The following is a 144,179-nucleotide window of genomic DNA, read 5'->3' on the forward strand; positions in this document are numbered from 1 at the left end:
ATTGTTTTATTATGATTTTATTAGAATGTAAGCCTATGTGGCAGAGTGTTGCTGTTTTATTCTTTTACCATGTACATTGATGGTGTAACAACAACAACTCCATTCCCATGCTGGTAAAGACTAGACCCATTAAATTTCTGCCTGTTCTGTAAGTGTTAAAGGCACAGGGACCTATGCAAGAAAAGGGTGGCAACCATATCCAGTTTAGGAATGCCCTCTGCAAGAAAAAATCCTGGCCAGAAACAATCAAACAAAAAGCAGAAGAGTTTGAATTGTGATAGGATGATGTCTGGTGCACATTGGTTGGTGATCTGAACACTCACTTAGCATTGGAATGGTGAACTACCACCAGAAAACATCAAAATGTGATAAAATAACACCTATTAGACAGTGTTCTAGATCCTTAGCAAACTGCTTGCGACAGAGGTGGAGATTACTCATGTGCCTTTATGTAACAGCACACTCTTCCAGGACCCAGAGCAAATGCCTTGGTAGTGTTGTTGAGTGGTTAAACCACATGGGGAGAAAAAAAAACCTCTCTCCAGGGGAACTTGATTAGAAGCCTCAATCACACACTTCTCATACAAATCAGTAAAAGAAACAAACAAACAAAATCATTATATTAAAAAGCTTTTACAGACAGAAGAACAGATAACATATTTAAAGAGAAAACAACCATAAGCCTTTCATTATCTGATCTGCCCAGATACCAACTTACTCCCACACTACAGTCACCAGGGTATGCCTCACAAACAACCTTCCCCTCCTCTTCTGGAGGACACTCAGGTCCAGAACAACACACACCCAACTACAAACAGACCTCTCCCCTGGCCATAAACTCCACATCCTTTTATTTGGGCTAGCCAAAAAGAGGAGGGCAAAAGAGTGACATACCTCCTCCTGATTAGGCTGGAATGCAAAAGGGGCCAGATGTTAATTAAGGAAAAGATACTTGGCCCAGTTCCAGCAAGATGGCTGTCTTCAAGAAACTTGATGTAAGAAACCGGGGAAAGATCTACATACTGTTTTATAGCAGTATTGAAGTGCACTGATAATTCTTGGGGCACCATCCACATTCCTTATACCGCTTTTATAGTGTTATATCCTGCTTTTTATTTCACATTCACAATGATTTGACACAAGTTGTAGATCTGGCCTGGGTGTGGTAAGGGAGCTCCACACTACAATCATGAGCATCAGTATAATAACCAAGGCAGCATTCACTGGATGCTTCTAGATAAGGTTATTATTGTGTAATGACCCTGCCTCATTCATGGAATTTGATATGGGTCCAGACATTGTCTTCCATTTGTAATCCATGTTTTCTCACTGCTTTAATCTTTCTTATAATGCATGCGCACGCACACAAATTAAAATCTATTTAAAAAGAAAAGACAGAATAGTTGTACAATGCCTTTTGAATGATCATAAGGGCTAATGGACCTCTGTCTGGAATATATGGGCTAGGCAGCTCTGTTTTCATCTGGGTCTTGAATCAGCATTCTCGACCCTGGTAAACCTTCTAGTTTTGGGCCAGTATCCAATGGAGCACTTACACTACTTCCAATTATCTGTCACTGATAATTCCCTTGTGCAAGTAGCCCCACCCCTTGTGTGATGGCAATTTAGCGTTTCTGGGGGTACCCGAAATTAGTGGAAATGTTTAGGGGCTTCCTGTAGGAAGTGCTAAATCTCTCTTGCATAAGTGTCGAGCCCCACTTCCACAATGGAATCAGTGGGACCCACCACTTGTGGAAGGGAATTGGTGGGGCAGAAGGGAATCAGCGGGGACACAGACACCACGTTGGATACTGCTCTTTGAAAATAAGTTCTACACAGATCAAAGGGGCTTAACTCTAAGAAGATATATACAGAATTGTGATTTAAAATTGCATACGATGCATGATCTTCAGATTGCTCAACATGGATTAGTAAACACTTAAATATGATTAGACACATTTTGTCCACACAGCTGAAGAAATTAAAATATGCTGTGAAGGCTGATATTTTTCCTTCCAACTCTTTTGGATTTAAAGTATTTTCATATTCCTAAATTAATTCTAGTATCTTACATTTCATGATATTTTGGCATCCATCCAATTTGAGTGTGTTGCATGTGTGTGTTTTAGTGTGTACCCGAATTCAGCAAACATAATAATAATAATAATAATAATAATAATAATAATAATAATAATAAATTTATTCCTTACCCGCCTCTCCATTTTGATCGAGGCGGGGAACAACAATAAATGATAAAATACATAAAACTGAATTAAAACATAATATACATTGTTAAAAACATCCTTAAAAAAATCCACACAGGTGTTCATTTCAGGTGGAATCAGCCACAGGGTGATTTTTTTTAAAGTTATGGGTGGGGGGAGAGAGAATTCTGCTGTTAATGGTAACTATTAGGGCATGGCAGTTGAGGTAGTTAGTACCATACTAGTATGTTTGCAGGCAGCAGGATCATGACTAGCCAGTCTGTAACCATGCACTTGTATAGTTCTGATGAAGACGCTGTCACTTGTCAGAGGTTACTGGTAAGAACAGGAATTCTTCTTCCCCTCCGTTACCACATAGCAATAGCCCATGGTTCCCACTAGCAATCTACTTCACCAGCTCTCACTGATGCTTACAGGTAAAATATCTGTCAGTTCACTAAGAAAGCCCTAAGATTAAGGGATGCCTTAGACCCCTTATAAGTTAATGGCCCCGTTCAGAAGACACCTTATCCATGGCTTTAACCATAGTGGTTAAGCCAGAAAGCCAGGCCATGTTCAGACGACACCTTAAACCATGGCTTTAACTACGGTGAATAAAGCAAAAAGCCTTATTCAATGTGGTTAAAGCCATGATTTAAGGTGTGTTCTGAACATGGCCCCAATATCTTATCTTGTTACTAATAATTCCAGGCCTAGTAAAAAGAGGGCTACTACATTAACTATGTCAGCAAATTCTCTCAAGCAGGCTCACTTCAAGCTGGACTGCACATTATATTCACCCCAGGGATCAAGGGATCACTGTGCAACTTTCCCACCCCCTGCCCATGTCATCTATTAGAACTCACTGTGTGAGTCAAGATCATCATGAAGTGGGTTTCAGTTGTAGCAGAAAATGACAGTATAATTTTGTTCCAATAAACAGTGCTGTATGATCCATCTTCACATGGGCTTTAATCAGAAATTTAGCAAGTCAGTTCCAAATGGGAGGGTTTTCCTAACTGTGCATTTTTGGTTCCTGCAAGAGATTAAAAATAACTTTCTCAAGCAATAAATTGGGCAAGACAGTAACAGGACTAAAATCACAGTGAATTCTAGGCAATGAAATATTAATGCTACAATGGTAAGCTGGGGGAAAATAATAAAAAAATCATTTTGCAGAGCTCTGTAGATCAGATTAACTAATATCCTCAGCTAGCTAGCTAGCTACATTTTAATGGACAATGTTTTCACCCACTGTCCTGTTCATGTGTATGTTCCATATTAGGAGCAAGGGCAAGCAGATTTTCCACCCAGACATATAACTGCTTCAGGAATCAGAAAAAGTGGGAGTCCATGGTTACAATTTAATAAACTAGGAGTCATGTGGAGAACAATACAAAGAAAGCTGCTCGACTAATATTGCTCTTGTGGCATTATTGGAGAAATAGAGAAACAGAGAAATAGTTATTTTTACAGCAACCACATTTTTGAGTGAAAGTAGTGAAATGATATAAAAATAAGGGGGTTGTTTGAATTTCACTTAGTGCTTTCGCTTTGTATACTACAATGGTCTACTGTGTCCAACAGAAGGCTCTATTTCAGGTAAAGAGGCAAGGGCCAAATTAAAATGTGTACATTTTGCTGATTTACATAGTCTGTTTGAATTCTTTACAAAGCCCGCTTGGTAGAAGGGAAATAGAAGGGAGATTTATTTATCTTGCATGTCGGCCAAGTAGTTCATGGTTTCTCCATCTATTTTCACAACAAGCCAGTGAGCCTGAGATATGATGCACTGGTTGCCATTCAGTTTCCAGCCAGAATTCAAAGTGTTGGTCCTGACCTTTGAAGCCTTTGGAAGCAATCCTATGTCCCTTATATACAATATCTGGAGGGAGGGGGACAGGGCTTGCTTCCCTCCCCTGTTCCTCCCTCTTGCAGCCAGCATGGAGAGAACCACAGCAGCTACCTCTCTGTGCTCACAAAATAGAGTGTGGAAATCCAGCAAAGGAGGCATCCCCCGGGGGTGGGAAGAAGACTAGAGAGGTAGATCTTTGAGGTATCTCCAGCTTCCTTCCCTTCTCCCCATCACCCTGAAGCCTCTGCTAGATGGGTGAAATCACCCATCTAGTTAAAATGCAGAGCAGGAGGCGCAAGGCACCTCCCACTCTGCATTAAATAGCTTGGATCCAGAATACCTAAAATACTGCATCCTCACATACCAGCCTGCCAACTGCTGAAGATCTGATGGAAAGGCTCTTCTCTGTGTCCCATTTATGATGGACGTATAGTTGGTTGGAAGAAGCAAGATGGCCTTTTCAGTGACTGCACTCATGCTATGGTACATCTTGCCTCATGTGGCTTGGATGGTCATTCTTTAATCACCTTCTGCTGGCTAGTAAAGCCTTCTTTGATCTGGCAAGTTTTTTATTTATTTGCTTTCATTTTTTTAAAAAGAATTTGTTAATTGTCTAGTAACAAAATATTCCCTTGTGATGTAAAAATTAAAATAATATTTAGGCAGTAAATGTTGTGCAGGTAATGAGTTAAATTCAATAATATGCAAGCAGAGTTTCACTCATGCAATGGGATTTCTCCTTGCTTTTCTTCTCCCCTGCCAGCCCCCACATGTCTCCCAAAACTGTTCTAGGAAATGTGGGGGGGTACATGGGGGACTATAGAGAGGAGGGAAAATCTGTTCTACCAGTGGTGGATGGCTAGTATTGAATGCAACCCAATGTTTTTATCTGATTTTTAAAAAAAAATATCTTCTCTATTTTCTTGACATTGCTGTTTGATAATGATATTCTGATTTTAATTAATGTAAGCCACCCCGAGTGATGTACATACAATAGAAAGGTGGGGTTAAACATTCTTATATATAAATCAATATAGTGACTGGTCCTAGGTCACTCAAGGTGTTTTCTGGCTGAGGTTTGAACCCAGATCTCTCAGTCCAAGTCTAAAATGTCTGCATATCTAATTTTTGATGAATTTCTTCAGTAAAAATATTAACTGGACAAAACAGAAATACTAAAATAAAAAACAGAAAATTTAAAATTCCTACTGCGAAGTGTGCTGCAAAAATAAATTTTGACTCTTTAACCTATCCTTTCCAGTCTTATTGGTAGGGGATGTAGAAGAATTACAGAGTAACATAGGATGTATAATTCCATGCACAAAACATGAATGTTCCATGAAATGTAAACAGCCCATAGAATTATAGTTTCAGATGTATATGGAGTATTCATTTGTTGCAGCTTTATAATATGTAATGGGACAGCCCTGGTATCTCTTGTTGTTGCCTTAGATTAACTACTAGAGCTGGAGAAATCCTCGTTAACATCAGGACTGGAGAAGGATCTAAGAGAGAGATTGTTCATTGCAATAGAGGTGCAGTATTTTGTGTAGAAAAAACTGTTGAAAAGAGGAACTCCTGGGGGTTTGATGATGTTTTAGATGAGTGTGGAACCATGTAAACATAAAAACAAAGTGGATAGAACAGTTTCTGTTGTTTCTCCAATATAAGATATTGGTGTAACTAATGACACCATTGATCCAAGTCAGCAGTTTCTGACTTACACATCACCTTTATGCTCAGAAACACTGGGTTAATATGTTTTCTACTTCTGGTCCCAGTTTGCACCATGACATCTGTATCCTGAAGTGCCTGAAGTTTCTGGACAGTTTTCAAAGTTAGTTCAATGTTTGAGGTATGTTGCTTTTTATAATATATGTAAAATAGGTGTACAATTGGAGTGAAAGGCTGGTGGAATTGCAGGCACGTGAGGTCCTCATATCTCTGAATCCCTAATTCTGGTAAGGAACACTCTTGAGTAATGTTATTATATGCTAGCAGAGGATTCCCCAACCTGAGATCCTCCAGACTGCAACTCCCATAATTCCCATTGGTCATGCTAGCTAGGGAATATGGGAATTGCAGTCCAACACATCTTGTTGGTGCTATACAATACAATATGGTTATTGTAGTTAATTAGGAAAGGGTAGGGTTGATCTAAGCTAGGCTGTCTTTTGGTCCCTTCCAAATCTATGATTCCATGAAAACATTCCTTTAACCCAGTATCTGTCTAATGCGTCCTCTGAAAGGACTTGTTCAGGTTTTGATGGAGCAATTTTAGCATAATCAATCTTAATGGGCATGAGCTACATCCAGAAATATATTATAATAGGAAAGTGTCATATCTCTTCATAAGTTATAAAACTTCCTAGTGCAGTTTCAATTACCCAAGATCCTGCTCTGCTCATACTTAGTTAAAGGTGACAGTAATAGCAGCACTGTAAATTAATCCAGTTGGGAAATCTGAGTTTGAATTACAGAAATGCTTTACTATCGATAAATCTTTGCCATTATATTCAACATTCTGTATAACTGGGGGAAATTTGAAGTTAGAGCACATCTCAGTTGCAGATATCATCTTTCAGGTAACCACAATACTAGTTGGCAGTAGGTTCAATGTCATTTGGAAAACAAATCTTAGGAATACCTAAGGAACAGTGGGCAAATTATGACTCTGCCAAACTAAATGCATCCCAATAGGGGCTTAGTAAACATCCTTGTCACCTATCTGGGACAGCAAAAGCAAGTGGTTTGTCAAGCCCCTGGAAAGCCACAGTACCTAGCTGGTGTGGGTCACAAGATGTGCAGGCCTTGCCTAGGAAGTCTTCATTAGAGACAAAAGGAAATTCCAGTACTTTATGGACTAGAGCAAACTTTCCCAACCTGAATGTGTTGGACTGCAACCCCCCTAAGTCGCAGTCAGCATGGCCATTGGTTGGTTGGGGGAAGGCTGGACTAGGGCCCAGGTGGGGAGACTTCAGGCTTGCAGGATCTATTTTGGTTTTTAACAATAACCTCAGGACCCACCAACCGGAAGCAAGTACAAAAGACATGTACTTTGAATGTGGGCCAACGTAGATGTTACTTCAAATCTCTGTCTAGCAGTCATGTCTTGTTTTCATTATTTTATTTAAAGTCGCACATGTGGCCTGAACTGGATTGCAAATGCCTCCCTAACCCCCACGCTAGCATTCTAATCTGGATTAGGGCCCTTGCACCTGCTCTAGGGTAAAAATGAACACACACACCCCTGCAAATGAACTTGTTAGACACAGATTTAAAGTAATTTCTGTTTTGGCCCTAAGAAAACCCACAAACTTGTTTTGAGTAGCAGAACTGAATGCAGCTAACATTCCTTCCACATAAAAATTCACTCCTGGTTATTCACCCTGCCCCAATCTTTCTTTGTTTATATTTGTGTGTATGTGTGGAGAGTATTTTGTTGTTCAACTATTAGGAATCAAAAATCCTTGCCGATCTACCTTCTTCATCTACTCCTAGACTAGAGCATATTCATAATTTCTATCCGTGGAAATGCTCCATTAGCAAGAAATGTCCATAGGCATTTACTGGGGATTTTGACACAGTCAGAAGTGACAGCCAAGTGATGAGCCACTGGAGTGGGTGGCTTGTGCCATTTTTATTTTTTATTTATTTATTTATTTATTTATTACATTTCTATACCGCCCAATAGCCGGAGCTCACTGAGCGGTTCACAAAAATTAAAAACATTCAAAGTATAAAACAACAGTATAAAACCATAATATAAAATACAATTTAAAAGCTCAACCAGATAAAAACAGCAGCAATGCAAAATTACAAATTTAAAACACCAAGTTAAAATTTATTTATAGACTGTTAAAATGCTGGGAGAATAAAAAGGTCTTCACCTGGCGTCTAAAAGCATATAACGTAGGTGCCAAGTGAACCTCCTTAGGGAGCTCATTCCACAGCCGGGGTGCCATAGCAGAGAAGGCCCTCCTCCTAGTAGCCACTTGCTTCATTTCCTTTAGCAGGTTCTCATGGAGAAGGCCCCTGAGGATGACCTTAGGGTCCGGGCAGGTACATACAGGAGGAGGTGTTCCTTCAGATAGCCTGGCCCCAAGCCGTTTAGGACTTTACATGTTAATACCAGCACTTTGAATTGGGCCCAGACCTGGACTGGCAGCCAATGAAGCTGGAAAAAGGACTGGCGTGATGTGGTCTCGTCGGCCAGTCCCTGTTAGTAACCGTGCCACCCTGTTTTGTACCAGTTGAAGTTTCTGGACCATTTTCAAAGGCAGCCCCACGTATATCGCATTGCAGTAATCCAAACAAGAAGTTATCAGAGCATGGATAACTGTAGCTAGGCTATCTCCGTCCAGATAAGGGCGCAGTTGGTATATCAGCCTAAACTGATAAAAGGTGCTCTTTGCCACTGAGTTCACTTGTGCCTCAAGTGACAGTTCTGGATCCAAGAGCACCCCCAAACTAGGGAGCTGATCTTTTAGGGGGATGGCAACCCCGTCCAGGGCAGGGCAAACATCACCTCGCCAGACAGATGATTTTGTAAACTCCAATGGATTGTGGCATTTTGCAAACCTTTTGGTTTTGCGTTGTTCTGTTTTTTAAAAAATACTTTTGAGACTATGCGTTGTCCTGCTATCCAATTCATGCATGAGAGCAGATACGGGGGCAGGTTTCTAAAGCTAGTACCAGTACAAAAACAAGACAATTTGATGGAGTCAATCATTATAGACAAATTGCCCCATCCCATCCTGAATAGTGGCCAGAGCCATGCCTCCTGTTTGTGCACATAATATCTCCTCTCATTTCTCTACTAACTATGCTTCTTTGCTGTCTGTCAGTGGTGGCTTCAGTTCAGGTTAAAAGAGTGGGCATAGTAAGGTGCACATCCCAGTGCAGGGCAGGCATGGGAATGCAGGGCAGGGGGCAGCAATGGCCGCCACGGCTATAGTAGAGTCTGGGGAGTGAAAGTAAGGGCAATTATGGTGAATATCACATAAATTCAATGAACTGTAACAGCACAGAGATTCCAGAAAAGAAAAAGAAAAAGGTTTTAACAGTTTTTGGTCCCTCAATATTTGCTGCCCATTACCACCATTTGACAATGGCGCTGCTATTTTTCCTGACTGGATAGCCCTTGTTCACTCCTGCCATGTAACCCTATTGATGCCGCTTTGCAGCAGCGATGCAGCCAGGTTTTGGGGAAATGAGTAGGCAAAACAGTGTTGTATAGATGGCCCCCAAGAAGAGAAATTCTAATGGAATTGATTTAGCATTGGTTTTCAAAGGCAAAGTGGAGCATCTATGTTGGATTCCACTCCAACCTGCCTCAACAAAGCAAGAATAACTTGGAGAAAACCTCTTTCCATCTCCCGAAGTTCTATAAGCTGTGTGAGTAGGCTAAGCCATGACAATATGGCAGTGGGAGAAAAAAGACCCTAAGGAAGATTCTGGTTGGGATGGCCAGTATAAAGTAGTCTCTTACAGAACATAAGAGTCTGAAAGGAGGTTGAGGACTAAGAACTTTGGTGCTAGTCAAAGAAAAAAATGAACGGAAAAAGGTCAGAAATCCAAGCAACTGCTAGCCCTTACTATCTTAGCTCATGGATTTGTAAATCTGAAATACCTACAAGAAAAAAACAGAGCTGCCTTTCAAACCGTTTGTGAAAAAGGCCTGTTAAGATTAAGAAAGCACCTCTCTAGATGCATTTCAAGAGCAAAGAGTTCCCGCAAATCGTATGTAATAAATAAACCAAACGTCTGAAGGACACACTGTGTGCTTGCTTGCTCCCACTCCAGAGTGCTTGGCACTTTCAGAAAATGCTTGCTCAGTGTTTGCCTTTGAATAATGAAACAAAAACCTGATGGTCAGCAAAGTGAAGTCATTAAGAATAAATCAGCTCTGTTTCCATCCAGAAACAGCTTAATGTTACACTTTGCAGTACACCATTGCAGCCGCACTTCGCTCTCATATTGATTCCCTTCCCCATCCCCCCTTCCACAGCCATGAACATATATAGAATCAACAAGCTCCCTCCTGCACTCAGCCACATAGAAAGAAAGAAAGAAAGAAAGAAAGAAAGAAAGAAAGAAAGAAAGAAAGAAAGAAAGAAAGTTAGTTTTCAGGTTTCCAGTATGTGTACGTGCAAATATGACACCTGGTCCTGACCAATGCATAAACATGCACGAGCAAGGGAAAAGCTTGCTGATTCTGCATGTTCACTGAGGGGGAGGTAAAATCAGCAGGGAGCACTGACCTGCATCCCTTTCTGCAATGCACAGTTGTACAGAATCCCAGTAGAGATAAAAGTCCTGATTTTTGCCAAGCACACATTGGAACAGGGAGGTCTGACTCCATCTCTGAAATTAAAAACAACCTTTCCACATTTTAAAATTAGCTGAAGTAGGAGAAAAGCATCTGTTTCCCTGCAAAATGCTGCTTTAGCTTTTTAGATTGATATATTTTCTGGCGTTTCTCGGAGAAAAAAAACCTATGTAAATTCTACTGTGCTTAATTTTCATTCCATCTAATTTTGTGTGCCGTGACTGGTGGTAATTCCATTTGCATTTGAGATTTCTGATAGACATAATCCATTAGAGTTTCAAATGTTTGAAAAGAGCTTTTACTTTGCACCTCTCAACCAGCAGTGTTTTAACAGCAAACGGCAATTCCTCCATCACTCCTTTAATTAGACACTCCAAAAAGTGAGGAATGGCAGTAATGAATGTGAAAGTCCCACACTATTAATAACTCAACAACTCACTATATATTTAGACACTTCAAAATTCTACTCTGTTCAAGATCAGTAACAAGTGTTTTTTCATGGCCAAAGGTTTCTTCAAACTCCCAAATTACTAAAGAAGCTTGCAGTCCAGCTTATAGATGTGGTATGAGCTAAGACAAATGTCTTTCAAAACCCTGTATAATATATACCAGATTATAGAAGGGTTTCAAATATTTAGAGTTTATTTCTGCAATACCCTGAAAATATTGCCCATTTAAAAGTAAAGCACGGCCTGAAAAGCATGTATACTGTACTAGAAATTGGCAACCAAATATTGGGCTAGTAGTTTCTAATCAAGGAATGGAAATTCAACCCTAACCCAACATCCATGAACCCTCTGCTTCCGAAAATTCCAGGCTTACTACTTTCATAGCTTCATGTTTTATCTATCCTGCTTTCATCGAAAACAGCCCTGTTGCGAGCGGATTCTCCAGCACAGCATTCTCAGTAGCCTGTTCTTCCTTCAAGTTTCTGCCTCCTCCTACTTTCCCTCTTCCTCCTTCATTGAACCTTTCCTCTAGTTCCTGCTTCTAAAGTCAGATCTGTTCCATTTTCTTCAACCACCCTGCCACCTGGGCTCACCTCCCACCCATCCACCCACCTCTCTCTCTCTCTCTCTCTCTCTGTGTGTGTGTGTGTGTGTGTGTGTGTACATGCACACATCTTCATAGAATCTGCATTGTTCGCTTATGTTCTATAATGAAAACTTGCCTCTTAGCATAAATGTTTGTGAACATTCTAGGATGTCGGCAGATGAGCCAATGGCTAGACAGTCTGACAGTTTTTAGCCTTTTATATAAAAGATTATTAGTATACTACAAAGGAAAATGATAAGGCTGATTTGATGTTAGGTCCTCCCACCAGCCTCATTGCTTTGAGAGTGTGGCCCATGCAGTAAAGAAGGTCCACAATATCAGAGGAGAAAATATACATTTAGCAAACAACAACAACAACAACCAACCCCCCCCCCCCAACCTCCCAGATGGGTCAAACAAATGAAGCATATCCTCAAATTAATTCCCAGAGCCAGGGAAGCATAATAGATCCCCCAAACACCATCCATTTGTTATATTTCATGATTCTTTCAAGGTCTACCCATCAGGCATTGCAATATCAGTATGAATTTTCTCAGTTTAAGGCTAAAAACATTTGTTACATAAAATGGAAGCTCATGCTGCTGCAAACACAGTGTTAGCTCTCTTTGAACATTAATATCTGTCTCTAGCAGTGATTCAAGTGTGTGTTATTCTCACTCCTCCCCACTCATTCTCCTGCCTGGTTGCTCCTACTGCGGTCTCCTCCTCTTCTGGCTAGGAAACAAAGCATCCTGCAGCCGGTGCCTACAACTGGAAGAGGTTATTGCTGCTTCCATCTTAGTCACCCTGTAGGAGGAGGAAGAAGAGTTGGCAACAATAGCAACTGTGCAGGAGAGAACATAAGACGTGCCATGTGGGATCAGGCCAAGAGTCCATATAGTCCAGAATTCTGATCACACAGTGGCCAACCAGTTGTCAACCTGGAACTCACAAGCAGGACACAAGTGCAACAGCACCCTCTTGCTCATGTCCCCCAGCAACTGGTGTACATATGCTTACTTCCTTTGATACTAGAGGTAGCCATAGTCAGCAGGACTAGTAGCTACTGATAGCCTTCTCCAGGAATTTATCCAGGCCCATTTTAAAGGCATCCAAATTGGTGGGGAGGGGCAAGAATGTCACAGCATTCAATTTTTAGATTTACTAGACAGTGCTGGCTCCAGGTTTGGGTGAGTGGGGAGATAATTCCATAAATGGGGGTGGATGGGGGCACCACCATGAAAGCCCTTTCGCTTGTTGCCACCTTCCAAGACTCCCTCGGAGGAGGCTTCCAGGGGAGGGTCTTGGATGCAGGCTGTAATGTATGGGTCAGTTCATGCTGGGAGAGGTGTTCCATCAAGTATTGTATGATATCAGGTACTCTGTGAAATCTGAAACAGGAGAGGTTATGCACGTTCTGAACGTGCATAACGTTGCAGTTATGGCTTGGATGAGGGCCAATGAACTGAAGCTGAATTCCAATAAGACAGAGACCTTATGGGTTGGTAGTTCCCAAGTCCAGGAAATAGGGTGTGTGCCTGTTCTGGATGGGGTTGCATGTCCTCTGAAGAAGCAGGTCCATAACTTGGGGGATGCTACTGGATCCACCTTTGTCACTGGAGGCCCAGGTAGCTTTGGTGGCCCAGAGCATCTATTAGCAACTTCGGTTGGTACTCCCAACTATGCCTGTTCCTCAGCAGGGATAGCCTAGCCAAAGTGATAGCCTCGCCACACCCCAGGATTAGACTACTGTAATGCACTTGTGTGTGGTTCAGAAACTGCAGCTAGTGCAAAATGCAGCAGATAGGTGCTCACTGTGACACATAGCTATGCTCACCATAACGCCTGTGTTAAAAGAAATGCACTGGCTGCCTATTAGCTACTGATCCATGTGCAAAGTTATGTTATTGTCATATAAAGCTGTAAACAACTTGGGACCAGAATACATAGCAGGACACCTTTCATTTTACATATCCAAGCGACCTTTAAGATAATCAGAGGAGGCCTTGCTGGTCATTCCAAAATGATCAGAATACCTCTATGAAGTACCCAGACGGCAGGCCTCCTCTGTAGTGGCACCCACTCTCTGGAAAACCCTCCCTCGTGCATTTCAGTAGGCAAAAAACATAACATCTTTTAAATGCCTCCTAAAACACATCTGTTCACCCATGCTTTCCCTGGGCTGTAAGTAAATTAATTATGCCGCTCCATTTTACTGCTCCTTGAATTGTTTTTATTGTAGTTGGAAGAGTTTTTAAGAACTCTATAAAGACTGATCTCTTCTGGCAGGCCTATCCAGTGGAATTTTAAGATTTTTTTTAGGATGTTTTAACAATGTATATTATGCTTTAATTCAATTTTATGTATTTTATCGCTTATTGTTGTTCCCCGCCTCAATCGAAGTGAAGAGGCAGGAAATAAATAAATTTATTATCATTATTATTATTTTAATGCTCCGTTTCAATGTTGTATTTTCAATATTGTATTTAAACGTATTTTAACATTTATTTGTATACCACCGAGGGATTGTATTATATTCAGTGGTACACAAATGTCACAAATAAATACATTGAAAGCATTACAGCCTTTGTCATAGTAGCAGATGTGTACATAGTAGCATATTGTTGTGACCATACTTTTAGGAGCTGTCATTAGGCTGCTTTCTCATGTCCATTTATTTATTTATTATTTATTTTAAACATTTGTATCCCACTCTATATCATTAAGATCTCAGGGCGGCGCACAGATAAAAGCATACAGTTTAAAACAATAAATATGCACAGTTAAAAACAAATTAAACCATGAACCAAGTTAAAACAATATATAATTTAAAAGCAGTAAAAGCAGTTAAAACAGTTAAAACAATGTGCCATCTTAGTGAATTTGACTATATATTGAATCTCTCTGACCTGCAATCTGATGACACTCAGCTGACACACTTGCTACTTTGATCCCAATGCTCATGCCAGACCATTGTCATTAAGCCAACAGGGATGTCATAACGTTTTGATGATAAGAGTAGGATCTTAGTTAACTTACCCAAGTATAAATGGGTGAAGTTTGCCAACAAAAAAGCTTTTAGACATTTGATGGAATGAGAACTCTGTTCATAATTGCTGATCTTCACAATCCCATTTTTTACTCTAGGATAGTTCAACTGGAAATAAAGCGACTACCCAAGTAAGGAATTCTAAAGCCTCGTTAGTTGAATGGCTGAAGCAACATAATATTGTGTTCTTCCACATAAGCTCAGAAGCTTCAGTTTTCTTATGTCTATCTCCTGAACAATCCTAAACTATGCAAAGGCCGATTCATATATTACTAATACAACAGGTCCACCACTAGAACGTTACATCAAGCTTCCCCAACTTGATGCCCTCCAGATGTTTCAGACCCAAATTCTCAGCATTCCTAACCATTGGCCATACTGGCTGGGGCTGATGGAGACTGAAGTCCAAAACACATAGAGGGCACCAGTTTGGGGAAGGTTGTTGTACATGTATCCTGTAATGTGTGACCTGCTAAGCTGTTGTACACCACATGTACATGCAGCAAAGAGCTGGAGCCAATGGCAATTCCCTGCAATATGTACATTTTGCATATAAGTAGAAAAAGAACAGCATAAATCCTCCTTAATACCATGAATCTTCCTTTACAAGATAAAGTTCAGGTGCACACAGCTTAACCTACTAAGTGGATCTAAGACTATGACTTGTTGACTGCACTCTTCATTCTCTTAAGAGGAGGTTTAGGTGTAAATGAGCACCAAAAGCATTTTTATGCTAACCAGTGCTGGAGGTCCGGCACTATTTTTATGCTAACCAGTGCTGGAGATCCGGCAATCAGCCTAGGCAGAAACGTATAGCCAGAATAGAAGAGAAGAGAAAGGGTATGAGGTTATTTATTGAGGAAAGGATTAAAAGCAGACAAAAACCAAGCATAATTTCTCTATGAAACTGTCGTGAGTAAACACAACACACATTTATTCAGTTAATTTTTTTTTTTAAAAAAAAAACCCTTCCACATTAAAAAGTCTTCAAGGCATTTTACAATATGCAATTTAAATCACAGCAGTACCAACGTATAGTAAATAATAGAATGCAGAGATTGTTAAGAGTACAGGAGTAGATTTCAGAATTAGTTAGTCCTGTATAGAAAAGGTTTATGCCCTGGCTTACAGCCTTTGTGAGATATTCCATTTATTGCTACAGTGCATTTATATTGAGTAAAGCCTTAGCTAGACCGGGTGAAATCCCGGGGTGATCCCCAGGATCATCCCTGTGCATCCACATGACGCACAGGGGATCCTGGGATCAGGGAGGGATCATCCACTTTGGGCCCGCTTTTTCTACGGTCCCGGGCTGAGCCCGAGACCGTAGAATGTATGGCCCGTTGCCATGGCTTCACCCAGCTCCGTGCAATTACTCGCGCAGAGACTGGTAGAGTGCTGCGCCCATCGGTGGTGGTGGTGGGGGTAGCAGAGAAATTAAGTTAAATTTTTTTAAAAAAGAAACTTACCTTGGCGCACGACCATTCATGCACTCCGTCTTCCTTAAAAAAATTAAAAATGGCAGGCGCCTGAGGTTGTCATGCCTTACGTGTAAACAGAGGAAGGATCTCACGTTAAACACAACGCGAGATCTTCCCTCCTCCGTCGTGGGATAGAAGATAGGTCTAGCTAAGGCCTATGTCTGTCTTAAGAAGTCACCTAGTCCATTAATTTTGAATATGGAGACTGAGATCATGAAATGTTTAGAATTATATCAGCCTGAGAAAATGTAACAAATTAAGCAACCCTTTCATAACCATTTTTAGACTTAATATATGAATGTTATTTATATTAATTAAAACACCTAAATCTTCAAAACATACACTGTTTCATTTCAAGAAGTGCCAGGAAAGCTTACTTTTGTTAAGCCCATAAACATGCGCACACTCCCCCACCCCTTGGGGCTGATAAACTCATGTATAATCAAGCTAGGGTAGAAGCAACCCTTTGTTTATAAGCTTCAAATTTTCCCTTTAATAATTTGTCTCCTCCACCCTCCCACATAAAAGAGCAGCTTCACTATATTTATTTCCTGTGCGGTCAGAGCAGATAGAAGTCCAGGATGATTTGGCATTGTGCAAGAAACTGAACTGTCTGATTCTGATTAATGATGCTATCCATCTCAGCAGATAGTAATTCTCTCCTTCAGAGCTTAAAGCAGGCTCGTGGGAGAGGAGAGCGAATGGGTGAGCCATTGAATCCATGTTTCACTGTTTTTCTGGGGCAATTTTAGCATTTCATAGGTTGCTGGTTTGTCACAGCAACTTGCCATTGGATGAAGGTCAGCCCAAGCTACTTGGCTACCCATGACAGGGGACCAATGATGCAGCCATTGCCTCCATCCTCACTCCCTGCTGCACTACCAGCAAGTACAAGTGACGTGGTACTGTACAGAAAGCAGCTCAAAGGCTCACACAGCTTTGCCAAGCCTGCGAAATGAAACTTGGGCCAGGAGGGCCTCTATAAGGCCTTTTCCCACATGACCCAGCCAGTCTGTTCTGGCCTTCCAGCTGCTGGACAACTTAATGCATTGGCGTCAGAGGGCCTGGCTCAGAAGGTGCCGCTGTTTGCTTGTGTTCACTTTTGTTTACAGTGCATCAGCCACTACACTTCAAAGAAGGAACAACCTACCAGTACTGCTCTACAGCATGGGTGTTGAACCTTAAGCCCACCTGGGGTTTCAATCCAGTCCTCTGGAGTTGCCTGGCCTCACCAGCTGCTGATGGTTTGGTGGTTTCCTGGCTTCTGTGCACTCCCTCCCCACTCAAACCTTGAAATGTCTTTCCTAAGGCTTTATTAAGCTTACAGCTAAAATATGCTGGGTTCATTTTTCCCCACCCCCTTTTGCCTTTGGCTGACCTCAGACAGAAAGGTTGAACCCCCTGGCTCTACCGTTTGACAGAGAGCAGGTCTTGCTGTGAAGCGTCCAGCTTGCGGAGGTCCTTTGGAGGCCCAGCAGGGAACTGGGCAGTCTGTGGAGTTTGGGGCCAATGGCAGGGCTCCAGCAGCACAGCAGGGTACCAGCTTGCCTTTGAAGTGCCTGGCCAGCTAGCTGCCAATGGCAGTGACTGGAGCACTAGGGCTAGAGGAAGGAGTTGCCCATCTAGCATAATTGCTGTGCAGCAGGAATGTCTCAGGCCATTCTCCCTCCCAATCCGCTGCCAAAGACAACAGGCTCAGTGTGCCTCATGGTAGAACTCGCCCTGCTTTTGCACTGGATTACTTGGTAGCCTGATGCCCTAATGGCAATAAGGAAGAACAAACTTGAAAATACTGAGCCTGTACTCTATCACTGACTTATGGCCTCTCCTGTGCCCGAGTGCATGATTCTTAATAGGTCACTAATGTGTACATTCAGTGTGCCCAATCCTCACAAACCACATGACAAACATGCACGGCTGTCTTACGTATTAATTCAGTCTGTCAGTAAATTAATTCAGTAAATCAGATTTACTTGCCTCCTGACTAGAGCAGAAATACATGATCATACTTATCTGGGCAGTTTTAGAACAGCGGCACGCTTGACTGCATATCAAAGTGATGGTTATGACCTATAAAGCTTTAAACCATTGATCCCATGACTTGAAACAATGGTGCAGCCGGCTTAATTCAGGTTATGGTCTGAGGGATAGGCAACCTGATGTCCTCCAGGTGATTTGAACTAGAACTCCCATAACCTATGGCCACTGACCATCACAAGTGGGGCTTATAGGAGTTGCAGTCCAACATTTCTGGAGGGTCCTGGATTCCCTTATCCTTGGTCTAGCTCATTCATGCCTCAGGATGCCTTTCATTTTGCCCAGTCCCTTTGACTCAGCCAACTCTGCGTCTCCCATACTCATCTGGCTCATCTAGTGGTTCTTGTTATCCATCTTCCTTTCTTCACCTCATGGCAGCAAAGCTGCTTGGTTTATCCCTGCGGATACTTGCTAATGCCCCAGAGGCAAGACCATGCGCAAGATGCCTACCTTACGTGGGGTGTTATGGTGGATAATCACTACCCCTGAATACACACCACCCCGCCCCATCACAGGGAAACTGTGTTTCCCTATCTGTTAAGCATCATAAGAACTGAAACACAGTTGCAATAGTCATGGTTTCATTGGACAGCATCAGTTGTGCAGTGAGTTCTGACAGCATCACATAAACATAGGGCTGCCAGTCATTTTGCTCTTGCAAGAAGGGCTCATGTGCCTTTGAAGGGTGCATGACAGACAGAAAAGCAATAAATAGGTGCAGCTTTCCTCATCACTACATTCCCAAGCTGTATACTGTTGCATCTGTTACATTTCTGTCCGTCATGCACTTTTGGAAAGCTATGGAGTCCTGGAAAGAAAATGGTGCTAAACTCCCACATACAAACTGCTGATTTCTCACAGGTCACTTCAGCTAGTGCAGGCATCATTTGTGGTGTACATGGCAGGGAAGGGGAGATATCCTTGTTTTTGTGAGTGTTGGCTGCCTGCCCCATTGCCTATAGAGAAACAAGAAAGAAAAAACACAGTAATAGTAATGTAATAAAATATAGCAGGAACAGGGCCTTCTTGGTGGTGGTCCAGATCTACAAAACTCCCTCCCTTAATCTAGCCCTCTTTTTGTTTAGTTTAGCTTTTCCTTCAGTTATTTCATGCTGGCTACTTGTTTTTAATTTTGTTTTAACAGATGCTTCATTTTATAACGTACTGTTTTTAATTATTTAGTTGTATGCGGTTTTGTGAAGACTTGGTGGACTAAACACGTTGTTAAGGGAGCAATCCTATGCCCCCTAGAAAGAGTCGAGGGGCCATAGGATATTTCAGATTCCTAGATCCAAGGCCAGAGACAGAACTCCGGCATCAGACCTAGGAGTCTGAGCTCTCGCCCCATCGCAGCCGGTGCAGAGAGAACCACACTGGTTGCCTCTATGAGCTTGCAAATGCCAGCTTGAGAGGAAGGAAAGGGGTGGTTCTTTGGGCAGGGAGAGGAGAAGACCTGGGCAGCTGGCTTATGAAGAATTCCCCTTCCTTCTGAGCCTCCTTCCCTCCCTCTTCAGAGCCCCAGCTAGATGGGCAAGATCACTCATCTAATGAAAACACAGGGTGAAAGATCATTCTCCTGCCCTATGAAGGATGTTCATTAGCCTCCGAGTTCAGAGGCTGGAATGTATCCCCACAGTACTGTGCCCTAAATAATAATTTAAAAATCCATAGGGAGTGTCTCTCTGCATATGAATTCCTCTGGGGAAGTAATTAAGAGGCAAGGTTGACTTCTCCATGGTGCCCCTCCCCGTGCAAAATAATTACCCATCGTAATGTACAACAGGTTTTGCCTTGTTATTTGTTGATTAAGGCATGCTTTTAAATGAGTTTTAATTAAGACAGAGTTGATTTTGTGTTGTTTTAGATTTTAAATTTGTTTGGTAGTTTTGGGATTATGTATTTTTTTTGTCAGGCACTTAGAATTCTTAGAAATTAGGTGGATTAAGAATTATAAATGAACAATCAATCCATCTGGAAGCGTTCACCAGTGATGCAGGAACACTGTATTTAGTATTCTGTTCCCTCAGGTGCCACATAGTGCAATGTATGAGCATCTACTTTTTCTTCTCACACTTCCAATTTTGAACAGAAGTGCAGAAAAATGAAATTCAAAGCTTTAAGACTATATTACCGGTCATTCTTTGTTTGAACAGGCACTTTAGGATACCTTGTTAATAGGAGCAAGACTTCATACATTACAGCAATTCATTTACGTTATTTCATTAATTCCTTTTGTCTCTCCGAGGCCGCCTAGCCAAATCATGGCTTAGGGGCGATTTGATTGAACAACAACAACAACAATAAATTTATTTCTTACCCGCCTCTCCATTTGGATCGAGGCAGAAAACAACAGTAGGTATAAAATACATAAAATACCAATTAAAAATATAGTATACATTGTTAAAACATCCTAAAGTCGTACTAAAAGCATCCTAAAATTCCACTGGATAGACCTGCCGGAAGATATCAGTCTTAATAGCTTTCTTAAATGCTAAAAGACTGTTAAGTCAATGAATCTCCTCTGACAGGCCATTCCAGAGTCTGGGAGCGGCAGAAGAGAAGGTCCTCTGGGTAATGGTTGTCAGCCTAGTTTTGGCTGACTGAAGTAAATTCTTCCCAGAGGACCTGAGTGTGCAGGGGAGATTGTATGGGAGAAGGCGATCCTGCAGGTAGCCTGGACCCAAACCATGTAGGGCTTTAAAGGTGATAACAAGCACTTTATACTTCGCCTGGAAACTAATTAGCAGCCAGTGAAGAGATTTTAAGACTGATGTAATGTGGTCACCTCTAGGTCTTTCCAGTTCATACTTTTAACTACTATACCATGCTAGCCCTGCTGGATATGCTCATGTTTGTTTCTGGCCAGTATAGTACTAGATTCTGCATCATTTTATAATTTTATGACATTGGTTATTTTAATCCATTTAGCATGGTATGCTGTAAATAGAGATAAGAAATAAAAGGTGGTGGTGGTTTTTAAGTATTCAATTTTTTTCCTTTCAGCCAAACAAAACAAAAAGGTGAGAGGCAGACTACTGATTCCCAAAGCAGACTTATTTGACCCACTATTGCCTGCCTTGGCAAGCAAAAATCAGACTGTACAGTTGTGGATTGCATTGATTTTCAGAGGGTAGTACTCTGTTCTCTGGTCCAGTCAAGACATCTTTTGGGTGGGGGTAAAGAGGAGCTTGTCTTTGCTTCTCCCCATGGAAGCATACCTAACACTTGGGGCCTGTCGATACACAGGGAAAGCCCTGTGGCGGCTGCGGATCTGCACTGTGTCAGTTATATGAAGCAGGCGCAACTTCGCAACAATCGTGGGACTTTCTCACGAAGCTTCAGATTGAAAAAGTCAGGGAATTACCCTGACTTTTTCAATCGGAGGGACGTCAGCACAGTGCTTCCACCAACTGACGTCGCTCCAGGAACAATCTGGGGATGGTGCCTGGTGGGAGGCAACCAGAGATTGGTCGCCTTCCACTAGGAAGAGGGTGGGGGCAGCTCTGGTCCCTGGATGGCCACCCAGAAACCCTGGACCTCCTTCTCAGCATGGGGATTACCTGACACCACTCTGGGAGAGGGAAAGCAAGGGGTTGCCAACCCGGTGCCATGAAGACATCCCCTTGGATTACCTTTGCGAAAAACAAAAGCTAAACATAACTTCAACTTAAGTGCTTGTATCACTATACAACCCTGAAGCTAATGCCGTTTTGCATTATTTTATATTTACCTTCCTCAAGCAACTTGGACTAGAAGGAGCAAGTTCATAGCTGGCACATCACAATGAATTACCTTGTTTGTTTATCTGGTCATAACAGCAACAGAAATCCTGCTTCAGAGTTAAGGATCTGTCAGCATTTCTATTATTAAAGTCCTACTTCTCAAGTGAGTAGAATTATGCTGAAAGACTTTACATCTGCATATAAATGTTGTTTGATAGCACGTTTTATTTTTAATACTGAAAAGGAATAGCTTTTCTATCTAATTCAAACCCATATTTAGTGCAATCACATTCGTCAGAAGGGCAGTGCAGGGGCAGGACTCAACTTATTTGGACAATCTATGGTTCTTACCTCTCTCAGGAGGAAGGGGACAACCAACAATTAGTTCTGTGTATGTGAATTAAAATGTTTGCAAGTGTTTAAAATTCCCGTTTAATAGCTCTGAGGGAGAGCTAACATAAAGACTGTCCAGGGGAACAAAAGAATCAGACGGCTAGTTTAAAATCAAGAGTAACAAACATATGAATTGTTAGATGTTGAAATACATCAATTATTATTTATGGTAGTTTGTTTACACAGACCTGTACTGAGACAGAAAGTGGACACAGTGGAAGTAACAATTTGGGAATGTATCTGAACTCCCCCAGGGGGCAGTGTCATGGCATGGCATGGTTGGGTACATGCTGAGACCCAATGATGCTGCTGGGTAGGGTTGGGAGGGGCGCTACCCAAAAAGCCGTCTGCCCCATAGTACTGCCACCACTGGCTTCCCTGCATGCTCGTTCCCCAAGGCTTGCAAGAGGCAAATGACTGAACAGAACTATGCTACTCATCCATTCTCCTGCCAGCTCTTTTCCTGGCAAGAGAGCTGGAAACAGTGGAGGGGGGAAACAACAGCAGTAGGCAGAAGCAATTCCCACAAGGAGGTGATGGCCCCACTGAGAAAAATTAGAATCCTAGCCCCAAACCTTTCTCCTATCCTTTTATGATACAGCCTCATTTCTCCATGTTCCTGGTGGTTCCACATTGACCTATGGTCCGATTGGAGTGTACCAGGAGACCTAAAAACATAGTTGTTTCAGGAAGATTTCCCTGAATGACTGGCTGTGGTTTTATCAGAACTTTGTTCTTTTAAAAATGTAATTTTTAACATGGTGTTTTTATTGTTATTCTTTTGGATGGGGAGCAGTATATAAATATTGCAAATAAATAAATAATAAAGTAGTTAGATGCAACAAATCTAGCAAACCACGTATTCAGAGAAAGAGTAGCGCAATCTAGAGCCACACAGGTTATAGAGCTCGTTTCAATACGTCTTCTACTATACCTGGAGATGTGATCCACTCAGAGCCCAGTCAAAACAGGTTCTTTGGTTACCAAGGTGAAAGAGCAGTTGTGTAAAAAAATAAAATACATTCAGTTTATTGAATCCACAGTAATATGGATGCAGAATTAAAACAAAAAATGCAGAAGAAAGCTTACACATGTCCCTCAATTGGTGGGTCACTATCTCCTCAATTGGTGTTGCAGTGCTTTTCTGGATGTAATGGGGTGTTGTTCCAAGGACCTCAGGTCTCTGAGCAGGCAGGTGCCCTTTCTCCTCTCAAAGTGAGAACAAAGAGCAAGCCAGTGTTTGGGTTTTATAGGTGTGTTTCCTAAGTTCTGGAACGCATCAGTAGACACACGCACATTCCTCTCTTCACCAAGAAAAAAAGTGGGGCTTGTATGCAGCTACATAACCAATTCTAACTTAATAAGTGTTGCCAACTACTCTACTAAATAAATATACATATGCTACTAGACTATACATATGCTACTATGGCTCTCATCACTCTCTTCCCTAAAAATCCGCTACATATACTATGTCTTATTTTCACCATTATTCAAAGAAAGAAGAACCAAAGAATCTTGGGCCAGGAAACATTTCCATACAATGTTTTGCTTCAGGCACAGCAAGCCACATTTCCCAAATATGGTGCCCTTCAGATCTTTTGGGATTACAACTCCCAGTGGCTGGGGATGATGGGAGCTGTAGTTACAGCACATCTTGAGGACGCCATGTTTGGGAAGGCTGTTTTAAACTACGTTTGTGTACATGTAAAGGCAGAGGTCAGATGAGCCTTGGACGCCAGCTGGTACATCACACATGTTGGGACTGGCCTCAGTTCTCTGACAAGTCTATTCTCTTGTCACCATTTAAAAGTGCCTTAAAAACTGGCTGGTTTTCAAACGGTGGACAGTAAACAAGCACATAACAACCAAAAATTGCCTCACTCTATCAAATCAAGAGTCCATCTAGTTCTGCATTTGGTTTCTAATTATTGCAAGTGACATGCCTTTGGAAACTCACAAGTGGGGCAAAGTCAGCATTCCTCATCTGCCATTTGCCCTGACCATCTGGTATACTCACAATGCAAGCCTCTGTGTGTCTACGCAGAAGTAAGCTCAATGGGGCTTGCTCCCAGGTAGCCTCAGGATACTTTATTGCTAGGGATAAAAGAGAGCAGGAAGAAAAAGATGCTTGAATGACTACGAGAGGGCATGAACATATTAAACGTAGATACTTCCAGGGTACTAAGTAGTGAGCTCCCTCATTTATATTATTGTGTACCATACTGTCCTATTATGCAAACTCCCTCGTTGGAGTAACATAGCATAATTATTGAAGGGTGACTAATGGCACACTAGATTATCAAGCCACCTGGAACGCAAATTTAATGCACCTGCCACTGTGGGGCTCAAACTAGTTTTGGCTTCAAGAGAACATGCAAGATAAAAAGGGGGGAAGCTGCAGCAGTTGGTGTTCGTTGGGAAACTGATATTTCTTGAGCAGACTTGGGTGGGTGAGTGGGATTTGGGTAACAGAAACCAGACTGGACATGTTCCTTTCTGGATTATGGGTAACAGAATCAATCCATTGTCTCCCATACGTGACTGCATCGTTAAGATCTTCAAGGAGAGGCCCTTCTTTCAAGATCATTGCCTTCAAAGGTGCATTTGGTGGCAACACAAAAGAGGGCCTTCTCAGTGGCCGCTCCCTACCTGTGGAACTCCCTGCTGAAAGAGGCTGTTTCCTCCCTCTCTTCTGTCCTTCTGCTGGCAAGCAGGCCATTTTATAACTTAAACAAGCCTTTGGTGTGTAAGTGGGTCTGTTGAGCTGGGTGCTATTTTTACTCTTCTGTTGTGGTTTTAATCGTGTTTTAATGTATTTGCTTATTATTGTTTTTATCAAGTTTTATTAGTGATTGTAAGCATTTTTGGTAGAAAAGTGGGGTAAAAATCAAATAAAAAACCACCTGCTCAATTTGGACATTTATATACATCGAACGAAGTAGATGTTATGCTAACTACACGGCTACCACAAAAACATGAGTTTTAGATAACATGAGTTATCTAAAACATATTCCTAGGCTGACTGGCACTATTAATATACCACCCACCAGTAGCTGCCAATGAAGAGAAGAAGAAAAGGGAAGCCTGGGACGTCTTCAATTTTTTTGTGGGCATTGGGCAATTGACCTGTAATAGGAAAACTGACCTGCATTTCCTTGGTACACCCTCCATTCTAGGTTATTGTGGTGAGGACCAGTGGTGGTAGTGGCTGCTTCACCTCGGTGCTGGAGAAGGCCCAGTATTGCAGAGACAGGAGATCTGAGCAATCTGGCTGGCTGAGCCAAATGTTAGGAAGATGATGGAGCCACAACTATGCAACACAAAGGGAGACTTGTTATAGTAGCCCCATTATCAGTGTGAATACCTCTCCACTGCCCACATTCCACATGTTGAGAGATAACTTCTGAAGCTGGGAGTCTAAACACTCTGCATGATATACAATCCTGCTCTTTCAGGTTTATCGCATGGGGAGCCTACAATGATAGAAACAGCTCTCTGCTGCAGAATTGACTCATGGAGGACAAGGAAGGTGATGAGGCAGGGGGTGGAATTAACATAGGGTGACCATATGAAAAGGAGGACAAGGCTCCTGTATCTTTAACAGTTGTATTGAAAAGGGAATTTCAGCAGGTGTCATTTGTATATATGGAGAACCTGGTGAAATTTCCTCTTCATCACAACAGTTAAAGCTGCAGGTGCCCTGCCCTCTTTTAAATCTGGTCACTCTAGTATAGCTCCTGCACAGTTGTGATGAAGAGGGAATTTCACAAGGTTCTCCTTATATACAAATGGCACCTGCTGAAATTCCCTTTTCTATGCAACTGTTAAAGATATTGTTATATTGCCACCCTAAGTTAGCATGTTAATCCTTGCTGTCTCATATTCATTAAACACTGAAGCAGAACACCTGAGAAGGGCAATATCATGACATGTCTATGTTCCACTAAAGTTACAGAGGAGTAAAGAGGAACTAAATGAATATAGCTTAATGTCCAGTTTCATTAAGCTTAATGTCCAGTTTGGCTGACAATCCCCAGAAATTTATTGCCAGTACTTCTTCTAGCAAATGAAACTGGCATGGGAAAACTGTCCATCACTTGATGAAGCAGGACATCTAAATGCTGTAATTTATGGAGAGGACATTCAAAAGAGAAAGCAGCCTTTTGCCATGATCCATAGATCTGAAAAAAATACTTGCATGTCAACATTTGGAAGATGTGGCATCTCCCTAGCCCAAATCAATCTTCTCCTGGATAAATAAGCAATATAGAATCTATTCTCAAACATTGTCACCTTGAGAACACCTGAAGGGCAGTCTAAAAATATGATTTAATTTCAAATGGTTATAGGGGAATTAATACATATGAGATTTTGAATCATCACAGATTATTGTCTATTATCACCTCTCAGACTGGCCCAATATTCAATGCGGAATGGTCACAAGGTAATTTCCCCACTCATTTCAGAAGGATGAAACTTGCTTCTAAATGCACCCACACAGTGCGATTAATATTTACAACTACTTGAAATGCATCCAGTCATTGCTGCCAGCAGTAATGGTAATGTTCAACCAGGAAGTGGAACAAAAAACAACTCTACTAAGAAGTATTTCACGTTATGGGAATTTTGTGCTACCACTGTTTGCCGTACTGATAACTGTGCCATCTGCACTGAACCTGCTAGTTCATCTGGACTGGCATTGATTGGTACAGGGATTGACATTCTGAAGATGTTATTGTAGATAACTGGGATTCTCACCCAAAGTGCCAGTCACCCACAACACAGTACTTCTGGAATTATTCTCAGAAAACACAACTTTAATTTTCTTTATCTTTCTTTGCTACATGCAATTATTCAGTCTTAGGGATGAATCAAATATCTCAGCATCACTTTTACCATTACTCACCTGCTGCACCTTTCATCAGTCCAGTTTAGTTATAGTAAGAGGCTAAATGCCATGAATTGTTCACTATAGTAGATTACAGTTGCTGTGCATGAACAATGAAAAATGAAATAGAACAGGTCCAGCAACTGAAATTGCAAACTCAGCTGGAACCTAGCAGTGAGGAGGCAACCGTTCCAATTTTAGAACAGGCATCTAATTTAAAGGATTTCAAAAGGACATGCCTTGATTATGCTGTTAAAGCATTTTAGTATTTGAAGTGCTTATTAATCCCCTTTAATTCGTTCACACAAGCACCTTGGAGGTAGGTTATTCTTTTCGGGTTTTGTAGGAGGAAATCCTGATGATGAATTAATTACCCAGGTACAGTTCCCCCATAGTTAAATTGTTCTGTAAGCCAGTACAAAGCTAGTATTATTTCTAATGGATCAGTACATTTTCTCAAATGCTTCTCATTCCAAATTCCTGAAAAGCCTGATTTGAAAATGATGCAGCCAGAGCAAAAGTTAATGTTTGATGAGCATCGATGTAGGATCAATGGAGGGGTAGGAGCCAATGATTAAACCTGGGAAGAAAACAGTGCAGCCTTCAGCAATCTGTCACAAGTTACTCTGAAAAGGATTAAAATTGATTCATGCAAGGCAGAGTAATGTGAACTAGAGGAGTAAAACCTGGTCATGATAAAGAGTAACCAAATAAAGTCAGTATTGGAGAGGATACAGTTTAATGGTTCTTCGAACCTGCTGGACCATTCTTTTGCTATAAGGTTGATACATATAGTTGACAGCGCTTACTGTACATTACATTGGTAATTAACATTTACACAATTACTGTTCATTTGTTTTTCTGTATGCTGACATATCCACCAAGCCGTACTAGTTTCAATAACATTGCATCAGCTTATTCCAGAAGATGATCTTTATGCAGTGATACTATTACTACACATTCTCATAGTTAGTAATGCAAGTTTGATACTACATTTTTATTTTTAGCATATAATTGTATAGCAAGACATGATTTCGCAGTCCTAAACTTCATTTTACTGTAGAGATGGGGAACCGCATGCCCCGGGGCCAAATCTTGCCGTTTAGGGTCTCCCTGTAGCTGGCCCCAACCATTTCCCCCAACTACTGATTGACAGGTGGCCTGTAAACTGAAATGTTGAAGTGCCTGTAAACTATAATATGCTGGTATTTTTACCCTGTTCCTTTTGCCTTTGGCCACCTCCTTTGCCTTCAGGTCTACCAACCATTGCAATGAGCATTTGAGAGCATCTCCTAAATTAAATATAGCCCTGTTTTATAGGAGTTACAACAAAGCTAAGTAAAATTAGCTTACTAATTGTAGATTACAAGGTAATTCTGAAAAATAGATACTGATCATCAAGATAATGGCTTCTCAAGATTGAAATGTCTCAGGAAAAACAACAACAAATAACTAAGTAAAGAATGTAAGCGTACCTATTGTCACCCCATCCTTGGCAAACTGTTGCTTATAAGAGAATAATTGTTGACTACAATGGGATTATTTTTACAAGTTTCTCTTGCCATCAAATTAAATTGTTTTAACTTTCATATCTGCCAAATCTTCAAATACAGAGAAATCTAATCTTACAAATAATAAATATTTGACTTGACTTTCCTGTTTAATATCCCTATGAATCCCTGCTCATGACTGATGTAACAAGTATAGATAAGAGTAATTTCCATTACAACTAAATCCAGTAATGCTTGGAGTAAAACTCAAAATAACTTTAATAGTTTTGCAAACAATAGTTCACTGTTTTATGGTAAAAATCACAACCATTTTGAATGCCATCTTAACCCTTGTTTACATTGCTGGGCCAATTAATTACTTAATGATGTTTGAAAATATTATTTGAAAGCCATTGCAAAAATATGACTATGTTTTAGATGCTCAAACAAGAATTCTGCATATGGAAAATTAGCATGGAGTAGAAGTATTATTTCAACAGAACCAATATATGAAAAACCAATGTCAGAATGACTCACAGATGGACACATTTGTTGTTGTTTTCATGATCTTTTGCAATGTGTTTGATGGTTTCCACAGCCTTGTTTAAATTCAAGCAAAGACCTTTTTTGCACCAGCTCTGTAGGATTTCATTTGAAAGTTGTACATTTAATTCTCCATAACAGATGGTGATGAGTGGGTGAAGTGCTGCTTATTTGTGACAGATTCTTTATCCCACAACATTAATTAAGTGCTTCATACCGAGATTTAAAGTCAGAATTGTATTATTTGTTAAAAACCAATTCTTATGGGTTTAAACATAAAATTTGGTGTTTTAGTGTTTTGTTTAGTGAGTAAATAAATCCAGCCATGACTTCCAGACTAAAAAGCTATTGCTGCTGTATATTTGAAATTTGCTTGTATGTAAGTATATTTTCTGCTTGAGCATTAGTTTTTCCAGATGTTGCTATGAAGAAGGTTGCTAAGGAAATTAATCAGTGCGCAATTATACACAGTACAATGGAGACCTTAGAGTGCTTTATGTTTTCTACAAGCTTCCAAATCCTACAGAGATGTTTGAAAGGAGAAATCAAAATGTAAAAAGAAAGACAACTGCTTGCTTTTGCAGAGAACTTAAATGTGCTTTAAAACAATTGGAGACTATCAATACTAAATGCATGGTTAAAATATTGCCATACTGACAGACCAACAGGAAGTTCATCTAAGCAAGAGTCTTGCCTCCAACAGTGACCAACATTGAATATGTCAGAGAAAGTATAAAAACGAGTAAGAAAATAATGGTAAGATGTAGCTTTCATCACCATTTTTCTTCCTATAACCCCAGGAAACACACCCCCATATCCAAAATGTGCCTAAATCACTTAGTCATTTTAAATTCCAATATCCTGTGGCATGGCTCCATATTCTACGCAATCCAGTGTAATACGTTCTGCACAATCAAACTCTGGTAACTTTGGTAAATTGTAGCAATACACATTGCTACTGATATTAATAATAAAAAATTCAATGTATGTCAGATATAGAAAACTATGTTAGAGACATGGAAACTATCAGATGAAAATAGTAGACAGAAGCACTGAATAAAGATAGATGCAAATACAGTAAATCCAGTCTTCACTGCAGAAGTTGTTGGGAGGATGCCCACACCCCAATTTCTTTCTAGTACTGGATCAGAAAAAGTGTATCAAATAAAGGTAACAAAGGATGAAATAACTGACCAGTTAAATGTCTAAGCTCTCTAAGGCTCAATTCCATTCATCTGAGAGGTGACTCAAAAGTAAAATGACTGAACTACTAATATAACTATGTATCTTCACTAAAACCAGCCTCCTTACCCAAGAAAGGTGTCAGCTGCAGGTGGTGTCAGGAACAAGTCCAAATGGAGATCTAGCAGAACTGAAGTTTCAAGGTGGCCTTACTGTAACAGCCAAGTAGTCAGCTGACATGGGTTGATGACAGTTCAGAGGCTAAACAGTATATTGGCAGAAATTAGTCTATCAATAGCTAGTGCTATTTAGATGGACTGGAAGCAGGGAAAATTCAAGGGATACTGGGTAGACAGTAAGCAAGATAAATGAAGACAAGGCTGGAAACAGGAGAACAATGAAGGGTAGCTGTCTGGAAAGCTTCTAAGGCTAATGATGAACATTTAGAGACATCCAGGGTCAGCAGGAACGAGTCACAACTTTCATGGGCACAATTATCTGCGCTGTCTCCTCAGAGAGCAGTATTCTGTGAATTATACCCGTGTCTCTGAGCTGCTATGAACTGAAGACTGGCTGGTGGGTACTGTAACAAATCTTTTCAAAAGGATCTCATAGGATCCAGCTAATTACAGACAAGTCAGTATAACTTCTGTAAAGCATTGCTGAAGGCTAGAATAGTTTAACATATAAAACAAGTCTTTCTGTGGAACAATCCACATAGCTCTTGCAAAGGGAAATCTTGCTTCAGAAACAAAAATCTTTGAAGGGGTATGGAAATATGGATGATCCCTAACATATTGAGGTAGCCATATTCTTGAATTTTCAACGTTTTGACAAAAGGTTTAATGTAAAGGTTATCATCCCCCATTGTACAGAGATTCTTCTGTTGAAGGAAGATAGTCTTTGCATCCAAACCATAGATCCCCACCAACAAGTTAAGATGGTATGACTTATTTTTGGATAGCCAATTGGCTAAGACACAAGGTTGTAAAGAATTTTCACAATAGAGGGAAATGACAAGAGGAATCCTCTAAGGATCTGTATTGGCAAGTTAGTATGATTTATGGTAACTGGTCATTTTCACAGAAACTAAAAAATATAAAATATAGCATTAACACAAGTTCTCAAATTTCTTTGTAATTATAACTTCAATGTTAAGTAAGAAGACTTTAAATTGTTTCACTAGCTTGTTAGAGCAGTTGCTATTGCATATATTAGTTTCATATTCATATATTCATACACACACACACACACACACACACACACGTGTCACAACCAGTTCTTGCGGTTCTGTTATACTCAATGTGACCCTATTTTTTATTTCATTTATATCCCGCCTTTTTTCCTGCAAGGAACCCAAGGCGGCGTACATAATCCTCCTCCTCTCCACTTTATCCTCACAACAATCCTGTGAGGTGGGTTGGGCTGAGAGTCTGTGACTGGCCCAAAGTCACCCAGTGGGTTGCCATGGCCGAGTGGGGACTAGAACCTGGATCTCCTGACTCCCAGTCCAACACTCTAGCCACTACACCACACTGGCTCCCTAATCAAGAAATGGAACTAAGGGTCAAATTATTGTTAATTATGTAGCATGAAGTTGACCTCTTGGGGTTTTTTTTTACTCCGAAGTAAATGTGTGGTTGTCTCAATTTGGATCAGGATTCCACATGGTTACACTGAAGTAGAAATCCCCACAATAAGAGGGGTACCTACATGCTACATAATAAATATAACATGTAGTTTGACCTTAAGGATGGGAATATGCAGACAAAGGGTGGGTCAATTCTCAAGTTAAGGGTGTAATAGTACAGCATTCTGGGGAGTTATAGGACTTTTTTATGTCTAAACATGCATAGGATTGTGCCCTAAATGGGTTACAGTCTGGTGCATAGCTGAGAATGGAACAACAGTGACCCTTCTCAGGCTTAGTTTTAGCCCCAATTCTAATAATGTCCCAGACAGAACATGTTAATTTCCTCTACATACAATACATACATACAATAAACTGATGAAGGCTGTTTCTCTCTCCTACGTCTCACAATATAATAATGAATAGTCAGATTTATTTAAGAATGCTGTTTGTATGTTGCAAAAAAAACATGCATTCCACAGCATGGAACTAATTATTTTCACCACTATGGTCATTTAAACTCTTGCAAAAGGAAACAGTTTATTAGTTAAAGTCCTGAATAACTGTACACCATAATGCAACTCACCAATACACTTTTTTTTCAAAGCTTGGCCATGAAGTGTAGTGTTGCAGTTTTATGAGGTACATATTTTCAATTAGCAAGAGGACCTGAAGAAAACATAGAGCAAATATCTGTATTTAATGATATTTGTGATATATTTTCCCAAGAAAAGATGGTCCTGGCTATAAACAAGGTGGAAAGAACCCTTTTTAAACACTAAATGTATTTTAAAAATACTGTACCACTCTTTAGAGGTATATTAGCAAACATAGTAAAATCTAGGTCAATGTAAAAACTTAAAATTTAAGTCATAGATGGTCATAAATTAATACAGCAGACACTACTGCTGTGTAATTGATGTTCATTTCAGCTGGGTTTGGAAGCATCAGAGAAATAATCAGATTTTGGGCAAACAACCACTGATAATTTCTACCCAGGAGCAAACAAACAAACAAACAAACAAAGGCTTATTTATTTAAATTCATTTTTAAGCTGCCTGTTATGGTAGAACCCTCCCAATCCTTCCGGTTGCTTATACTGATGCTGTAGAGCTGCTCAATTGATTGCACAAAGTAATTTCTCTCTTTCTCTCTCACTGGGCCCAAGCTTTTACAAATCAAACAAACATTCAGTGATTAATAATCAATTGTCTGAGCATTTCATTGCTTGTTGACACAATTAGGAATGATTATTATTATATTTATTTGTATCCCGCCTTTTGCCCAATACTGGGCCTCAAGGCAGCCTTACAAAATTTAAAACAAATACATTTTAAAACCTATGAAAAGAAATATACAAAAGTTAAAAATATATTAAATATATTACAATATTAAAACATTAAACATTTAAAATACACAACAATTTTACAAGTCCTTAACATAGATGGAGGCCCAGATTATTCGCCAAACGCCTGCTGGAACAAAGAAGTTTTTGCCTGCTTCCGAAAGGACATCAAGGAGAGAGCCAGTCTAGCTTCCCCGGGAAGAGAGTTCCAGAGCACTGGAGCAGCCACCAAGAAAGCCCTCTCCCATGTTCCAACCAGGCGCGCCTGTGAAGATGGTGGGACAAGAAGGGCTTCCCCAGAAGATCTCAAAGCATAGGCAGGCTCATAAGGGAGAATACGGTCTTTCAGATAACCTGGACCCAAGCCATATAGGGTTTTATAGGTCATAACCAGCACTTTGAATTGTGCCTGGAAACAGACTGGAAGCCAGTGGAGCTGTTTTAACAGGGGAGTTGTATGCTCCCTGTAACTAGCCCCGGTCAACAATCTGGCTGTAGCCCTTTGAACCAGCTGGTGTTTCTGAACACTCTTTAAAGGCAGCCCCATGTAGACCGCGTTACAGTAATCCAATCGGGATGTAACAAAGTACTGGGTAGTTATGTTAAGACTACCACTACCTACACAGAAGAATTCCAGGAGCTTTCAGTTTTGCCCCGTTACTGACTCTCTTGCATTATCTGTAAGATGGGTGAGAAATTTGTTTCAGACCAGAATGTATCCAATTCATATCTCCTGGAACCAAGTAAAGACTCAAAGGTAATCTATGGTCTGCAGTTCATAGATTTCTGATCTTACAATGCAATTCGTGCTACAAAATATGTGTTCAATAAAAGCATACATTTCAAAAATGTGTATGAAAATACACAAAATGTATTCTGATATGGATACAGTTGGAATGAGCTTCAAGGTATAATCTGGAGAAACTTGATGAACTTGAGTTTTGCTGTATTACCATCCCTAGGGGTTTTTTTGGGTGTGTGTTTTTTGGCATTTTTATACTGCCCAATAACCGAAGCTCCCTGGGCTTTTCTATTTTTCTAGAAGAGCCTATACTAAACCTACCTCCGTATACTAGAGGTAATATATCTGGTATTGTGTGCATGTTCACTTAGCAAAAGATACAAGACAGGTGCATCAAAAGCCTGACAGCTAAGTGCTCTTGATTCTTTCAATAAGCTTTAGAGACTGATTCATTCCTATCTACATTTAGAGGCTAAGGCCAGTTTAAGTATTGTGATTTCAGGATGATTCATCGTGGAATCACAAAACCTAAGATTTACTATATCCTACAGTTGTCAAGTCAATATTATGGTCCCTCTCTGTCAGGATGAATGCAAAGGAGGTAATGAAGATGGACATATCAGGAAGGAACTCGGGCTGTGTGATACCACCCAGCTGTGGCTAAAAGAAGAAACGACAGAAAAATTAGCCAGATGAGATAGGAAGCCTCTTAACAACAATAGGCCAGAGTGGATAACTTTCTCACCCCTTTTAAATGCTTCCAGATTAAGTTCGTTTATTCATCTGGGAAACAAGAGGACTTGGCTGCTTGCATTCTCTGTGAGACCAACCTTACTTTGGTCCCACCTACTTCTTTCCCTCTTCTGTCGACAAGAGTGGAGTATGACAACCCTGAAAGATTTCGCGCCCCCCCCCCCGCCCCCAGTAGCTATATTGTATATCCATTTCTAAAGATTGAATCATGCAATAGCACTGCCTGCCAAATTATTCCTGCCAGTTCAAGGCATTGAAGCCAGTTTAGCGTCTGGCACCTGGGTGAGAAGTCATATCTTTCTATTCAGCACTAGCAATACAGTTCCTCTTTACCAAAATAGAGACTGAGCAAGCTTTCCATTCCATACAATGGATTAAAGCCCTGCTTCATAGACAAGCCCCAACAAGCCTAGAGCTTTTAAGACTACAATATCAAAGTGTCGTTTGCAAGCAGTCTTCACTATGAAACAAAATATATACATGCGTTGTTAACTGCTTGCACAGAAAAGGAGTGAGGACTGGGTTCCAGCACTACAGTTAGACAAAATGGTAATACAATTAAAACATTGAAGTTACAGGGTTAGGAACTGTTTAGATATAGATATGTAGCTGTAGTTATGAAGACACCTGAACACATTTAAAAATATGGCAAGTCCATAGCCATTCTACACACTTTCATTTATTGTCTGGACAATTTAAATACAAATAATTCAAACACAACAAAGGTTATGAAAAAACATTTACAATACTTTCCCTCAGAAATGATCTAAACTAGCAAGTTAAACATGAAGTCATACATTATAACTAAAAAATACAACTGCCTGGTCCTAAGATTTATTTTTTTTTGAAATTTCAGATAGTAAAACACATTGTAGAGAAAAGATTCTGACACACCTTCCCCACTAATGCTTAGAAATTGAATCAAAACTTTCCCAGTAAACTGTGCTAATTCACAGCAGATGATGTAGAAAGGTTTTCCCCAAACATTGAATGAGGATATTGTCTTTTTTTGTTTGAAACTAAAGTCATTTTAAAATGTAAATGAACTGATGAACTTTAGGATGCAGCCTCTCCTTTTAAATTATTGGTCTACTAGAAAATGTCTTCCTCTTCAGTGTGGGGAAAAAAAAGAAGAAATAACGAAAGCAAAAGAGTAGTTGGTTAACATGCACGTAGTGAATATAAGCATGGAAAAAAATACACAAAATAAGCACAGGTTATAAAGAACCATAACGTTTTATTACCATTAAGACTAAACTGGTATTGAAAAGATTTTATATAACAAGACAAGAAAAGCAATAGCAAATTTAACTATCAACTAGATTATGCATAGCGAGTAACTGTTTCTAGTACTCAGGGAAGAGCATGACCTTTTTTTGTTTTAAATATATAACCATACAAAGCACAAACATACGAAAAGGATCAGTGCACTGGAAATGGGAGAGCACTCCCTCAGTCATTTTGTTCCCTTAGCTCTGTTTTCCCCAATTTGAATTACATTAAAATAAAGACCCAGTTGTTTTCTACTGTGCAGTAAGAAAAAAAATATTCACAACAAACATGACAATATATCAAACAATATTTCTACACAGGTTACCTGATACCTCTTGCCACTTAAGTATCATAAGAAAACATTTTAAGACATATACAAACAAAACTAGCAAAGTGTTACAACTTAGAATAAGTTAACCAAAAGAAAAAAATAACTTTTTATATATATATATATATATATTTATATTATATATACACATACACACACAACGAAATGACACAATAATATGCTTCTTCCCATAGTTTAAGTAAACAAATAAGTAGACTAGCCAAACTAGCAATATCTGATTTTGGCATATGCGTCACATCAGCAATTAAATAAATAAGTGTTTCAAGCAACATAAAGAGTGTTTCAAATGTGCCAACACAGCCCAATTTATATCAGTATGGGCTAGAAAGTGAATCTGAAAATTCTTAACGAATTTAAAGCAAATGTACTTTCCCCCCCTCTAAACACATTACATTGAACTATGATACTAAGATATGTAAATAATTTTGTAGCACCTACTGCTCGAACAAAGGAAGTTTTTGATTAAAATTAATTTTTTTTCCAAAACTTTTGTTCTGCTGATATCCCATACTGATGACTTAAAGAAAAACCATCCTGCAACTCATCTCCTTGCTTTTGGGTTTTGACTGTGGGTAACTGTGTGCCTGGGAAGAACACTCTCCCGTTCTGTATTTAATATTTTTATTACATGCTATGAAAAGATACGAAGATCATCTGTTTGTAGCCCATCCTTCAAAAAACAATCTACTTAATCCAGTTTAAAACACACATCTTGATCTCTAAAAAGTTACCAGTGCAGTATGAACATGACAAAGTTGTCAATTTCCCCTAAATTAGCCAGTCAAAATATTTTTTTCTCAAATCCAGATTCTCTTGTAAAAATTCTTTATATTTTATAAAAATAGATTTTTCTTGAAACCCATTTTCAGCAAAGAGACCACCTCTTTGGCAACATCGTTAATGTTATTTAAACTGTTATGTCATCAGGTATCCCCCCTTTTACCCTATCTCTAACAGAAGACTGTTTAGTTCACATGATATAAAAGAAAAAAGGAAAAATAAAAAAAGTTGCAAAATTACGTGGTTTTTTTTTTTTTTTTTGCAATTTTTATTGTTCCTCTTTAATTTATGCTGGGGGTTTACCAATCTGATTGGATCAAACATTTTGGAAAAAAAGAGAGCAAAATCTGCTAATCCCATTCGTTTGTAAAAATGGTTTTAGGTTTTTCATTTTTTTTTCAAATGAGTGAATGGTCATCTTAAAAAGACCCACCTTCAAGGAAGGTAGTAAAACTAGCTGGCCGGGTAAAAATCCCTGCACATTGTTATCTATGTATATTATATTCAACAACGACAGCTATGAAAGAACATTCAATGCATCAAAGTTTTTTTTTCTAAGCATTATAAAATCCTTTCCTGTTCACAGGATATCCAATGTTTTAATACTTAGGCAACACTGGCTTATAAAAGTCCATGGTTGTATATAAGCCTTGAAGAGTTTTTTTTTGTTCGTATATATATTTTTATATATATATATATTTATAATAATAATAATTATTAAGGATATGAAATTCAGGATTTATGGGTTTTGTTGGTTTTAAAGGAAACTTGCAATACTCTGTCTCCTAAGCGGTATCCGTTAAGGCTGGCGATTGCCATGGCAGCTTCATCATAGTTGGTCATGGTAACAAAGCCAAATCCCTTGCACTTGTTGGTGTTGAAATCGCGGATCACCTTGACATTATTGACTGCTCCAAAGGGACCAAACAGCTGCCACAGCACACTTTCATCTGAGTCAGGTGATAAGTTGTAGACAAAGATGCACCATCCAGTCCCAGTATGGCCAGGAATATTCATTCCCACAAGGCTTGTCATCCCATCAATTGTGATCGGAGAAAACCTACCAGATTAACAAAGAAAAATGACAAAAAAGGAGGGCCAATCTAGATCACATTTCAAGCAAAAGTAACATAAAACCAAAACCCAGACTCCCCTTCCCACTCCACCCTGCTCAGAGCCTGTCAGATTCTCTGTAGTGCAGAGTACACGTTATAACATTGAGTTATTCAAGTGCTACTGAATGCATCAGAAACAACAGCTGCTTCACTCAGTATAACCAACTGAAATTGGGTGTGGCTCAGTCCTCTCCTCAGAGATTATGGTTCAGCTGTGTCACACCTTGCAATTAAAGGAACTCTGTATGCTGTAATCTAGCACATGCTTTTATCTGATTAGGCTGTAGATAATAGCTTTTCTTCCTGATGAAAGCTTACATATGCTTACACCTAGTTGGTTCAATAAGAGTTATAACACTATTTATTCTGTGTTACCAAATATGAATGAATGAACACACACACACTGAAAATGCCACTAAATACTCTACCTAGTTCTGGAAAAAAAGGTGTGTGCCTATTTATTTGAAATGACTAAGAGTGTAGAAAAAGTGCACTCTACGTTCCAAGTTATACCCCATCAACTATGTGGTGTTAAATTTGAATGTTCACAGACGGATGAATTCTCTCCCCTTAAATGCATGTAATTCAAGTGGGTATAGGTTTGATCAGAAGATACTTGACTTCTTCGCAGCCTCACAAAAAGCAGTGAGCACTTCTGTATTCTACTGTATACTAGACTTATTTACCATAGCATTAACATGACAAAAGTTTTCAAATGTCTAGAAGAGTTTATAGTTTAAGATGACTAACAGGCAACTCTATACGTGTCTACTCCAAAGTAAGTTCCATTGAGTTCAATGGGGCATATTCTGAAGTAAAGGACTGCAGCCTTAGGGCTACTTCATACATAACTCTGTCGTACATGAAGATCATCTCCAGGTGAATTCCAATGTCTGTGGACTATGTGGTAATGACTTAAAAACTTACCACACCGATAATTGTAATCACATGGGGAGATGGCAGTCGATAGCCTCCAACTTGCAATTAAGCTGCTCCATAGCCACCCAGAAATGAAGGGAAGCAATGAGATTATGGTCACAGAGCTTGACAGTGTGTTCAGACTATTCAAACAGCTTACTCACATAATTCCAAGCACCAGGTGGTAAGTTTTGAAGTGGCCACTGTTATCTCTCAGTCATCTTAATCTATCACTTGCACGAAGAAAATACATACACTGTCACTTCTGAAGTGCAACATAAATAGTAGGGGGGCAATATGTGGTACAATATTGGGACATGCCTTTTCTTGAAGATGTTCCCCCATGGTTCAGCATATTATAGTTAATTTGAGTCTTGAATGGTTGCTGTACAATCATAAATTTTACTGCCAATTTTCTAGATAAGGTTGTGGCCACTCTGAATATCCCACACCTGCCACCGCCACAGTACTTTTGGGTGTAAGAACATGTGGATTCCATATCATGTGGGGAACATTTGAAAGACACAACATGCCCCGATATTATACCCAAAATTTCCCACATAATCCACACGTTGGATTAAAGAAATTTATTCTTCCATAAGTACACTGATTGGAAAGAGTTGAATAAGAAAAATCTATAAGACAACTTTACATCTCTGACTGTCAGGGAGAGAAGATGGTTTCCTATTCTGTATCATTTCAGAAGACAAAGTACTGATTCACAATACTACAATCCAGGAATACTGCAAGTGTGCTGGTATATGTATACTTGGGGCACAGAACACAATGATTGTGTGTGATACTACAGGTTTCCTCAGTACTTCCACCCTCATTTCAAGATGGTTAGATCATAGGAATGGGACATAGGTGCACACAGCTGTCTATGGGAAAGCAGACGTACCACTAGGCATTTAGCATTTCTGAATTGTAAATGTATGAAATAGTCCTTAATTATTATATTTCCTTTAATGTTTGTGTTAATATAGATGGATTCTTAACAAATAAGCCGTACTAATGTAACATTATATGCCATCACAACAGTACTTTCAAATTTCCAGTAATCTAAATCAGAACAAGCAAATCTTAAATTAAAAGCAAACCAATAAAAACCTCCAAATTACTGGGAACCTTTGTTAAACCTGTAACAAAGAAAACTTAGATCTGATTAAGGTGCATACAGTTACAGTACTTTCAGAAAGATAAGCAAAAGAAAAGATATGGGCTCCCTAATTTTTTAAGCCAATATTGGTTGTGACAGTTTTGCACTATCAACCCCATGACACTGAGGCCCTTTCTACACCTAAGGATTATCCCAGGAAAATGGAGGGATCATCCCTGCCTGCTCCCAGGATCCCCTGTGTGTCATTTGCATGCACAGGGACGATCCCGGGGAAAAAGGCAGGTGTAGAAATGGCCTAAATCTTTTTTTTAATAAACTCTGATTCAATGAACTTTAAATCATTAAACAGAAGATGTTGAGAATCAGAATCAACTTGTAGCTGTTGCACCTAAACCATCTTAGATGTCCTGTAATGAAAGAAAAATTGAAAACAAAAATAAAAATCCACACACTATTGCTGTGTGTGCTTGTGTTTGTGCATGGTGTTAAAGAAAACCAACTGAAGTCCAAACGAAAAGACAGAAAACATTTGACATGCTGGTGGAAAAAAGGAAGGAATTAAAAAAAATAAAGTTAGTGAATAAAAAAATTATAGCACCGATCTGTGCCAACATGGACATCTGGCAATCTGTGGAATTCTAATTACCTCTTTACGCCATAGGCCATATTAAGCAAATTGTCCAGCCTGAAAAGAGAAGGAGGGTCTCTGGGTTAATGTCTCACAGATGGCAAGATTGCTCAATGGAACTTTTATTAATAATGCTCCATTTTCAAAGAAGAAATTCTCAACATCATCCCCCGTTCATCTAGCAGGTATAATCAATCAGCAGCTATAAAGCTACATCTCCTTCACAATAAATGAATGTCATTATTAGATGTGGTAGTAATGAAGAAAGGTAACGTTCTACTATCTCAAAATCTGATGCGGCACAGAAGAATTTCCTTATGATTTTGCACACTGTATCAGTGTGAAATTGTAACAATTACCATACCATGTTTTCATTGACTTTAAACTTGTGAATGGAATTGCATAGTAAAAACGTTAAGATCAACATATTAGCTGTGGCTACTTAGGATTCCAGGTTTTTCCTCACTGTATGCTCTCCTTTTGATGGGATGAATTTACTTTTGATCCCTGAACAGATTATTCCAATGTTTTGTAGATCAAATCATTAAAGAAAACTGAGAAAGCTTGATGGGTAGTCAGGTAATATGAATAAAGGCCTACCCGAACTTTTACAACACACAACTGTTTCATGTTAATGAATTACGCAAAGGACTTTTTTCTCCCTCTGCAGTGGGCAAGCTTTCCGGCAATAAACAACAAAATGAAATAAGCTACACTGGTCAGAAGAAATGGAAAATTTAAAAACCCATAATCTTTATCATAGTTACATCAAATAAATCAAGAATTGTTCTTTAAATGTTTTAAAATACTATGCAATGTTCTGAATCTTTAAGAATTTTGCAAAGTGCAAGTATTACACTCAAATACACTCAAAGTACAAATATTACACTCAAATATCCAAATGTCTGTTTGTAAAGAAAAGGCACAGTATCATTGTTCCAAAACCTACTTTTAAAAAGAATTTAAAAATCATAAAAACTTTAAAAGAGGCATTTAATGGTCAACAGACACATAGAAATATACCAGTCCTTCTTGTCACATTAATTCATATAAGTCAATGCAAGTCTATGCAATCCATACAAAAAATTAAATACAGGGTACTTTTTTTTGTTTTTTATGTGGAGTAATAAGTTACTTAAATTATCTCCCCATTCTTTAATGAACAAAATCTGGTGGAACTACTTATCTGGTAACTTAATTACCTAGCTGCAACTGAGAGATGGTGCATCTAGCTCCCATTGATTAGATGCTTTAATTAGGTGTCATTTTTTTTTAGCAATAACTCTAGACTCCCAATTATGATAAATGGAATAATATAAATTATTTTGAGTCAGTTACCTGAATCTCTGAGCCTGGTGGTGCAGAGGTCCAGGATAGCGTCTGTTGGGAGACTGGTACAGCTGGGAAAGGAGGGCTTGGCTTGTTTTCTGACTGGGGTTATTAGCAAACTTCACAGTAATCGGTTCTGTAGCACCACTAGGTTTCTGGCCATTAAGTCCCTTTATGGCTTCTTCTGCCTCTATTCTCTTATCAAAACGGATAAATCCCACACCACGAGAAACACCTGGGAAAAGAATATGGAATTTAATGTAGTAGAAGAGGGTAAAAGAAAACTTGAAGAGCCTACACAATACAAAGTAAAATACAACACTGGTCCTCAATGAAATCTATTACAACCTTAATAATGCCACCTAAATGATGAACACTCATGGTCCTATAAGCACTTTGGTATGCAAAGAAGTTAAGTTTAAAAATAGATACGTGGTAGTGCCCAATGCTGCCATGGCACTCCCACTGTTTTTGTTCTGCTAGAGGGACCCACCGCCTGTGCAAGAAGAACTAGCACTTCCAACAGTAATCTCAGAAAAGAGCAGAAATGCTCATTTCCAGACAGGAGAGGTCGGCAGAGCTCCCTTCTGCAATCTTCTCTGACCTGTGCCATTCTGGAAACAAGCATTTTACTTGTTTTTGATTGCTGCAGGATCTGCTAACATCCCGTTACACTAGCGGTGAGTCACAGTACTGTGTTGGCTGCAATGGATACTGCCCCTAATTTAGTAAGCATGTGGTTGCTTTCACTCATATAAAATAAAGAATATCAGATATTCCCATTCCTTCTCTAATAGAACCCACATGAGGACTTCAGAAAGCCCAGAAATCAAAATGTCATTCCAACACGTGACAAAAACCTGGTGACACATTTACAAGGCCTTCTTGAACCACTGATCAATTCCCAACACATCATTTGGGAATCCCAGTTCGTGTCGACTGTCCTTTTATCAGTATATTGTGTGTTTTTTAAAAATTATTGTGAATATCAACAAACAAAACAAAATACATCGTGAAAACGGGGGGGGGGGACGACACACACCATAGATTGTGTATGTAAAACTATCATCATTTCCATCATATAAACTGGAGGGGGAGGGGAGAAGGGAGAGAGTTATACAAAGGTTTCAAGAAAAGCAGACCAGATATCCGTATATTTATCTTCTTGCAAACTGCGTCCACATAACACTCGTTCAAAAGTTCATAATGTTATTAGGTCCTCGATCCAAGCCCAGGTATCAAAATGTCATTCCAACATGTGACAAAAACCTAGTGATACATTTACAAGGCCTTCTTGAACCACTGATCAATTCCCAACACATCATTTGGGAATCCCAGTTTGTGTCGGCTATCTTTCTTTATCAGTACTTTGTAATATGTGGTTGCTTTTAAATATTTGGAAACCTAGAAAGCACTAAATTGTGAAGTTGGTTCAGCATCAGTGCACTAGTTCACTTCAAAAAACAAAAGGAAGTATCCAAGCAACACATTCAAGTTGAGAAATGTAAACTAAGAAAATCTTTTTCAACCTGTGACTTGATCAACCAGAATTCGTGAGGTGATGATGCGCCCATATTGCGAGAAAAGCTGCTCTAGCTCTTTCTGGGTCATCGTTTTTGGAAGGCCGCTGACATATAGGTTAGCATCTCTGATTGATGCCGAACTTGGACGGGCATAGGAAACCTAGGAGTTAAATAATATATGATTAACGTTATGTTTTAGAGAAAGACATTTTTATCGTGTACATACTTAACAGTCTGTTTTCAACCTTTTGAGTTCTGACAGCTTGTTTAAAATAACCTTCTTCCTTGATTCTACCTGCTTTTACTACAGCAATTGAGAAGTAAAAAAAGAAAAATACTGAGAACAAAAGAAAGGCTGGAAATAATTTAAAGATAGATGCAAGGATAAATGTATCTAAATAGAAGAATAAAAACAGTCACTGAAGATGGGCAGATTAATGTGCAGCCTCCCACACATCAGCTTTGTAAATGCACCCTGTAGGTTGTGGGTGTATAAAATGATTTACTGTATCCAACACAATTGGAATATACCCAGCATATGCAGGTTCAGGGCTGCTTTATTTTAATGCTTGGAAATTGATCAGGTTCTTTGCAGAAGGAGGTTTTCCTTCTGCAAAGAACTGGCAAACTGCAAACTGGCAAACTATGCCTTGATTGCATTATAGAATAACTAGTGAAACATCTGTTCAGTAAACTGCACCCTTCACACCATCATGCTATTTGCCACTCAGTTTAAACTATCCCTTGCACAAATCAGAAAAAACTCTAAAATCCAACTGATGCCTATCAATAAATCTCAAATAAATATCAGCTCTAATAACATTTTAGTGAAGTACATCCTTTCTGAAACAGTTAATTAACATTCAGTTTAATAATTGGTAATGTAATAATTTTAATAAATACAAGTATGTAATTTGTAAATACTATTGTTGCATCTAAACCTCAACAAATCAACTTCAAAATCTATCACTCTATCTCACAAAACTGTTCACTTCCCAAAATTATTTCTTGCTAACAAATCCATAGAGTATAAAACATTATGAGTTGGATCCAGCGGTGACCTTCTACAAGCAGAATGGAAACTGCTGACAAGATTTTCCCTCCCCACAAATCTGATCCAGAAGCTTCCCCCAACCCTCCAGAGCAGATTTCAGTCACGCCCTGGGTGTTGCTAGTGTGACAGGACAACTGCAGGGGCAAGGAGAACAAGAGGTAGTTCCATTGTGTGACCTAAGGCTGTTCACCCAATGCCGCATTTAACACACACACACTTGTAATACTGCAATATACAAACCTAACAATTTTCTGAAGCTTTCTAATTTTATCTAATAAAAAAGTATTTCAAGCCAAGCTGATCCATAAATTACTGTGTTACATTCATGCAAAGGTATGTATAGAGGGTTTCAGTCACGAATATGACAAGCAACACTCTTTTCTACAGAACACAATTGAAAGATGTATATATTTTCTCCACTCCTAAAAATAGATACTGAGTCAACATAGAAAGTGATAGGGAATGACTAATATTTGTCTCCACAGCCTTTATTAAAAAGAGATAAACATTCTACAGATTTACATTGCAAAGAATTTGAAACTGCAATTTAATATTCAGGAGTCAGGTATAATTTATTTTCTAAAATATCACAGTGCATTATAAATAAACATTAAAAATCACAATGAGGAGGGAACAGAGAAGTGGTGTTCAAACTTTAGGATGCTCTGCCTCCTATAGACGGCATATGGAAGTGAGAGCACAGAACTGTATAGAGAAAGAATACACTACCTGTTTAGGGAGCGGTAGTGTCTTCATTCTCCATTAGCCAAGTCGTGGGTAGATTGAATGTTCCTTCTCCAAACTATATTTCTGAGGATAACTATATCCCTACTTGCCCCTTATCCCAATGTGGCTTGGAAATAAGAGCTTTCAGTAAGAGATGCCTAATATCTCCCCATGCATGACTTTAAAGATATCTTGATATATTCCTCTTCTAATGCCAGCAGGATATTACCGTATTTCTTCAATTCTAAGACACACTTTGGTACTTCTCTTTCTTGAACTGCTGGGTGGGAGAGATTTCTTTTTGGGGGGTGGCTCCCCCCCCCATGCATAGTGGCCCTGATCTATATCAGGGGCCTATGTTGTTTAAAGTAAAGCAAACAAACAAAAATACACAGAACTGAGCTTTATGTCCTTAATGTAATATGTAACTTGAACCTTAAAACACCAGTCCATGCATCTGACAAACTGAGTTCTAATTCATGAAAGCTTATATCACAATTCTGTCTGAGGTGTCAAAGGATCTTACTTTTGGTTTTTACTACAACACACTTACAGAGAGAGATACCTTTCTGAATTTCAAAGCCTAAAGAATATTCACTACTTGCTAAAAAAATGTGCTAAAAAGTTATCAGATTTTGAGGGAAAGCCTGCAGCTTGGCTAACAAATGAAAATAGAGTTGTACACATCATGGAACTCTTGTCGAGCCAAAAAAAGAAAGAAACAGATTTCCAGCCTACTCTCAGCTAGTCTCAATATTTGAAGGCAATAATTTCTACACGAATGCAAGTAAATCATGCCATGCATCCAGCTCAGCCTATTCTATATCTACTTGTTTGAGTGAAGCATCTTGATTTTAAGCAATTCTCCCATTAAGGCTTCTCTATGTTTGCTATGCTTTAGACAGCTTGTTCACATTAACCTCTCTACTCACCATGCTATGTGCTAGATTTCATGTGATCATATAGACATGACAGAACAAGGTTCCTGAAAGCCATACAACACTTCCCCTCATAAATTCTTTATTGCCACACTTTTCTCCCATTAAGATTTTCTTTTTTTAGTTTGCTTTTAATAGTCTTGCACTACTACTGTAACTTTGAATCAGAAGTCTTTCTACATTACATTCCTGCTTATGATTCCAAACATGACAGACTGGTAAGAAAACAGTCATTGAGCTTTACATGTTTCTTAAAGTTGTAAAAACAGAGATAGAAGGTGAATTCCTATTTTTAATTTTGTCTTCCTTTGCAAAACTCTCAAGAACATAGGAGCTCACATTGTATATCCACATGAGGATATATAGTCTAACAGCACAACTGTATCTATGTTTACTCAGAAGTAATCCCGACTGAGTTCAGGAAATTTCTTTGGCACTCATCTGCTAGATTGCTACTCAACTACATGGATATTTTTTTCAAGGTCCACCTTTACTTTCTGGGAAAGTCTCCCTCTCCACACTATAACAAAGATCTTGGCTCCTGGCACTGACTCATTAATATGACTGTTCTATTCATAGTAACAAGAAACACAGATCTCCTGCATAATGGTTCCTAGGATTTTTGTTTGGATGCTTCCAGACTCTCTTGTCTAAGAATGATTTGATCATGTCAACAAGGAAAAAAATAGCTCAATACTAGAATTGTAGAAGGAATTAACCATCTATTTCCCCATCATAGATCTACAGTTTAAAAATCCAGATTTATGATTTCACAAGTATGGAGGTCTCTGTGACTCAATTCAAAGATAATGCATGGGCAGCAAAAATTGAACATTTTTGAGCTTTATTTATAACTGCACACAAAGAATGTAAGGGTGGAGTTAAATGAGCAGTTATGGTTCATATTAAAGGAGGGAGGTAAGTGTTAAAGTAAGAAACAAAGCAGATAAACAGAGCTTCAAAGGAAAAAAGGAGAGGGCCAATGGCAGCATTAGAAAAAGGCACCAGTGACTCAGGCTGTGTCTGAAAATAAAAATTTACGCAAGGAAGTATTAGTCCCCACCCCCACATGACGAACTATGAAGAAGAGACAAAGGAAAAGAAACTGAACGGCACATAAATCACAACTGGAATGGAATGGAGAGTCTAGAAGTGCTTTCAGACAGATGGCTCTTACTGCTAATAAATCATTGCCCTTCTGCTGTAAGCTACAAGAAGAATTGCAACTGACTTTTCTCACTGTCTGGGGATACTGGGCATTTTTGGTTTATACATCCCACTATGTTCCATACACACCAGTGCCCTTAGGGTTTATCTTCAGTTTTTCTTTCTTTTCTTTTTTTCTTTTTTAAGGGACATAGGTTTGACATGGGAAGTGACTTATTGGGCAGCTGAACCTATGAGAACTCAATACACATTCACTATGTATCGTTCAAATAATGCCCAAACACTATTCTGTCTATATTTCTTTTTAAATTATGTACAGAGTCCTAATACAATATAAACATCCTTTCCAGTAAGGGCAATTTTAGCGAGATGATGGGAAGGTCTTTTTTTAATTGACTTTTTAATAATAATAATAATAATAATAATAATAATAATAATAATAATAGTTTTACAGGCGTATAGTGCTCTACCCCTATAAACCAAATTAAAATATCATTTAAAAAACCCAACTTTCTAGGCGTCTCTATTAAACTCCTTGATAAAACGTGAGAGATTGGAAATGCCTTTCCCCTCCATCATTTTTCAATAGACGTACTGCATTATAGCAGCATATAGGTATAGTGCCATAGCATACTTTCATTTAACTGGTATACTGCTATTTTAATATTAATTCTATATATTATACACACACTTTAGCATTACTTAAAGGAACAGTTTTTTTAAATGGTGATAAAAATGGCACCCATCACAATGGTTATATTGAATGTGTGTCAAGGTATGACAGGTTCACCTGCATGATTTTATTTATTTATTTATTGCATTTGTATAGTGCCCCATAGCTGAAGCTCTCTGGGTAGTAATATACAAAAATTAAAAACCACAAAAACATACAATATACACATACATTTAAAACCACTATAAACTATGAGCCTAAAAAACAGTCCCAGGTTCATTACATATTGCTAAATGCCTGGGAGAAGAGAAAAGTGATGTCACTTTCCATGACAAAAATGCAGGTTGCTTACCTGTAACCCCTCCCACCCCCCACCGTCTATTGCGCATGTGTGGGCGGAGTTCCCACCTGGACCCTCAGTTCTCTTTTGACTGCCATACTGGTTGCCTCGAGGACAAAGTGCTCTTAACAAAAATGTGTCCGCTAAGGAAACAACTTTATGTATATACTATTTTTTCTTTCTACATTCTTCATCATCTTTTATACTTTTAATGTTGCCCCATCAATCTGCACTGGAGCCTCTCCGTAGTACTGCAAGCACTAAGAAACAAACCTTTTGAACCCTTAGCAACTTGTGATCTTCGACTCCTCTCCTGGAAGGTAGTGTTCTTGGTCACTATCATGTCAGTGAGGAGAGCAAGTGAACTTTGTGCCCCAAAGATGGTTTTCCACAGAGAAAAGGTGATTCTCCGACCCGATGCTGCTTTTCTGCCCAAAGTAGCCTCTAATTTCCACCTTAACCAGGACATCATACTGCCCACATTTTTTCAGTCATCAACCACACAACTTGAACACTCCCTCCAAACTTTAGATGTCAGGCAAGCGCTAGTTTTCTACAGGGCACGGTCAGAACCTTTCCGGCAATCCTAATCCTCACGTCCCTTTGTTAAGAAGGCCACCCAGTATCTTTCCAGCGCTTTGCAGCCTGGATTGTGCAGCCTATCAAACTCACATACCAGGCTTCAGAAGTCCCTCCATCATCCACAGTCCATGTCCATTCAACCAGAGGAATGAGTTCTATCCCATTGCTGGAACTCTGCAGGGCAGCAACTTGGTCTCATCCTTCGACCTTTGTCAAGTACTACAAGCTCGACGTCAGGGCATGTGCTGACTGCACTTTTGGATGAGCAGTGCTGTCTGCTATTCTTCACTTACTCATCTCAGTTAAGTCAGCTCGTTATTCGCCCATGTGTGTGAATCACAGAGACCACGAAGAAGAAATGCAGGTTGCTTACCTGTAACTGTAGTTCTTCAAGTGGTCTTCTGTGCATTCATACAACCCACCCGCCATCCTCACTTCAGTGTCAATTTTTTCAGTATCAGGTGGTACTATCCCTCAGCCTCAAGGCTATACTGCGGTCTCTAGGATCTGAGGATTCAGGCGGGAGCACCGCCCACACATGCGCAGTAGACGGTGGGGGGCGGGAGCGGTTCCCGCCAAAACAACGCTCCTTAGCTTGGTAGCTTCTTCCTATCTGTTGCTCCGCGCAGGCGCAGAGACCATGAAGATGAATCTCACTTCTTAGAAAAGATGCAAGAGTAGCATTAAAGGCATTTATACCTGTGGAGACTGCACAAAAAGAACTGGACTTTCTCCAGTAAGAAAAAAGATGGAATCAGCACTGTGAAAACACTGGAGGATTGCAAATGGCTGGTATCATGTGGACCCCCGTAAAAAGTGAATGAACGAGCAGCCATGATTTCACAATAAATCTTACTCTGGAAATGTTCCAGAGTAGAAGAATTACAAACCCTGAAACATAAGTAAGAGCTGAAAGAGAATAGTAGATGAATGGAATGCTAGTAACTATGGCAAAATGACAGTATGCTGAATTGAATGATATCAGAAATTAAATAACAGTACAATGACTATGTCATGATATCCCCTCTATCTTTTCAGGTGCTTTCAGACAGCTGGATCCTAGTGCTATCAATTAAAGACGGTGTGCCTGTTCTGTCTTTCTCTCCTTAATGGGTATTATGTGGTAAGAAAAAAAGCAGAAGTAGTGGTGGCAAAACATGGGATGATAATAAATGGAAGATATCTGTGAAATTCTGTGTATGAGGCAGGTCAATTGTGCAATAAAACCCTTGTCTGGAAGCACCCATCTTTTGTCATTATTGAATCTCTACTGAATCTGCTATTTTTTGTGTTTTAGCTATACTGCAGCATTTACATTTTTCATTAAAATTCCATTCTTACAAATGTCATTTGATGTCAGTGGTCATTTCAGAAGAAACCATTACTTCTGACAGTCTTTTGAATTTCTGGCAGTTATGGATTTTCATGTTAAACATCACATTCTGTTCCATACACAGGTCAGGCAAATATCTAAAATACCTTCTAGAAATTGGGATACATAGATGGGTGGATATGCTCTCAACAAGAACATAGAATAATGGGTCTGGAAAGCCCAAAGGTAATCATTCAAAAGGCAAGGGTGAGATACTCTAAATTTCATATTCACAATAAGCCAGAACACAAAGTATACAAAATATCCACAGTGTAAATTGTTCTAAATGTTCTATGTAAGACAAAGCCAGAGACTACAGGAGAAGGACCAACACAAAAGCTATGTTTGTGTATGTTCAGATTTTCCCCATCACATGATGGGGAATTTGGGGGTGCATTTATTATCTCTGTCCCAACCATCACATTCCTGAAAGCCCAGCTCTGGGGTTCTCCACATGTTGAGGCTGAACTTCTGAAGCAGGGAGAACAGGTTCCCTGTTCCAGAAGTTCAGCCCCAATCCTTTCTAACAGTAAATGTGACTCCGAGCATAAGGAAGGTTCATCCGCTGCGTCTTGCAAGAAACAACTGGAGGTTTACAAACCCATACAACATCCTTTCCCTAGTTACCATAGTACCTGGACCACCAGAACAGCAATCACAAGAAGTTGAAATACTGCGTAGTCTAGATTTGGATGTATCCTATTCTTCTGGTAAACCATATATTGATTATTCCAGGGTTTGGTCTGCGCCTTCTACAATATCATTACGCATGCTGACCTTATTCTTTTTTTCAATGACAAATTATTGGATTGTCCTAAACTGATACTAGACTAGTCTACCAAACGGAAAATAGGCAGCAGCCAATGATGGCTTCATTTTCTGAAAGACACTTGTACTGAGGTTTAATAGAACATACTATCAAAAACATATACAGCAGGATGGATGATGGCAGAAGTTTAAGAAAGTGTGAACCTGAAGTTGTGGGAGTGAAAGGGAGGGTTGGAAAGTGGAGCAGCCTACCTTCTTGTGAAATGAAGGAACAGTAACCCCCTTCCTTCCTGCAATTACAGCCACAGAAAAGAGTTGGATTGGAATTCTTGGAGAGAGTGAATTATATATTAAACATTTTGGCCTTAATATAATTCTTCTGTACCTGTTAACTCTGTGCTTTCAAAGACAATAGGAACCAAATAAGGCGGAGCTTAGTAAGTAAGTAACTTGCTTTTGCATCCACACAGACAACAGCAAGGAAAATTGGATTCCTTGAACAGACAGTGCTTTATATTTACCTTTCATAATGTACAATATGAACTTTTTAAAATAGGAAGATTATGTAGATCAGTTGAAATAAAAGCTTCAATAGTTATTAAGATGTTTCAGGGGATACAGACAATGCTTTTGATTATCCCAAAAGCTGGAAATTTGCTGTACAAGAAAAGAAAGATTTCACTTCATTGTCACTCTTACATTTTACCTGCTGAATGAAAACACTGTCCATTGCTGGAGGTGAAATGTGGAGCTAAAGTTGGGCCATTTGATTACATAAGGTTATCCTTATTGTATGGGTTTAAAAAACAGACAAAGAAAAGGTAATGTTTAATATTGTGTTAACTATAGTAGAATATGTATTGTGCCAGTAGCATAATAGACATTTTTGCAGTACGCAGAGGTGACACAGTGGCTTCCCAGAGAGGTTGAATGTCAAGTGCTGCAGGTAAGATGCAAGCATGGAAAGAGGAACAGGAGGAGTAACAAGCTAGGAAGAAGGGAAGGCAAAGCATAATGCAGCTGAACAAGGGAATGTGTAGCAACTCAGGAAGGGCTTTGCAGCAGGAACAACTGCGAACATATTCGAAGTCCCATGCTTCAGCTAATATTATGCAACATTTTGGGATTAAAGGAGCCCAAATTCAAACTGGATGAAGTCCTGACAGAATACGCCACCAGTTTTACCCATATGCCTTCCTGAACAACACGTTCCTTGAAAAATCATTCACATAAAAATGAGAAAAGGTTATTGTGGCAAGAGCTAAGCACTTTTTCTTTGCACTATGTCTTTGAGTTGGTATACCGCCCAATAGCTTCCGCTATTGAGCAGTATAAAAATGAAATAAATAAATAATTAAGATTATATAAATAAATGAATAAATAAATAAAGAGGGTCTTCTGAGTCAGACTTGCAACTCAGTGGTAATATAATGTATTAGAAAGTGTAAGTAAGAAACTATACTATAATATATATGTACTCTCCTATTTTATAAAGGAAAACTGGGCTAAATGGATGAAAATACATAGCTAAGGTCCAAGGCTGCAGATCCCTGAACTAAGATGATTTGCCTCATAGTGATATTTTCAAATTAATTTCTGTTATTCCAATTCAGCATCAATTGCTTGCTTGAATCAAAGGGCATATAGAATATTATAGGTACAGACTACTACAGTTATGGTCAGCCATTTACTCATTATCAAATGTTCTTCTCCTATATGCAGTGAAATATCTTTCATACTTATGATCTATGTGATAAACATACCAGGCATAGGAAGAGATTTCCTATTCTCCAAATCATACTGATGTGTGTGGGAGGCAGATTATTCATCTTCAACTGCATCATTTGGCATCATTCACCTGCTATAGTTCTAATTGGTTTTGACAGTTTAGACATCACACCAAACCAGTCTTAAAAGAAGCTAAAGAATAGTTTAGTATGATGTCAGGATCGACAAACCATGGTTTGGGACCAGCTAGCAAACCAGAATCAGAAACCACGGATTTGCCTGTACATTTGAAGCTTATTCTATGGTTTGCACCCACTATAGTTTAGAATCCAAATCAAGGTTTATTCGTAATATTTATACACTGATTTTTTTAAAATGTATTTATGAGTCCTATTCTCTGCCTATGGCACCTGAAGCTCTAGGTAGTATGAAGCCCAAGGAAATTATATTTCATTTTTGAGATAGTGCTGTTGTGGTATGCTGCTGAAGAACTCACCATCTTAAGCCTTCAATATCTAGAGTAGGAACATTATTCTGTGAGGGAGACAAGCAAGCAAGACTTCAGAGCCTACTCCTGCTGGACCCACCCTCCACTTCCAGACCATGTAACATAAGTTGCCCTGTGAGAAGGAACCTGAGGACAGAAATTGTTATTGTTTATTGTATTTTTTAATGTTGATGTTACTTGTAAGCCAGTTTGGAAGGATTTGCATCCTTCCCTACATCAGCATCCCCTTGTATCATTATAATTATAATAATTCAGACACCACAACTGTTTCTAGGTAAAGAGGCGCAGTTAAAGCTGGTTAACATTACCCTCACAATGAGCCAGTGTCATGTAGTGGACAGAAGTTGGACCAGAAAGCCTGGCTAATGGCTGGTTGACCACTGTGTGAACAAAGTGCTGGACTAGATGGACCCTTGGTCTGATCCAGCATGGCACTTATGTTCTTATGAACCTTACTGGATGGCCTGGGGCCAGTCACTCCCTCTCAGCTTAATCTACCTCACAGTGATGCTGCAAAGATAAAATGGAGAAACACCATGTAGAGTGTCCTGAATTCCTCAGGGAAAGGATGTGATAAAAATCTGATAGTTATATAGATCTCTGAAAAATGGTGAACAGCAACATAGGGACAACTTTCAATGCATGGTAACTGTAGCAAGAAGCTTGTAATATGTATAATGGACATTTAGACATGCAGTAAAACAGATATGTGACCACTCTGCATTATATTGTGGACTCAGCCCTCAAAAGCTACAATGTGATACATACTCAGGACCAAACCGGTAGTGTAAACCAGTCTTCAGTGTACTTTTATGCTGATTAATGTTTTCAGGGCAAGGAATAACGGGCTCAAGTTAAAGGAAGCCAGATTCCGGCTGGACATCAGGAAAAACTTCCTGACTGTTAGAGCAGTGCGATGGTGGAATCAGCTACCTAGGGAGGTTGTGGTCTCCCACACTAGAGGCATTCAAGAGGCAGCTGGACAAGCATCTGTCAGGGATGCTTTAGGGTGGATTCCTGCATTGAGCAGGGGGTTGGACTCGATGGCCTTGTAGGCCCCTTCCAACTCTGCTATTCTATGATTCTATGATTCTATGAATAGAAATTACTCCTCTAACAAAATCAGCTTAAGAAAACTTTCTAATTCACGCCTTTGTACTCTAGACTGAACTCCCCAAACCATTGGTTTTCTACTGTTCAAATATTCTGGCTGCATTCAAACAAAAGTTTGCAATTTTCCCACTTATTACTTCTCAAAAAAGAAAGAAAGAAAGACCCCCAATGTTGCCCAAATATATTTAAAACTGGGTATGGTAAGGGGTTACCTAGGCTATGACAGAGGATGAGATATGATGTGGGGCATAAAAAAGTCAAAATAATTTATTTAGCAAGACTATTTGAAATATGTGCTGTCACAGACAGAATATTCTCTTATGTGGTGATTGCTATCCTATTAAAATCATGATCATTTGCTAGCATCTTTTTCTTTAATGCTCAGCGTTGCAACACTAGAGCTACACAGAAATGCACTGACCATCTCTAGTGGTCTCTGACATTATGTCAAAGATGACACATGAGAAAGAGTTTAAAAACCAAATTACACCAGACACTAGCAATGTATTTTATTTTAATGACAGCCATTTATGTGACAAAATTTAACTACTTGCCTTCATGCAATTACTCTGCTCTTTGTTCAAGTGGAAGGAACAAAATGACTTTCTTAGGTCACAAACACGCAGCCATTTTTTAAAAGCAGCAATAAGGTTGGGCATATTATTTGGCATTAACTAATGCTAAAGATGTCAGGATTTTTTATATAACCAAACACCATAGTGGTTATTACTGGTGGTAAAAATCTGTTGTGGGAGAATATTTTCCAGACAAGCAAGACCTATAGAATAATTTATTCTGCCAATATCAAGGAAAGAAAACTCTCAGGAAAAAGCCAACATAATCAAAATAATGGTTGCCACTGGTTGTCATGAAGTCTTATAGTTGGAATCCGCAGCCATTATAATAAAGTAGACCTTGCCATGACCTCAGTCGGATATGAATTATAAGATGACTATGCTGCAAGTATCAAAACTGTAGCAACAAAATAAAACCCGAAGAGAGCTATTCCCTTTACAACAGCACACAATTGAGAAGGAGGGGTTTTTTTTATAAGAGGAAACTGTCACTTTCCCCCACATTTTTCCCTGCAAAAGGTTTGGGGTCCATAGTATGCATCAAGAAATCATTTCTGCTTTCAAAATCTTTTTCAAAGCATTGTACTTTCCATTCTCCAGCATTTTCTCACATGACTGCTGGGAATGTTTGCGTATCTCTGCTCTCATATCCCAATACATTCCTGTCTGTGACCTTTGCTCCTCAAGCTCCACCAACTTTAGACGTTCACACATCTCCTGCTACCTTGAATGATGCTGCCCTTTCTCCTTTCCTGCCCCTTAAATAGGGGTGGACAACCTGTGGCCCTCCAGATGTTGTGCAATATGACTAGCCCTGCCTTAAAGACTACAGCTGCTTCACAAGAACATCTGAGTGACGCGACCTCTCTTATTTTCTAAAATATTTGGGCAAGATCAATCCGCTTTTCAAAACTCACCTTTTCTATGAAGCCTTTGGCACAACCTTTAATCTCATAAACTACTGTAACTAAGGCTAAGAATCTGCAAATGAAATTAACAAATATTCTTCCCCTTGGTCTCCCTATCTCATCTGCCTCTGCAGTCTCCCCATGTCAAGCTTCAGAGTGTAAGCTCCTTAGGGCAGAAACCTGTCCTCTTATACTTTGCAAAGCATCATGCACATCAATGGTGCAAAATAAATAAAGGTTTTTGATTCTTTAACACCACTTAATTGGTTTCATCTTCTAGCCAATGTTCAGCACACACAATCAACTTTGCAATTAAGCTTAAATTAACAGTAAGATTTCTTAATAGGACTATGTAAAAAGTCATAAAATAGAAAATAGTGGCATTTCTTTAATTACATTTGTTTATCACTTTGATGAACCATCTTAAAATTCTCTTATAGTGTTAGGAGAGTGATCCCCCTCCCCCAGGGAAGTGATATAATTCTTCATCCATTCCTATTAATTTTAGGTGTAAAATAGTTGTTCTCACCTCAAGATATTTTAGCAAAATTATGTGAACACTAAAAATTAAGTTGTTAACACTGAAATACCTATGATTAACAATATAATTAAATTTTAAATCATCATCTAGCACTACAATTTACGTACGTATTTTAGCGTTAGACTCTAACTCTCTATACACAAATCCCTAACTATCCTTGCTTTATTTAAAAGGAACTTAAGTTAATTTAACTCCACCACAGTTTAATCAAGCATACTATCAAAGGCATTAAGCATCCTCTATGTTATTACTTCACAGATCTATTGAGTTTTAAGGGTTGGTCTAATGGAAATATACAACATAAAAATGCAATTAAGGAATCATGTACTTCCAAATTAAAAAAAATATATCCTGCCAACAAAATGCTAGCATTTCAGGGGCTTCTAGCTTAGCGTTCCTAATGTTATTTTTCTACATGCAGAGAAATTTGATCTAATTTTTTTAAGGTGAAGAAATGAAAAATATTACACACACTTAGCTCACTACCCCTGTATATATTCACTGTTTTTCATAATTAGTATGTGTGTGTATTGGGGCACTTTAGTACAAGCGAACAAAAATTGCAATAGCATTTCTAGGCCTTAAAGTTCAGGTCACACCCGGAATTATTTTTAAATTATTCTATTTCAAGGTGATGCCACTTAAGGTATAACATTAAGTAAGTAAGTAATTTCATAAACTAGTTATTAAAGCTGCAATCCTATAAACACTTACCTGGGAGTAAGTCCCACTGAACTCAATGCAGTTTACTTCTGAGTAGACATGTATAGGATTGCACTGTAAGATACTTAAATGAATATGAAAACTTCAGATTCATTGATGATTACAAATCTGAAAACACACTTACAATGTTTGCATCATGATTTATCTTTCCTTTCCTGTTAAGTATGTTTCCAAGTTAAATATCAATTTGAAGAAAAAGCATGTATGTTAGAAAACTGGTATGAATGAACACAGTCTTCTCTAGAGTGTTTACCCAGAACAGTCCATATCACGATGTGAGAAGTATACAAGGGACAGAGGCGTTGTGCATGAACAAATGGGTTGAAATGGTAAAACACTGAGTCTTTTATTCACACATTAACCAGCAAAACGTGGACTAGGGAAGTAATAAAGATGGTTATTTGTACATTTTAATTGTTCCTTCAGATTTCTGTCATGCCTCTAAACTAAACAGAGCTATTGTGCTTTTCCTGAATTATTTCTTAGCCTACAACCTCTATGCACCCCAGACCAAAATCACTAGTTTGCCTTTCAATAGAAGACACTCATAGCCTCAAAAGTAACTATCCAAATATATAAAGTATCAAAATATTTTAATAAAATGAAGTTAACCTTTAGGTCAATAAATAATTGTTCCCCTCTTCAAAAAGACATATTTCACTTTAAAGAGTGCTAGACACAAAAGTATTTCAAAATCTCATGATTTCCACTTCTTGACTGAAGTCATTAATGAGCCAAATATGAAAATCCGATTTCAGCAGATCTATTTATGCATTGTAAAGAAGATACTAGTATCAAAGCTGTACATCTTAGCCAATATATTCTGGAGTTCTGCCTACAACAGTTGCCTCTCTGCCTCACTCATTTAAGCCTTATGGTAATAAAATCAGAAAGCAACTCAAAAACATGAAAAGAATGATCAAGCTTTCAAGCAAAACAATCATGCACAAAGTGAATGCAACACTAAAATCACTATCACGACCCTCAATTTAAAGCAAGCTTGGATGATTAAGACAGATGCTAAATACTGGTGTGTGTTTTTAAAGCGACCTTTCCTCTTTGAATGGTGGGCCTTCAAGCAAGGTGAAAACAGCAATTTCTACCTTTAATTTGGAACTGGACAAGCAAGCTGCTGACACAGTATTACATTTTACTGCTCAGCACTTGATAATAATGTTTTGTTTTCTTTCTTTATATTAACTAATTCAAGTAAAACATGTAGTGACTGCAGGGGATTCTGTAGTAAGCAATTTCATACTGTGTAAAAGATACCAAAGCTGGTATTCTGTGAAACTGATTTAGAAAGAGTAATATAATTGCTACTTCTGTATTCAACACAACAAGAATGGGCTTTATTATGAATCCATTTGCATGAAAGGTTGATCTCTGAAATCAGGAAGACATCACAGCACTCTACTATGGTTTCTCCTGTACAGATGTACAGTACAGAAAAGCTAATGGAATGAAGACAAAGTCTTTAAGAACAAGATATCTTAATCTTTGATTTCCTTTAGGAAGTTTTGCTTTCTGGAAAACAAATCCTACAATGACTGATATTTGGGCAAGATCAATCCGCTACTAGAAACTGGTACACGATCAATGATAAGAACTGGTATTTGATTGCCTGTTATTAGATGGTAACTCCAGATGTAGTTACAGATGTATTTTGACACAGGGTGCCTATTATATGCCTAGTAATCTCATGGCAAGATAATGGTAGTTTTAAATAGGCAACAAAACCCCATGCAGTAACGATTTTGTAAAGAACCTTTAATTATTATTTTTTATTTGCTGCTATGATATTTTTGGATGACTCTCTAATGCTGAGTTTTTGACATCGTTACTTGAAACCCTGTAATAGTCATTAAGGCTGCAACCCTATACACACTCACCTGGGAGAAGTCCCATTGAGTGCAACAGGACTTACTTCTGAGTAGACATGCATAGGATTATGCTGTTAAGGATGTTCTGCTTGTTGTTGTTTTTTAAATGAACAAAAACAGTAGCAGTTTGAAAAACAAAAACAAAAAATGCCATCTACTATATATCTTTCCTTTCTTCTCAATTAAGAGCTAGCTGCACCCTTTGGTCTGTCAAGAATGCAACATTGATGAGATAGCCAGACACTGTCTTAACTACACTCTTCCTCCTGAATTTAGCAAAACACTCTTTGTATTCTCTTACCTTTATGGTTTTGGTCTGGAGTCTGAGTCCATTTAAAGTGTTAATGGCTTTCTCTGCATCCTTTGGATCAATATAGTTAACAAATCCATACCCTAAACTCTGCCCTGTTGAAACATAAGAAACAAAAAAAAGGACTCAGTATTCTTTGCAGCACATGTGTACGATTTCCAAATGGGGGATTGAAATCTTTTTCTCTGATAACCTTTTTCACCTAACGCTTTCATCCCAATCCAGAAAGCATACCTGTACAGTGAGGACTGCTCAGAAATAGAGTGGGTTTTTTTTAAAAAAAATCTTGGGGACCTCTGGGTTTAAGAGGTGCTGTTTCTTCTAGATTCCACAGTGCTCTTAAAAGTGTGAAAACTAACATGAATATATTAAAAATTTACTAAAGCGGTCACACTTACTGAACTTTTTTCTACAAGAATCACATTAAGAGAACAGACAACAAGAGACAGGTAGCAGCAGCATTACATGCACAAATTTAACAGCTTTGTGTTATTTTAATTAACAGACAGAATTAAAGAATTGGTTGTATAAGCAACATGAGTTCAATTTAAAGAGAAATAAATATAATGCTTAAGCCAAAACAATGTTCAGCAGTAGCCAACCAAATTCTCACAAAATGAAAAACCTTATGATGACCCATATTTACTTATCTCAGCTGGATGATTTAAAAAACAAAAACAAATTTCAATATCTATATACTGCCTTTCAGCAGAAAGCAGTTCACATAAAGAAAAAAATCAGCAGTAAAATATAATATCTAAAAATCAGCATGATCACTAAAACCTACAATTTAACAGCCAACAAATTAGCTTGCTGCACTGCTGCCTTGACAGTGACAGCACAAAAGTTATCAGAAATGGGAGAATATCACTTGCCAGGATAGATGATTAGTCTGTACTCTCTGCACTGTGCTCATAGGGTGATGCTGGGAAGAACAAAACAGTAAAACTGTTTCTACATTTGGATGGCAGGAGCCCATTTCAGCAGCCAAAACAATTTCAGCAGCTTCTGTTTTATTGGTAGAGTCTGTCTTTATGCTTTACAGGTCATTTTGATTCAGCACAAACAGCTTAGTTTCGTAACATGATGCTAATTAAGGGATTCAGACAAATCAGGGGATTCACCTTGGGCCTGTAATGTACTGTGAAAGTTTGATCAAGGCAAATTGATCTCATTCTCCTACAAACAAAAAACAGGAGAACATCCCCATTGCCCTCTCCCAAACACACACGAACATTATTAAAATGGTAACTAGCACCAGCCAATGCCACTTAAGTACAGTATAAGGTCCATTCTGTTGCCTCAATATGTTCAGTTTGGAAACTACATCACTTTACATCCACATTTATTCTATATTTGACTTTTGCCCATTTGGGTTCAGCAATATTTAATACCATTGACCACAAAGTACTGATTATGTGATAGCAGATGTTGGCCAAGAGATAACTGGAGTACTTTTAGTCTGGGAGATCAATCCCACTGAATAAAGATGGGTGACTACAAGGATCTTTTGTTCAGCGTGGTCCTTCAGATTTTCATCTTTATGAGGCTATAGGGTGAGACTGACATTCAGAAAGAGATGCCATCAGTATTCTGTCTGTCTTAACACTCCCTGATTTTACAAAATGCCTGACTACCACCAGGGACTAGATATGTACAAGGCAATTGAAATTGCATCCAGACAAGATGAAAGGGCATGTTTTCATGTTCAACCTGACAGCATAATTCATCATAAGAAAGCCAATCTAGTGTAGAGGCTAAAAATAAGAAAGCTATGAACAGGGAAGCCTAGTTCGAATCTCATCTCCACCATGAATTCACTAGGTGGATGGCTATAATATTTAAACACACTCTGCCTCTCTGCCTCTTTCCTGCAGTATGAAGAAATTAATACTACCCTACTTTACAAGCTTGTTTTAAGGACTGGAACAAGGTAATCTGCAATCCATTCTAAACACTCTAAATAGCTACATAAAAGCAATGGTATAAGCAGAGGAGCAGCATGGATACTGACCAAGATCTCACAACGGATCACACACCTTCACATTATCAATTGATCACTGCAATCACCTTGTGAAGAACCTGAAGTGCAAATTCAAATGGAACTAATTATGGTTAGAAGGCCCTGTCAGCCACACTACAGTACACAGTGCATTGGGCAGCATGATAAAATTTCACTCCCACTGCTACTGCTGCCTCAGTTAAGGGGGTGGAGTGGGAGACAAGTGACCTTTCCAATATCTTGTCAAACACTTAATTAATATTTAAATTAAAACTTATATCCAGTGAAGAAATTGCCACTTGCCTCTCTACAGCCCTGGAGAGGTGGTTGAGTGGAGAAGTAGGGTTTTGTTTTTTTCAATTCTATACGTTTATTAAGTATTATCCAATATAAAAGTAGAGGAAAAGGTTTGACGTATGATGGTTTTTCTGCCCAATGTATCAAAAATGGTCAGGTATGTACTTTACTTGTAGTAATGTAACAAACACAGATGGGGCACAAGAGCTCAGTCTTTCATTTTCGACCATAAAATCTCAAACTAATTTTTACATCTGTACTCTGATGTAAAGCCTCAGCAATAGAAAATGGAAATGGTATGAGAGGGTTTCTCAGGTAATTTAAATATGATCAATTTAAAAAGCAGTTTAGGGATTTATTATGAGAGCTTCTGAAAAAGACAGCCAGGAAAACTCTAGAGTGCAAGTTATTACTCAAATATATGTATGTGTTTGTGCATATTATCTCATTCGATTACAGTTGAAATATTAAGAGAATGAGCTGGCCTGAAACAAACAAAGCACTCATTACTAAATTCCAGTAACCTAGCCGGGAGTAGTGAGAATGTTTTATTTTTCTCATTTTGTTAAGTTTCTCAAATATGCACTGGGAAACAACAAATCCCCTAAACCATATTTCTAAGAAATATCATTTATTTATTTATTACATTTTTATACCACCCAATAGCTGAAGCTCTCTGGGTGGTTCACAAAATCTGTCATCTTGGGATCAACCTAAGCTTCCCAAAATGAACTCAAAAAGGTTCGATACAAATTTCAAAACTATTCTTAGTTTCAGCCTTGATTGTTTGTTTGCACTCTTGATTTTGGAACTTGAATAGCCCTGTTCAGGTGAACACATGAAGGCTTAAAGAGGGTAGAAAGTTGAGGCGGTACTCACCTCTGTTGAGATTTTGCCATGTAGAATTGGCAGGCATGAAAGGGAGTTCTACGAGTACACTGGAACACAAGTATAACTCTGCACTACCGGGCACCCTGATAATGCCGTTCCTGGGTTGTTTGGTGTGACCTGAAAACCCAAAACTCTGGGTTGTTGAGGGGGAAACAATTCAGAGATAAAACCCACCAACAAACCATGGTTTAAAACTCTGGGTGGTTTCCCCTTCAACAAGCCAGCAGTTCGGGGAAGGAGACTTTGAGTCTTGCTGCATGCTGCACCATCAGAGGCATAATCTATGCTTTTGCTGTCTGCTTACTTGGTTTTTATATTGGATGCACAGGAAGGACTTTCACCTCCACTGTATCCAGTGAAGAAATGCAACAGAGTAGCAGCAGAGGAATGAAGCGATCTGTGCCTCTGCCACCAGCCTGCTTAGATTTATTATCAAGAATTGAGTAGGCCTCAGTTCTGATAACTGAACAAACCTCTACCCTGCCACTTTTCAGGTTGCTCAGGCTGTTTTTGCTGTTTTTTAAAAAAAGGTACAGAGGAGAGAAAAAAATCCCTGCAATGTGTAATTTAAGCCTAGGTCCAATCTTGTTTCTAAGTACTTGTCTATTTACCACAAGTGACTAGGAATTTCACTCAGGAGAATGAGCAGGCTGCCAGAACAGAGATAGAGCCCTCTGGCAGCCCACTGCACTTCTATGCTGGGTGGAGAGAATGGGATGTGCCTTCCCAGCCTATAAACTGAGAACAAAGTATTACAAGCATTTCCTACCTACAGCTGGGGGACTGGAAACATACCCCTTACAATGACAGAAATGAAGTCAGTTTTTCTCCTTTTTCCTCCTTCTGAAATATTTCTCTCTCTCTATTATTTTACTCATTAAGTTTTGACTGTGGGAGCTAAATGCCATCCCATCTACTCGAGTAGGATTGTTACTTGTCCTATTTTACTCCTGCCTAGCCATTTTTATTTCTGCTTCTCAGCCAAAGTTTTTAGCATAACCCTGATGCCAGTCATTTATGTTTTAAAAAGTGTGTGCATTCACATGTTCTGTAACATGTAATTGAAGAAGCTAGTATTTGAACTGGTGCTTCTAAGACTACTGCCACCATTAACATTCAAACATTTAAAGTTAAAGTCTCAGGCTTCTGTTATACTGCACAAGTGTTACGCATATACACTGTGTTTCTGAAGTTTCTTTTTGGCATTGCACCTTTGTGGTGTTGGCCATGAGAATAAAATAGGCAGAAAATACTTGAATGACAGGCAATGCCTAAATAATGGGTAGTGGTATTGCACAACTGTGACTGAAGTCACTTAACTTGGATCAAGCACTTCAGTCTCCCTAAAACCAAACTCATCTGTCACCTCTAGAAGCAATTTGGAGGAAGTTTTGACAAATACAGAAAGCAATTCAATCAGAAAACCAACACATACAAAAAAATAGTCCCCTTTAAAACTCGTTACTACAGTTTAAGAGAGTGCTGCTAAATCTGTCCTAACCTATTTAACTCCCGTCTTTACTTCCCTCTCATCCTGTTATTTCGTCTGTGTCAATTTTGAAATTGTAAGATCCTCAGAGCAGAGACCAGTGCTCTTGTAATCTGTTAACTGCCACACACATCAATGGTGCTACATAAACAATACCAACAACCAATAAGGATCACCAATATGCAATTAAGGAAAATTAGTTGAAATGGAATGAGTTTACTAGCCTAGAATTCTATGTTTATTCTGTTCACAAAATAACGGTGTTTCCCTCGGCCTCACCCCCCATTCCAAAAGGAATTCTCTCAGTTATTCCCATTAAAATCTTCCAAGAATAGTTAATATATCTAAAGAATTTCAACATAATACTGTCACCCTATTTTGAGCATTTGCTGAATACAGTGGGGTGCTTGATAAACATAACAAAATAGATGTACGAGCAATGGAAAGCATCCCATTTGAGCCTAGACAGGCTGACACAGTTACAGAGGTCAAGCAGAGTCCTTTCTGAAAGCCAGTAATTAATAATTCCCTGTAAAAATACTAGAGCAAAAAGTGTAATGAGCAATATAAAAGAGAATTACACCCGAGCTTAAAATGCAACGAGAGACAATATTCCATAGCACTTTCAGATTGTTGAGAAACATTTCCTTCAGTAAATGAGAAGGGTCACTAACAAACCTGAAAAAAATTACCCAAATAATATTTCTAGTGTTATACCATTCACAGTTGCTAGTCCTGTGCTCCTCCCCAAAGCATGACTTCCAGCAGATGACCTTATTCTGTTTAAATGGCATGCCCCACTCATAATGGATTATGCTCCTGAACTGGGCAGGACTAGTGATATAACTAAGTGGGCTTACATGGATATAGGATTTCACTGGAATACACAGGGAGGGGTGGTAGTGCTGCTTGCAGGTGTGAAGTCTGCCATTGTGAATCAAAGGCAGGACTTGAAAAATGTCCTTGCCTATATAATTGCTATTAAGGTTTTGGCTAGAAACAATTAGGCAGTGCTGATACTAAGCCATGGTTTCAAGGTCATCATAAACAATATGTCTACACATCAAAATGGATTGAACTTTGGTAACTAAACAGTGTCCTTCAGTTAAAAAAAAATCCAGGTTATATTTTATATGGTAAGATGTGGACTACGAGTGAGTGAACCCCAACAAGTAGAGGCTCACGCAAACATATAGTACAGTATACCATGAAACGTCATGCAAACGTAACACTGCTGGAAGAAAAATATAAGCAGCACTTTTGGGGAAGAGGACTATCCTCAAAAACAATGTAATCCAAGCCGGTAATGCAGTGATAAGCATAATGCAATAACAAGTATACTAATTTTATAGAAAGAAAGCTGTAAAAATGGAATGGGCCACAGAAGCCCACAAGTTGTTACAGCTATAGATCTAGGGATCTAGTAATTTTTTTATTTTTATTTTTTACATTTCTATACCGCCCAATAGCCGGAGCTCTCTGGGCGGTTCACAAAAATGAGATTAAATGGAGCTGATGAATGTATAAATATGAACAGAAATTATTTAACAGAAAAAGAAAAAAAAACATACAAAAGATTCGAGAATTCAAAACACACACATGCAACTATGTGTGTGTGCCTGTATGTATGTCTCCCAATTGTTTTAATAACATCACATGTGCATCATACAACTATTAGTAAACACACCCCAGAAAACATCCACAGGGACTTGCTACATTTTCTTCTGTCTTATGTTGATGAACAGTAAGAGAGTATTTACCTACCTCAACACATCCCACTTATTTCACATAACTATATTGAGGTGAACAGACATATCCTTAACACATCTGTAGGTACTCCTACTCTATTCTTGGTAGTAAAAAACTAAGATTGCAATCCTATGCATACTTACTAGGGAGTAAATCCCACTGAAATTACTGGATCTTACTGCTGAGTAAACATACACTGAATATCCACATCTAGGAATTTATGTATGATCATAAATTCTCTTTGAAAAATCACTATGATACTCCAACAAGGGTTTATGCCCATAATAAATTAACATTCAAACAGCTAAAATCATTCTGGATTTTAACTGTTCTTTTCTCATCCTATCTAGACACACCAGGAATATAAAGTAATACTCTTCAAAGTAGGAAGAGAGGAAAATATAACATACAGGCATACTGTGGTTAAATGCAAACACAAATGCATCACGGATTTAAGAGAGCAGTCTCAGCAGTATCCTGTTGTGAGATTCTGGACATAAAAAATAGATTATCAAATGTGCACACACACACACACACACACACACACACAGAGAGAGAGAGAGAGATTGGAAGTGTTAAAGAATTATTATTGTTTTAGAAAGATAATGAAAGATATTAGAAATGGGAATGCACTAAAAGGCACAACAACCTAAATCTATATGAAATGTATAAACATTAATGAAGAAGAGTAAGAATACTTCTGTCCTATATCTGGATCTGATTACGGGACAAAGAAAACCAGAAAGCGATGAATTCCAGTTGGATTTCTAGTAGAAGCTCTCCTCTTTGGGATGCTTCTGTCTGCTTTCTAAATTCAACATGATCACTTGCTGAACATACAAAATGCCAGTGTGGGACTGGGAGTCGGGAGATCCGGGTTCTAGTCCCCACTCAGCCATGGGCCAGTTACACATTCTCAGCCCAACCCACCACACAGGGGTGAGGATAAAATGGAGAGGAGGAGGAGGAGGATTATGTACGCCGCCTTGGGTTTCTTGGAGGAAAAAAGGCGGGATATAAATGCAATAATAAATAAATAAACTGGTTGTAAAATACAGGCAACCTGCAGTTGACAGATTTAAAGTTGAACTTTCTTTATCACATCCTGTTTTTGCCATTTGAACAGCAAATGGCAAATACCTCTATACAACAGCCTTCTCCAACCAAGTGCCCTCCAGTTGCACTGAATTACAATTCTAGCACCCCCTTCCCTGCTAGCTCTGTTGGCTGGGAATGATTGGATATGTAGTCCAACAAATATGGAGGGCACCCAGTTGGAGAAGGCTGATCTACTTATTTAGCTGAAATGGAAATAGCCCCAAATGAAAAAAAAATGGGGAAGGGAGAGCAATACAAATTGTATAGATAATTCAACAATATTTGATAAAGGAAGCAGTAGAGAGCAACTTTACCACCAACGAATTATACAGAAATGTAAATGAAAACTGCACTACAGATGTCACTAAGAACTCAACAAACTAAAGAACACCAAACAATGGGAAATACTGTACTAAATAGGCAGGGAAGCATGCATTGGCAGAACATAAGGAGACAAAATAAGAAGTATTTATATCAAAATAGGAATAAAATATGAGGAAAGGATATGGGTTTCCTGAACTCCATATAGCTAAGTGTAACCTCACTTGGTGCTTAGTTGACAGAAGCATCTGTAATCAATCTAGCACTGAGAAATCCACTTACCCTCAAACTGGTGAGGCAATATGTGTATGTGGGAGCATGTGTATATACAGGGCCGGTGCTACCATAGAGGCCACTCAGGCAGCTGCCTAGAGCGCCAAGCTAAGAGGGGCGCCGGGCACAGCGCAGCACTCATGCGTGTTGGCTGTGAGACGGCCCAGCCCGAGGATTCAGCTGGGCCTGGGTGGGTGAGATGGCGCCCCGCGCCTGCCCAGCCGAAGCGAAGCCAGGGACGCTGGGGTGGGGGTGGGGCGGCTCCACATTTGGACTTCTGGAACGCGCCCAGAAGAGAGAGAGAGAGAGAATGTATGGGTGAATGGGGTGCATAGGGTCTTTGAGTGAATGCATGTGTTCATGCGTGTGTTTGTTTGGTGTGAGTGATGCTGAGTGTGTGTGTGCGCGTGTGTGTGAGTTGGGGGGGATTATTTGGAGGTGACATTCCTATTAAATAATGCATTTTAGACCCATAGACATCCTTTCCAATTTGTTTGCTATAATGGGCATGACGTATTTCTTGCATTTTAAAATAAATTTAGCAGTTTCAAGTTTTATGCTTATTTTTTTCCAGGAAACATATGGCCTTAAAAATCAAAGTTGCCATTTTTGGGGGGTGGGTGGGAGGGTGGGTGAAAGTAGCTCACCTTGCCTAGGGCGCAAAATAGTCTGGCACCGACCCTGTGTATATACACATATCCCTAACTGGATCAGGGCCGATTGTACGGGTAAGTAAAAAAGGCAATCGCCTAGAGTGCTGCTCTTGGGGGGGGGCACGTGTGTGTGTGTGTGTTTGTGTGTGTGTGTTGTATGCGTGTGCTGGTACCATCTCTGAATTCCTGTGTTTCCTCAGACTGTCTGATCCAGCTCTACAAATGAAGCAGCAGATTGTGGAGAGTGGCAGCATGAGCCTTCACTTTCCCGACCCTTTTTCTCTCACACAAGGGATGAGAGCCAGGAGGATACCAGCCAACCATGGAACATTCATTTCTCACCCTCCACTGCAACTGCACCATCAAAGCTGGGAGAGAGGAAAAGAGGAATGAGCAAGCAGCAGCTGCTCCATAGAGAGAGAACTCTAGAGAGAGCAGCAGTAGCAGTTGAGAGATCCCCATTTCAGAGCAATAGTAGCTGCAAAACTGATGAAAACTTTGTGAAGAGGCTTAGGCTGTGCAGGAACAGAAGAATGAACTACTGTAATTAACTCTCAATGTAACTGAAGACATATCTACTCAGAAGTAAGTCCCACTGATTTCAATGGAGTTTACTACCAAGTTAACTGGGTACAGGATTGCAGCCTCCAGATCATAACCAGCCATCTTGTGACAAAGGGATCAGAGGGTTCATGGTGAGGGATTCTGTATCCAAAACAATCATCTAGAATTTAAATACAGGCCAGCCCAATACATTAAAAAATGGGGGTGCGGGGATAAATAACATAAACTAATATTTAATACGGTTAAATTGTTACTAACAAAATAAAACATTTAAAAACTGTTTTTAAGGATGCAGACAAGCTGGAAGGGGTTCACAGGAGGGCAATGAGGGTAATCAGGGGTCTAGAAACAAAGCCCTATGAGGAGAGACTGAAAGAACTTGGCATGTTTAACCTTGAGAAGACAAGACTGAGGGAAGACATGAATGCACCCTTCAAGTACTTGGTTGTCACTCAGAGGAGGGCCAGGATCTCTTCTAGATCATCCCAGAGTGGAGGATACAAAATAATGGCCTCAAGTTACAGGAAACCAGATTCTGGATGAACATCAGGAAAAAACTGCTTACTGTTAAGAGTAGTATGACAATGGAACCAATTACCTAGGTAGATAGTGGGCTCTCCCACACTAGAGCCATTTAGGATGCATCTGGACAGCCACATGTCAGGTGTGTTAATGTGGATTCCTGCATTGAGTTGGGGGTTGGACTCAATGTCCTTATAGGTCACTTCCAACTCTACTACTCTATGATTCTAAGAAACTGTTATCTGTTTTCCCAGTAGTTTTGCACTCATTGGGACAGAATCCTGGAAAGTGGGAACATATTTTTTTTTGTTACGAGCAATTGGTTTTAATACTTTTCTATACTTTTCCTTACATTTATACATGTAAAATAGGTAGATACGTTTTAAAAATGGAAGTAAATTCTGCTTTACATACACATACACACAGTAGAGCTCTGATATAAACTCCTCTTGGAGTTCAATGGTTGAACCACTAGTGGTACAACCACCATTTGGTGAGAGAAACCGATAAGTTGGTAATTCCAAAACTGGACAATTTTGGCAGAAAGCAAATTTGTATTGAAACATAGACTTCCAAGACCACTGGGATTGACACATTGAGTGTAGTCAGAACTGCAACTGGAACAAAAAATGTGTCACCAACCAGAGCTTTTGCTATTCCAGTCTTCAAGGACTGAAGGGTTGTGCTCATCACCATGCAGTATAATTTGCATCTAGATACAAGTTACCCATTGAGTTTATATTGAGAAAAAAGCATGCAAGAATATATTTAAATATACCATTTTAGGAAATCAGTATTCCTCACTTATTTAGACACATTCATTTCTGTATATAACTCTGATAGCTAATTTTTAAAATTTCATTTGCGTCGGGCTATATTTGCCCAACCTGTTGATAAACTTAAAATGGGAATACAGGTGTGCAGTGATGCTGACGAATGTTGCAACGTTAAAAGAAATTAAAATAGAAGAAATTGATATCCCAAGGAAACTCATGAACTCATTTTACCCCATTAAGGCAGTAAGAACAGTAGCAGTGGGCACCAAAAATGTACTTTGGTTAGGGCAGCAAAATACCTTGAGATGGTCCTGAGCTGGAACTGCTCATGCAAATAGGTGTTGCATGTATGGCCCACCTCTTTGACCTAGCTGCTACAGCTGAGGAAATGGGAGACCTATTTAACAAGCTAAAATTCCACTGATAAATTGTTCAGGAGGGAAAGGGATTGGACACTCTCCTCCCACTTGCTCCACCTGTTTGACTGTAGAATCAGTCATTTCGAACATTGACACCAAACAGACATTTCAGAGCCAAAGTCATATATATGCAAGCCGATGTACCCATTTTTCCCAATGAATAAATGCACTATATTTCAGAAAGTTTAATTTTCAAGCATGCAGTCTGTGTCTTCAATACTTTAATCTAACCATCCAACCACTCATTGCAAGCATATATTTGGAAACCTTCATCAGATCCCTAAAGGAGCACTGGAAATAATAAATAAATTAAAATGGAAATAGGTTCTGGAACTTTTCTTTATTAATTAAGTTCAGGAAGACTCTTGCCATACGCACCCAATATGTAGGAAGTTTTACCTACAAGTTTGAAACAAAAGAAGAAACAGCTGAAGACCTTGATTCACACAGTTTAGTAAAAGGACACCCACAAGCCTTCATGTACTATCCTTCTGGGCTACAATGGAGGAACAGCTCACCAAGAAATCACTGATTTTTTTTAATTACAGGCATTTTCCTTCAACCCCCAACACTCAACCACCCCGCCAGCAGGAATGGAAGGAGGAAAACCATTGGAAACATTGAACATTTTGAATATTTATTCATTCCAGTCCAAAGATTACAATGTGCACCTGCACATAAGAAACACTTCATATTAATCCACCAAGCAGATAGATGGCTGTGTGTATGCACGGACATGTGTACAACAAGGTAGTTTTCTATGAAGAAAGCAAGTTCCCAAACTTCTAAGATAACACAGGGTTGAGGTGCCAGTCAATTGGTCAAATATTTTCAATTGACTGTCTATGATCTCACTATGCTAAAACTCTGAGGAATTTGTTTGAAGTACCAGAACTAAACTCAAGTCACAGTCCTTTCACATAAAAATCCTATCTTGGTTACAGCTACTCCTTCAGCTTTCTTTCATTTCAGCAGTATAAATTAGGAAATGTCATTTTGTTGTCACTATTGTTAAACAACTTGGAGTGAGACATTTTTGCTAATCTACTGCAAATCACCGAAAGATCTACTTTCTGATCACCCATTTTCTATGTGATTGTGCTTGATGCACAGCATACCTTCTGGGAGGAACTGTGGTCCTTTGGAAAACAGCATTTTCTGAACTACTGTAACCGTCAATGCTCTTTATTACTGGTCTAGAAATAGAGAAATGCTTTAAATATTGACAATTATTTGGATGTACTTCACCAATTTGGGGCGGGGGGGGGCACTGGTTAAATGCCAGTATTAGAAACACATAATCTAGTGGAATAATCTAGTGGTATGTGAAGGCGATATAGGTTTGGTGCTAATACAACACTATCTCCAGCAACTACAAATACCAAGAAAAAATACTGAACCAGAGGCATGCTTTTATATTCCCTTGTCCTTGTTTATAACACATCTTATTCTTTTGAATGCACCCAGTATGTAATCAGTGCTATATTTAATTACTTCCAAAAGAAAACGAGTGTCTATATTTTTTTAGGATGTGTGTATTGTACAAAAATCTGAGTATTTATAGAAGTATTGTTTACAAGATTGGGAGGATACAACATTGGGATACATGTGATATGCGTAATAGAGATCAATTTGAAAGGGATTAAAGTTTCTGTTTTCTAACTAGTCCTTGAAAGGAAGATAGTATGCGAGATAACTATCTGTATTACAAAATGAAGTCTTCAATAACTTCCCACTCATTCTCATCACATTTTACTTTCTCAAAACAGGTAAAATATTCAGTGAAAAATATATAGCATGTATAGCATGCCAAAGCCTTAAATACCCTGCTTTAACCCCCACCCCAAAACGGACTACTTAGAGCTGCTGCCAAGGAAATGATTGGGTTGGTACGCACAAAGATCATGGAGAGATTATCCTCTTTCCACACACTTCTGAAGACTCAGCATACAATTCACTTCAGTAGAAGAAACAGCACCATGAGGAAAATAGAAGGACAGGTTGCTTACCTATAATTGTAGCTCTTCGGGTGGTCATTTGTGCATTCACACATAGGGATTCACTGCCTACACAGAGCTCCATCAGAACTTTTTAGAGCTGAGATTTTTAGGCAGGAAGACCACCCTTCCCCTCTCCAGCGCAGCACTCCCATCTCTCCTTTCAGTTTCTCTGAGGATGCCAAAGTGGCAGCCCCAGAACCTATTAGAATACCTCTAAGTGTGTGTGTGTGTGTTGGCTGAATGCACAAATGATCACTCAAAGAACTAAAATTACAGGTAACCAACCTGTCCTCCTTCTTCATGACCTCGGCGCATCACAGATATGGGTAACTAGCCAACTGATTTACCAAAGAAGTTGGGAACAGGTGCTCAGATCAATAGAGAAGCCAGCACTGCCAATCCAAAGATGGCGTCTTTCTTGTGCACAAACATTGAGGCAATAATGTTTGATGATCATTGTGGGCTATGACCAGTGTTGATGCTCTTTTGAAACCTCCTTCTATTGCTATTGTTAAGTGTGCCACTCATCAAATGCTTTTGATGATGAAATTGCTTGGTGAAACAATCATGCAGATTCTGTTGTGAAAATGGCAACCTTGCTGAAGCTGCTTAATTGGAAGGAAATGCTTAATTGGAATTTCTAATAGTCAAGACCTTTTGATATACTGTAAGACAAATAGGCTAGCTTGATAAAGAGGACTGACCATCTAGGTCAATCTGACATAGCTAGAAGAGTTATGGGCCATCTGTTGATAAGGTGTAATAATGAAGAAGTTTTCTTTGATCTGTCTTTGTTTTGCTTTAGAATTTTGCCAATTGCTAATTGGTTAAGATGCTACTGTGTAGAAATATACCTGTTTTTCACACCGTGAAGAGAGGATTTCTCTGTCTGCAGGACTCTCTCCATACAGCTGTATTGCGATCAATAAAACAGAGTTGCCTTACAACCAAAGTGGATTTTTATCCTTGACACCAGGTAGCAGCCTTGCATATTCCCTAAAGAGGAACACCCCTTGAAAATGCAACTGAGGAGGTAACCCTGGTGGAATGTGCCTACTGCAATAGTAGGATTCAAGTCTGGATTCAATAGTAGGATTCAAGTCAATGCTCTGACTTGAATCCTACTGCAATAGTAGGATTCAAGTCAGAGCATAGCAAAGTTTAACCGTTTCTGAAACCCAAGCTGAAAAGCATTGAGTTGGGATAGCAAGTCCTTTGTTTTTGCTCCCATAGCAGATGAAGAATTTTTGACTTTTCCAAGCCCAAGTAGGTGCCTGATGGCAGAAACATAAGCCAAATTCCTGGGTACAATGAAGTGTGCTATCAACATGAGGGTGACTTCCTTGTCTGTCAGTAGGAAGGGTTTGGCCTTCCAATGCCAACATGATTCTGATGTATTGAAAGTGAATATTTGGGAACAGGTGGGATTTGGAGGTATTGATGGTTAGAAAGAAGAGTAGAGCGAAGAGTACAAAGAAGTGAACAATGAGTAACACATCAATATATGGGAATGCTGTAGCGCCCAAAGAGTCAATTATAGGGCGGTGGCAAGGCCGAACAGCAATACTAGAAACTGATAGCATTGTTTGTTAATGGCAAATCTTTGATAATAACAGTAGAAGGGTGAACTGAGATGGGTAAATAAATGTTTTTAAGATCTATGGCGGCAAACCAGTTCCATCCCTGAAGCAGGGGGAAAATTGAAACGAGGGTTAGCATTTGGAACTTCTTGGGTCAGATAAAGGAATTGAAGTTCCTTAAGTCTAGGATGGGTTAGAAGAGCCCATAGTTTTTCTGGGCCAAAAAGTAATGGAACATGAGCCTGTAAGTGGCTCATTGGGGATTAACTGTCTCCATGGCTTCTTTCTGTAGCAGTGAGGTGACATCCTCCTCTTAAGGAGAAGAAGAAGCTGTGACCCTCAGGGAGTCCCAAAGCTGAAGGGAGAAAACTTGTATCTTATATCCATACTACACGACGGCAAGAACACATTTGTCAGAAGTAATGAAGCACTATGCAGTGTAAAATTTATTTGACATGAGATGAAATGGGGGGATCTGTCTCTTTGAAGTATGAAGGGTTAAAGACACTATTTTTGGCCATCACCCAATTTGCAATGCGACTGCTGTTGGTACTGAGGGGAGGTGAAGGTTCATCTGGATTGCTAAGATCCACTCTTATGAAAGGAGAGATCATCAGAATTGCATCCAGACTGTTTTTGGTGTTGAGTCTGGCTCCAAGGTCTCAATTTCTTAGGTTGTACTGATACTTTTTCCCCGCTGAGGCCCCTCTTTTAGAGATGTAGTCTAACATGTCATCTGTAACTGGTTGAACAAGCTTTGTTCATCGAAGAGCATGTCCTCAATGCAGAACCAAGCCTCCTTGGTGAGCCCCACAGATATGCGTGACTGCATATAGTGATTTTCCTGCCATGGATTTTGCTCCACTGGCTGTCATGTGCTTAAATGTATTCACTTACAGTTTAGCTAAATTAATGGTTTCAGCTTTGAACAACCTGGAGATTTGTCTTTTATCATCTGGCAGTTATTCAAGTAGTGGGGCAGAACTTTGCCAGAGGAAAAAAAAGGGTAGTGAGCCATACATTATATTGGTTGTATGGTTTTATCTGTACATCGCCCTGAGATCCTTGTGATACAGAGCGGGATACAAATGTCTTAATATAAAAATAAATAACTTGCAATATTAAACACAATAAAATAGCTCTTGTGGCTCATTGCATTCAACTTGCAACCCTCTTGATCGGTTGGTGCTGAATAAGGGTTCCATGATGCTTTATTATGGCCAGACTCTACAATGAAGAATGACAGGGCAGGGTGTTCTGTTCCTTTTGCAAGAGAAGAAAGAAGTCCTATATAGGACCTGCACATTTGAAGAAGAAAATGCCAGGGAAATGTATTTTCCCCATTACAGTGCATCTATGAAGGCTTCATACCTTAGGGAGGGAACAGACGAAGCCCCTTATACAGAAGTTTATTTGAGGAAAACATTGTATGCCAATTCAGTTTCTTAGGATTCAACAGGTGCGGGCAAAAGGATAATAGCATGAGCTCCTGAACACTAGGGAAAATGGAATCATTATTAAGAATACAGAAGGGGTCTAGGAGGGGGAGAACTTTACCAAACTGCAATATACACTCATTTTACAGGAAAATGCAAGACCAAAAAGGTGAACCCCAGGTGTGAGGAAATGGCATTGTCTCCTGAACTCTCAATAATGCCAGAAAGGGCAGACACCGACCTCCTAAGAGTGGTTTATTGGTAGCTGGAGTCTAAATGGTGTTGAAGAAAAAGTGAAATGTGATTCACCAAGGTTCTGAGGACATATGCTTAATGTTGGTTGCAGTATGGAAAGAAGATCTTTCAAATTTGTGGGGGCAAATAGCAAGGGGTGGTAAAGTATGAGAGAGAATAGATACCACTCTAAGGGAGCAGCTGAAAACTCTTAAGATTTCCCTTTCAACAACTAAGCAGTAGGATGGAACGGTGTACATGTTCACCTTCTTGAGGTCCAAGATCTATCTGGTGGGTCTTGATTTCTTTGTAATGGTGATGAAAACAAAAAGTACTCTGAGGAAGAGCTTATTGAGTGGGACCTGTTCTATAGCTGGCATTCGGGATGTGGGAATCAGTAAAACCTGAGCTTGATTAGTTATCTGAATTCCATTTCAAAGCTCATTCTGACTTGAAGTCTGTAACAGACTACAAACTGTTTTTTTCTTTCCACATGAAAATCTGTGCATATTTTACGTGTATGCGACCTATTGTGCACATCTTTGAAATGCATGCTTTCTTCTCCCAATGATTAAAGTATATTTGCCCACATTTTTCATGCACATTTTTTGAATGTACGCACGCTGTTGAACACATTTTGTTTTGGTCCACAAATCACATTGCAAGCTTGGAAATATACAGACTTCACCCGCAGGTGGCATCTGAGACCATGTTTGATCCAGTAGGTGCAAATTGGATAAATCCTGACTAAAAAAATGAACTAAAATGATTTATTCATACATAGCTGGCATCTCCAGAAAGTGCTCAATGGCACTGCAGAACCTGGTGTGCTTTTCCATATTGATTGAACACTGATAGGAGATCAGGGGAATATGAGAGAACTCTAGAGTATGGCCTTCCCTGATCATCTACAAGACCCACTGGTCTAAAATAATCTCTTTCCATATGGCATTAATGTTGAAAGTTACTGGCAGGGAAGAGGTAGAAGTAACCTTTCTATCAGAAAGAGGAAACCAAAGGATGCAATATACAAGGATACAATTTAGAAAATGTCCACTACATTTTTCCATGACAATGTTCTATTTCAAAAATCGCTTCATAAACTGATTAGCAGCAAAATGAATGATACCATAAGTCAAACCGGGTGGTTTCAAAATTTTCATTAACTTTTTTTAGGAGACTATCCCTAGGAAGCCTATATATTTAACATTCTACACAATATCATTTATCTATAAAGGTGTGTGTAAGCTTCAGGGGGTGGGGGAGAGAAAAGAAAGGTTAATTTAAACCAAAATTACACATAACCGAAAGACACTAACTCAGATCATGACCTATTCAGGACATCAACAACCGCCCCCCACAAAAAAACTCATATTGAAGTCCTAGGTAGGGTGATGGGCTCTCCCAGTTTTAGGTGCATTTTCTCAATCCAGTTACAAGAACTGGAACAGGGGAAATATTAGTAGAATGGTAGAGGTGATATAGAGTGGGTTTAAAGCTATCTTAATCCAATCCACAACAACGTGAACTATATTGCCATCGAGTGTGTGTGTGTGTGTGTGTGTGTGTGTGTGTGTGTGTGAGAGAGAGAGAGAGAGAGAGAGAGAGAGAGAGAGAGAGAGAGAGAGAGAGACTTGATCTAGAGACCTGATTCTCTTAGGTCATAGTAAGAGTAGATTCTCTGGATTACCACAATGAAACAAAGCTACTTGTGCAAAAGGATGACAGTTTATGGATTCAGAATAAATATTCAAAGTATCTACTCTTACTGGGAGCTAATAGAATCAGGCCTCCAGATCAATACATTGTGTTAGAGTGAACTGACAGGCTATTACACTCATCACACTGTCTGGGTCTTTAAACTGGCTAGGATGTCAGCAGAGATCAAGCATCCTGTCAGAAGTGGCTTGATCACCTGAGAGCTTGACAGGGAATACAGAAAGCAGTACTTCTTACCAAAATGTCCAACTCAGCTATGATACCTGAAAGATTTGGAGGTCTCTCTGAAACCAGAGAGTGAACAGAAGTCCCTCCTTCCAGGAAGAGGTTCTTATCCTTGCCTATCTGGTCCCTGAGGGTAAGATCCAACCAATGAGGAAAGGTGTTTTGTAAGGACGCTTGAAGAATTTGTTCTTTTGCCAATTCCTATAAAAGTGACCAGAATCTTGAATCCATATTACTACAAATGTTAATGTACAGTTCTCAGCACTATAAATGGATCAAAGTAGCTGTTTAAATACAAGCCTTGAGAAAAAAAATGCACATTTAAATATGTATTTTGAAAGGATTTTTAAACAATGAAATACAAATTTATTTGGAAATGGAATGGAATGATGGGTAGAAACATGCAAAACTGATATAAGCATTTGTCTATCCCTACTTTCTTGTCCATGAGAGAAGGAAGTATTTGATGTAAATGTGACTGGGACTTCTCTGTGTTTAGAGGAGACATCATATCAATCAAATTTCTTTTAGAAATCCAACTATAAGATTAAGATTCTTGCTTCTACCTTGGAGCTAAATGACATATTACAAATACTGAGTCTTAAACTGAGTTGAAACATATTTTTGTATGTTATATAATAGATATTATATACAATAAAATATGCACTTGAAGAAATAAAATCCTATTTGAAAAAGAAGGCAGAGAAAGGGAGGAAACAAAACAACAAGAACATGAACAGCAACTCAATTTTTAACCTGCCAATCTACAAATTACCCTAGGCAGCATGTACATTGAACCAAAATAGAAATAGAAGGTTGTTTCGTAGGGTGGGAAGCTCCTAGTCACTCTCAACTTCACAGAGTCAGCACTTTAAATATCTAAGTAATCCTGAACATCCCTATTTTAAATTCATAAAGTACATATTCATAATATTATGGTACATCTTCTTTAGTAAATATGTACTTAAAGTTCAACATCATGCTATAGCAAAATTTAAACACTTCTAAGAAAATAAAAGCAACCCTTCTGGATCAGATCAATGATCTGGCTAGACTAGCATCTTGTTTCCAACAGTAGCCAACCAGTGTCTCTGGGAAGTGTACAAGTAGGGTAAAAATGCAATAGTATTCTAATTGTTTCTGCTCTCTCCAAATGTATTCAAAGACAGATTGCCTCTGAATATGGAAATTCCCTTTGGCTAGAATGGTTAATAATTATTATAAAAGCTATTCTCATGAATTTTAGTTTAATCCCCCTTGAAAGCCATCAAAGCTACTTGACATCACCACATTGTGTAGCAGCAAATTCCAGCAGCAGAAAAAGCACTTTCGTTTGCCTATAACTGAATGTACTACTCATCAATTACACAGGATAACGACAAATTCTAGTATTATGAGTGAAAAGAAGTAATCTTTATCAACTTCCTCTACATAATCTATACTTTTATGAGTCACTATCTTCTTCCCCTTCTTTTACATATTTACTCATAAGTAAGTCTCACTGAGTTTAATGGGGTTGACTCCCAGATAAGTTGCTATAGGATTGCATTTAATGTCATATATTTTCTAAAAGTGTTATTGTTGGAAGGAAAGCGTGTTTTCAGACAAATATTGCCATCCAAAGCAGCTCACAATTATAACAAAAACAAGACTGGAGCTTTTGGTGGAAGACTGTTGAAAGCTTTTTGGAGGAGCCAGTAGGTATTTTTCAGTTCCAGAAAGCTTTCACCAAAGTTTCCAGGGTAAACTTAGCTGTCATGGGATAAGAGGAAGGTCCTCCTATGGATCAGTAACTGGTTAAAGAACAACAAAGCACCTTAATGACTCACAAGTTCATTATGGCATAATCTTTTGTGATGAAGGGGACTGCAGTCCACAAAGGCATCCATCATAATCAATTTGTTTATCTTTATGGTGCCACAAGACTCTTTGTTGTTTTTGCTGCAACAGACTAACATGCCTACCCATGTGGATATGGTTGAACAACAGGTCTTAGGTCTTACTGGGTTCAATTGGAGAGTTAAATGCACATACATGTTCTCTTCTGTAAATCAACTGGACCCAAAGCTATTCAGTCTTTGGCAGGAATGAGGCCCATACTCTTTGCTTCCTTCTTCTGAGATCATAATCCTGTAATCCAGGCATGGGAAACCTGATATTGTTGGGACTGCATCTTCTATCATCCTTTACCATTGGCTATGCTGGCTAGGACTGAGGGAAGTTGCAGTCCAACAACACCTGGAGGGTCAGAAGTTGCCCGCCCCTGCTATAACCTGACCCACCAGTTATACACTTTATTCCATTTTCATGCCTCATACAAATCACTATGCATATTTTCTTGTTTAGCTCTAACAGGTCATATATTATAATTGAGCCTACACCTGCTCTTAAAATTCAGCTAAGATTAACTGATGTTCTTGCTGTATGAATCTGACATTTAACAACTGGATTACTCCATAATTAGTTTGTGGATAAATGGAAACTAGAATAGCACAATGACTAGGAAAATTGTAATGATGCAGGTTTTCTGTATATACACACACAGCCTGTCTTCTTTGCATTTATTTATTTATTTATTTATAATACAACATTATTAATTGTCCATCATTAATTTTCATGAAATTCTAACATCTAATTGCATAATGGGAAATTAAGGGAATGACATATACTTGTAGAACTTTCTCTAATAGGACTGGCTATGTTGCCCAGCAACCAAAACCATTTAAATTTTCACCACCCACTGCTAGATAGAAACTTCAGCATATCATTCAGTATAGGATAGTCTCTCCCAATGCGAAGGAAAATAAAATAAAACCCAAAACAGATGTACTACTTGGCCTAAGAGGTTGAGTGAATAGAAAATGGCCTTAACTTGCAGACAAAATTGTCCCCACTTGCTCCTGGGCTATTGTGGGAAGTAAGATCACCAGGTAATAGAGCAATCCTACCAGTGAGGGCAGAGAGATCTGAAGGTGAAGGAACTGCCCTATCCAAAGCATGATGGGCTTGCACTGGCAGGGCAGAAGGTAGGTTGGTGAAGGTTGTCTGTCCTCCTTTTTTTGGCTGTTTCATTTCTGTTAACCATTTTTCTCTCATTGGAACCTCTCTCCACTTTTGGAAGGGAGAGCCAAACGATACTGTGACCCTAGGATAACTCCCAGGGACCACAGGATTGCAGCCTAAAGGATTTTTGGTCTTACAGTTAAGACTCAAAGATATTCATAATACAGTGCTAGATAAATTATTATTATTATTATTATTATTATTATTATTATTATTATTGTTTACTTACGTTTACCGTTAATTTTTTAGTAAAAACAGCACAACTTTCCAAAGGTTAAAGAATATCAATACAACAAATACAATGAACATTCGGCTTATATTGGGGAATTATTTTTTTAAAACCCTGGTTTTCAGACCCCCATTCAGAATAGTGTTTCCTTCTTCAAGCACTGTTACTTCTCTGCGCAAGATAGTCCCTTAACTAAGGTTCTGTTTTTTGTTTTTGTTTTGGAAGAGCAGCTGATTAAAACTCACAACTGGGTTATTGGACGAAATATGCTGCAGCTATGAAATGATACAGCAGGGACCAGTTTCACTGTTAATTTAAAATGCTAGAATTAATTAGGTAGTGTAAATGAAGAATTTAATAAGCACACTTTACAACTAGAAGTTCTGCTTTTATTAAACATCCCTGCCAAATGTAGCTAAATATCTTCCTTCCCTTCCTTTTTTCCAGTCTCACTGTCTTAAAAGCACTGGAATTAGACATTTCTCTATTACATACGCTTTGTCACAATTAAAATTTGCCTGATTTGTTAATATATCAACCACTAGAATTTTGTGCTTGCTCCTGGAAGCTACTTAACAAAATTGAAGCTTACAATTTTGGTTTTGAAATCCAAATTAACGGTTGTCTCAGAAACTGTCATTCTCCATCAAATTGGTTTGATATACTACCAAATTAGCATTTTTTCATAAAAGAATATTCTTGTTTAAACCTGTGCAAGGTACAATGTTATGCATCAGCTTCTGAAAAGTCTACATACCTAAAAGTCAGCTTGAACACTCTGAACGTTATTGTTAAGTTAACTGAAGACTGGGGAATAAATAAATAAATTTCGATGTCTTAGTAGCAGTCCAGTTTGGGGCAGGTAGGTATCTGGGATTTATTCAGCTTTGCAATAACCATTTAAATAATTATTTGAAATATCAAAACTGCATATATTGTGTTCCAACAGAATGTGTAATTCAAACACACCTCATCTCTGAATTTCTCATCAAATTATTTTGGAGGTTAAGTACTATCTTATTAAAATCTGAGTTTGCAGCATGAGGAATACTGAGGTTTTCATTATGTCAGTCAACTTATAAATACGAACGATTTCATATACTTCAATTGTGTCAGCCACAATATAAATTTATTCCTCAATTTGAATACACATGGCCATTCTGACATAACAAAATCATTTCAAGTTGTTTGTATTCACATAAGTGAGAAATCACATGAATGACTTCAACACAACACCTATCAATGGGTACCTTCAACACCTATTAATATATTTCCAAAACATGTCAAATTGTGTAAATGAATGGAAGTCTGAGACAATTTAGAGAGAAGTTGAACTAGATCTCATCAGTACTGCAGAAACCAAGTTTCAGGATATAAAAATCCGGGCCAATTATATATGCTGTATTGTTCCAATCTCTAGATATTACAAACAATAACTCTGGAGGCAGAGGGAACCTCTATGGATATAGGTCTGCAGGAGTTTTCCTCAGGAATCTCACATAAAGTCTCCAAGCCAGCTTGAGGTTCAACTCAATGAAGAAGAGATGCCTTACTCTAACCATCAGGCCAGGATGTAGATGTCTCTAGAAAGTAATGAGAATCCACAGTTCTATGACCTCACTAACTGCCTAAGACTCATTTATTACTATCAACATATTCCCCAGTAAGAACATGGTAAAAGAGTCCACCTGGAGGCTAGCTAGCTAGCAATGTTTGAATGCAGGATTCCAGGGCAAAGGCTCTATTTGATTAAATTCATGAAAACTCTCAGCTAAGGAGAAGGATTAGGAGCTCAGAAAGCCTGCTCTGTTATTCAGTAACTGAATAACATAGCTGAATATCCCCAAAAAAACTTTTCAGGGGCCTCATCCCCTGTGAAAGAGGTGTGTGTGTGTGACTGTTGTGGAGGACCCAGTTATAACACAGTGTGGAAAACTATTTAGTATTAGACAAAGTGCCCACTCTTCTTCGTACAAAGTGCAGAGGTGCAGCTCACTCCCACTCATACACTTTGGAAATTTGGTTGGGCTGAAAGTTTGGCCTAGCACCACTCTTTAGATGTTCAGTAGAGCTCCTGTCCCTGCCAAAGCAATTTCTGCTCATTCTCCCAGATCCAGATCCCTCCATGTTATCTGTAGATGGCTCCCAAGAATCTGTTATTTGTTGCTCAATGTCTGCTGACAGTTAGCAAACAACTTCAGCTCCAATTGAGTCTTGTTTGGTTTCCCACAGGTACAGGGCACGCATGACCTAACTACAGTCTACTTGGCTTGTCCTATATTTATTCTGACATGAGCTGCATAACTTGTGAGATATAGTGCAGCTGGTGACAGTGCCATAGCTCACTGGTAGAGCACATGCATTGCCTGGAAAAAGTACAAGTTTCAATTCCTGGCAACTCCAGGTAGGGCAGGGAAAGATCCCTGTCTGAAAGCCTAGAAAGCTGCTGCTAGTCAGTGTGGACAATTTCATTTATTTATTTATTTATTTATTACATTTTTATACCGCCCAATAGCCGAAGCTCTCATCTATTTAGCTAGATGAAATTAGCTCATCTATTGAGCTAGATGAAATTAGACCAACAGAATAAGGCAGCTTCCTAGATTCCTTCCTATGATGTACCAATCACAAGTGTGAAACTTCAAATATTCCTCCATAGTGTGAGCAAACTGGCCCACTGAACTATCCTACACTACCAGGAAACAGGATGTTGCAACCAACAGTGATTTCTCACCCCATCCATTTGTCCACTGACCTGCACAGTGTCTAACAAATACAGTTCATTCTAACAGTTGCTGAGAAGGCCAGCTGTCTTATCACCTGTGCATATACATATTTCTCTTGAATACATCACATTATATGGTGGGGCTTATTTATTAAAATTCATACAAAGCATTTCAATATCCCAACCTCAATAAAAATACAAACTAATGGAAATTATCTATCAATTAGGCCACAAGACTTTCTTCCACTTCTTCTTTTCCACATTTGTCAAAGTTTCTCCTTCATCCACTCTCCTATATCACCAAAGATGTTGTTATCTTCAAGGAGAACTTCCAACCATGCACTTCGGTTGGAACTTCCAACCAATTTCGGTCTACAGTCCCGTCCCGTCCCCCCTGCCCCGTTATTTTCCTCACATTATATTCACCCCTGCTCTCTCAACTTTGAATCAACTCATCAGCTTCAATTCCACAACCTGCACACCATCTCCAATGGTCTCTTTACACTCCCCCTCAATATTCTCTCACTTACTTGTTGATTTCAATCTTTCTATCATGCCGCACTTTCAAACTAGCTCAACTCCTTCACCTGCCCATTACCACCTATCAACACTTCTACACTCTCCATATAGGTGATATTAATCCTCATTGCTTTTTTTACGAGCTTTGTACAGATTTTTTTTATTACTCCATTCCCTTTTCCCCAAAACTCATGATGTTAGTGATTCTTTCTTTCTTTCTTTCTTTCTTTCTTTTCCTTCCATCCATCCATTCAAACAGTCTTTAAATCTTTACATTCAAACAATCTGTAAATCTTGTGCCCCCTAATATTCCATTTCCTTTTCATATCTGGGAACAAAAGATTCCTTTGCATAATCCCAAGCACCTATTTAATTTCAGTTCTTTATGCTATACAGAATGCCACTCTGGAGGATCTAATTTATTTATTTATTTATTTATTTATTTATTTATTACATTTTTATACCGCCCAATAGCCGAAGCTCTCTGGGCGGTTCACAAAAATTAAAACCACAGTAAAACACCCAACAGTTTAAAACACAATTACGAAATACAGTATAAAAAGCGCAACCAGGATAAAACCACACAGCAAAGTTGATATAGGATTAAAATACAGAGTTAAAACAGTAAAATTTAAATTTAAGTTAAAATTAAGTGTTAAAATACTGAGTGAATAAAAAGGTCTTCAGCTGGCGACGAAAGCAGTACAGTGTAGGCGCCAAGCGGACCTCTCTGGGGAGCTCGTTCCACAACCGGGGTGCCACAGCGGAGAAAGCCCTCCTCCTAGTAGCCACCTGCCTCACTTCCTTTGGCAGGGGCTCACGGAGAAGCCCTTTGGGAAAGCCCTTTAATGACTTTGGGAAGTGGATTTTGGGGTGATGTGAGGGTCTGTGAAATGAAACTAGGAGAGGGAGGCTTAAGCCCTAGCATGTACACACACCATCCTTTGGTTCCCAGCCTATATCTGATAAATAATTTTTATTCATACTCTGATCACCTCTTTTCCACACAACCAAACCTTCCCCTGGCTAGCCTGCCCTCCAGCCATCATCTGTGCCCTCTTCAGCCAATTCAAAATGTCTTTATTTCATTGACTTCCTATCATCCTTTCTCATTCCATAAACACTTCAAGTTTCTAGTCTTTATTTAAAAGCTCTCCATCTCTCCACCATCAACTAGATCCCCTCCTTCATCTGCATTTCCTTGTTGTCTCCCTCTCAACATTCATCTGAGCCACCTTTGTCCTCACCCAGTTTCATCACTGTGCCTTCACACTATCCTTTATGCCTAGAATAGCCTTCCTGCTTCAACTTTCTCAGTTGACCCACTTTTTCATCAAAGCCTTTCCTGAACTATCCTAACTTACCTGCATCTCCATTGTTATCTGACATTCCCCAACCTTTTCCACTAAAATGTTAATCCTCGACCTGATGTTCCTGAAGCAGTTCATCTAATGTAGTTTCTAAGCCCTCTGGATAATGAGGGTTGCATCTACATACCATAGTGTACCCAATTGTTACTGTGAAATAAATGGTGTGTGCAGTAAAGAAACAAAAGCAAGATCTAATAAACTTCTAGGAAGTTTGTAAGCTTCTCTGGACATCCTGGCAACAGTCTTCTCATTTCTCAAGGAGGTAAATTAAGGGATGAGCTCTTCTACAATAGTTAATATGGCAACTTAATAACGTACTGGCATATAACCTCAACAAACTACATCCAAGTGACACCAAATAGGGCAACCTTTCTGATATTGTGAAGCCTAGACAGTGTTTGATTATCAGACTACATCTATAGACAACAGTTCATAATTGTGGACCAAACTGAACTACCAGAAGATTAATATTTTCACGTATAAGGATATGCGAAGCAAAAAGGCTTAGGAATGGGATGATGTCCAATCACTTGAAAGAATACATACCCTGATCCTATTTGTGTGTTTGTGTGTGTGGAGAGAGAGAGAGAGAGAGAGAGAGAGAGAGAGAGAGGTGGGGGGAGACTAAATGGTGCTAATTTTGAAAGTGAGATGAAACCATGAGTTCAGTGTTTGATCTTAGAAAAAATCAGTTGCTATTTGCAAAAGGTTCACCTCCATGATTCTCAAGCCCTTTCTACAAAGCTTTAGAAATGTAGGCCAAGTGAGACTCCTTGCTTTAATTTTATTGGATACAAATTCACCACCTAGCCTACACAGTACACTGCTCACAGTTAGCATCTATTCAGGGCTTGCCATTTCTGCCTGCTTACCTGGATGATATACTTTCATCCAGGTTTATAGTTACTACATGGAGCCAAGAAGTTGCCTTCAGCTCCCTCTTCCAGCGCTTTCACATATATGCATGAGGGATTTGTTCTATCCCAGAATATCTGGCATACTTCACATCACTGGTATTTGGATGAATCACAGAAGGATCATATAGAAAGGCAGACACCACATTTCTACATCAATGGGTAATGCAAAACGTTATATAAAAAGATGTAGTAATGATTTGACAAGTTATAACAAACTTGTAAGAAAGCACAGAAACACAATCTCACAGCATGGAAGTCCCAATCTCCAGAAATAAGAAACAACAACAACAACAACAACAACAACAGTGAAGCACTTTACCTGTAATTTTGTCTCTCACAAGCTTGCAGGATTCTATTTCACCAATGCTCCCAAAAAGGCTCCTGAACTCTTCCTGGGTCATGTTCTGGGGTAAGTAGTTGACTATGAGGTTAGTTTTGCTGTCATCTGTAGCAGCCCCTGTCTGCATAGGGGAAGGGCAGTTCCTACTGTTGCTGGCAGGTCCATTGGTTGTATTGGATGTAGGGCCATTTGACACCTGAGGCTCCATGGTGCTAATTATCTAAACAGAAAGGAAAGGGAGGAAAATACCACCTTAAGTTTCAGAAATACAGTTGCTATTTTTAAAAAAAGGTACAAACGAACACGTAGGTAGCATTCATGGCCAATTTAAGACAGTTAACAAAAAAAAGCAGCTTGATTCTTCTGCTATTGTTGTAAAGTAGGTCATGCTAGTCTTTGGCAGAGAAAATATACTAAGATGCAGAGGCAAATAACCCCACCCACCATTTCCCTCCTTCTTTTTTTAATGCAGAGGTAATTTCTCTTTTCATGATGCAATCATTTCATAAATGTGTATTTACACCACACAAATTTAATTATGATTTAAGGTATAATAACTGTGATTAAACTTATACTTTCATTTAAGTGGAAGAGTCCCATATAGAAGTAGAAACCGAAAAGGTAAAAATACATTAGCTATTTAATTACTGCAACACCCAGTGCTGTGACAAGTTTATCTAGGCCATTCAAACTATAGAAAGCTGTGACTGTGATCAGCTTGAAGCAATAACCTCTCAGCATTACCAATCACACTTACTTGCATCTCTGAAAGCCCTATATTCTTCAGTTACATTTGTCACCAAGGTTTGCTTTTGATTCTTTACCAAATAAAGCCATAAAATTGCAAATACCTATATATGAACCAATGCTGCTCAAGTCAATAGCCCCACTTCTGCTGAAAGTGGAAGAGACTGTCTTTTTTAAATAAAGAAATCCAAAATAGGCAATGGAAACTTTTACAGAACAAACCACTTTGTCTTCTAAGAATATGTAAGCTTTAAACTTATATCAAATATTGGATTTCACATACTTCATATAATGGGTTCCTTGGAGGAAAAAAAGGTGAGATATAAATGTAATAAATAAATGTATAAGGTTTACAGAAGTACAACAAAAGTTTCTTCAAAGTGAAGAAATAATAGCCCATGCTCAGTGGGCACAGAATGATAACTGACTATTGGGTTGGGGGGGGGAACCCAGAAAACTGGTGGGAGTGGGAATAGAATTGAGTGACTGGAACTGAACAGAAGCATTCCACAGTGTGCAGTGTTTTATTGCAGGCCCTACTTACAATTAAAATAATTTCTTAAGAACTTGCTTCTTTCAAAAAGATTACATATATTATCTTGGAGGGGAAATTAACCTTCTGCTTGATTCTCTATTTGCTTCAAAAGTGTTAGCAAAAACAAAATATTATTCTGAGTTCAATATTTATTTCGATATTGCTTTTGAACTTCCAGAATGCAATTCCCCCCATTCAGTATTTTAGATATAAATACAGCAAGTATTTGTACTTCAAAAGCAGCATTGAGAACCTATTTGTAAAGGTGAGTTCGCTAAACTTGCAGCTAAATAGGTCTGTTTGATACCTATTTTGAAAACAGCTATTCAGAGACACTGTATGTGAATTCCAGTAAGCCTCTGCAGCCTCTTTTCAAATAATAAGCATCAGAGAAGTAGGGGATCACAGTAATTTTTCCATCTTACTCTCACTATGTTTAGCAAGTATCAAATATTTATTTCTGCTTGATTCAGGAAATCATCTGGTTCAGATTTTCCTCCTAAAAAGTAAGTTCATGAACATGCTATACAGAAAATTCATAGAGAGGTTACACAGTAATATCAACTGTTACTAATGCAGTTTTCTCTCTTCTGCCACCACCTCCAGTTTCAAAACATCTGAAATCTTCAAAACACCTGAATTTTCAGTTCAACAAAACATACTATTTTGCACTGAGCAAGGGGGTTAGATTCGACGGCCTTAAAGGCCCCTTCCAACTCTACTATTCTACACTGTGCTCATACAACTGCATCAAGCAGATTTAAACTCAAAATAACGACTAATGCTGTGTGTCAGCCAAAAAAACCCCCAAAAAACCACGTTTAGGAAAAAAACCCTCACAGAGAGACAGGCCAACATACATTCTGTGTATATTCTGAATAGAGACACCACCTTTCTATTTTAATAGGATACCAGCTTGACAGCTACCTCTGTGGAACATCATACTGTCCCTCCCCTACCCCTTTCAAAAAAAAGTTGAAGGAATTAAGTCAAAGTTAGTGTTAAATCAAAGAGTTGTTTTAAAGGAGGGGAGGGGACAATTGACCCCATTTGCCTTCATACAAGCACTGAACATATTCTAAGGACCCTAGATTTCTCTCTCTCCTGGATCACCATTCTCTCTTTCTCAACAATGCCCAATGTTAAAACGGCAGGAGCAGTACCATATCCCACAGATAAGCATCTTAAAGCAGTTTTCCTTTTGTTCAGGTTAGGACAAATGAACCCCAACAACAACAACAACAACAACAACAACAACACATAAATAGAATTCATGAGTGGAAGGCTGCTCCACATGTCTATTGCTGTGCACATATTGCCTGTTCATCTCTGACATGGACGCCTTCCTGGACACACGAGCTAAATGGTGTATCTGAGTTTCCATGGCCATAAGGAGCAGGAACCCTCTGGGAACAATATACCCTCGCAAATTGCCTGAAACCCCACACAATGTAAGTATAGGCCAGAAGGAGATATTTGTAATAGTTTACTAGTGGATAAGTTGTTTCTCTTCCTGCCAGTTCTGTACTCTAAATCCACCATCATATTCCTGCCTCTTTCCCTTCTTCCTTCCCTCTTTTACATCCTCCACTGTCGAAATATCAATTGTAAGCTCCTCAGAGTAGGGAATAGTAATGCTTTTACTTATGTTATTCCATAAAGCACCTGATGGTGCCAATATTGACAATAATGAATAACTTATATCATAATAACCCTTTCACAGATATATCAAGCTGAAACTTCTTAAAACCCAGATGTCCCCTTGGCTAAACTGTAGTGATGTATGCCACTGTCATGTCCGATTTAGCTATGATGAAGGATATTACCTTAGGGCCACTATGAATTATCTGTAGTTCCATGAGTGCATTAAAAATACACAACCCACTGGGAAAAACAAGGCAGCCATAAGTAACTTCAGTTTTGACAGAGAACTGGGGAGCAGGGAAAGGAAAGCATTTAACTTTAATCTTGCTGGTTGTTTTTTCTCAGCAAAATCACCTGGAGGTGCTTTCCTATCCATAGGAAGAAAAAATACAGGGATTTCCAAGTAGAGAAAAAGGATGTGTGGATGTTGCATTTTGAGGAAACAAATTGCTGTCCTTCCCCAACCATTTCTCCACTCTGTCAGAAGACACCCTCAGTTCCTTTGCATTTATTTATTTATTTCATTTTTATACTGCCCAATAGCCGAAGCTTTCTGGGCGGTTCACAAAAATTAAAACCATGAAGAGCATAAAAACAACCAACAAATTTAAAACACAAATACAGTTACATTGGGGGGGGGGTAGAGATCAATTATGGAACTACATGTAATGTGTAGTTCAACTTTTACAAAAGCTGGGTATAGGACGAACACTGTCATGGCCAAGGCCCAAGAGCCTGTGGAGACTGAGGTACTCAGCAGCAGCTACTCCAAGGAGGAATCAAACCAAATTCCTGAACCTTCACAAGTGGTGACCTCCATCTTGGATCCTGTACATTGTCCATTCAACTCAAGAAGTGACACTACACTCTGACTCTAAGAAATGGACCATGGAGTTCTCCTGTGAGCAGAACTCACAGAACTCTCCTGGTTGCATTCCCGAACCAGCTGCTCACTCCTCAGACTCTCACCCCCAGAAGAAGTCAATGACTATGGGAAAGGGCATTGACCGTTTAAAAAATCAGATGCAGAATTTGAGGAGGTGGAGCTCATAGAAGGACTTCACTGGCTGGCAATAGAACCCTATCCATTGGTCTACGGTTTACCTTGTCTGAGGTAACTTTTCATTACTTCAGCTGCAAGACTGCTCTCCATGGTACTGAATCTGAGTCCAGAGTCCCTGTATTCAGAACATGTCCAGGTTACTGAACCTGCTCTTTTCGAGACCGGGTTCAGCTGCCACCTAACCCTGTGCCTCTCCCTCGATTGATCATCTCATAATGATAATGGACTCTGCAATGGAACTGCATGGTATGTGCATATGCTTACAAATTTCTCACCAAACTTCTCCATGGATCTTGCATTTCTGAGTTACCACACTAGTGTTAATGAATAGTGATCTGCCTTTTTTTCAATTTGCCCCATATTTGATTCAAACTGCTGCACATACTTAGCTTGCATCTTTTGTTTCCTTACAGGTTAATGAACATCAATGCATCTGTGCACTAACTAAAACTATACACATTTTAATCAATGCACACATGTGCTCATATGCGTTAGTAGCCTCTAAGAAAGAAAGAGGCACAAAATGAAAACTGGAAAAGTAAACATGGATCAATTAAAAATGCATTTAGACTTTCTCTTAGTTAAACCAGATGACAAACTGAGCAGAATGTGGGAAACAGCCACACATTGCACAGTAACAACCAGAAACACGTGACTTTCATCTCCATTCCATTTACACATATCCAGAATATTTTTAAATAGTTTCCTAGATATATTTTCTTTTATCCCACTTCCACCCACTATCATCCTGCCCTTCACAATCCTTTAATTACAAGACACTCCTTTAATTTCTTTTCTTTTAAAAAAACCCCAAACAAACAACGTATTAAAAGGGAGAATCACTATGGAGATATCAATTTCCACAAATGTCATGCAAGAAATGTTTATGTGATCTTGGCGCAACCCCCACAAAAATACAAAGAGTATTTTAATCTCAAACCTGTTTTTCTATGTCATATTGTTGTAAAAAAAAACAACTCAAAATTGCTAATATTGATATAGATTCTAATAAGGTTACCAGTTTCTTTCTTTTTAAAATAAATAAATAAAAGTGTGTTTCATGCAAATTCAGACTCATATGTTGTTGGTTTGTTAAACAATTTATCTACCATTGAGGCATGCCAGTGAATTTTGCATTTGACCTGATGAAGGTATTAAAATCATGTATTTGTCTACAAAATAATACCCACCCACTCCACCTCTGCAAAATCCATCAGATATTTTAGTGTAAGAAAAAATATAAATAAGATGGAGAGGAACACTGGGTAGAAGCAACCCATCAAATACAGCTTACCAAAGAAAGACTATTTCCCTCATCTTATCATACTAAATGGTAGACATCACCAAAATGCCCTGTGAATTAAAGGGTTTGAATTTTCCTGGTAAGCTTAATTCAAGGGGAAAAGAAAGGCAATTCTGAGATACAATGTAAAATATCAACCAAAAAGACCACCCTCAATTCTGAAAATAGAATAACAAAACATACAAATTCCATTTTCTCTCACCTATAATTCTACAGGTCCATACTACCTCTGATACAGTAATTTTAAAAACCAAACAGAATTGTACATTATCACCTGCATCAGTAGTTTGTGTGTGTGACCCTGAGTTGTGTGCGCGACCCTGAGTTGTGTGCGCCAGTTGGATCTACATATGCAAAAAGCATATTGACTTGCCATATTGGCCTCACACTGCAGTATGTGGGAATCAGGGAGAACAGCCAGAGAATGGAAGAAAAACTACTCTATAGACTTATGGGGATCTCCTCTTGCATGCACAGGTGGAAAGACGGATCATTCTCTCTTCCACCCCTCATTACTGCCATGTTTGTGAGATTCAATTTTCACTAGTGCCTCAAATGAATTTCTTCTTTATATTTGATAATTCGTTGCCTATATTCTTAAACAATATTTGGGTACTAAACTTCATGGATATATTTTAAATGTTAATGCATAAGAAATAAAAAGCCCATACATCCCAATCATATTTGTATACATACATCTAAATATACCCCTATTCATAAATGTGCTACAAAAAATAAGAGTCCCCAAGATTAGTAAACAACCCTGAGCAACATTCACAAACAAACAACTTCTAAACAAAATAAATAAACTGAAAAGAACATAAGAAGATAAGAAGAGCCATGTTGGATGAGACCAAGGGCCCATCTAGTTCAGTATTCTGTTCACACAGTGGCCAACCAGTTGTTAACCAGGAATCCACAAGAAGGACCCAAGTACATCAGTTCCATCCCACCCATGTTCCCCAGGAACTGGTGTACATAGGCATACTGCCTCTGATTCTGGAGGTAGCGCATAGCCATCAGGACCAGTAGCCATTGATAGCTTTCTCCTACAGGAATTTATCCAACCCCCTTACACTGAATCACATTTGCCATTTAGACACAAACTCTCCCAGTTTGAAGAGATCCTTTTGGAGCTCTTCACAATCCCTTTTTGTTCAATCCACCCTAAATAATGGGAGTTGTTATATACTGTATTTCTTCGATTGTAAGACACCATTGATTGTAAGACACACACTAATTTCAGTACCACCAACAGAAAAAAACAACCCTAAGACACACCCGCGATTCTAAGACGCACCCCATTTTAGAGATGTTTATATGGGGAAAAAAGTGTGTCTTAGAATCGAAGAAATAGGGTAGATGGATTCTGAATTTTTTTAAAAGTACATGTAGAGACAGTAAATGGTTTATAATGGCAAGGAAAATGGCCATGGTAAACTATAATTCATAAAACATTCATTAAGTATACATTCATATTATTTCTAAATGTTAATTAATTAACAAACATGGAACATTCTTTCATAAAAAGAACATTGATAAATAATGCAGAATTTTCCTGTCAAAGGCAGTTATTTCATTATCATTTCAAGTTAGTTGCTTTATGTCAGATATGTGTTCAGATGCAATATAACTGACAACTGATGTATGTATGGAAGCCATGTTTTACGATGTGCCTGGCAGATTAGGGTAGCCTAGTCTACATATAAAATACATTATACGCATTGTAGTTATTCTAATTTCTTAATGATCTCAATTCAGTCTGTATCTCTAACTTCAATCTACATCAGACTCAAATGACAGGTTACCTTACCCCAATTAGTCAAATATTTTGAATACCTGCATAGTAATTCATCTAATATTCTCAGCTCAATCCATATAGTAATCTCCACCATAATGAATTTAGGCAATTGCAGACTATGATGCCCTCCATGCTCCTTGTGCACTGTGTTTGCACATTACCTGGCATCACAAGGGTCTTACCATTACTATAATTTTAAAAAGCCGAAATTATTTTTTCCAGCAAGATGGCAATTCACCAGCTCTGTGGCACTAGAAAATTTTATTCCTGGAAAAGTTCTGGTTCATGGAAAGTATGTAGTGAACTGCAGCTTTCAATGCTACCAGTTACACATTTTGACTGTTCAATTCCTCCTTTGTTGCTGACTTATCAATGCTAATCTAGGGAAATGAGAGATTTAAAAAGACTGGATCTTAAAACTTTTAACTTGTGCAAACATGAAAACCCATTTCTCACCCTGGCAAAAAATGTCACACGAAGAGTACTGGAAAAAAGCAGAAGTATACCGACATAAAATTGAATTAAAATTATGGCAGAAGATTATAATATACATTCTCTTTTTCCTCCTAATTTAGACTACCCCTAATTTATATCTGACCAACAAAAAGAACACCCTCCCTCACAAGATAAAATTCTGAAATTAGATCATAATCCAGTCAAGTTTAAACACGCTTACATACCGTTGATTTCAAAGGGCGAGTCTGCAATCATATACCAACTTAACTGAGAGTAAGCCACATTGAACTCAATGGGTCTTAATTCTGAGTAGACATGTATAAGATTGCATAGCAAAGTACATACTGAATCTCTTCTATTGAAATCTTTTAGAGAAAGTGCTTAATTGGCTGAATTGGGCCATTAATGTTTTCTTGTTTTTATTTATTGGATTTTTCAAAGTGTTATAAATATTTTATTGTAAGCCATCCTGATAATGTGCTTGAAGAATCAGGTATAAATCTGAATGAATGAATGAATAAAATTTCTTTTCCTGAAGTAGGGTGATCTCTAAAAAAAAATCCTGAAAGGCATTGAAAAGGCTTCTTTGTAGGACCTCTGAAAGCATATCTTCTCAATAACACAACTGCCAGGTTTCAGTGTCAATTACTATTTTTTATTAAAGCTTCTATACTGCACAACTAGACTTGCTATTATTTACTTAATAAATACATCATGAACACAAAACAAAAGGGGAAAACCAAGTTTCAGAGCTGCTCTGCCTCCAGGCAAATCCAATATCCCAGAAATAAATCTTTAACCCTCTGCATTTTCACATAACAACCTGCAAAAATGTGCATTTATACAAGGATAGCTTCTTCATTTCCCCCAAAACTATGTTCAATAAGAGAATTCTTTATTTGCTGAAATAACTTGTCAAGAAAAAGGGTAAGACTCTGAACTAACAGGCACTTATCAATGTTTGGATTTTTGAGTGATAGAATGTTACAGCTTTACTATAAAATCTGGGATTCAGACCATAACATGAAAATGTAAAAAATCGGCACCTGCATGGGTTTTATACTACTGGGAAGCATAACTGCCAATCCAAGTAGATTTCCAAAATATAAAGCAGGAAAAATTATTAAAGCAACAATCGTATTTCCACCTACCTAGGACTAAGCCCCTTGAAACTCAATGAAGCCATATATAAGATAGCACTGTAAAATCTATTTATTAAAACACTTTTATACCACCTTTATATCTCAAGGCAGTTCACAACAATTAAAATCTCAATATAATTAAAATCAGGAAGCATTTAAAAAGTCAGGATAAAAAGGTGATCAACAGTGGGAAAGTTTAAAATGCACCAAGGGCCTTGTGGAATTAGAATGTCTCAGCCGTCTGCCTAAAAATTATCAGAGAAATGGCCAGCCTGAACTCCCTTTGGAGGTTTCCAGGATAAGGGCACCATCACCCAAAAGGCCCTGTCCCAAGTCCTCAGCAATTGCACCTCTCTTGGTGGCAGACTATAATACAGAGCATCAGACTATGACAACTGATGGGCAGGTTCATATGGGAAGAGGCAATCCTTTAAATGTCATGGCTCAAGCTATTTAGGGCTTTTAATAATAACCAGGATCTTGAATTGCATCTGGAAACAAACTGGAAGCCAATGTAGTTTGAGACCAGTATAATATGGCAAAAAAGGGAGAAATTATTCAAGCCACAGTATTTTAGGCCAACTGCAGTTTCTAAACACTTTCCCAGAACAACCACATGTAGAATGTGATGCAGTAATCTAATCTGGATATGATTAAAGCATGTGTAATAGCAGTCATATCTGCTTTTTCCAGGACAAAACCTGGACAAAACCACTACAGCCACAGCAGCCACCTGTACATCCAGGAGCAATGCTGCAACCAGGAGCACCCCTAAACTGCAAACCTTGTCCTGCAGAGGAAATACAACCCCAAGGAGAACAGGTAGTATTTCCAATTGGGGATCAACATTTCCATGGACCAAAAACAACTGTAGTGTCTGGATTAAAGGTGGTTGTCATAAGGCATGAGAGAAAGCAGTTTTTTTTAAAAAAGGTACCAACTATCAATGCTTGTGGATTTGGCCATAAGTAACAAAATAATGCCTTCTAGCACAATCTTAGGGGTGAACAAAATTGACTAGGGAGATCCCTAGAGAAGAGATTGTCGCCTGAAACCTTGGAGAGTTGCTTCCATTCAATGCATACAGCTCTAAGCTAGATGGACAAATGGTAGGACTTGGTATAAGGTATTCTCCTATTAGGACTGCAATAGATGGTGGTGGCCCCAAAGCCACACACCATTTTTTGGCTGAAAGTTGCCCCAGCAATGCTTTTTGCCATGCAGAGGGGAGGGAATAGAAATACTCATTAGGGGAAATAGCTTCAGGGATACTTTTATTGGGAAAAGACACCTCCCTCCCACAGTGCTGCAGTACTGATCAGATCTCCATCACCCTCTGGCTATTAAACTGTTACGTTTCAATTGGCTTTTACTGTGCTACTCATAGGGAACACCCAGTCATAGAGTAAATCAGGATTGGAAGGTATGCTCAGCCCTGGAAGTCGCATTGGAAACATACCATACCAGGAAGCCTACAATTAATCTGAGCATTGATTTACATGCAATGCAGCTTTATTTGCATGTTGTTTTCATAACCTTGAAAGATTCAAGACCACACTTGTCAGACATATCGAACTTATCGCACACTATTATCAGTCTGCAAGTGTTATCCTCAAGTGTGAAAAATCTGAGCTAGCTTTAGATGAACCTTGATGAGTGGAACTTGTGAGAATTGGAAAGCAACGATTCCAAGCCATCTGATGATCTCAACACTCCACAGGCATTTGAACCACTTACTACGTATCTTTACATAGCTAACCTTTTATTTTATTCAAAATTATGAAAAATTCATGAAGAATGTCTGTTTTTCACAGGAAAAGAATGGTCTCAGAAATTGGGCATGTGACACAGAAGGATTTGCCAAATTTATTCCAGTTATTCATAGCAGGCTGGAAATTCATGCTTAGATTGCTCTCCTGGGCTACTTCTAGCACTACAATTGAGCCTTTACTTAGCATTTGCATTTAAGGGGTTTGATCTGACCTTCTAAGAGAAAAATATAGGAAATGGGAAGAAACGTAACCTTAGTCTACAAGAGGATAATTCCAAGAATAATATGTAGTAGTTGATCAGAGCTCGGAAATGTCAGTAACCACCTCTCTCAGTCCAATAGATATAGGCAAACAAAACTTGAAGAGCCAAAGCAAATGAGCATCAGCCATACTCTGGAAAAAAATTCTCATGGCCTATTCAAGAAGGCTGTGAGAAAAGTGTATGGGCCCAATGCCATATTTTCATGCTCTTGCAAAAAAAAAGCAAAAATACTGTAATTTTAATGTCTCCAGAGCGTAGTCTACTTTTGCAACTATTTGACATAATGATACATCAGGCAACAATGAGGTATTCACTATATTTCCATTAATATCTGTTTTGGCCCTTAAGGTGGGGCAAATACATATCATAGTAACAACATTAGCTTTCTTTGACACTGCAGTAATGTGCTAATGAGTATGGTCTCCTACTTTGCTGGGTAGTGCAATGCAACACCATGGTATTTTAGGGCACCCATCAGCTGAATTATACTGACTGTAGTTTGGCTTTTGCTTGTCTGTGTTAGGTGCTGCCCATGAAATGAATGCTCTCAAAATCTTATTCCTGCACTAGAATGCAAGAATGATAAATGGACAATAGGGTTTCTATAACCCAGCATTGCAGGGATCACTTTAAGTGTCTCATATCATGTTGGACATAGAAAAGGATGAGAGGAGAATGCATAAATAAGTTCGCTAGAATATTAAGGCCTGTGCATGTGCAGTCCTATATGTGACATGCCAAGGAAGCCACAAAGAAACACAATGTCATTTTACAGGTACAGAGGGAAATTTTAAAAAAGGAAAATGGTACTTCAATTATTAACAGTGTGATCCTATCCATGTTTACTTGGGCTGCAATCCTATGCACACACTTATCTAAGAATAAATCCCTGGGAATGCAATGGATTGCACCGTTACGTTATCCTTCTGTTTATTGATTAAGACCACGGATACGTAAACTATGACATGAGTTATGGCCCTGTACCTGGAAGATCAGGATTACCCAATTAGACACTGGTTACTCCACTCCAGGACCCTGGGGAATCCCCATCAACATCAGCCTCCAGGAATGGCTCTCTCAAAGCCTCTCAGGTTTCACAGCCATGAAGGAGCTTAAGGCTGCCAAAATGAGCATGAGCCCTTTAAAGTTGCAGATCTTCTAAACCCTATTTTACAATCTTATCCTGGTCACCCAACTGAATTCTTAACGTCTCTTTTACTTTGTAATATAGACAAATCAATTACTGAGCAAGTGGCCAAGTTTTTGAACTTGGCCATTTCTTTTAGATCTTCTATGATCGCCTGATTTTTAATAGTTAATGGTATGTTCAGTTTGCTTGTATGTAAAATTTTTATTTGCTGGAATGGTCTATTGACAGCAATAAACTGTTGTTGTTGTTGTAAAGTTGCAGTCAGTAAACAATGGAAGGTGGAGCTTCTGAGAAACTGGACCATCCTACTTAAACCTGCTGCTAGTCCCTTGTTGGAATAACAGCTCCTTTCCTGTGGAACTACCCCAACCTAGCAGCTCTGGAAAAGCTCCGTCTGAATGCTAGTAGTTTCTGTCTTGCAGTATTCTTGTTTGCCAGGCATAACTGCTGACCAAACATGACCCTTGTGTTGCCAGTTGCAGCTTCCTTCTACCAGAGCCTTCTCAAGTGCCTGATTGACCAGCCACTTCTTCTGGGACCAAACCCTAACCAGGACAGCATACAGTTCTCTTCAGTTCTGTTTAAATTTACTCGTTTAGGCCATGTGCCATGAAAATATTAAATAGCAAAATATAAAACAAAAACCATCATAACAGTAGAGATGTCAAACTTGTTTAAAACCCCAAGTTAACTACCTCATGACAATCCACCATAAAAGAAACTGTTAGGACACATTATTGAATGATATCAGTCATCGAAATTAGAGTTTTATTTATTTATTTATTTATTTAATTATTCTGTTTATATCCCATCAATTTTTCTCCAAGAAACTGAAGGCGGCGTACATAATCCTCCTCCTGTTCATTTTATCCTTACAACAACAACAACAACAACAACCCTATGAGGTAGGTTGGGACTGAGGGTCTGTGACTGGCCCAAAGTCACCCAGTGGGTTTCCATGGCTGACTGGGGACTACAACCTGGATCTCCAAACTCCCAGTCCAACACACTAGCCACTACACCACACTGGCTCTCTACTTAGAAGTCAAAATATTTTTTTCATCATTTCACTATAACCAAAAACGAAGTGACCACTTTCTGGTAGTAGTACTAGTAGTAGTAGTAGCAGCAGCAGCAAAATCAAAGATGGAAGGGAGCATTTAGGCCATTGAGTACAACCCCCTGTTCAGTGCAGGAATTCAGTTTAAAGCATCCCTGACAGATAATTGTCCAGTCTCTGCTTGAACACCTCCAGAGATAGAGAGCCCATCACCTCACTAGACAGTTGGTTCCATTGTCTGGCTGCTCTGACCATTCAGAATTTTTTCCTGATGTTCAACCAAAATCTGCCTTTCTGTATCTTAAGTCTTTTATTTTATCTCCTACAGTCTTGGGTGATAATAGACTAGGTTGCACGCCTCTTCTTTTTGACTAAACATAACCAGTTCCTTCAATCTTTACTCACAGGACTTAAGTTTAGTTCCCTGATCATGTTTATAGTCCTTCTTTGAATGTATTCCAATTTAGCCGAATCCTCTTTAAAGTATGGTGTCCAGAACAGAGCAGAGCAAAACTATTATTTGTCATTATTTAGGAACAATACTTCTATTGATGCAACCTAAAATTGCAATTGCCTTTTTTGAAGTCATATCACACTGCTGACTCATATTCAGCTTGTGATCCACGACAACTCCAAGATGCTTTTTACACATATTGTCAAGCCAGGTATCACCCATCTTATACCTGTGCCTTTGATTTCCATTTCCTAAAGAGATTATTCTTCTTCATCATCATCACCACCACAACCATCATCCAGGTATTCTAGGAATTACTGGTCTGATCAATGTTCATGGCTCTCACGCAGAAGCAGCATTTGAAGATCCCACACATGATAAGCAGGGCATAGTCAACTCACTCAGATTTGCTTACAAAGGAGCCTCTTCCAATAGCCTTATGGCAAAAAAATAGTCCAATTTCGACCTGGATCCCATTGCAGCTAAAGTCCTAAACCACCAAAAGAATGTCACAACACCAGACTGGTATAACTGAACTTGTCTACTCCGCAGCAAAGCTACATAATTGCCCTTACATTAGAGTGGGAAGCATATGGCAAAGACTATCAATATTTGTTGCTGCTTCAGCAATGTTGCCACAGCTGTCTCAATGTGGCTGCCCTGTGCTCTTCTATACGTATTACAAACTACTCAGATTGGACATAGAGTGAACCATTTTGCTTCTCATATACTACTTAATATAGATCTAGCTTGCATTCTGAAGTATACTTGCTCCCTATTGAGAATTTCATTTTTCTCTATTTAAAAATATTATGAAGCATTTAGATATAAATCTCTTGGGTTTTTTATGTTTCATGAACTGCAGTGCTTCTTATATTTCAGTATGCATCTGAAAGGATGAGAGCTCTGGAGGAAGCCATATACAATTACAAACAGCAGTACTGAAGATAGAAAGCAAAAAATCTCAAGAGGTTTAGAAAAGTTGCAGCATAACCATATCATGTACATGTTTCTTTCCTATGCACTCCAAGAGACGATTATTTAACTATGCATTTGTTGCAATTTCCAAGTATTTGGAAAGGCCAACAGCACACACTATTCATATATTTACATTCCCCCACAACTCCAACTAAAGGACTTGATTTACACCCCTGGAAAAATACCCTCAATAATAAACCTACAAAATTAATTGTCAGAGGATACTGTAATGTCAACTAGGTTAAGTAGTTGTGGAAAGAAACTGTTCAGATTCAAGGGACATATTTAATGACCATTTTCTGTCACAGCTGGAAATAAAATCGCCACGTACAAAAGCAGTATACTTCTTTTACCAGATGCTAGGGACAAATAACAGGATGGAAGTCATAGTGCCCTGCTTGTGAGCTTCTTCATTACACGAGGGTGGCTGCCATCATTAACAGAATGCTAGACTAAATCATCTTTTGGTTCCATCTATGTAGTCAGTTCTTATGTACATAAAACAACTTTCCTTTCTCCATAGTCAAATAGGCATAGGTAGCAAGTCCAACGCTGATGCTTTACATATCCACAGAGCAATGGGCAATGCTTATGATCCGCTTCCACTTTGCTATTGCAACAAGGCTTCTGAAGCAATTTCTATTCCATGCCACTAAAAGTAAGAGTGATTAATGATAGTTCCTTGAACAGGATCAAAGACACTATCTTTGAAGAAATAACGTAGCCCAGAAGAGTATTTTTAGGAAGAGAATCATGGCTAGTATTAAATATGCAGAGAGCAGTGCAAGCAGATATGATCATTCCCACCCCATCCAACTTCCATGTTTGACTCCTTCAAAGGTTACTTAATTAGGTTAAATTAAAACTGAAATTAAAAACATACTATCCTCTCTCATCAAATTCACTGAAAAATACCCAACCTTTTACGGTCCTATCAAGCATTAAAACAGACTATGACTATCATAAAATAAATAAACACACCAATTAGGAGTTTGCTTCCTTCATACTGAACTATTTATTATTTATTTAAAACATTTGTATCCTGCCATATATTATTAAGATCTCAGGGCGGCATACAGATAAAAGCATATAGTATAAAACAATAAATATGCACAGTTAAAAACAAATTAAACCATGAACCAAGTTAAAACAATATATAATTTAAAAGCAGTAAAAGCAGTTAAAACAGTTAAAACAATGTGCCATCTTAGTGAATTTAACCATCAAAGACTTTGTTAAAAACCCATGTTTTTTACTTGGTGTCGAAATGAAATCAGTGTTGGTGCCAGTTGGGCCTCCAAGGGGAGAGCATTCCACAGTCTGGATAACAAACTACATAACAAACAAGCATTCCTTGTAAAAATATTTACAATCAATTTATAGGGCAGACTTAGGATCAAGGTTACAATTTTTTTTTATTCATTTCTTACATTTGTATTCCACCCAATAACTAGTGTTGTATTGTTACCTTGCTGTGGAAAAGACACAGCTACCTTAAGCTTTCATACTATTATCTTAACTGTAAAAATATTGATACTGTTAAATGAAAGCTCATGTATGAAGACATAAGCATATTCTGAAGGCAATGATGCAGCAACTTTGCTGACGCTAAGCAGGGTCTAATGACTGCTTGGACAGGGGATCATTTAGGGACCCCATTGATGCTACCTTGAGTTTCATGATGAAATAAAAGTAGGAAGGATATGTATTTTTAAAACAAAACAAAATAAAAAAGGGTCATTGGAAACCAGACATTTGGTGGGATTTCTTTCAAATGTTCACGATATACACTTCGGACTTGTATTCTTGATCTGCAAAAATGTTAAATATGCTAACTGATATGTGGATAAAGATCAGACCAGTTTTCATCAATGGAAGGTAACTGACACAAAATATGAGGAAAATAATAAATGTTATCCATAAAAATAAAAAAGGAAAAGGAACCAAGAGCCCTTTTATGTACAAATGCCCAAAAGGGTTTTGATACAGTAGAGAGCAAACAACTACCGTCATGACCCATAATATACCATGGGAACTTTCTGAGATTATATTATCTGGGAATATGGTTATCCAAAGATACAGGGGAAAGAGCTGATAAAGACGAAGCTGTCTCAGTCTCAATGGTGGACATGAACCAATGGTTTATTATTAAGCAGTTTATAATTGCGTTCAAAAATGTTTGCAGCTATATTTTAAGAAGGGGGGGGGGAGGTAAAATGCCAAAGGTTTGGAAATGCACATTTAAAGAGGAAAGGAGTGCCAAAATTTTAAACTATGGAAGAAGGTGGAAAGGAGGCTATATATGACATCAAATGTTTCTTGTAATTAGAGATTACTACCACTGGTATTTTTTGTTGCAAGTAGGAACACTCAGTAGTTATTCTCTACTTCTGTCAGTTGTATTCCATTGGACCAAGTTACATAGGTTAACCCCAGCATTACTATACTAATACTGCAATCCTATATACACTTGCATGGAACACAGCCCCACCAAACTCAATGCGACTCATGTCTTAGAAAATATGTTTAGGATTGTTCTGTAAATTAGTTGTCTTACATTTAGAAACATTTTGCCATTATTCTATTCCACTGGTGATGTTTGATTACGTTTAAAAGTTTAACACCATCACATTAGTTACTGGCATGCACTACGCCAAAGCAACATAATAAAAGTATTTTTAAAATGCTTCTTAAATTATTATTATTATTATTATTATTATTATTATTAATAATAATAATAATAATAATAATATATCGCCCCATAGATGAAGCTCCCTGGGTGGTTTACAAAGATTAAAACAGTGAACATTAAAAACCAAAATACAAAATTTAAAACCATAAAAAGCATAAAACCAGAATCCATTTAAAACAACTATTCTGGGTCAAAAAACTCAACATATGGTGTTAAATGCCTCAAAGAGAAAAGTCTTGACCAGGCGCCGAAAAAATAACAACATCGGCACTGGGTGAGCCTCATCAGGGAAATTATTCCATAATTGGGAAGCCACCACTGAGAAGTCCCCCTCTCTTGTTACCATCCTCCAAGCTTCCCTCGGAGTAGGCACCTGGAGGAGGACCTTAGATATTGAGCACAGTGTATGGGTAGGTTCATGTTGGGGAGGCGTTCCATCAGGTATTGTGGTCCCGAGCCGTGTTAGGCTTTATAGGTTAAAACCAGCACTTTGAATCGGGATCGGAAATGTACAGGCAGCCAATGCAAACGGGCCAGAGTTGGTCTTATATGTTTGAACCTTCTAGTTCCTGTTATCAATCTGGCTGCTGCATTTTGCATAAGCTGCAGCTTCTGAACTGTCTTCAAAGGCAGCTCCACATAGAGCACATTGCAGTAATCTAACTTGGAGGTTACCAGAGCATAGACAACTGAAGCCAGGTTGTCCCTGTCCTGATAGGGTTGTAGCTGGGGCACTAATCGAAGTTGGTAGAAGGCACTCCATGCCACCGAGGCCGCATGAGGCTCAAGTGACAGATGGTTCTAGGGAAAACCCCAAGCTACGAACCTGCTCCTTCAGAGGAAGTGCAACCCCATCCAGAACAGGTTGATCACCCTCTATCTGGTCAGAAGAACCACCCACTAACAGCATCTCTATCTTGTCTGGATTGAATTTCAGTTTATTAGCCCTCATCCAGTCCATTGTCGCTGCCAGGCACTGGTTCAGCACATCCAAACACACACAAACTAACAATCATTTTACAATGCCCTGATTACCATATACTTGTAGAAAATTAATAACATAAAAAGAACCATGGTGAATCAGACCAAAGGCTTATCTAGACCAACATTCTGTTCAAACACTGACCAACCAAGCTACCTGTGGGAAACCCACAAGTAGGACATCAGTGCAAAAGCACCCTCCCATTCAAATTCCCTAACTAGTATACAGAAGCATACGGCTTCCACCACTGGAAGCTTTAGGGTGGATTCCTGCATTGAGCGGGGGGTTGGACTCAATGGCCTTATAGGCCCCTTCCAACTCCACTATTCTATGATTCTAAGTAATATACAGCAATCATGTCTCGTAGCCAAGCAAGGACTTGGTAGGAAGTAAAGTAAATGCTGGACACCCTAACATCCTTGGGAACAAGTTCTAACCTTAGGACGGAACTTACATTTCATGCAAGTCCACATTTCATCAATAAAAAATTCAGTGTCCTCCTGGATTACAGCGAAGATTTGCCTAGCCAAGGACTCTCTTCAAGAGTTGAAAGCCGGACCTCCTTACGATGCTTGTGGAGAGTTCAGGCTGGAGGTAGCCATCTCCAGTGGTTATCCTCAACATCTATTAATCAGAAGGAAAGTTTTCTCTTTTCATGGTACAAATCTAACAATCCTTATGAGAATTTAAAATTTCACTTTTATCCTAATGTAAATAAATTAACACTCAGGCTGAACAGAATTTAGGATGCTAGAACAAGACACCCTTATTGAGCCTACTTAACTTGAAAGAGATGAAAATAGTGTTACATTGGTTTTGACCTTCTTGGACACTCTGTGCAAAGTGAGAATGGTAGCACTGATGGGATTGCGTCCTTTGTTAGTTTGAACTCCTGGTAAACACCCAGCTCCCTTTGAGATTGACCCTGATACTAAATTTCACCTGTTGCTCAGTCACCCAGTTTGGAAAGACCTGGAGGCTTAAACAATCTGCTAGGGATTTGACAAATCTGAGTAACAGAATTGGTTTCTTCCTGCTTGGATATCTCATTTTTACCCTGAATCCAGATCATTTATAAAAACTAAATAGCATTGGTCCTAATATTTATTTATTTATTTATTTATTTATTTATTTATTTATCAGATGCATTCCTACTCCTCTCTTCCTCTACAGCTGCTGCCTAAGGAATGACATGGGACAGGTATGGCCTAAAGGTGATGACTTCAGCCTAAATCTAGGTAGAAAATATTCAAATCCAAGGGCAAAGAACATGCAAGAACCAGGTAGATAACAAAATCTGTTAATGGTACTTCTGTGTCATTTTGAGGGTTTTAAAAAAACAGGATTAGACAGTGTCTTGCTAATCCAGGTTTTGCCAGTATGAACTTTTTAAGGTTGCATATGCATAAGAGATTTTATTGCTGTAAAACATGAGCAGCTCTCAGTAAAACAGACTTGTGCTATACACAAAAGCAAATGGCAGTTAACATATTACAAATGGGAGATGTCTCCTGCATAAAACTCAAAAAACATTGTTTGTTAGCCCAATGTTTAAGTCAGTAATAGAGACTTCTAGTATATCCTTTAAGGGAAGATAAGAAAGACATGTTATACACAGACAAGGTTTCATTGTTGTTAACAAGCCAGGTAAGTAAACAGCTGAATATTTTCACTTATTTTGTATTGAATTGTATTCTTTTAAGTATTTCTATTTTTTATTGTTTGTATGGCATCTTAAGCCCTGTTCATTTTTTACGGTAAGTGGTGGAACTCACCCAGCAATTTGGGACAGTACTGCACCGAGTAGCCCTACCTGCGGACATTACAGCAAAGTGTAACCCTACATAAACACCTGCTATGGGGAAGCCTTTGTAATCATTACATGCGTAGGTTGTGGAAGCCTACACACAAACAGCTGTACACACAGAGGCCTCCCTGCTGTTCTTTTGGACACCTAGGTCTGGGTTATAGTATGGTGTGATGCTGGGAGCTGGGTTACTCAACATAGCCCCATCTTGCTCACGTGGTAAATTTCACCACTTATTATACCACATAAATAGGGCTTTAGTCTTTTAACTACTTGTGATCTGCCCAGAGAATATTGATTATTGGGTGAATTTAAAATATCTCAATCTGAGAATACTAAAATCTTCACAATTTAGTACATTCTATCAAAACTGGTATCCAATTCTGAAGGGAGCTGGACTGCTGTAGCTCCTGAATAATTATAGGGGTGGGTGAGAATCTTTTGCGGGTGCTGAAGTAGAGGTTGTTTGATCTCTTCCTACCAACAGGGGAAATTACTAAATAGATAACTTAGTGTAAGTTCCATATACAAATGTAGTATGCTATGATTGTATCCGATATAACCATAGTTTGGCTTTTTAAGTGCAACCCATCCTATAAGGAAGTCTGACTGAACCGCTAAAATATAGCATAGAGAACAAAGTAAATTCTGGCAAGTATAGCTGCTTTGCTCCTACAAGTTAAGAAACAGTTTGTAAATAGTGCATAACACACAATTATTGCCCACTGCATTTACAGTGTCTCCTAACTCGTTTACAAATTCTGAAATATTCAGCAGTGCATTTCAATCATGTGGGAAATTGGAATATAATGAAGAAAAAAACTGGGGGTTAACTACATTATGTGACACCTCCATCTGCTGAGGGGTAACTTAGTCCTAGTCTAAGCAAGATGAGATGATACATTAGGGGCACATTCTTGGAGGCACATTCTTTTGTTTTCTATTATGTAGCTGATTCCCTGCATATAGAAAACTAGTACCACAGGTTGTGGGCTTAGTTAGAATTGCCTCTCTGATATGTTACTTAATACTTTCAAGAAGTGCTGCTTTTCTTTTTCTTTGTGAAAGTGGCTGCAGGCTCAGAATTCCACTACCTCATTGCAGATTGGAAGAACAACTATTTCAGGGAATTGATGAGATAGAGACAGGTTGAAGCAAGTTAAAAACATGTTTACTAAGCCTTAGACTGCTGGAATCCAAACTGAAGGTATATAAACTATGGTGAAAAAACATTGCTTCTCCCTTTTACTGAAATGTATCCAATGTATTGCTAATTCACATCTATCCCATACCTGACCAAATCTCCAAGTAAACATGTAGAGTAAAGAACATGGTGTTCGTTTCATCTTTATTTTCCACATCATTGTATATTCAAATTACAAATATTTTCTTCAGATCCAATACTGACAATGAAAAGATACTAAAAATGTGCTCATTTTCCAGGATTAGCAGTTCTGTTAAATATATACCATGCCTTCTGAACAAATGTAAATATATTTACATATCATGTAAATATATACCATGCCTTCTGAACAATCAAACACAATGTCAAACCATTAAACACATTCAGGATTTGCTTTCTGAATAGGAAGAACTTGTAGTGACATTGTTCAAGTGTTCCGAAAAAAAAGAAAAGAAAAACTACTATGTAGGACTACTAAATTAGTTTCTTCAATAGCCATACTCAAAACTGTTTCAATTAATACCCTATGTTTGCTTTTAACTTGCTTCAACCTGTCTCTATCTCATCAATTCCCTGAAATAGTTGTTCTTCCAATCTGCAATTCTATACCCACTTACCTGAGAATAGGCCTCACTGGGCACAATGGGACTTACTTCTGAATACACATGTATAGGATTGTGCTTTAAAAGCAGTATTTCCACATGAAGTAGACCTGGCATTCTTTAGAAAGAGGTCTGCGTAACTGTACAATTAAAAGTCAGGTGTAGATTTATGTATACATATTTCTACTTCAATAGCATAAAGGTGCAGGCCAAAAAAGGATAGTTTTCTAAAACTGACCAGACTATTCTGAAACCAACATGGGGGGTATGTATTTCAGAAACAGAAATAGGCTCCTGATTAAAGGTTGCCTGAATGTAGACTAGCTGGACATGAAACCAAAATCTGTAGTTAAACTAGAACCAATATGTTACTGATAATCTTCAGCTCAATAATTAATTCAGTACTAAGCAATGTTTACAGTTGCAGCATAGATTCGTATCAGCATCAGAGACCAATTCGTGAATCCCACTTCCAACAACAGACTGGGAACAGAAATAGTTTTGCTAATTCTTTGGGTGTATAAACCACCAACTAATGCAAAGCATTTGAGATAGTGGTGTGATTTTCAAAACATGTGTTTATTTCATCTCACAATAATTGATGGGCATACTGGCAGGCCTACCCAGTTGAATTTTAAGTTGCCTTTTAATAATGTGCTGCTTTTAATAATGTATAATTTTTAAATGTTTTAATCAATTATATGTATTTTATGGTGTTTGCATTTGTGTTGTACCCCACCTCGATCCGGAGGGAGAGGCGGGTTGTTGTTGTTGTTGTTGTTGTTGTTATTATTATTATTATTATTATTATTATTATACCCGGTTTTACTACTTTCAAATCATAAGGTTCAAACTTCTCCATTTGTGTTCTGCTTCTATGTTTCACTTTAGCATAACTGCTGGTAGATGAAACTTTTAAAAATGCCCTGAAGGTTAGACTAGATTTTGGAAAAGATTTCTGAAAGGTGTCAATGGAAATTTTTATCTGACTCCAGAGGGCATTAAAATGTAGGTTCTATTTCTGTGAGTGAACAGAGTAGTGTCTTTCAGTTTTGGCTAGAATCCTGCACAGTTTAGACTTCTTAAATTTCATCGAGGTCAATGAGATTTAAACAGCCTGTGTGTAGAATTGCCTTTGTCTTTTAAGCTTGTGCTATATATCGGAGTGATTTCCATTTTTGTATGTACTGACAGGATGCTTTCAAGGCCAAATGCATGTTAGCACAGTGCTCATATAAAATATACTTAATCCTAATTATCAAACATGCTTTAGCTATGACAAACATTACAAAATAAGAATAACCTTGCATTCCAGGAACAGTGGAATACAAGCATAATTTTCTTTATCAAAAAGCTGTTTTAGGAGCAATAGATCTCACAAAAACAAATATGGACTTGGAAATGTTGGAAAAGCTGGACTTTTTGAAGCTTATATTTCCTATGATACTTCTGTAAGTAGATACCCTTGAGTCTTAGCCATAGGAGACCAGATTTAGAACTAATTGGTGAGAAAAGTTATCCTTTTGGTGGGTATATAAATACCCACCACCACACACACACACAGAGCTTTGTCAGGCAAATGGAGAAGGAAAGACAATACTGTTTATTATTTATAATTCAGCTTGAGGAGCTTTTAACGGTAATAGATTACTATAGTTGATTTTTCACAGCTCTTTCCTCGTGCTAAGCCTGTATAGAGGGCACTCTATACAGTTGGAGCAAATCTGCTATTTTTCAGATGCAATTGCACAACATGCTAAGAATCTTCAGAATGAATATCAAATAGGCTATTCTATAGGCTAATATACTTCCAGATCACTGGTCATAGTAAAGTACTCTTGATTGTTAAAACACAACTGAATTACTAGCTTCTCCTGTAAAAGTTCTAGTTCCCAACACTGGCGTATTTTTCAGTCAATATTCGGATCTAAAGGGAGTTAAACATAAGAAAAAAGTGTCTACATATCATATCAATCATCAAACAAATATGCCTTAGGCACTCCAAAAGTGATTGGACTTGAAAGACTTTTGATTATTGGAAAGGTTCCAGTTGTATCACAGTCCAATGCCAACACTCAGAAACACTTAGGCACACACAGAAGTGCTTTGCATGGATTTTCCTTGAGTGTTACAAATAATTGTACAACTTCCACATACATTTGCATTGATTTCAAAGCAAACAGGCAAAATAGAACTTCCTCTTTATTATCAGGATTTAGGATTCCTGAAATGCCACCCAACACATTGCATTAAATTCAGTATTCTTGCATGTGTAGATAATCACATATGGCACACTTTCTGATGGTTTCAGTAACAGAAGATCAATTCAAATTAAAGTAGCTCTTAAGAGGCCAGGCCAAGGACATTTCATTGGTCCATCACTGTAAACTACTGGGCATAATTGTGTTCACCTTAGCAACAAAAGAGCGCTTCAGCATTTTATATATGTTCCTGTTCCCAAATATAGCCAAAGTCAGCCTTGCATAGAGCATTTCTAAAACGCATGTTCAGCCTTTAGCTGACCTTATTTCTTCAACATTCTCATTGCCTTTTTATCCAATTTAATTAAGGGTTTCTTGCTGCTTCTCCTGGCTCTTCTAGATTACTACTTCATATTAAAAGGTACAGTTAGGAGAAGAATAATGGACAAGAATTACTCTCAGTTCCCTCTTTACTGCTACAGGGCCCCATAGGCACAAACGCTGTGTAATGGCTAAAGCAAACTAATGTAGTTACTAGAGAAAATAAATAGCCCTAGTCATGGAGGTAATTCTTAATGAATATACAAATGATCTCTCAATTTGTGGTAAGATAACATTAAATTTTCATGAATATTAAATATATGATTGCCATACACGATATGGCTTTTTAAAGACACTGATGTTCCTAAGCCATGTTGTCAAAAGACTTACCAACAAAGGATCATTTAAAGGGGGGTAGGGAGAAAAACAAGCCTCTACAGTCAACATACCGAGAAATCAATGGCCTTCACACTTCTAAACCAAGTCAACGTTCGTTCTTCCTTACCTTTCAAACTGGATTGGGACAATCCTTCATGCTTATCCCTCCATTTCTTTCCTTCCTTTTTCCTCAATCGCTAATCCTACACAATTTGTGCCATGACATATAATTGTACTCTCCCTGCTTTCTTTGCTTTAACCCTACAACATCCATAAAAAATCTTCAGCAACCAGAAGTGTTTAGGGAAGTATAAAAATGTAAGCAAAATTTCTGAGTGTTATTGACAAGTATCCAGTACATAGTTAAACATATATTAACATAAAAAATGTATTCTTCCTTGATTATGATAAGCCAAATATATACTATTAGTTTAACCTCAGCACTTAATTAAAAATGGTGAAGAAATAATGCTCTTACTGAATTACTTATTTTTCTATCATACAATTAGGTAAATCTCCTGCAACCTTGCCTGTTCTCACAGATGACCCAGTGTGTTTAACTTTACTATAGCAAAGTGATAGGGACACAAGTGTGCATATGCTCGCATGCATAAACATAGAGTCACATACACGCCACTTCATCTATCTTTGAGAGAACAGAGGTGGCAGAAGATGGATAATTGCCTTTCCGAAACGTATGGCCAATTTTACTAAATCTGATCCCATCAATGATTCAGTCCTGTATAAAATTTCTTGCTACTCTTTTCTCCCCCAAATCCCAATGACATTGAAAAAAATACTGCATTGCAGTATTTGCCAGTGTATTAGAGGGTATTCTGTCAGATGCCCCAAAGTCAAACAGTAGAAATTCAAAGGCATTTAATCACATAGTAAATGCCACAACATAAGTAAACTGACATGTGCCATACTGTGCATGTGTGTATTAAATATTCCAACTGCATGCAATGTAACTGCCAATTCAGTGGCTTAAGTCCTGGATTAAGTACAAGGTATCAAAGATCACTACATACATCCCAAGTTACTTTGTGGGGATAATCACACACACAGCCTAGAACCACAACCTCTCAGCAAGGCTATGAATAGGACTTAATGTTACATATGTGATCACTCGTAATAACAAGGATTCTCAACAACATTCCAAGTACTGAAAAGTTTGAAAAACATAACTCATGGGGACAAAGGTCTTGGAGATTTAAACAACAAAAACCACCCATTAAGCTTCCTAAACAGTGAAAATCTCCACTTAAGCTTAAGCTAGATACTCAAACTATTCTATGCTTATTAAAAACAGGATATAACCATGTTAATCCCTTGAAGCAGTTAATTCTTGGGTGTCCTTCTGCTGTGGTTCTTTAATACAGCATTTTGGTTCTCCTTTGATTAACATGGCTAAAAGAGGTAACACTAACAAAAAGAAGGGAAAGAAACCAAGGAACGGATGTCCACCCAGCAGGAAGAGTATCTCTCTACGTAACATGCCAACATGATTAGTTAAGTGCACAGCAATAGGAAGAATTGTGTATTAAATAATGGTGTCAATATTTAATACCTCTAAATTGGACTGTTTAACCAGATGTACATATATATAGATAGATATAGATAGATATAGATATATAGAGAGACAGACTGACTGACTTTCTACCATCCCAATAAAAGGTTCTATATAGTAGCAATCTTCTACAGGATATTTCTTCTACAAACTGAGGTTCTATCCATTAGGTTTTATGTGCCCAAGAAACACTCTATGTGTATAAAATAGAAAATAAAAATTCACATCTACATAAAAACTATAGGTCAGTCTCAGAGACATCAGTCTCTGAATAACCAAAAATTAACAGATTAGTACCAGGGGACATATGGGTAAGGAGAAAATCAAAATTGTACATTGTTTAAGCCACTAAAATTGTGTACAATAAGTAAATTAAAGACAAAAAATGAGGAAACAATAGAACAGTATACTGATGGTATTTGGGGATGGGGAGGGAGGTATTTAACACTGATTAAAGGGAGGTATTTAATGAAGATTACGGACATATAAAAATGAGACTGAAATTATATTTGTAAAAAAATATATCAGATTATCTCATACATTTATCTGTACAACTTCCTTTTAACTAAACAGAAAGTCAATTGCTTCTATCCTGATGTCTGCAAGAACACTATTTAGGAAATTAAGTTAAAGCAGACTTGATTTCTCAATGCTCAAACATTTCTATTTCAATTGGTCACTCAAATTAAGCATGTGCCAAAAGATGGGAATATGAAATTTGCAAAGCATACAAGGTATACCTGGTATTTCTAATATGCTTCTCTAACTCTCACTATGCACTCACGATATATGAGCATCTTTAGCCCTTTTGAATTATATTTTCCATCACTTGCCAACCAATGTCTTCTGATACTTTACATACCCTTCTCCCCCTTTTAATATATGCTACTATTTCACACTATTTTTTGTGTTCAACAACTTATGGTACCATAAAAATTAGCAACACATAATTAAGTTTGTACTTAACAATACTGAGCTTGTATCTTAAGGCAAATGTTCCTTTTCAAAATATAAAGTATCGTGCTACAGGATGGCGACACTGTAGAAATTAACTTGGGTAAGCAAAGGAATACAGTTTTATTATTTTTGGAAAATGCTGTCTGTGCATAAAGAGTACAACAGGGTGTACTTGCCTCAACTGATGATTCTGGCACAGAACATAGCATTTCATAAAACAACAACCAATAGCAGTTCTGCACAAAATTCTTTACTTAGGGTAAGTTTGTTTGATGTTTCCCACACTGAGATTTGATGAATAATGTCATGATAGAGAATTTGCAAGTTTACTAGTTGCATTCAGCACACTACATCTTCATAGTGCATTGCTTCCCTTGTTCCTTGTACTTTCTTCTACATACAATTTTACATCAGAAAAAGAAAATGGTTAAGGAGCCCCCACCCACCCGATGCAGAGAAAGAACAGATGCAAAAGCTTTAGTCAGAAATGCAATTAACACTTATTTATATAGAATAATTAAAGTTGTGACTGCCACAAAGAAGAGCAAAGATAATTGAGGTAGCCCCAGATTTTTTTTTACACTGTTTGCTGTATTCCCACATGACTGCCACCTGCTCCCCCACTCAGCTTCCCCTATGCTCGTTTCCCCGGCAACCTTTCATTGGCTTTTCCTCCCAGCTATCGCTTTCAGTTCGGCTGCTCAGTCTAATCTTATTTGTTTTACACCCATCAAAACAAGCAGCTAGACAAAGAAAATCCTATAAGAATAGGGGAAAATACCATAGCTTTGTTTCCCAGTTTATAATAAATATCCATAAAGAGAAGGAGAGGGACGGAGAGAATGCCCGAAAAATGTTTAATTGAAACAAAAGTAAGAAGAACGAGGTGAATGTTAATGCCTTTTTTCCTCCTGCTGCCCCCCACCCTCATGATTTGGTTTGTTCTGCAAGATTCAAAAGTCCATATTTGATCTAGCCATTTTGCACAAAAAGCAGGAAAGGGGTGGGTGGGGGCAGGGAACAAGTTGTGTAGTTTCTGATTTTTCTGCCAGAAGACAACTCTAAAAATAGAAATACTACTATCACATCAACAGATTTAACTTCCTTCGGCAGAAAAGAAAGCGCCCTTGTTTCACAATAGCGTTACGATTCTAAGGAAACAGTACATGCAGTCATTAGATTTCTATTCAACTTAGCACTCGTGTAGCACAAATGAAGATTAAAAGGCATCATGTGCTGGGTGTCAGTACAAAGACACTGTGACTGTCAGCGGAGATCATCCCGATGCATGCTCACTGGATAAAGCGCTCAGTGCCATGACACTTGTCTATATTTATATAATAGTTGTACATACACATTACATACACAGGTGCCCTCATTAAAAACCAAAATGACCTATAATTTTATTTATAGCTCACGATCTGCCATCCTAAGCAAGCATAACACGCGAGGCATACAAGCCATTCAAAGCCTATAAGCAGTTTCTTGCCAGCATTCACTTACCATTTTCAAGCCATTCCACTCCATCTGTGATCACAAAGATGGACCCTTACAGCCCCTCACAGTGTCAAAAGCAAAAAGAACGTTATGTAAAAGCTGACATTCCTTCTTACAGAACTCCTGCCCAACGATGCAACAAATCGGCATATACTAGGCGCTGGTACACATACAAGCCGCCTCCTCTTTTTATGAGGTCATGACAGGAAACTCTTTGAAATACAATATGCAGCATTTACTGAAGCTCCTATAAATCACTCTCTTAAAAAAAATTACCATGCCTACTGCGCAATACACCAAACCAAAAAATATCAGTCCCAAGGCATTGCCTTATTTTTTTTCAAGGGTTCCATTTTGCATATGTGTTGCCCGCATGTGAATGTGGGAAATATAACCATCCCAACCACCACCACCCTTCAGCATTTCTGTTGGCCACATGCAGCCTCGTGTTGGAAGTCAGCTTTTTCTTTATTCCGAAAGAGAAATTATAATGACCTTAAAATGGCAAAGTACATTCCTGCTACCCTTTATTAAAAGCTAGGCAAGTATTTAAATACAGGAGAGAGAGAAAGAGAGAGAGAGAGAAGGAAGGAAGAGAAATGAAGGGAGAAAGACATTTAATGAACGAGCCAGCGGGTGCGAACTAAACTCATGTGACAACACAGACTGATCAAAATGCAGACTTGGGGAAAGCTATATGTTCTAGACACAGACTATGAAAGACTGCTGCAACAAAGAGATTTTTAAAAACTACTAATACCTACCATAACCATTCTTAATGGCAAATAATGGGTCTTGCAAGGCTTCAATTCCTCTAAAGGTCTGATATGGTTTCAGGGAATTAAATGCTTTATTGTATCTTTTTTTTAAAAAAAGAAAAAAATCCACGAAATGCACAGTGCAGATGTATGATGCAGCAAAAGGAAGAAAAAACCAAACCAAACCCAAGCACTGTGTTGAAGCCCCCTGATTTTAGAATGTAGATAACAACTGAATAGAGCCTTGATGAAATTGGCTAGCAGCTTCGCCTTTTTACATCCATTTATGGGACCATCTGTCAGCTGAAAGCAAGATCCGATTGGCTAGGGAAACTAAAGGAGGCGTTGCAACATCAGGTGCTATTGAAATTAGCTTCTGCCAGATTGACAATGTTAATGATTTGGTGACCTCTACAACAACAGAGACCAGATTTCTGAACTGCTGCTTGTGTCTAGTAATTAAGGGCCAGTTTACGAACATCACACATGCATGGATTTTACCCACACCTTTTCCCACCCACCCCAACACACACACACACACACACACACACACACACACACACACACACACCAGGGGCAGTTCAAGCCACACCTAGTATTTCCAACACACTGACATACAAGTGTTACACCTCAGTCATGCTTCAATAACTGCATCCTCTAACCTCTTTGCATCCACGGCACTAAAGTCTAGACTATTTTAACCACCTTATCTTTCTCGACAGTTGCTTTCCAGAGAAATGCATATTTAATTATCTGCCTCTGGGCTTAAAAGATATGACAAAAACACTTTAATGTGCATTTTAACTGTATTTATTCATAGTTGCAATAGTTTTTAATCTTCACATATTTCTAGAATCTCTGTCCATAATAAAGGATATCCACATATACTGTACACGTTTTATAAATTGGATTTCTCGTCAAAATCACTAGCTATTTCTTAAGACGAAAATTTAGACAGTATGCTCAAGTAGAAAATGATTTTTTTTGTAAGTTGTACAACTGCTCTATTCTAATTTAATACAAAGGATAGTAATGATTTACGACACTATACATGAGACCAATTATGGTATTTCTTGCTATGGCTAGAATTGGACCCTGCTTTACTACTTCCAGCTGACAAAATAACAAAAGCTCGGTTACAACTATGCTACAAAGTTTTCACAGTTCAGCCACTTTATGAAAATTATTTTGATTTGGACAATTTAATTTGTATTCGTAATAAAAGACCCCCTCCCTCCGCCACACTGTATTTATTATGGGCATGATTGCTTCAAGCAACCTAGGCTATAAACTGTGAAGTGCACATACCAACTGGGATTAACAATTAAATACAAAAAAATATACTGTCCTTGTTCTGTGTACTACCTAAGGACACTTCTCATCTGAAGTTAACAAATACAATTTCAAGCCATTTATAACTGATTTGTTCATCAGTTTCCAATGCATTAAAACATAACACTGTGTAAAACTGGCATGGACCACAATATACGCTCAGCTTCCACTGAAAGCATACTATTACTGAACAAACAAACATAACCCATATAACAATGAAAATACCACAGTGAAAACAGAAGAGACAGAAAAGCTAGTTTTAGAAGAAAATCAAGTCAACTACAGAAAAATAAAATAAAATGTAATCCAACACTTGTGAACTGTTTAAACAACTGCAAGCTTGCAAAGCACCCCTTCTGCATTTGGATTTGACTGTTCTTTAGAACTTAATCAAAATTCAACTAAACAGTTTCAAAACTGAAAACGTCAATAAGTACGAGAACATAGTAAATTCAAGGGCATGCTGATGACACATCCCAACTGTAACACAATATGTTCACTGAAAAAGTTTCATTTGTAATGCTAATTTTGAATTAATGTCTCATTGGGAGTTAACCAAAATTACACAGGGAATGAAGAAATCTTTTATCCATCCTTTCCCCCTTCTCAACACACTTCATTAGACACTATTTAATGATTCTGGACATCAAAAAGATCCAGCTCTTTGTCTTAAACAACAACAATTGTAGATACTACTACAAATTAGCTATCTTGCCAATCTAAAAATCCACACATTCTGTATATTATTCCACCCACATGCAAATTTGCACAAGGAAAATGTTGAAGAGAATTGCAAAGAAAAAAGAAAAATAAAGCAACAAAAAGCCACAAGCCAAACACACAAATATCCACAGAGGCCTTTCTCAAAAGACAAAGGCAGAATCCTATTGTTTGGGGGGGGGATCAGTATTATCAGATTTCCAATAGGGCCATTCATCTTTCAGGGTGCAGAGCTGCCTACTGCATCACCAGCAGTAACAAAATTTGCAAAACATTAAAATTTTCTCTAAACTCTCTCAACCATCAATCGGGAAGGCTCCAAGTAAAGGTGTTATTTTCATGCAACAACTACCACCTCCCCCTTCCCCCAAAACTTGACTCAAAATACAGCTAATCCATTTTCAAAATGAAGGCATATGAGTGGGTTTCCCCCCTCCCTCTTCTTCCTTACCATAAATGAGCAGTTTCTTGACTCATTAATGACAGTTTCCCTTAAAAGAGGTGATCTCATAGCACTGTGTCCCTCTCCACCACGCATACATCCCAAAGGTTGCGGGTATCTTAGCATCAGAAACCGCTAGCAAGCTCTCTCATACAGAGCCCAGATGGACTATACTTGAAGCCAATTCAGCGTTAATAACTACCTACTCTGTGCAGTTAAGAAGCCTTACGTGGCATAATGTCCTAGGCAACAGCAGCTGATTAAAACCACATATAAAAAGACAATCCTGCTATCCAAAATGATTGAAGGGGGTGTACTTAAAAATAAAGCCAAGGAAGATTCCCCCCTTTTTTCTTTTAAATCTCTCTCTTTGAGGATGCAATCTTTCCTAAGCATATGGAGAAGAAGAAAAACAGAATACTGCCCAGAAGATGTGACAAAATATTACCTCATTATTTAACAAAGCAGCACTAAGCGTCCTGGTGATTTCAAACATCTTGCCACAGATTTTGGTTTTAGAAAAACAGAAAAAAGAATCCTTTGAAAATCCAGTTCTCTATTTGCACAGGGGATGTCAATTTTCCTGCACACAATAATGTTTTCTCCCTAGAGTTAACACATTAAAACATCTAGTCAGTGAGCTGCATTTTCCCTCTTAGCATACGGAGTAAACTCACTCCTGTAACATGTACTGCTCTCTTTGCTAGAATAGCCTGCTGCCCCAAACATGGTTGTTTCTTAAACTATTCTTTAAAGTAACAGTTCGCTCTCTAACCACCAGGTGGGCAATGTGGAATGATTCAAAACGAACATCTTGAGATTGCCGATTGAATAGCTTGTAGCTGTGTTTCTTCATACACAGAAAATGCAAAGTGTCATAAGAGACAAAGGTGCAGTTTGCATTGTTCTACTTTTGTCTTGTCAAAACATACATGAATCATGCATCTCTCAAAATGTATTTAAGGTATTTTAAAGATTACTTAAGTCCTTTTTCCTCTCTAAGAAAACAAGCCATAATAAATGGAAAATCCAAAAATATCACTTTTGAACATTTAGGAAAATTGTCATTCAACTTCAGTGTCTGTTCTCCCAATATCAGTGTCATTCTATAACGATTTAACACAAATTCTAGTTATTTGGATTAAAGTTTGGATGAACAACACCCACTACAAAAACTGATAATGATTATAGAAAACCTGAGCATTCAAGCATTTTTAATACCACTTGCAAGTTTTTCTTTGACATTTGTAGCCCTTATATCTGAAACAGATACCTGAAAGTTAAATTTTATGAATTTAAGAATCAAATATAAAGAATCCTGTGTTCTTTTATTTGTGTTCGTGATTTCTAAGGGGGGGGGGAAGGGGGGGAGAATTTCAGTATTTGGGAGGAAAATAGCACTCTTGAGTATTCAGACAACTGGCCATAACAGTTCAAGGAGAATGTAGACAAGATGTGAAAGTCTACAGGAATGCTATATTATAAATAATAAGTGTAGGATTCAAAGATTATCATATTACATTATCATGAAGAAGACAATGATGAAGAAGCATTATGGCACTTTACGAAGAGAACAGCAATGCACTAAGGAGCTTAAAATCTAAAATTTGACAAAGGGAAGAGAACAGAGGGAAGGAAGAGAGATGGAGGAAAAAATGTTTATTCACTCAATTGCACATACCTGGCGATTAAAAGGGTGTGCCAAAGGTTTCACTAAAAATGGGGTAGAAAGGATTCACAAGACAGATAACAGACATGACTAAACTCAAATACACTGGAAAACAGAACTGTACCCTGACCCCAATACAATTAATGGGAAGAGAGTTTGTGTGTTGAGTGAATGATTGCAGATTCCTGGGGGGGGAGGGGACTGGGACAATAATCTATCAGGCCTTGTCCTGGTAATTCCAGAATCTTGGGTTATATTCCCTGGTATGTCTAAATCCCCATTTAGGGAAAGACAGCCCTCCTAATTCCACCCCTATTCAGCCCCACTTAGATGTAGGCTTGAAGAATGCAAAATATATTAAAAAGTAAATCCTGAGTATTGGAGAGCTGCAAATTCTCTGGTGGGTTTTCAAAAAGAGCAAAATATAAAAGAAAAGATTACTATGATAATGTGGAAAATAAAGGCAAGTCGAGGAAAAAGGTTAATTTCTCAAAAGATAGGAGACAGAAATACAAGTAGTACAACAAAGTTACCACAGTATCATTTAAACTTTTTGCTGTTAAGTAATTTCAATCAAATTTATTTATTTATTTATAATTTAATTCTATTTATTACATTTCCATACCATATAAAAGCCGAAGCTCACTGGGTGGACCACAAAAATTAACAGCGGTTAAGCTTTGCCATTCATACATGAATGTAAGATAATGGCCCCGTTCAGACAACACGCTAAACCATGCTGCTTAACCACAAAATGGTTAACGGAATGCATGCATTCCATTAACCTTTTTATTGGTGTATCAGTTTTCAGTTTCTTACATTTAAACAATGTACATACTATTATCGTTCAATTTCCACAAGTATTCAAATAAAAATGTCAACATGATATACCGTATTTCTTCGATTGTAAGACACACACTAATTTCAGTACCACCAACAGAAAAAAAACCCCACCTAATACACACCCACGATTCTAAGACACACCCCATATTCAGAGAAGTTTATATGGGAAAAAGTGTGTCTTAGAATCAGAGAAATAGTGTAACATTTCAACCTCATTAAGGGCAAATCCTATATGCATGTTTGGCCAGGGGGATGCTGGGAATTGTAGGAGAATGCTGTATCCACCATGACCTCAAGATCTTGGTTAGTCATTGCCAATTTAAGCTCCATCAAGCTTAAGTGGGGTTCTTTGCCTCAATGTACGTCATTTTGCATTTACACTGAAACCCTTTTGTCATTTTCTAACCCATTCACTTATATGGAGAGGTCTGCTGGGAACTCCAACCATCTGCTTGAGTTTTCATTTTCCTGAACCATTTGCTGTCTGCAAACTTGGCTAGCTTGACTCTAAATCATTTATAAATACATTAAATAGCATTGGTCTCAATATAGACATTAATTCCCATACAGTTATTTGCATAGGAAATTTTTCAGCTTACAATGGGAAACGTTCTGATGCTATAGAGAGATCTAATTTAGAATGTTTAGTTTACTTGTATTTAGTAAACAAAGCTAAAAAGAAGTGCCCCATTTCTTCTTTGTTCCGGTATACAGCAAGACCTGAAATATTTGAGGGGGGGGGAATTAAAGCACACTTAATGTGTTTAAAATGTTTGATTATGAATAATTTTGTTGGAATACTTCCAATAATTTAAAGACAATAACATGTACTTCCCTTACATTATTTAAATTTAAGATGAAATACACAAAAATACTGAAAACTGTTGATACACTAATTTATTTTAGCAACCCAAAGAAATGTGCATGATATGCTGACAATCACTCATCTATTTCAACAGAGATCACCTCTCTTCCACTAAGGCTGTTGGGGCACCTTCAGTTTTGCTGTCACTATTTATTAGTTCTATTTCACTCTGAGACCTATATGCATTCTCTCACATACTTGCTAAGGATAATCACCTGCAAAACATTAATTACAACTTTGAAACTGCCAAGCTTGCCTAATATTGTATTTGTAATTGGCATACATTCGTTTTTACTAATGAACTTATGAAATGGAAAAATAAAACACTGTAAAAATTTCCACCCCACATCACCGGGGGGTGGGGTGTCTCTACTAATTACATTCTTTCATTATGAAAACTGCCCATTTATTCCAACCTGCTACTTTCCACTTGTTGGGGAACAGGTAACAAGATGGCAAATTGGATTCAATCTTTAACCAGCTACCAATCCATAATAGGACCCCGTCTTATCTCAATACTGCTTAAATTTAGAAGTCTCTGGCAAGGGATATAGAACTATTTTGAAATCCAAGTATGTAAGTATATAATGTGGAAGTACAAATATACCAACTATTGGAAATTCTAGACCAAACTCTGATAACGGAAGAACAGGTCTACTAAAGTTATCCAAGTGCAAAATTGTTTCATTTATGAGACATGCCTTCACCTGATCCTACCACAGACAAGCTAAGTATTTTCCAATTGAAATAGGAATATCGATCCCTATCATTTTCTATTTCTTCATGTAAACCACATACTGTCTGGTATTACTATTTATCTCACATTCACATTTAAAATAAATATGCAGTTTCATCCAGAGGAATAACGGCGTCTGCACCTACTTCTACTTCACTTTGGTTCCCTATATTCATGTCTTGACATTTTAAAAAAACGAACACAAAAGCATAACTATTGTTGTTAATAAAATACTCATGGCTTTCTGGTTTGGTCAGTAATAGATTTAGAGTCTAGAATGTACCAATGGAAATTTCACAATTTTTATTATCCTGTTTGTTAAGCCAAACAGTAAAGGGACGGTGCAGGTGGGCAGTAATAAAGCATTTTTTAAAAAAAACAACAACCTGAACTCATCCCCCACTCAGTCAATTCAATCCAATCAATACCAAGTCACTAACATACCACCATATGCCATACTGCACAGAGAAACGTGATTAGAACAGAACTAACGAAAGAGCAGCATTCTAATAGTCAATATATTAGTAAGAACATAAGAGCACCACTAGATCAGACCAAAGGTCTACCTACTCCAGCATTGTGTTCAACTCAGATGCCTGTAGGAAACCAACAAGTAGGACATAAGCACAATAGCAACGTCCCACTCATGTTTCCCAACAACTGGTTTCCCACACTGCCTCTTGATACTGGAGGAAATATATAACCATCATGACTAGTAGTCACTGATAGCTTTATTCTCCACGATGTTGCTAATACCCTTTTAAAGCCATCCAAGTTGGTGGCCATCCCTAAAACTTATGATAGCGAATTCCATAGTTTAACTATGCGTTGTGTAAAGAAATACCTCTTTTTATGTGTCCTGAATCACCCACCACTCATCTTTATTAGCTGATCCCAGGTTCTAGTATTTCTCCACACCATGCATTATGTTATTCATCTCTTATCATGTTTATCCTCCCTTAACTAGCCTTTTTCTAAGTTAAAAAGATTTAACTTCCCCTTAGAGGATCACTGCTCCAGCACCTTTATCATTTTGGTTGTCATTTTCTACACCTTCTTAAACTCTACAATATCCTTTTTGAGGTGTGGTAAACAAAACTGTATTATTTTACTGTATTTTTACCCTGCCCTTCAGGCAAAAAATAAAAGCTCTCAATTTGTGGTATAGACGCAGTATGAAGTCTATTTATTTATTTATTATATTTATATACCGTCTCACAGCTGAAGCTCTCTGGGCGGTTTAACAACAGTAAAAAATGGTAAACATTAAAAAGTATACAAAACATAAAAACCATCAAAAACATAAAAACAACAGTATAAAACAACAGTTACCAGTTTTATTTCTTTTCCTAATCATCTCCAACATGGAATTTGCCCTTTTTGCAGCAGTCACACACTAGGTGAATGTTTTCTTAAAAGCTTTTCACCACAACCCCAAAATCCCTTTTCCGGTCACCATGACATGAAACTCCATCAATGTATATTTATTTATTTATTTAGAATACTAGCTGTACCCTGCCACGCGTTGCTGTGGCTCAGTCTGGTTAAATTGAAAAGAAAGAAAAGACAAAGCGGATGTTTCTAATATGTTTAATTTCACAATGCTTGTGGATATACAATATTTTTAGTTGTTCCATTGTCTGTGTAGATATAGAGATTGTCTGGTTTGCCCACTCTAAAACACGCAACATATAATTGTCCATGTGAGAAGCAATCTGTGTCTAGATCTAAACCGCACAATTCTAAAGATTGGCCCTGAGCTTTGTTGATGGTGATTGCAAACGCCAATCGAATTGGGAATTGCAATCTCTTAAATTGAAATGGCATATCTGTTGGAATCATAGGAATGCGAGGAATGAGGACATCTTCACCTTTGAAAGGTCCTGTCAAGATTGATCTCCGACTATAACAATTGCCACTTCGTCTATAGTTGGAGCATTGAATCTTCGCACATGTTCTCCAGCAGGCGTTTTGTCAGCATGAATAACAATCTTGTGTGTATCAGATGACATCATGTCAATTGCTGTTTTGAACAAATGTACTAAATTGTTTTTTTCGTGAAGTAGCTGTTGCAGTTTTGAAATGATGGACCTTTTTATGCCGGTATAAATTCCGCAGCGTGCATTCAATTCATCATTGCCATCACCAATGAAATACATTTGTAGGAATTTATGTTGACTATCTTGAAACGGAAGGAAGGAGCCGGCTTTATGATAAATTTGTCCTTTGACTTTGAAAGTTGGCATAAATGGAGCTGTGATGATTTCTGCGCCAAACGACGTCATTTGGAAGCATGTTGTATTTCCTGATGTTAGATAGGAAATGCTTTGATTCTGCGGTATATCCAGCAAGCAAAGTTTGTAATGGCTCTGGTGGTTCTCCAAGTTGAGGCAGTTTAATTTTTCCAGCAGCGCAACACATTCCTTTTGTTTCTCCATTAAATTTAAGAGCCTTGCAATAAGGACACACTTCAGTCATAGTGCCGATGAGAACATGCCGCCTCAAACTATAATCATCAGCTGGGTTGTACCGGAATGCAAGGCGATTGTAATCGTGTGATTGTTTACCACGGAGTCGTGTTTGACGCTGATGTGCTGTTTCTCGTTGACGTCTTTCAGCCACTCTCAGCCTGTCGCGTTCATTCTGTTGAGAACAAAGCAGATCTGAAGCTGCAGAACGCGATTGCCGTGCTCGCAATTGTGCATCCTCAAGTCTGGCTGAACGTTGCTTGCCTGGTTCCTTGGCACGTATTTGAGGCATTCTTTTTCTTTTTTTCTCATTTGCTGATGCCTGTTCTTCCTCAGTCTGATTTGCAATTTCTCGTCGCAGTGCTTCCGCTCTGCGAGTACGACGACCTAAGTGTGATCTTCTGCGAGGCATTATTTGGATGAAGTAAAGCAAATTGTTTGGTTTTTAAAAAAGGATGTTTTTACGGTGAGGAGGTTAACGGAAACTCCTGGCAGTTACCTTTCTTCAGAACGTGTAACTGTCACAGGTGTGACATCTATATTCACTCAGCCAATTGTGAGAGAACATGCAAATAAGAGAGAAGGCAGAGGCAGTGGATTGGCCTACTGGTTGGCGATGTCACAATGATCAGCAGGACTGGTTTTGAGGAGGCCTATTTCTTCGATTTTAAGACAAACCTTTATAGAACATAGTTACATAACAACGCTCGCATATTCGAATGCAACGTTGTGTCAAAATTTCAAAGCAATCGGTGAAGAACTTTCGGAGATATAATGTCTGTTTCGAATGGACATTTACATTTTTATTTATATAGATTTATATACCGCTCCCCATTGAAAAATTTCGGAGCGGTGTACAAGATAAAATGAAAATAAAAACAGAATAAAACAGTTAAAACAAAATTTAAAAGAAGCAAAAACAGATTCAAGGCTGCATATTAAGGAAAGGCTTCTTGGAATAAAGATGTTTTCAGGAGGCGCCGAAAGGAGTACAAGGTTGGCGCCTGCCTGACCTCCAGAGGCAGGGAATTCCACAGGAGGGGCACCACCACGCTGAAGGCTCTTCCCCTGGTGGATTCCAATCGGAGGATGGATCTAGGTGGAACCACCAGGAGCAGGCCCTCGGATGACCTCAGTGACCGGGCAGGTTGGTAAGGGAGAAGGCGCTCTCTCAGGTATCCTGGTCCCAAGTTGTTTAGAGCTTGTATATAAGTACAAGAACCTTAAACCTGGCCCGGTAGCGAATAGGCAGCAAGTGTAGTTCCCTCAGCAAAGGAGTTACATGCTGGAAAGGGGCAGCTCCAGACAACAGCCAGGCTGCAGCATTCTGCCCAAGCTCCAGCTTCCGGAGCAGCTTCAAGGGCAGCACCACATAGAGCACATTGCAGTAATCCAATCTTGAGGTTACCAATGCCTGTACCACCGTGGTCAAGCTATCCCTGTCCAGGAGAGGCCGTAGTTGGCGAACCAACCGAAGATGGTAAAATGCACTCCAAGCCGTGGCGGCTACTTGAGCCTCCAACGACAGAAATGGGTCTAAGAGTACCCCCAAACTACGAACCTGTTCTTTCAGAGGCAGAGCAACCCCATCCAGAACAGGCAATGAGCCTGTCTCCCAGACTCGGGAACCACTCACCCACAGGGCTTCCGTCTTGCCAGGATTCAGTCTGTTTATTGGCCCTCATCCAGCCCATTACTGAGTCTAGGCACTGGTCCAGGACCTGCACAGCCTCACCTGATTCAGTTGTCACAGGGAGATAGAGCTGCGTTTCATCAGCATATTGATGGCATTTAGCTCCAAATCCCCTAATGACCGCTCCCAATGGCTTCATATAGATGTTAAATACCATTGGGGACAAGATGGTGCCCTGCGGCACTCCATAGCTCAATTGCCAAGAGGCCGAGGACTGGTCACCCAATGCTACTCTCTGAAAACGACCCCGTAGGTAGGACCGGAACCACTGTAACACAGTGCCTCCAATGCCCATCCCACGGAGTCGATCCAGGAGGATACCATGGTCGATGGTATCAAAAGCTGATGAGAGATCGAGCAGGATTAACAGGGTTGCATTCCCCCTGTCCCTATCTCGATAAAGATATATGCAAAAATAGGAATCTTTGCACCAATACCCAAACTTGCTTACATTCAACTACATTTTAATGTCCATTTCCACTGTTTGGAGGAATCCTTTTTTGAGTTTACAATCCTTTTGTTTTTATCTTTTCGAATAATTTGAGGTCATAAGTAAACTTAGCCATCTCACTGTTCACCTCCAACTCAAGATCGTTTATGAATAAGATAAAAAAGCACAACTCTTACACAGATCCTTGGGGGATCTCACTATGTACATCCCTCCACTGAAAGAAGTGCCCAGTTATTCCTACTCTCTGCACAAGAACCTTAATGTGCAAAGATGTGCCCTGTTTTGTACCAGCTGAAGCTTCCGGACCGTTTTCAAAGGCAGCCCCTTTGCAATATAACGCATTGCAGTAATCCAAACGAGAGGTTATCAGAGCATGGATAACTGTAGCTAGGCTATCACTGTCCAGATAAGGGCGCAGTTGGTATATCAGCCTTTTATCAGCTTAGGACCTAGAACACTAGCCAAGTCAAGAGATGACATGGGGATTCCTCACCCTGAAGGGGCAGGGGTCAGGGAGTAAAGGTGGTGGGCCCCAGAACAGGCCAGATTAGGCCCATGGGCCAGAAGTTGCCCTCTACTGCCTCCATCTAAAGACGGGCAGCCACATAGGATTGTGCTCCAAACCACTTAAAACGCATCAGCATAAAAATATAGAAGATCCTTTTTAAAAAACCTTATAGAATACAAACATTTTCAAGGAATGCTATAGGGGGCTCGGCACAGCTCTCTATAAACGAAATTCCACAGTTCTTCCCATCTCCCCATGCCACCCGACAATTGGGGGGGGGGGGAGAATGAACATTTGTTAATCATAGAATAGCAGAGTTGAAAGGGACCTATAAGGCCATCGAGTCCAAACCCGTGCTCAATGCAGGAATCCACCCTAAACCATACCTGACAAATAGTTGTGCAGTTGCCTCTTGAATGCCTCTAGTGTGGGAGAGCCCACAACCTCCATATGTAACTGGTTCCATTGTCGTACTGCTCTAACCGTCAGAAAGTTTTTTTCTAGCTAAATTACTTTTCTTGTAATTTTCAAGCTAATAAGTTTTCAAACTTTGAAATGAATTTTCTAGCAACTTAAGACAATTAACTTTTTTTAATTGCAGAAAAAGTAGCAACTAACCTAAAGTAGCAGCACAGAAATCTATACTGCTACATGTTCAAACTTCCATTTGGACATTTCCACTGCTGAAATAAGATTTATGCTGTTTTCTGGCAATTTTCCTCACGTTTTATTGGGATTCTTCAATGCAACAACAAGCACTCTCTCTTAATAGTATCACTGCATGCTTTGTTACCTGTATCTAGAGACACCCTGTTCTGCTCAGATAAAACTTAATTGTTCTTCTGACACTGAACAATAAGGGACCTTTAAATTCACCTAATAAACTAGAAGTGGTTTATTTTTGGCATTGTTTCAGACTGAAAACAATGGCACTAGGAGGCCCTATTACTATACTACACCAGATTAAGAGTCACTTTTATTTTAAAAATATACTGCCAATTTATAACAACGCCAATATTGATGATACAAAATTGTATTTCATTGAAATTGTATGTGCAATCTTAAACACCCTTTCCTGGGAGTAAGCCCCATTAAATACAATTAAACTTATTTTTAATAGATATTAGCATTGTGCTGCCACAATATCATTTTCTTTGAAGCAAGTCTTTTGTAATGATTTTATTAAGTCTCGTAGCTTTATAAAATAAAGCAAAACTTGAAATGGACTATTTTGAAGAGTTTCTCACAGTAGTATTCCAGCAAAATTCCTTTTTATGGCTCCTGTATTAATTTCTACATAATTTGTTATTAAAAACTTGAGAAAAAAGTATTTGCCAAGAATTCTGGGACAGCACTAGCAAATGACCTACATTTCCCTGAATTAGGAATCGTGGTTTGTTTAAGAATTGGAAGCAAATGTTTCCGCCACGCAAAAGAGCGGAGAAGAGTCTTGTTCATGTCGTGGGAAGCTATCTATGGTTTTCCAATATATCTGAACAGAGCAACCCACTAAGAACTGCAATTCCAAACAGTCAAGTGTTGGAAAAACACAGAAAGCCAGTGTTAAGAAGTTAAGTCATCAGGTGGCTCTTGAGCAATGATAGAATCTCAAGAATGGGTCCCCTTAAGAAAGAAAAAAATCCTCAAATGAATCAATCCAGAAATCCATGAAATTCTGTAACTATTGTTCTAGATAAGGTCATCATCAGAAGAATGATATCTAGTTTATTTCCTTCATTTGATGGGAGTTATTTATTTATTTATTACATTTTTATACCGCCCAATAGCCGAAGCTTCTGGGCGGTTCACAATAATTAAAACCATAATAAAATATTTGTGAATGATTATTCACAAATTGACTATTGCAGCCAATACGTTTTAAATCCCATCCTTAATATGGAATGCATCCAATAGACATGTTTTCCAAAGTTATTTTGCTAAAAACAAAAACAAAATTTATGTGTTCCTAGCTACCAAAATCACAATTCTGCTCCCTACAGCTAGATAAAATATATGCACATAAGCATACACACATAATAAAAATTATTGGTGCTGTAAACCAGTACAACATGCTAGTCCTAGAATCAGCCTAAAATTAATTTATCCCAACAGAAGAAGCAATACGCAAATGACCCAGTTATTAGTATCATTCACCTTGTGCTACCATTGCTGGGGAAGAAGAAATGTGATCATTTGAAATATCCACCCTTCCAAGAAAACAGATTTCTGGCATGTTAGCAGGTTCTCTTAGTTCTGATTCTTCCTTCCAAAGTGAGATATACAGTTGTATACAAATTGTTTTGTCAGCAAAGCATCATTGACTTTGAAAAATGAAATATAGATTCTTCGCATAAAGGTATACTTATATTATTTAAACAAGTAAATGAACAGGTTGGTAACAATATGAATGCCCATTCAAAAAGGAAAAAAGGAAAAAAAAAGAACTTCACATAATAATGTAGAGTGGGTGTGGGTGTGAAGGGAAAACACAAGAAGAGTGATGAGAGTGGAAAGTGTTCCATTTTTAGATTTGCAGTTATATCAAATGTCGCAACAGCAGAAGGGTTTCTCAAAAGTTGACTTCCCCAACCCCTCCTTCCCCTGGCAACACCACAATTCTTAATGGGGTAGGCTGTGGAGCAGGCAAATTGGCAAATCCTCAAAAAATGGGCAAGGGCATCATCCAGTGGTGCATCATCTGCAGAATGAGTTCAACCTACTCCTTACAGCCCCACAAAATCTGTTCCAAGGGGTTGGGGGACCCTTCACGGCAGATTTGATGGGTGCAGATGGAAGGAGAAGGGAAATTTCCACCATGAATGGAAGTCACCTCACACAACAGTAGATATTACCCTATATCTTAAAATATTAACAACTATTCCAATGACAAGGAATTCCAAATAAAACTTTAAAAAGACAACCTAATTTTTTTAAAACCATACTGTGTGTTTTGTTTTATTTTACTTTCTACTGTTAGTTTTTCCCTACCCTGTGCCTGCTTACCCTTCCCTGTACCTGTTGGCATTCTCTTCCCCTCCTTATTGTTTTACTATGATTTTATTAGATTGTAAGCCTATGCGGCAGAGTCTTGCTATTTACTGTTTTACTCTGTACAGCACCATGTACATTGATGGTGCTATATAAATAATAATAATAATAATAATAATAATAATAATAATAATAATAATAATGTAATGTTTCGGTTCAGCTAGTTTTGGTTATTGTGGATAAAACCATGAGCCATTTATACTGAACATAAGAAAATCGCATACTTCGTTTAGTTTCAGATCTCAATTTAATTAATGTAATTAATTAAATTTTGTAAACTGCCCAGAGAGCTTCGGCTATGGGGCTGTATATAAATGTAATAAAGAAAGAAAGAAAAACTATGTTAGTATTTTATTTGCTCTGTTTTTTAATTTTATTTTTATTTTTTCCAGAATGCTTTCAGAATCAATTTTTTAAAGCAAAACTTACAATACTGTAAAGAGGTGTGTCTCAGTTTAAGAGATTGATGCAAAGTCCCATGAAAACAATATCTCAAATTTTGTGTGTGGCCAATGCTCATCAACGGGATGCAATTGCAAACAGTGCATACTCAAGCTCTTGATTACAGTACCATGTAAACAAATCTCCAATATTTAAAAAGGGTTTACAAAGAAAAATAACAGAAGCTATTATATAACAATCTTTAAGCCCTGTTTTAAAACATATACATGAATTCACCTGTTTATACAGTAAGGATTTAAAGTTAATTATTCCAAAATAATATTGTGTATTTTTAGCATTTTGGTTTAAAATTCTGAACGATTCCAAAATTACTTAAGACAGATCCAGAACACCTAACAATTGGAAATGGGCAAGAGTGACTCATATCTCAACAACAACAATCCATATCCATTCTATTGGGTAATAACTATTTCTTATACCTGACAGGTTACAATCACATAGGAGCATGCAATAAAGAGCAATAAGTCTATGTCTGAATAGAGTTTCTGTTATAATGCAGGTTTTACTAACTATACTTCCTTATCATTCTTCAAAATTCCACACAAATTTACTTCCAGAAAGTGTCTGACAGGAAAACAGGATTCATTCATTTTCACTCATTCATATATACATAAGCACTATCATACAAAAAGAAGCCTACAAAGAAACATGAATAACTCAATACCATTTAATTCTGTTTTTAAACATGCAATATTCATTTAGGTGTCACAGGTTAGTGTAGGTCACAGAACATCTGCTTGTTGAGCTATGCACCTTGAAACAAATCAGAGATGACTATTTGTCTACATAAATCCCAACCGGAAGGGGGGGTGTCATTCAGTAATACCCAAACAGTTGAGAACTGCAGTAATAGTAGTACTATTTTAAGTAGCAGTTTAAACAATATTTTTAAATAGCAACATTTTAAGAGACAAAACATTGAAAGACAGAAAAATCATCAGCTAAAATAAATTTTTAATTGAAAAACTGATAAGAACCTCTTCTAATCTGGAAAATCAATTGAGGATGGACTCAATCTTCTAACTAAAAGAGATTTATTTTAGGATTCAAGCAACAAGTTGTTGTTGTTGTTGTTTTTTAAAAAACACCTTAAAAATATAACATTTATTATTTTATAGTTTTCTGATGGTACACTTTTGGAGCTGGTGTAAATGTAATGCTAACTGTCCCTGAAACATAACTATGGAATCAAGGAATGGGCTGCAGGCTTACCTGCTCCCTCACACAGCCCCACCCAACTTCTGCCCAAATTATCTCCAAATACCTTCATCATGATTTGTCATTATATCTGCACAAGTGCTAACTAATGTTCATGCTCACTAGGTTGAACGTACTCGGCTCATCTACACAAAGCAGGATATTCCACTATGAAAGTGGAATATAAAACGCAGGAGCCACACTACTGCTTTATAGTTCGTTGGTTTCTGTTCATCACTCTGCTGCTAAGATCATCTTCTTGGCTCACCGCTCTGACCATGTTACTCCACTTCTGAAATCTCTTCATTGGCTTCCAATTCACCTCAGAATCCAATATAAACTTCTCCTGTTGACCTACAAAGCTTTTCAGTCTAGCTCCTTCCTATCTTTCCTCTCTCATCTCACACTATTGCCCCGCTCGTGCTCTTCGCTCCTCTGATGCCATGTTTCTTACCTGCCCAAGGGTCTCCACTTCCCTTGCTCGGCTTTGTCCATTTTCTTCCGCTGCCCCTTATGCCTGGAACACTCTTCCAGAACATTTGCGAACTACAAGTTCAATCGCAGTTTTTAAAGCTCAGCTAAAAACTTTTCTTTTTTCTAAAGCTTTTAAAACTTGATTTTGATCTTACTTTTATACTGTTAGTTTTACTCTACCCTGTGCCTGTTTGGTGCATTCTCTTCCCCTTCTTATTGTTTTATTATGATTCTATTAGAATGTAAGCCTATGCGGCAGGGTTTTGCTATTTTATTGTTTTACTCTGTACAGCACCATGTACACTGATGGTGCTATACAAATAAATAAATAAATAAATAAAACTAAAGTGCACTGAGAACTGTTGGGGCCCATTGACACAGACCATATATTTCTTTCATACCAATTTCATAGCGTTATATCCTACTTGGTGTAGATGTGTCATGGGCCCCAACAGTTGACAGTGCACTTCAGTACCACTATAAAGCAGTAGTGTGGAGCCTGCCTTTCATAATGGAATATCCTGTTTGGTGTAGATGAGCCCACTGTGTTTTCAAATCCTAAATTATACTTACACCCTGATTATATTTAACTATGGTTAACCAATAACAAAAACCACAATAAAGGACAAAGGGGAGAGAAATGGGGGCAGGGAGAGAAAGAAGGGGTTAGGTGGTGAAAATATGGAATCTCAGGACTCAACAGCATATATGGTTAAGGAGCATTAAATATTACAAGCTACTTGAAAATTTGGGGGGAGTAATTCTTCAAAATAGAAATATTTGGAAATATACAAAAGCAAAAATGCCTACATTCAAGTTTAAATTTGCTTGATAGACATGTTTTGTCATCACACTTCTCATCAGCTTTCTTTGCAAATTCATTAACAATACTATTCAGAATACAACCTTTTATTATGTCTTACTTGTATTACTATTAAGATTTTTTTTAAAAAAAAATAGACATGCTGTACAACTCCACTTTTTTATCAAGCAGATTCTAAGAAACATGACACAACCCAATCTTTGTTTTGTTTCATCTTTTAAAAAAACAGAAAAATATTTCATATAGCTTTGAGATGAGAGTAAGCAATCCAGAAGACTGTGACTTTGTCTATGAGCAACAAGGATACTAAAGCTGTTATCAGAGTTGTAATTCTGAAGGCTTTCATCCTTACATGATCTAAATTCAGAGGTTGTAATCCCAGGGTTATCATGAAGTAACACCTGTTTGCATACAGAAAGGTGTTTCAGCAACTCTTCCTCTAACTCTCTTGGGTCACTGGTTTCACATTTTATAGTATAAGCAGGTATTCATTAAACACTTGTTGTACGCCCCATCGTAACATAGGAGACAGCCACAGATCTTAAATTATAAGTACCGTGTTTCTTTGGTATATGGAAGAACATGTAGGGTTATATCCAATGTTACTCCTATTTAAGAGCAGATTTATTGAAATGAATGGGATTTAAGTTAGACTAAGAGCTTTATCACACCAGCGTTATACTGTGCAATCACTGCGAATTGCATGCAAAGGACTCAGAAGTTTTCCACCTTATAATCTTCTTTGATTGTGAAGTACTCCCATGCATCCTGCCTTAAATGTGCAATAAAGCAAAAAGATTAGCCGTATTTAGCCCCTACATTTTGAGCGTATCTTCCGAGCCACCACTGGGGTGCAGGAGCAGGATTTTAAAGAAATGCTTATGTCTGAGTAAGCTTTAAAGATAAAGACACCAAAATTGGCACAGTAATAGATATTAGGGAGAGCTTTAAGCACACCAAATTTGAATTGATTCGGGTCATCCGTAGATTTTATGATTTTTTTACATTTCCCCCCTTAAACTCACTTCTTGGTATGCAAAGGATTGCTGTCGCCCAGTAGCAAAAACAACAACCGCGAAAGCTTAGCGCTATGGGGATAATCCAAGGGAAGCAGGTACGTGGGATGAAGCTTTAACATTGGATGAAATCAATAGATATGTAGCCATACCATGTTACAGGGTGAAAGTGGGCACACAAAATCTTTTAACGTTTAAATACTTCCATTTTTAACTTGTGAGTTGGCTTTCAGTTTCACTTACACACCATGCATCAGTGATGAACCCTAGGGACATGGCTGAGTTCTGTGCCCACCACAAACCAGAATAACAGCTTCCAAAAGGGTGGAAACATTTCTAAAGAACTGAGCCATAACTGCTTTCTAGCATGCTCCAGATCTGCTTCTGCAATAAAAGGTCTCCAGAACAAATGGTAATGAAGTGTGTGCCCCCTTGGAGCAAGAACAGTGGGTGTACAGCTCCTGCCTCACATGCATATCATTATATAGGTAACTACAGTTTCTTCTTGGATTTTTCCATAAGTCATTTATAGATGCCTTTTTTGCCTGATTTATTTTCCTGATTTTTCCAAGGTAATGTTGGACTAGGTAGACATTGGTCTAATTCAGAAAGGCATTCTTAGGATATCAGTAAAAATGTGAGGTTTCACTCCTCGGCCAATCTAAATATAGATATATCCAATATGAATGGGCTCATGTTTTCAGCAGCGTCTCTTATCTGTCTCTAATAAAAGGGAATACTCTTGTGTTGTATTTACTCTATAATTAGATTTATAATTAAGCCCCTATCAAGTTAGAAGTTACAAAAAGTTTGAACAACTGCTTTCACTGAATATTGGAACAAATTTTGTAATGATGAAAAACAGTTGATGAACTATTTTATTAATGTGTGCTTTGGTTAAGCATAGAGACAAATCCAACAGTTGGATTTCATATTTTCAAAACTGGGGGGGATCATCCCTTACCTGTTTGACAGTCCTAGGTGCAGCCTGAAACCTGAATGACACCTAGCAGAGCCAGATCTGTGTCTCTTCCTCCACTCCATCTTAAGGTTCTGACCACGCAGGTCATGATTTCTTCATCAACCCAGCCCTTTTCCCCCCCACCCCCAATCCTGCTTTTTGTACCATCTTGACTAATAGAGATCTGGAGATTTCAAAAGCTAATTTGGTCCTAATAAAGGTATTGCGTGACAGTGGATTTTAAAATGTTTTGTAAATGTAATAATTTATACTGCTTGTATACAGGTTTTTGTTGAACTGAACATACTTTTTTTCTAAAAAGTTATCAATAACATATTTCTGTGGCTTTTGTAAATGGGAAGGCGGAGAGAAGAGACAGCTTTCAATTAAGTGTGTCTTCTTGGGAAACTGCCAATTGCTTTCTGATAGGTTTGCTGTGATTTTAAAAGGTAAAATTGTTCCTGTCACTGTATCGACATGCTGGGATGAGCTCCACCTCTTGACGTGCCTGGTATTCAGCTGTTAAAGGCACAGGGAAATATCCATAAAGAGCAGCTCTAAAAATTAGTATCTTTAAAATTAGTACTTTAAAGTGCTCAAAGCATTCAGCAAAATAGAAAGGAGAACCATGCAAGCCACCTTGGGTTCCTTGCTAGAGGAAAAAGGGTGGGATATAAATGTAATAAAAACAAAAAAATAAAACAACAAATATACATTGAGTAAGGCTGCAATCGTATGCATACTTATTTGGAAGTAAATCCCATTTAACTTAAAAGGACTTATTTCACAGTAGACACACACTGTTAGCCTTTCAACAACTCTGTAATGTAGGTCAATATTATAATCCCCATTCTGCAGACGGGAAGCTGAGATTTGATATAGCCATTTGTCAAAGACCACCTATAGAGTGACTGGAGGTGTGATTTTAACCAGGGTATTTCTGGCTCAAATTCTTAGCCTTTACACTGCACCAATTGTCATCAACTTTAAAACAAACAACCTTAAGAGGCTACTGCACTATTAAACATGGCTAATGGGGGGGGGGGGAGAACATATAAATGTAGGAAATAATCTTGAGATTTCAACTGTCTTAAAAAGGGGAATAGTTTTTCCCAATATAACAGGGAGGACAGGGGACAAGTAAGAAATAAAGACACACACCCTACAACGACAAATGTGAAATAACGTTTGAATTCAGTAAAAAAAAAAGATATGTTGATACTTGCTATTGAAATGAACTGTATGCATAGGTTTCAGAGTGGAATGTCTAAACATCGCTCAGGAACTGGGAAGCAATAATTTATTAAGAATGAAATCCTAAATACGCTTACTATGAAATAAGCATTGGACATTGTGGGACTTATTGGAGAGTAAACAGGCTATTGTTTTAAAGTACACTCAGTCGAGAACAGTGAGCAAAGTCCTATTGGGGCTCGTGGAAACATTTACTACCAAATGGGCTGCTGTAAGCCGTAAATACCTGGGCGGAAGCGATCCTGGATGCATTCGGATCCCGACAGAATCGGCCCTGTTGCACTAGACGCGGAGGGGTGGCCAATACTTTGCCTTTCAAGCGCATTTTTACTTGGGACAACGAAGGTAATGCGCAACGCGAAAGGCAAGACTGCTCCAGTAGGGAGGCCTGCGGTCCGCAGCTGCAACGCTCGAGCAAAATAGAACCGCTTGCTTGAAGGCTGCAGAACTTAAGGCTCGCATGTGACCAAGCCCGCCAGGGAAGGACAACGCAACGTTCTAAGCGCGCGTAACTTGGCCAATCGCAACGTTCTAAGCGCGCGTGACTTGGCCAATCGCAACGCGGCACTTGGCCTGCCGAGGTCAAAAAGCGGGAAAAAGTAGCTCGTGTTCCGGGGGAAGCACGAGAGAGAACGGGCAGAGTTCCCTTTATGTAACTGCGTATTAGTACTCTGTGGCTACAAGCGTATATATAATTGTCTGACAGTAAAATCCATTGAAAGCAATGGGTCTTATTTCTGAGTAGACGTGCATAGGAGGATTGCACTCTACTGTAAATTGGGCATTACGGTTTTCCGACAGGAGTGGTGTTTGTGTGGAGGACTTTTGTGTGTGCAACTTCTTCCGATTATCACGTTATCGAGCGTGCCTTGTTTGTTATACCAAATACTATATCTGTGGGGAGGTGCATAAGCATGACCAGAGAAGAATGGGAGACGAGCTGCAGAATTTGTAGAACTCCCGACTATCGCGTGGCTGAGGGTTTTCTCTGTCGCCATATACAGTATGTGTGTCAAGCGCCATTGAACTCAATTGGACTTAATTCCGAGTATACAAGGCTAGATTTGCAAATTGCACCCTTTAATCCCATCCCTAGGGTCCTATTGAACCCTATTAAGTTCACTAGGACCGCTAGGTAGCTCGCTCAAGGCGCCATCCTATGGAAGTACAGACAAAAAAGTTCTATATTTCTCAGCATGGCTATCTGGAGAAAGCTGGGAGTTGTTTTCATGCATAGGATTGCGCCTTAAGAGGTGGGCTGGGTAAGAATTCAGACAAAGTTGCAGGTGGGGGCTTTTTCTCTGGGGAGCTGGGAGTACTGGCTTGCGGGAAGGAGTTTTTCTCGGAGCTGAAGTCCTTACAATTTTCCCTCTCCCTGCCTGGCACGCTTGGGTTGCAAAAGAATGGGTTACTTTATTTACAATAACTGGATAGAAAAAGGACATTATACTAGTTCGCAATCTGTATTGTTGTTGTTATTATTGTTATTTGTTATTTATATCTCGCCTTTCTGCGTTTTCAAGGTGGTTTGCAATATGTATTCAAATATCATTATGGAATCACTACAATAAAAACAATAAACATAGTTTTACCATTTTGATTTTGTACTTTTTGTCCCAAAGTGTAGACTTTGGATGTACATTGTCCATCATCTACCTTTCTGTTAACATACTTGGAGAGAGACTTTTTGAAAGCTTCACAGTTTTCTTGGAATGCAAACATCTTGAAACACTTGGTGTCTGTTCACTCTTGCTTCCACACTTTTCCAAATAAGCAAGAACCTGACTGGAAGCACTTCATTAGTCCCCTGAAAAGTGCTGTTGATTCTCTGAGTGTGTGTTTGTGGCAGGGAGGGGGCTTAGGGAGATAGCATACCTTACACATCTACACAAGTATACTGGACAGTTACATGCATCTGATGATGTATATGTATCTGATGAAGTAGACTCTAGTCTCATGCTATAACAAATGTGTTAGTTTTTAAGGTGGCACAAGACTCTTTTTTGTTTATGCTAGTCATTTAATCAGTGGAAGTATTTAATCAATAGAAGTATTGTTACTCGTTTTTTCCAAGAATTTTCTTTATGTTCATGTACTCTAGGTTAAATAGCCATATGTGCAAAGCACATATATGGCATTGCACTAGTGTCAGCATTTCTCTAATGAGATGGAACATGAAAGTAATACAACTCATTTAAAGTGACTTATTTGCAGCCAGATTTTACAACTGATTATGAGGAAGTAAATATATATTTAAATTAAACTTACTTTGCTATGACTGTGCTTACAATCTAAGCTTAAACTCCTGGTTACTTCAACCCAAAACTCATACTGAACAGGATCATCATTCTTTAACTTTTGCAAATCTTTATTATCCGCTTACACTGTTGTCACCCTTATACTTGTATGCATAGCACTCCTATTACTAGAAATTACGATTGTCTAAACATCTTGAATATCCTGGTAAATATGGATACTGAGATTATTCTATAATGTCACAATTCTAAATTCAGAAATCAATTAATTATATGTGGAGTGTATGTACCAGTTCTAGATTTTTACTGTGTGTATTGCTAGCTTCTATTTTAGTGGGATTTCTAACAAAAGGTGAAAGGAATCTAACACTCAATTATTAAGGTATGGAACATTTGTACAGGTAACTTCAACACTGATCAGATCCACATGTGTGGAATTATGTGGCAGTACTGACATGATTCTGTTCATTGACTTTCACACTGTTTTGTATTGTCATTGAAATTGAGGAAGGTACTAAAGACATTGTTACTGTTTATGTCCTATAATTGAACAAAGGCATGACTCCTATCAGATTAGCATCCAATTACAGTCATATTGGGTGTGGAATAAAAACCCATCTGTTTCTAATATTAGCATATGGACAGTTGATCTCTGGCAAAATCTGTCTATTCCAAATGCATCAAGTTTTAAAGATTTACACCATTAAAAGAATGCCAGATGTATACCACTTAAAGAAGATGGTAAAAAGCCAAAGACTTCTGTAATTCATGATGTAGGTTGTTTGTAGTTCATTAAAACGTACATGATTATAAACAATACAGAATATGATTGGCAAGAATAATGTCTAGTTCAGATGGCTTAAAATAAATCCAAACAAATATGATAGTTTCTATCAGATGCAAAGATCTCCAGATATTTGAAATGGTATATTATTTCTTTCTGGTCATACATATTTCTCCTAGAAGAGTGAAAACTTCTAGTACCTCTCATTTTTATAAACAAACAGCAATTATCCCAACATGAACTTAGATGCACTCAAACAGCCTTTCCCAACCTGGTGCTCTCCAGTTGTTTTGGACTACAACTCCCAGCATTCCTGGCCACTGGCTATGCTAGCTAGGGCTGATGAGACATGAAACCAGAAGATCCAGAAGGTACCAGACCGGAGAAGACTGCATAATCTTTGTCGCTAGGAGGCACCCAAAGAGATGAACAATTTACCATAAGGGAATTTTAAAATAATAAAAGCGAAATATGAAAACAATCAAGAAAACATTTTAAAAAACCAGATTGGAAAAAGAAATATAAATATAAAGATCTAACAGATAATCAATTAGCCATATTGAAACATTATCTTGAACAGTGAGACTTTGCCTTGATGATGAAAAGCCAGCAAAGAATGTGCCAAATATGCTTCAGTGATCAAAACATTTCAGAACATAGGTGCCACCACTCCTTTTAATAGTTTTAATGATTACATATAAATCACATGTGCATCTATTTCTGTTTGAAAGCTGTGTTTCTGTAATGCTCAATATAATTATGTATTACTTTCTGATTGGTTAGGATTTCTCCCAGAATTTAATACCATAAATTTCACTAAATTTTCAGCCTAAACTTATTCACACTCAAGCTATCCCCTCATCTAGGAACTAATTAGTATCCATGATCCCCCTCCCCCACTAAGAAAAATACTTTACTTTTATTTAAATAGAACTGATGCTTCTCATTTCAGTCCTTTGACTTGTATTTTAAAAGTATTCCAAATTCCACACAATTACAAAACAGTAAGAGACATGTACAGCAATTTTTCTATAATTGCTTTTAGGTCCATTTATAGCACAAGTATTCTTCTGGAACTTTTAGACTATTTTGCAACATTCAAGAATAATTCAGTACATTCCTTTCACAATATCTTCATGTTTCATATGTATTCCTTAAGCATAATCCAGTGAAACTGGAGTGCTTTGATTTAAACAGTATGCATACTTTGGGAGTAAATTCCACTGAATTCAGTGGGACTTTCTTCCAAGAAAACGAGGACATCAGACTGCTAATCCAATAATGCCATCATAATTTAATTATGAATGTTAATCCTAAAACTGGTTTAACAACAGTCCTAAAAGTATTTACTTTGGAATAGTTCCACTGAAATCAAGGGGAATACTCCAGAAATAATCATTTGAAAATCACAACCAAATTAGCTTTGGGATTATAATGTAAGGATGTGATTTTAAAGGCTGCAAAGAGCAGTAATTCCAAAATCTTATTTCTGCAATAGCCTACCTATAGTATTTGGAATTATTCCAGAAGCAAGCAATTAGAGGATTGCAGCATAATTTAACTTACCGTCACAGTACCAGTATATTGTACAAAAGTTGTTTACTGCAGATTAGTTAAAAATGAACTACTATTCCAGTAGTCTTACATTACTACACAGTCTTACATTAAGCCTCAAAATATGGTTACAATTTCTATTAAAATAACAGAACAAAATATGAATTGTTGCTCCCTATTGAATATGTCAGATTATTGCTTGGAAAGTTAATACTTTTAATAGTAACATAATTTGTATGCTTGCCATATAAAACAAACCTGTTAACTTTCTAAAAATTAGTAGTAGAATGAAAACTTACATTATTAGTACACAGAAAAAAGTCTTGCTTGGCACCCAAATGAATGCTATGAAGTTCTTAATCAATTGCAAAGGTTTTGAGATTGTATGAACTGAAAAGACACCTGTTTTTCTTTGTCTATATAGTGTTGTCTCTACCTGAGCATGTAATTTGTATTACTCCTCCCACGAACCGCCCTTTTTCTTTGTCTAATCGCAGTAATCCAACAATAACAACCTTGCAACCTCTGAAATGAATGGATATGAATAGAATGGATCCAATTTATAGCTAGTTGACAGCTTACTCCACTCGTAACAGAAATCTTAAGGCAAAATCTGATATTTTGCTGATGCTGTTTTCCAACAGAGCGTTAAGTTTAGACTCGTATATTCTTTTCGAAATTTCACAGTGCTATCAATCCACAAATTGTAGATTAATGTATTATATCCTAAATCATTATGTTATTAGACATACCACATGTTTAAAAATTGTGAATAGCTAATGGAGTTTAGAAATAACAGTTTGATAGTAGTTGGGTAAAAAGAGACAGAATATTAGGTCTATTTTTAGGATATACTAAGGAAGTTTGTATAATACTTGTTGTGAGGGTTGGACAATTGAAGCCATATTGCCATTTTTGAATAAACATGTTGACAAGATTTGTGTTTAAATATTCAGAACTGCTAGCTTTTCTTCTCTTGGTGCATTCAAGTCTCATGAAAGACTATGCAGAGCTACCACTGCTCTGTGGTGTTTTGGACTTTGAGGGAAAGAAATGTGATAAGGCAGCCAAAGAATTATGTTGCATGGCACTTGGGAGGGTTCCTGGGCTGAAAAGTGGCCAAGAAATATGTTAAATAAATCAATAAACCTTAAGGTTGAATTTTGGGTGAAATTTTGTCATTCTTCTTCCACTTTTCTCTGTCAAAGATGAACCCAAAGTTGCTGATAAAAATGGCAACAGATGAAAGCATCAGATCATTAAACTGAATATAAATAATAAAATACAAAAATACAAACAATATGCAAGAGCAAAAAAGGGGGGAAAAGTGGATAACCATTCCTACAACTCTGACAGTAAATTCCACACAGTAGTAGAAAACAACAATAATACACAAAGTCAGTGCAGGAGATACCTCTCAAATTCCTGCTTAGCCTTACACTCCAATCCTATGCATAATAATTGAGAAGTATGTCCCACTGTGTTCAACAGGGCTTAGTCCCTGGTAAGTGTGCATTACTGTACCATTACAGTTACCTAGGAGTATCTATCTATCTATCTATATATATATTGCACTGTTAGAGTTATATAGCAAGTCGGACATTCCGCTTTCATTCCCCATGTATAAAATGGAAATGAGAGCAACAAGACTGTTATGAGGGTAAACACAAATAGTGTAGTCCACTTTGCAGGTGTAAAATAGTTGTAAACGGTTTGAAAGGGATACCTTTCATTGAACTATTAGACTACTTTGTCCGCTACTCCACCCCCACCCCCACCCCCTTTTCAGCCTCATGTAATTATGAATCTAACAGTGGAAAATACTAATTGCAGTATTTAATAACCTTCAAAACTTGAAATAGAAAACTGAATTTATCAGTGGCTTCTATTTAGTTGGTCTAGAAAATAATATGCATTTATTTATTTATGTATTACATTTATATCCCACCTTTTTTCCATCCAAGGAACCCAAGACGGCATATATAATCCTCCTCCTCTCCATTTTATCTTCACAACAACAACCCTGTGAGGTAGGTTGGGCTGAGAGTGTATGACTGGCCCAAAGTCACCCAATGAGCTTCCATGGCTGAGTGGGGACTAGAACCTGGATCTCTCAACTCCCAGGGCTCATCTACATCAAGCAGGATATCCAACTATGAAAGCAGTATGAAAGAGGTATATAAAAGGCAAGAGCCACACTACTGCTTTATAGCGGTATTGAAGTGCACTGCAGGATCTACACTTCTGCTTTATAGTGGTAGCAACGTGCACTGAC

At 38.4% G+C, this 144,179-nt stretch overlaps 1 protein-coding gene across 3 annotated transcripts; it reads right to left on the bottom strand.

Moving 5' to 3' along the window:
- Positions 1-35,892: 35,892 nt before the first annotated feature.
- On the bottom strand, positions 35,893-119,577 carry ELAVL4 (ELAV like RNA binding protein 4). 3 transcript variants are annotated; one of them, XM_063139088.1, is made up of 7 exons: positions 119,292-119,577; positions 87,014-87,254; positions 59,615-59,718; positions 43,721-43,874; positions 42,201-42,426; positions 40,881-40,919; positions 35,893-38,141 (listed from the first exon to the last, which is right to left on the bottom strand). In XM_063139088.1, exons 1-7 carry the CDS (start codon positions 119,337-119,339, stop codon positions 37,814-37,816), a joined length of 1,140 nt encoding a protein of 379 aa, XP_062995158.1. In that variant the 5' UTR covers positions 119,340-119,577; the 3' UTR covers positions 35,893-37,813. The 3 variants fall into 3 exon arrangements, with proteins under 3 accessions (XP_062995158.1, XP_062995149.1, XP_062995167.1); XM_063139079.1 differs by lacking the exon at positions 119,292-119,577 and adding an exon at positions 118,853-118,969; XM_063139097.1 differs by lacking the exon at positions 119,292-119,577 and adding an exon at positions 115,598-115,781.
- Positions 119,578-144,179: the final 24,602 nt, after the last annotated feature.

Source organism: Elgaria multicarinata, chromosome 1 (assembly GCF_023053635.1).
Source record: "Elgaria multicarinata webbii isolate HBS135686 ecotype San Diego chromosome 1, rElgMul1.1.pri, whole genome shotgun sequence".
Lineage (NCBI taxonomy): Eukaryota > Metazoa > Chordata > Lepidosauria > Squamata > Anguidae > Elgaria > Elgaria multicarinata.

Excerpts from the sequence above, each read along its gene's own strand:
- ELAVL4 (XM_063139079.1), bottom strand. The coding sequence starts at position 118,969 with ATGCTAAGATACCCGCAACCTTTGGGATGTATGCGTGGTGGAGAGGGA. Across the intron at positions 43,875-59,614 it reads TCCAGACCAAAACCATAAAG|GTTTCCTATGCCCGTCCAAG; the intron begins GTAAGAGAATAC and ends TTTAACTCCTAG. Across the intron at positions 40,920-42,200 it reads CACCAGGCTCAGAGATTCAG|GCTGGACAATTTGCTTAATA; the intron begins GTAACTGACTCA and ends TTCTCTTTTCAG.